This window comes from Manacus candei, unplaced genomic scaffold (genome assembly GCF_025592945.1).
Source record: "Manacus candei isolate 608988 ecotype Guabito, Panama unplaced genomic scaffold, ASM2559294v1 h1tg000033l, whole genome shotgun sequence".
NCBI lineage: Eukaryota > Metazoa > Chordata > Aves > Passeriformes > Pipridae > Manacus > Manacus candei.
The window spans coordinates 3,241,526-3,363,536 of record NW_026138081.1 but is presented as its reverse complement, the minus strand read 5'-3'; the positions used below and the strand labels follow the sequence as shown (position 1 = coordinate 3,363,536).

Genomic DNA, 122,011 nt, shown 5'->3' with positions numbered 1-122,011 from the left:
CTTCTGTGGCAGAGGTGGAAAAGTACCACAGCATGTATTTTTTTTGTCAATAAAAAGTTATTTAAATATATAATTAATATCCAGTGTCTCACAAGAACAAAAGTGAAGTACAAAGCAAAGCTGTGGGAATTTATGAAGAGAAAGCCTGGTGTACTTTGGTTTGTGCAAATAGATTTAAAGGCTAAATCTTACTACACAAGAATAAACCTGGAGAAAATAAAGTTAAAACTCATTATTCTGCCACTTAGAGGGGGAAAATAGAGCACATATTAAACAAAAGAAAAAATAGTTTAAAAAGGATGAAAAGAGTATGGGGACAATGTCAATTTACTATTCTGAGACATCCTCAAGAAATACTGTTAAAATTCAAACATCATGTAAAAATAATATAAAAAACCCCAAACCCAACAAGTAAACAACACAGTCCTTCAATACTAAATAATGCTATTTTGGTTGAATACTTGAGAGCAGTTTATTTTGCACAATGGGAAAACCTTCCACAGAAAAGCAGTCTTTTAGAAACTCTACAAGTATTCTACTGTAGAACAGATCTAATTGTTACTAAACTGCAATAATTTAATGAACACAGTTGTTCTGGTTTTAAAAATACACCTATAGGTAATGTTTTCCAGAGAAGTATGGCTATATTTCTGTAATGAGTTTTCTTCTGTTCTGCTCCCTGTTTCCTGGGATAATAATTACTGCATCAGTGGACTATAAGTTGAAGAACAAAGAGGAAAGTCAGGATGTTTCTCTAGATCAGTTGATGGGGACTTAGAAGCTGGTTCCAACTAAAAAGAATCTGTCCTATAAGTTGTTATGACAATAACTATGGACATGATTACATGCCGCACAGAACTCAAGTTGTTCCTCTTGTTCATGTCACACTGCTTGACTAAGGAGTATTATAGCTTCTTTGCCTCCATTTTCTGTAAAACTAAACCGTCTACTTTTTGCCTGGATCACATCCTAAGCTGCACAAGAAGGTCCTGAGACACTTGCAGGATCACATTGTTTGGTTTCCCTTGTGCCTGTCTGGTAGCAAACTCCCAGCACACTGCACGCTGTGGCATGAGAAATTTCAGCACAACACAATTCATCTTGAGCTCCTGCTTCCTATGCTCTCCTGTTGTCCTGTAGCAGGTGCGGCAACATGAAAGAGCTTTGTCAAGGCATGAACAAGTCAAAGAATGAAACCCTGGCTTTATTAAACAAAATGGAAGTTTTACCATTGACTCTGGACTTTGCATTTTAGTTTGGCCTGTCTTTGTCAGCTGACAGGTGACCACGCTGTATCACTATAGCTGATGGAGCACTCTGCAGAACTCTACTCCTCCTCACTGAGGGCTTCTAGAAAAGTTGGAATATGACCAAAATTTCTGGCTCTTTGCCCTTGACTTGGCACATGCCAGTCAAAAGATGTTAATACATAATATATTTGTCCTTTGAAGGAAAAGGGTCTATTTATTGCCCTAACATTTAGAGGAATTAATATAGTGAATATTAGTTGTGCTTGTCCTGAACTGAGTACTAGCACTGCTACAGCCTACCTTAAAAATATTACCTTTGGTAAATAAAAGGTATTTCAGGTGAGTACATGAAAGGATATTAAAAATAATCAAAGACAAATAACTCATGAGTCTTAAACAAAGTCTTGGTAATTTTTTCTCCAACATGTATGAGACAATGAAAGTGTCTTGGCTACCTTTTTGTGTAATAAAATGCTTTTGAGCAGAGGAGTATGAAGATACGCAGTAGCAATTGGGAACAAGTTCCCTATATTCCTCCTCTCATTTGTGCTTCTTTTTGATTGGATTAGGAAGAAAGCAATAAATTAATTCTGTTACTACAGTGACTGTGTTCTGAGTATCAAGACAGCTTGTCTAAATGTGACTTCATCATGTTGTAACCTGTCTTTTAGGATGAAAGGTAAATCTTGGAGTACTTTTCTTGCTGTGCCCTTCCTAGACGTAAGAGTTTTTTCCATTCTAAGCCTTTTTTATTTTTTTAATCATCATACTTCTGAGAAGTATCTACTTTAGCTTAGAATAAAACTGACCTGTTCCTGGAAAGGCAAAGAAAAAATCACACCTTTGGTTCTGCTCTTCTAGTTCAAGTTTCAATATAAGTACACCTGCCACCTATAACAATATTTGAGATTCTGTAATATTTAATGATGTTTACAAAGTTCAGTCCTCTTATTGGACAGGAAGAGTCTCATAGCCTGATCTAGAGGATTTGAGATGAACTCTGTGAATCTCTTCTTTTCCTCTCTGAGTCTACTAGGACATGTAACACTCATAGATCATAAGTTCAACTGCAGTTTGAGATATCCCTGCCAAACCATTATTACTCACTCTCAGGTGTGACAGCCTCATAGAAAACCTTCACTGATTCCATGTGACAAGCAGCAGTAAGGAGCCTATTCCTGCACCACTTTCAAAGGAGTTTTATGTCTGTTTTTTACCAGATTTGGAGCTGGATATTCTCCTTTCATGGAATTTCTGAAGTTTTAGGCAGTCTCTAATAGGGAAGCTGATAGCAAGTCAAACTCTGTCAGCTGTTAAGTATATACACTGTACTGTAGAAAGAAATAAATACTGGGGCAGTTATACCTAGCTGCTTACCTCATTATTCATAGCTTATTTAATTCCTAATACAGCAAATGCCAGATTTTAGTTTAGCCAGTTCTGAATGATATTGTCCATTTTACTGCTTTCTCATTGCCATTACTGGCCTTGAATACTTAAATACCTTAAATGCAGATGTAAATTTTAATTCTTCTATTTTTTGCTTCAAATCATCCTCTGCACCATCTGGAAAACACCACAGGTTCCTAACACCACTGTGGTATTGCATTAGCAATTGCAAGACTTAAGTTAGAATTTTAACATACCCGGGGCTTAGGAAGGAGGCTAAAACACAGAGAGTTCACTAGTGCATTTCTTGTGTTTGTCTTCAGTAAACTGTAGACCACATTGCATTGTTATGACACTAAATAGAAGGAACAAAGTGCTCTCTTATTGGCAAAACTGACAGTAAAATGCCATACTATAAGCATCAATGAAAACTCTATTACTTTGAATGAGATGCACTTAGTTTTTTTGAACTGTTTCCTGTAAATTTTTGCTGCCAATGAAAACCCGCTTTGATGTACCCAAGTATCAGAGTTAGTTGTAGGAGCCAGTTAATTTTGCAAGTTAATCAGAACACATGAATTAACCCTCTCATATTGTTTAAATGCAGAAAAGCTATGAAAAGGGATGGGATTAGGAAGGCAATTACACTCCTTTATTAATTAGATTCCTTACTAACAGTGAATATTCAAGTAAAAAATGGTGACCACAGTAATAATTTTAACGTTTATTTTAAAGTGATTCACCTATCCTTGTTGACAAACAAACCTGACGCAATTAATGCAGGAGCCTAGACAAACAAGACTAGCAAAAGAAGCAATAATAATTCACAGTAGAGAGACACTGTTTAGAAAGGTCAGTACAGTAACTTTTCTGTAGCTCCAACGGGCCCGGCACAGCCCTGCGGGGGGGACATGAGGAGGGGACGGGCGCCCTTCAAGCAGCACTTCTCTCTGTCTGGGCGGAGTGGGCAGAGCTCCAGCGCGGCTCCCTGCGGGCCAGCTGGGTCATGCCCGCATCCCTGGCCAGGAGGGCGAAGCAGCGGGAGCGGCCCGGCCGCCATCAACCAGGCAGGGCGGACGTGCCGCTATCGCGAGACCCCGCGGGGCCGGTCGTCATGGGAACGGCGGCGGCGGCTCCGCGCGTCCTGCCGCCCTCCCGCGGTGGGAACGGGGCTCTTCTGTCCCGCCCGCCTTCCCTCCCAAAAAATCCACGGGTGTGGTGGGCCATGCTGCTGGCAGAGGCCTCGTGTAGGCCAGAACTCCTCAGGGAATAGGGGGCCTCCCGGCTGGCCGCGGTGGGAAGCGGGAGTGCAGCTTCATCGGACGTGGAGGCACGTGGTGATTGGTGTAAAGAGGCCTCTGCGGGGGATGAGCCCGGGATGCACGAGGTGAAGTGAATGGACACAAACTACTCTTTTTCTTCTCTGCCCGCTTTTTATACTTTGTTATGTTACAGACTTGTGTACAGGACTCGGTTTGCTCCGTTTCTTGTGCTGAAATAAAGAACTATATTCACTTGGGCCTTCAGAGAGTTACCAGCGCATGTCGCATACTCAAGATGTTTAGTTCCTGGGAATTCACACAGTTTTTGCAGAGAAACATGCATTTCTGTGGTTTAAACTCAAAACAGCTGAGATGGGGAATGTGATCATTTGGACTTTGGAACTTCCAAAGTTTAACATAAATAGCTTTTGGCTGCTTTAGTTGTGTTCAAGATGTCTCTAAAATGCCCTAATTCTTTTGTTTGTGCTTAGCCAGTCCAGTAGTTTTTGAGAAAAGAAAAAAAAAGAACCATGATAATTTCTCCATTGTGAGATTACTTTTAAGATTTACACCATTTGAAGTTTCTTTGATAGTAAGCACATTTGAATACTTTGGTTGGCTTGATGATATAAATGTATATTTGCACCTATATTAAAAAATGTATAATTGAGTAGCAAGCTGATCTAAATAGGAAAGACCTCTCAATATGGAATTTCTAGAAAGGATTTGAAACTTGTTTGATCTACATCTGAAATAGTACGAGATTTGTATTGCTTTACTATGGAACTGATAGTTTGAAGGGTTGTTTTTGAATTTTTTCCCAATTTTAGGTAACAATGGACATTACAAGTGAGAGCGCAGATGACATTTCAAGGCCTGCATCTAGCTCAAAACCCGGTTGTGGATCTTTGAATACGTCTATAGAGTTACTAGCACCAGAGCCACATTTGCAAAAGGTAATTCTCTCCTTCAGCAGGTTAGAAACTCTATGCCTAGTTCTTCATAAGAATGCTAAAAGGTAATATTCTGCTTTTTTAGCTTCATATGCAGTTCTGGGCTCTGCAGGTGTGCTAAGGGCTTATGTGAACGTTCATGATGTGATCTGCTCCTTATGCAGCAATGGAGTAATTTTTAATTTCATTTTGGTGAATCTGTGTTACTTTTATATTTGCCACAAAAAGGGTAACCTGAAAAACTTGGTTGTCTTCCTTTTTATATTTAATCGTATTATTAAATAAATTGTGTTTTAAGATAAAAACATTTGAAATTCTGTCAGTAATACGTAAATGCACAGCTATAGGTTGTTAATGCATGAGCAGTCTGTGAATAACTTCACTTTCATCCCATTTGTGCTTTTAAATTTAAATTGGAAAGATTAAAAGAAATCATTTGAGCAATACTCACAAGTTGAATTTTTGACTACAGAGTTCTCTCTGGGTATTTTTGGGTTAAGTTTAAAAACCAATTCATACTATTCTAAGAAATAGCTCTAGGAATTTAGCAAAGTCTGTTGGAAGTAGGTGTTCATCCATCCTCTGAGAAAATTAGTATTGGGGATTAACTTAATTTTGGGGATGGGATATGAGATAAATTTGTTGGGATATAGGAACTAGGACTTGGGAATTGGAGATTTAGATTGATTTACTTAGCTTAGTCCAATTGTGTTGTACCTCCGCTCACTTGTCTGTAGAATGGGATCATAGTTAGATGCTTCACAGAAATATTAAAATATTTTTTTATAGATTCACAGTCGGGTATTGACGTTAACAGCAGATAACTTTGAATCCAAGTTCTGATCTAAACTTACCAGCTATCGGATGGAAATTGTAATCTCTTGAGAGTGATGAATTAAGCATGACCTTTTCAGCCTTTCTTTGTAGTATGAGCAAGAGATTGGGATGCTTCATGTTGCAGAGCACTCACAGTGTCTGGAAATGGATGAGATTGTTTTACACACAGACTCATGTGTGGTTGTCTGTGTAATAATTATTTGTAATTAATTGTAATAATTTCCTAGCGTAGCAGTCTGTGGAATGATGAGCTTGAGAATCAAAGTGATAACTGAGGAACTGAGCTCTGTGTCAGACTTGAAAAGGGTTCTTTTATTTAAGAAGTACACTTAAATATTGTGCAGAATTGTTGTTGGCCTTTGTGATAGCATGTGAGTATTGTGATTACCCAAAATCTTCTCCCAAAATATTTCTGTCTTTATGGTTGTAATAATTTCCATTTCATAGGTTGATTTACTTGTCAGTGTGACTGATGGTTATCAGAGAGGCAGCCTAGAAGATTGCTGTCCAGCAGAAAACAAAAGAGAGAAAGCTGATGTCCAGGCAGTAAGAACAGATCAGCAAACCGCAGTGGAGAGTACGACCTTCTCTCTTCAGAAATGTATACAGAACCCCAACGAATTGTCAGGTGCGGAAATGACTAACACTTTCTTGTGTTGGGACTAGACTAAATATGAGGTTTGTATAGTTTGGGTAAAATTCTATTGGTGGAAGGAAAAGAGCTTGCAAATAGGTATCATTCTAGAAAAGAAGGTGTCAAAATCTATACCTTCACTTCTCTTCACTATTTGGAATCCATCTTTGGAAGAAATGGGTTATTACTGCCAGTAAGGTACAGCATATCTTTTGTGGCCTCGTAAGCTGTGGTCTGCACCTTGGTGATGACCTAAAAGATTGGGAGAAAGCAGTGGGTTGACCCAGGCTGGATGCCAGGCACCCACCAAAGTGGCTCTCTCAATCCCCTCTGCAACTGGACAGAAGAGAGAAAATATAACAGAGGGTTCATGGATTGAGATAAGGTCCAAGAGAGAGATCACTCACCAGATACCATCATGGGCAAAACAGACTCGAAATGAGCATATTAACTGAATTTATTAGTAACAAAGTCAGAGCAAGATGAGAAGTAAAATAAATCTTAAAAGCACCTTCCTTCCACCCCTCCCTCCTTCCCACACTCTACCTTCTCCCCTCCACTGGCACAGGGAATGGGGGTTACAGTCAGTTTGTCACAGGTTGTGATGCTGCTGGTCAGGAATGAGTCTTTCTGTGCTCCACCGTGGGGTCCCTCCCATGGGAGACAGTCCTCCATGAACTTCTCTAACATGAGTCCAACCCATGGGCAACCATTCTCCATGAACTGCTGTAACTTTTGCATGGGTCACTTTTCCATGGGGTGCAGTCCTTCAGGCACAGGCTGTTCCAGCGTGGGTCCCCCACAGGGCCACGAGTCCTACCAGGACCCTGCTCCAGCATGGGCCTTCCATTGGTTCACAACCTCCTTTGGGCACCCACCAGCCCTGGTCTCCTCCATGGGCTGCAGGTGGATCTCTGCTCACCCATTGCCCCCATGGGCTGCAGGGGAACAGCTGCTCCACCGTGGTCTGCACAATGGGCTACAGGGGAACCTCAGCTCTGGCACCTGGAGCACCTTCTCCCCTCCTTCTCCATTGACCTTAGTGTCTGCAGAGCTGTTCCTCTCACAAGTTCTCACTCTGCTGTTCTCTGGCCGCAGGTACATCTGCGCTTTAACTTTTTTTCCTTCTTAAATATGTTATCCCAGAGGCATTACTGTCATTCTGATTGGCTCGACCTTGTCCGGCAGCGGGTGTGTCCTAGAGCCGGCTAACATTGGCTCTGCCAGACATGGTGGAAGCTTCTGGCAGCTTCTCACAGAAACCACCCCTGAAGCACCCCCCGCCCCCAAACTCTGGCCATGCAAACCAAACACAGTGTGTTCCATGGAACCATGCTAGAAAGTGTATTCATTAAGGTGTTTTTATCAAACGTCTCACAGAGATCATGATCATTTGTTAGAAACTGTGTATCCTAACCTGTCCAAACAATTGGGTTTATGGTTATAAGTTATAGTATTTAAAACTGAATATTGTTAATACTAATAAAATACTTTGAATATAAGTATGCAATGTGTAATTTTAGTTAAAGCACTTGCAGCAGTGCTTTGGATGGCATTCTTCTCATTCTGTAAATGGTAATGAATTAACTTTCTGGAGCTTCTGACTATTGAAAAATAGAGATGCAAAGGCCAGTATTTGAAGCAGAAGTTTGGATACCTTCTTCAAATTTAGTTAAGAATTGGGGCCAAAAGAAATCCCTTGATTCCTGCAACTGCATTTAACATGAGTCCTGGCGTACTAGTCCATACCATTTTTTAAACTAATCCCTGCAGAGGCTCTGTGGGGATCCTTAGCTCACAAAAATGGATCTGGGTTATTGTGAAAGGCTTTTGCCTGTGTTTTTCAGGATATAGCTCTAATTCAGATTGTGAAGACATTGAAACATGGACTTTGAAATTCTGTGAACCTTTCCAAGGAAAACCAAGTACTGCAAAATCAGGTATTGCTTTTCAGGTGTATAAACTGAACAGTTTAATAGAACTTTTTCATTTTCCTTTTCTTATTAATGCTCCTAGGAGAGTTTGGGACTCAAGTGTATTTGTGTGTCTATTATGTAGTTATAAAAAAATACTACAAATTGAAAACATATATACATTGTGATATTCAAGAGGTGTTGGATGAATTCTTTGTTTAAAGATTGTTTTATTAATGGATATGCACTTTCTTTAATGTTATGATATAATTTAGTTTTACCTGCATTTGGTCAGGCAGAATCCAGGGGTGATTCTTTCCAGTGCAACAGTGCATGATACTTTTTTCTTCAGAACAGAAATTGGATAGAATTTAACCTCAAAACTTAACCCAGTCATTTAAACCCATCTACTGGGTTTAGGCCAGTTGAAATAAGAGCTTTTTTTTTACCGTCTGTCCTTGGAGTTTCCCTGGAGCTCACTTAGATTTTTATAGCTTTTATAGCTTTCCCCTTGTTTTATCACTCATCTATTTTATGGCATAAAGTAGACCAATGCATTACAATAAATGCTTGGATCAATGACCTCTAAGATTAGAGAATGAAAGAGAGTATTGAAGGACTCCAAAATTTGGAAGTCTGTGGGATAGGGACGGTGCTACAAGTGTTCTACTTGTGATGTGGAAACTAAGTTTGGCCAGGAAAGAGGACATGGCATGAGGATGCTATAGGAAGGGGAGAAGCTGAAAGTGATCAGAAATTGTGGTCTGCATATTTAGGAAAGAAAAAGAGACAGTACAGAAATCTACTTTAATTAAATAATGGTAGTTTTCATAATGTTTCATAATTTCTATTTTTCATAGCAACATTATCAGAATCTGGTTTGTCTGAGATATAAGACTGAAACTTCTGTAACATTTAAAGGTAGAGATATTAGAAGGTCTCAACCCCAGAGTTATTAATTTCAGCATATGTTCTACTTGTCAGGTTGAAGACATTCTTTTTATTTTTAAGCTTACTTTGTGATTTTTGCTGATACTGTGGAGATGTTGTCAGTCTTCCAGTATAATTTTGAATCAAATCACTTGCCCAAAATGGGTGTGTCTTCCTCTCCCACACCTCCATATCCAACTGCTATAGCTCAGAGGTTGATTCAGCATTCTGTTGCAAAGACTTCTGTATTTTTCCCTGCTACAAACAGGTTTAGAAGTTAACATGGTATATGTGCTTGACAGTAGTTGTACTCTTGTCTATTGTTGTTAACAAATTACTTGTTGTGCTTTTTAGTGTTTGTTTGGTTTTTTTTTAAGTTGACATGCTTCAAGCTAACATTAGTTTTAAATATATTCTACAGCAAACTTGAAATGTTCTGAAGACACAGATATAGATCCTCAGATTCAAGCAGCTATAAAGAAAATGAATAAACTTGACACAATACTTGAAAAGCAACATCTTAAGGAGAAAGCAATTAAAAAACAAGGCAAAGAAATGAGGGCAGTGCTCTGGGAAGAACTTCAGGTTAGGAGTGTTCTGCTTATTTTGTGAATGCTGAATTTTAGACTTATAGAATTATATTTCACAGAAGCATTATTTTAATAATTAACTCACAGTTGGCTGATTAAAGTGAAGAAATGAATTTTAAAAAGCAACATTGGATAGGTTTTAATATATATTGGCTAGGCAGGCTTTGAAAAAAGACCATGGTCCTTAAAAATTGATAAGACTGATTGTCAAATATACAGCTGTGTAGGTGTGGTCTACTAGCATAGTATTATGCTTCAGTTCACCACTTGCAGGTATGATAAGCTGTGACAAGAGGTAGTGTCTGTGAACCCAGGATGTGAAGCGTTTATTCTGCTCTAGTATGACCATTCTTAAGCCCATCTATTTCAGTACTGTCTGTTGTTGAAGAAATAGAGATGCCCCCTGAAAAAGGCATAAGAATGTTACAGCACAAATTCCTTCACACTATTCCTACTCTCACCTCTAGCAATTAAATGCCACTTTAAGCCTTAAGTTAGTATTTCTTCTGAGGTTAAGTATTGTATATTTTGCATGAATACAAATGTGAGTTGCTAAAAAGACATGACTGGTTTGACTGCATCTCATAATTTCATTGGATTTGGATTTGGGGCCACATATATGTTACAGAACTTCTTTGACTTGTGAAATGTGTCTCCAAATAACAGAGGCTTTAAAGTTCCCCTGTACTTTTATCAGAAATTCAGATGTTCAGATAACCTCAAGAAGAAAATAAAGTAGTAAGTAAATGTTGCCACTGAACAAGGAATTTTTAATAGGGTCTGAAGTTCATTAGATTTGGTAAGCAGATGTGTTTCACTTTAAAGAATTTACTTTAAATATGTACATGTATCTATATATTTACACTTTATTCCTTTTGAATAGTCTATCAGAACCAGAGGAGGCCACGAGGAGATAGAAAACACAAACCTTTTTTTAACTTTGTTCTCACCGTGGCAGGATACAACTGGTAAGTAAAAGGAAATAAATACCCTTATATAATTATCCTATATTTTGATTACTGTTCATATTTTTGTTGGATATGAGAAAAGTAAATCTTTCAAACCTTTACAATAGAATAATATTTGCATGAAAAAAGTGTATAAATGGAATATTTGAAAAATCAGCTGACATAATTTTTGCATTAACACAAATGTAGAAATTGTACTTTACCATTAACTTTGCTTATAGAAACTACATTTTTTTAAAGAACTGGATATTCTAGAAGGGTGAAAGTCCAACAAAAGTAAAGACTGCATTTTTCAAGTTATTGGCAAACACATATGATATTTTGCAGGAGGAGGGAGAACAAAACCAGACCGAATTTGTTAAGAATATACCATGTCAATTCTTCACAAGAATGGTTTTTAAAAAATTGCTGTTTGAATAATCTGTGTGGGTGCTGGAGTTCTCAGAGACATGTCAATCATGTGCACATTTTGCGTCCCATCCTTCTTCTGTATACCTTTGGTGAAAGGGTTTCTTGGCTGAAAGGAAGCAGAATTTTGGTTTATCCTGTCTTTTTCCTTGTTGGGGAGAGAACAAAGATTTGAGCTCTGAATGGTTATAAATGAGCAGAAGTCTCAACTTGAATGTTGGATGTACATGCATAAAAATGGTAGCAATATGTAATTAAAACATTTCAGTAAAACTTACTATTGCAAGTAACCTGGTTTTATTTCTATGCTAATATTTGGGTTATTAAGGGAACTAAACAGAATTTGATACAGGTGATATTTAGAAAGTCTCCAGTAGATGTCAGGATATATTAAAAAACAGTAGACAAGAAAGACTGCTAACAAACCTCCTTTTTTTCAAAGGTTACTCCTGCATCATATGTTTTCTGGTGTACTTTACTGACAAAACTCTGCATAGTTTAGATTTATATTTTTCCTCTAGCTTGATCTTTATCTTAACTTTTTGTAATATGCTAGTGCCTTACTTTTAAGGTCTTATTTATTTATGTATGTATTTATTTATTTAAATGAGTGCCCTCATAGCTGCATTTGTTGATACTGCAATGGAACGCAGTTCATATATTTTGCTTTTCAGAACTTGAATTTGATGGAACTTTATTAAGTAAATTACATAGGGGAGCTATTTAATGATAGCTTTTAATGTGGCTGTGAAATCAAACACAAGTTCCAGGTATAAAACTGTTGATAACTTAAGTGTCCCAGCCTGTCAGGGACAACAAAACCCTCTGGCACACTCACAGCAGAAATGTAAATCAGAAGTTAATTAAATGGCCTTAAATTCATTACCCAGTGGTCTGTATATCAAAAGCGTACTTTTGAGTCCATTGCACTTCCTAATACTGGATATTGTTTGTTTTTTTCCTTGTGAAAAACACGTAATTCAAGTGGTTCTTTGCAATATGAGTTCTTTTCTGTAAGTGCCGGGTGTATAGACTACAAGTTACTGCTATATTTCTAGTTGATACATGTCAATACTATGATTTCTTTTCTTTGTGTGGCTGAAACAAGTAGGGTGCTGTTTTCTAGACTATACCCTTGACCTAAGCCACTTGGAAGTCTAATAATTCATGCATAGGCAGACACCAGCTGTGAAAACCTGGATACTTCATTTTCATTCAGATTTCTAGATGATTCGCCACATGGTGTCTGCAGAGGCATTTGAACTTCAGGGCCTTGGGCTATGGCTTTGAGAATGTGATTAATTGTCCTCTATGGGCAGTAGTTGTTAAAAACAAAAGTATGAAACAGCATACTTATTCATGAGTCACATCTTACACTTTCCCCCTTCTTTATTTCTTGAGAAGTAAGGTGTTTATGTAATTTATCCAAGTGAATTTCTTTAACTTTCATGTGTGAGATATTATAGCACGATACACATGAAGCTAGATCTTCTTTAGATGCACTTCAATTAAATTTTACTGAAAAAATTCCTTGCAGATCCCTCCCATACTAAAGAAAATGAAATATGTACTTCAGTAATTCACACACAAATGAATCCAGAAGCTTATGATTGTCATCAAGCCCAACGAAGCAAGGGTAAGCTTTATTAATTGTACAGTTTGTATTTTTGGATATGACAAAACAACATGCAGTGGGTGGGTAATGAAGACTCGGCCTTTGTGGATAGGCCAATGAAATGGTAAAAAGCAAGGTTGCTTACTGGAATGGCAGTAGTTCTGACTTTTTTTGCAAATGATAAAAGAGAATAGTTTTGTGACTTATCTAAAACATTTTACTCAACATGCTAAGAAAATTGTTACTTTTGGGTTTATAAAACCATTTGCCTTTCATTTCAAAATGAAAAGGTGTGCAACTGATATATGCTAAAATGTATCATTGGTTCTTCATGGAAATTCTTTAAAATATTCTCTTTACTGTTACTGTAGGGTATCATAACTTTAATTAGTAGATTTATATTCAAGAAACCATATAAAAATGATGAGTGGTGCTGTATATAGTTGCAACTATTCTGTTTTGGTTTTTTTTTCAGCAGAAATTGTATGGATTTGTGACAAATATAAATCTTCAGACAACTTATTTAATATTTTGTTATGCTGATTATTGTAAAGTCTGCATTGTTTTTATGGATTAAGTACTTTCTGGCAAAACTCAAACACCTGCTGATTCTTTTAGAGATCACTTGTTAACGTGCACTGTATAGACATTTAAAATGCTGGTAGTAGCGTAGTGTGTCCAACACTTTAAAATAAATGGAATTGCACCTTTATGCCTCTGTTGTTTCCCTATTTGAAATTCGAATTTGCATGGTTGAGTAACTTTTCACATGTGTTGTGACATATGAAAAATAGCTTTGACTGCCATTGCTATCACCTGCAATTGTTTATTTCTTTGTCATCTACCATTCTATGTAAACAGAAGGACTCTATCTTCCTGGTGACTGGCTAAGATGACAAGGACATAATAAACGTGCGTTCCTCAAGGCTGAACCATTGATGGCATCAAAATCTCTGCAGTTTGTAGAATGTGACTGCATGTTTTAGGTTTTGAACATGGACCTCATTTTATCACTTAGTCCACCAATATGCAGCCTTAACGTTGTGGGCTGGAGCAGTGCTTTGCTTTTCATTTCTCTCTATTCCTATCATGTGTCTTCATTCTTCCCTTAAAATGAAACTTGACCCTGAGCTTCCACCTTCAAGGTTTCTGAGTTGTGCTGGAGTGCCACTGAATAGCAACATAGGTTTCATTACCAATATTCAGGATAGCACTGACTTCTCAAGCTTCCAGTACACAGGGGTGGTTGGGAGTTGCGATCTCTTGCTCTATTTTGAGGTGTTCTACATGCTCCTGATTTGGGAACGTGTGAAGCAGAGATCGCTTACAGCTTGTGGGCAATACATTGCTTAAATGACTTTTGCTATTCCTTCTGGAGACTCATAATGTGGTATCTGAATAGCTAAGACTTACTGTTTTGGTTGCTTTTGGATTTCTGTGTCACAGCTGTCATAAAGGCAGACCCTAAGAGGAGCTTAACTTGGGAAGAAGAATGTATGCATTAGTTTGATATTATTGCTTCAGCAGTCTCATTGAGATTGGTACCAAATCTTTGAAATTTGAACCAAATCTACCAAAACTCATATGCAAAATTTGTTGAGCTGCAATCTCTCTTTTACTTACCCATGTCAATCTTCAGTGTTTTCTTTGTCTCAGTGATCCTGTCTGTCCATTCTTTACTTGAATGTTCTGAGATGTTCTGTATGTAGTTCCCTCTCAAAAATGCTATCTACAGTAAGAGAAAGATATAGTTTAAAAGTAATGAATATCTTGCTGTTATGTTGGTGTTTGGTGTGTTCTGCTTATTTCAGAATATGACATCTCTTGTTTATATTGATTGGTAAGTTCTTTTATGATCCAGTTTCTTAACAGATTCAAGGTGTTGCCTGGTAATGTTAAAGTTTGGGATGCTTTCAGTAAACAGTTGTGCATTTGAACTGTGACAGGTTTTCTTGGTCAGATCCAACACTTCAGTCCTTTAAGGTTTTTGTGTAAAAGGATGCATGGAATTTATTTCATATCTTTGAGAGTTTGCTTTCAATCTTTTCACTGTGAAAAAAATCTATTTCCGTGTAAACTTCCATAGCCTGTCTTCTATTATCTAACATGTCAAATTTGGTTTTTTGAAGGCAAAGAGCCGACCCATTTTTCAAATCTCTACTTTCCAGAAAAGCAAAAATGCCATGACTAATTTTGAAGTAGTTCTTGAGATTTAGAAGTTGGTTCTATTTGCTTAGGCTTGTTATTTAATGTGATAAATATTTGCTGTTCATAAAGGAATTGTTATTTTAAGCCTCGTAAAAGTCTCTGAAAAACAGAATACATGCCCACGTTTTTGTGATGGATAGAACCCATTGTTATTAGAATATCATGTGTCTGTTTAATAGATTTACAGCTCTATGATGAGTTTTATTTTTTAACAAAATTTGTTTTATAAGCTGTTATAATAATATCAACTATATCATCTGTTTTTCAGCTGTTTTATTTAGAAAAATGTACTTGATATGTCTCCAAATAGTTCTGTGGTTTTCAAAAAATTATTGTCTGTTTTTTTCCTGATGAGAAAACTGCAGTGATGATAGGGTTTGAAGGAATGCCGTGGCTTTTAAGGCTACCATGTTCAACATTTTTGAGGTCAGAAATCCAAAAGTATTTTAGCCTTTATAACATTGAATGATCTCATATCATAAAAAGTTAAAAATGAAAATAGATTTTGACAATAGCTATGTTTTAAATATAACCATATTGTTTATGTAAATAATGAAAACACCGTACAAAAAGTTTGTCTATAAACTTTATATGTTTGCTAAAGATTTAAATGGGATTGCTGTTATTACAACTCTTACTGAACCAGAATAGGAATGATTATAACTTAGAAACTTTTCTTCCTCAAACTTCAGATTATCCAAGTGAATTAGAAACAGAATTAGAAAAAACAGCAGAGAAAATACGTAGCAAAAATAAAAGCAACCAGGATTTCATTAAAAAGAACATTGAGGTAAGCATTAAAGTGTCAAATCATTTACATTTTGTTAAATGTTAGCTAAATATTGGTCTATAAGTTCTTCTGGAGACAGTGTTTTTAAATCAGGAACATTAAAAGCTAATTAGACATAAATTAAAAACCTTTCTCTTAGAACTGTTATTTATGGCAGAGTACTATATAAGGTAGATCTCATCTTGGATGATCATATTGGTGAGGATAATAATGCTTCCGTGTATTTGCTAAAGAGTACTGGAAACTGAATTGTTCTGTTTGTGCCTGTCCATAGCTTGTTTTAAGGACAAATATTTCCTAAGACTTATATTTACTGTTAAGTTAAAGGAAGATGTCCTTATTCATAGATAAGGAATAGATATACAGATTGTTCATGTGCTGGGTTAGGAACTGGTTGGAGGGCCAGACCCAGAGAGTGCTGGTGAACAGTGCTGCGTCCAGTCACCAGTGGTGTCCCCCAGGGATCAGTGTTGGGCCCAGTCCTGTTTAATATCTTTATCAATGATTTAGATGAGGGGATTGAGTCCACCATCACCAAATTTGCAGATGACACTAAGCTGGGGGGGAGTGTCGATCAGATGGAAGGCAGGAGGGCTCTGCAAAGGGACCTGGACAGACTGGAGAGTTGGGCTGATTTCAGCGGGATGAGGTTCAACAAGGCCAAGTGCCGGGTCCTGCACTTTGGCCACAACAACCCCCTGCAGTGCTACAGGCTGGGCACAGAGTGGCTGGAGAGCAACCAGGCAGAAAGGGACCTGGGAGTTTGGATTGACAGGAAGCTGAACATGAGCCAGCATGGATCCATCCAGGTGGCCAAGAAGGCCAGTGGCATCCTGGCCTGTATCAGGAACAGTGTGGCCAACAGGTCCAAGGAAGTGATTCTTCCCCTGTACTCAGCACTGGTGAGGCCACACCTGGAGTACTGTGTCCAGTTCTGGGCCCCTCAGTTCAGGAAGGACATTGAGGTGCTGGAGCAGGTCTAGAGGAGAGCAAGTAGACTGGTGAAGGGACTGGAGCACAAGTCCTATAAGGAGAGGCTGAGGGAGCTGGGGCTGTTCAGCCTGGAGAAGAGGAGGCTCAGGGGAGACCTCATCACTCTCTACAACTACCTGAAGGGAGGCTGTAGCCAGGTGGGGGTTGGTCTCCTCTCCCAGGCAACTATCAGCAAGACAAGAGGGCACCGTCTCAAGTTGTGCCAGGGAAGGTTTAGGTTAGATATTAGAAAGAAATTCTTTACAGAGAGGGTAATCAGGCATTGGAGTGGGCTGCCCAGGGAAGTAGTGGATTCTCCATCCCTGGAGGTTTTTAAGAAGAGACTGGATGTGGCACTTAGTGCCATGGTGTGTTGGATCAAGGGTTGGACTTGATGATCTCGGAGGTCCCTTCCAACCCAACTGATTCTATGATTCTGTGTATAGTGTGCATGGGACCTCTTTTTGTCAGAAAATACATCCCCCAATTTTTGTGCTTTTTTTCCTTTGAAGGCCTACTATGTATAATGATTCCTCATCCAGTGAAAAATATTTGCCTCTCTGCTATGTCACAGACTATTACAAGGTTATAAATTTATTATATGTAGGCTGCTATATTTTTCTGTCAGTGATACTTTGTATTATGGCAATAAGCAAGTTTTGGATGTTAATTTCACAGAGTTTAAAAACTTTGTTTTGATGGTGTTTGAGCTAATGGAGTTCTAAAGTGTGTTTATTTTTTTGTTTTTGTAAATATTATAGCTAGCAAAGGATTCAGAAAACCAGTTTGTTATGCTTGAGGGAGAAAGGAAAAGGCTAATTGAACTATTGAAAGATACAGAGGATGGAACTGAATTGCAAGGTCTTGAGGTATGAAAACTTTAATCTGTCCTGTTGTATTTAGCTTATTTTTACAGTAAATCTAAAACTGATCTTAGTCCTACCATGGAATACCCTACTGAGATAAGAGAGAAAAGCTGGACAAATCCTTTTGGATTTGTCTCCAGGAATGAATTTGCATTGGTTTCTTTGTTAATTCTACTAACTGCAGAACTTAAAAGAAAAGTTAGGCATAGGTAGAAGGAGCCTTAGAACTACACTTGGAGTAGATGACCTATTTATTCTGCATAAACTGTGAAGTTGCAGAGTATCAATCTGAATGGCTGGTGCTGTAGTCTCAGGCAGAAGGGCCAGCAGCTATTTTCAGAAAACTCCCAACGAGAGTTTTTTAAGGACATGACCTTAAAAATGCAGCAATTGAGGAAGTATGCATTGATGAAGCTTACATGTCCATTTAGAAAGATAACATGACATCTTTCTGTGGCTTCCAACTCTGTCTTAAAAGTATACAAAGTGGACAATATATCCAAGGTCCACTTTCTGTTTAATTTATACAGCTGAAAATGATCTGGAGTAAATTATTTTTCAGTAGGTTAAGTAACAACTTAGGTGTGAGAGAAACAAAAGCAAATGCAATAGTATTATTTTTTAATTGTTTCTTCCCATATTTTAGTTCTATTTATATTCTAATAAGGTTGTGAAGACATCCAATTCATTACTCTTTTTTAAAACATGTCTAAAATACATCTGTATAAATTACTATTTCAGGATATGGGGTAAGGAGATGAGCTTATTGTTTTTTCCATCTGAATCCAAACTGGTTATGGAAATAGAGGACTAGCCTACCCATGGTTTGTGACATTAAACAGATCTGTAATTTACCCAACTTCAGTGTGACTTCTAGGTTGACAGTCATTGGGTCTTTTTGCTCTGGGGAAACTAGTAAGTACACACTGTGTTTTGGCATTTTCAGAGCTTTGTGGGGCAAATATAAGTGAAGGAGTCCGTATCAGTCAGGAAAACCTGATGGACAAATGATTAAGATATAAATGTGCAGTATTTTAACAGTAATTGTTCTTTCACAGTAAGATAAAGTAGCAACACAGATAATGTATCCTTTGCTGATTGTTGATTGTTCATGTACAGAGGTTTAAAACTATCAGCCACACTCAGCGCTTGTGTTCATCAGACGAAAATCTTCAAGTTCTGTAAAATTGCAGCAGTCTTCCTGTTTACCCGACATTTGTTCCCTTGCTTTACATAAGATGCTAATATAATTTTTTTGAACATGAACACTGAGCTTGCAGATTGAATTTTTTATCTGTGTAAAATACTCATCAATTAATAATGTTGCACAGAGGTATTTGACTTAGCTGACATAGTTTAGCATTAAAAAAATGCAATGGAAGTTCTTTGGTCTAATGTTGATCTGTGGTTAGGAGAGTTGATTCTTATTTTACTTTTAATTTGTTGCATATTAGAAGAACAAAATTAAAGCTTACTGGATCATTATTTAATCTTTTATCTGCGCATTTATGAAAAGATTGAAGGTATTCTATTGGATCTGCTTGCAACAGGCCTGGCATTGCAAATCCATGTAAGGTGACAAAATGTTCAGCTGAAACTACTGCATCCTGACTTTGAATAGGAAGAAACTGGAGGGAGAGGATTGTGGGGGATTTGTTTTTGTTTTTCTCCTCTTGTTGGAAAGGTCAGTGTTTGATTAACGATGCTGTCTCTTCTGTTCTTTCCTGATCAAGGACATGTTTCAATTTGAGGAGATGGTTCTCCATTTGATAAATGTCAGCATTTAAAGATCCTAAGATGTTTTAAACAGCCTTATGTTAGTAAACATAGTTTTCTGACCTAGGGAATAGTGACCTTTTTAGTATAATTTATTTTACTAATTGCGAAAGTATTTTCTCAAAATGCGTAGTTGTTAGGTTTTCCTTTTCTTTAAGCTGATGTCCTTCACAAAATTCAGAGACATTTATGCAGAACAGCTAATGCAAATTCTGACTAATGTGTACCTTTTTTTGCACCAATTCTCAGAGCATCGAGGCATCAAGGCAAGGGAAAGTGTAACCTTTACCCACATTTTGTATTTGGCACATGTCACTATCATGTTGGCATGTATCTATAGATATTTTACTATTAATATCTGCTATGAAGTAGATTGCCTCACAGGACATGTGTGTTGTTACTCTATGTTCCTTATGCCATGGACAAGAATGGTAATTTGTGACTTACTCTAGTCTATACTAGATCATCTTTTCAAAGAAAAAAGCTCCTAATTCTACTATCAAAATGGAATAAAAGAAAGGATAATAGTTACTTAAACCTGTCTAGTCTGGTGATTCTTCCTCTCCCACATTTCAGTTTTATTATGGGTGAGGCATTTCCTATAGCTGCTTTGTAACAAAGATCATGAGGAAATTATCAGCTAGTGAGTAATCTAGACAGCTTCAAGCTGGCCCAGGTAATTGTCCAACTGATGGCCTTTTTCATCTTATTTTATTCTGACTTTAAAAAAGCTGGTGCAATCACACAGGCTAAAGTAATGTTTTGGAGGCTCTCAGTCAAGGCAGATCTGGCTATGCTGTATGAATTCTTCTGTATAGTGTAATGTGGATTAGATAACTTCACTGGACTCATATTACTAAATATGTCAGATATCCGAACAGCACTTCTCACTTTTTGAAAAGGTGTTTTATGAGTTTTTAAAATATTTTACAAGTACATATTCATGCTGATCTAATTGTCAAAGCTGAAGGTGCAGGGGTATAATTTGTTTCAGATGTTCCACAGTAAGCACTGACACTAACAGCACTGACTGTGCTGTTATAAAAATATTCTTCTGAGTTAACACACAGGAAACATTGACAAGACAGAAGCTTATTTTCCAAGCAAAACCATCTTAAAAATACAAAAGAGAATGTGTGAGTCCATTTCACCCTAAAGTAAAGTGACTACTGGTATAATTTGGATATTTGGAGCATGGGATATAGGCACTGAGCTGTAGCTAATGAGTCCAGTTGCATCTTAATCGACTCCTGTAGAGTAATTTCTGTGTATTTGCGCTGTGATCTTCATTCTCTGATTAGGGGGTGGTTAATGTGACACAAATGTAGAACCGTGGTGGATAGTTATGTTTTGATGACCACTGTCCCACCTGAACAGATGTTTCCAGAAAGCTGGGAAGCATCTAAGACATTTGTGAGTGGCTCTTTTAGAATCAGGTTGGGTCCGGTCAGGCTTACTGGTTGTGTCTCATCATACTTATATGAGAAAGCATTAGAACTGATTTTGTTTCACAAAAAGGATGACTCTCTCTTGACTATTTTTTTTATTTTTTTCTTTAATTTATTATGGAGGCAATTTATGACAAGTGTTTGGAGTATGCTTTTTTCTTTTTGAAACTAGTGTGCTTTAGGGTAATGGGAATGAACCACAAATGACCTCATAGCAATGGTATTGAAGTTGGAAGCTGATATTTCCTCCTCTTGTATGGATGCAACTGCTTGAATGGCCAAAGGACTAATCTGGAAGCTGTAACAGAATAGTGGACATGAATTCTTTGCAAAACAGATGTTAGAGTCTTAGGGCAAGGTGCTTGCCCTATTCTGGGTAGGAAAAAGAAAGGAAACCAGTAATACACTCATGTCCTTCCCCACATCCCTGCTCTTCTGCGGTCTTATCTGCTGTTTCATTGTGGTGAGGACAGAGATGTAATCTGCTACTGTCATGCCCATTGAATGGTGGTTGTGCATACTTCCTTCCCTGAGTGTTGAGGCAGGAGTGCCAAGTTGCTGTGGAGAACCTGCAACTATCTGTGAGTATGAGCTCATTTGCTTGGGTTAAGTGGGCCAAGCTCACTCACATTATGCAACTGTCTGTAGTAGGAGTATATATTCATATTTGTTATTCAGGTGTTACTGCTATCAAGAGGAAAAAGTCATGTAAATCACAATCAGGAAAAAGAACTCTCTGCTTTCTGCCTCTCCCAGTCTTTCTGGGCCTCTAGAAGGATGGCAGCTACTGACCTCAGAGCAGTTCCTTTGATTTCCTATGGATGCTGTGTCTCCTTTGGTGATGTGCTGCAAGTGTCATGTTACATCTCATACCCTCCCTCTGAAATTTGGCTCTGGGTAGTTTCTGCCATAGCATCAGTCTCTGCAGTTCCATTCCAAGCCTAGTTTTGGTCAGGCTTTCTCTCTTTTTGACTCCTTTATCAGATGGAAAGTAGTTGTCCTATTAGACATAGCTGCTGATTGTATTTCCTTCTTTGACTTGCACAGGGGTCTGTTGCTTCCACTTCCTTCAGAGGACAATAGAGAGTAGTAGTGTTTTATGTTCAAGTTTATTTGGATTTCTAAAGTGCTGCTGTGAAGGTGTGTTTGAATATGTAGCAGAATAGATGCTACATATTTGCCACCAGACTTTGAGATGCAAGTTTATTGGGGTTGTTCGAGAAGACGTGTTTGGTGTAGATAAGAACATCTCATTATGCCTGTGGACTTTCATTTGTCTTTTTTAAAACCAAAAAATACCTTGCTGTTTCAGTTATGTGGTCAGCTCTCTGTGCTGTTTCTTGTACTTTGTAAAATAATAAGCATGCAAGCAAGGAGTGCTGAGATGCTTGACATAACAGAAGTGATTTAGGGTGATGTTGAGGAAACTCCTAGTGCAGATTCTGAGGGCTGTGCTTTTCCACTTCAATATTAGCATTGAAAATGTGAGCTTATAACATGTTCTTTATGTTTGCTCTTTTAGGACTGGTGGGTCTTAAATCTGCCAGACACTTTCCTCTTCATCTCTATCCTCTGCAATATCTTGCAAACACTTCTAAATTGATTTTTACGTCAGTGGTATCAGAAAGTGATGCTTACTGTGCAGCACTGAACAGGAAGATGTTTGTGCAAGTTAGGAAATGTCAAGAAATTATTCCTTCAAAAGGGAGCTGAGTCTGCCATGTTGAACAAATATATAAACCACAACAGGGGAAGAGTTTGCATCTGTGGAAGGGAACTGTGGTTGGCATGGCATGGCATGAAACTGTTTTTAAGGTTTGACTAACTTGGCTAAGAGGCTATTAAGTAAGATGTATGGTTAAGATAAAGGGATTGGCTGTCCAAAGGGCTTCTTTTGGCTGTACAAGAACTTGGTCAAGGTAGTTGTATAACCTTGAGAAGAATGGAGGGGGAACCTGGGAGCTGTCTGATTGTTTTTTGGCCAGCTGGCATGAAGGCAAAGCATCTGGCTTTAAGCAATTTTATTTTAGGGCTTCTGAGCAGCTAGTCTGTTGAGGAAACAGGCTTTGGACTTTGATGGAAATAAGTATAATAGTAGCAAAAGTCTGTTTAGGTTAGCACAGCACATTTTTTGCTATTAGATTTTAACAACGCATGTAGATGTATGTACTTTCTAAAAATAAAATTATATATATATTAACTTGCTGCTTGGTTATATTTTAAAATGAAAAATGTATGCCTATACTTGTTCTGTCCATATCTGCTTTTGAGTGTGCTAGGTACATGAATATTTGGGAGATTTCAGCTATATAGTGAGATGGGTGAAAATGTACATTTTACTCTTAAGTATGCTCATTTGAAAAATAAATACACTTGATGTGTAACTACCTTTAAGGTCTTTTTCCTTTGGGAATGAGGTTTAAGTATTTTCTGTACTTTTCAATAGGAGAATGTATCTGTCTGGCTAGCACCAGGAGAAGGGTACACACCTGAACCCACGGAATTTCATCTCCTAAATGAAATAGATATTAAGCTTCAAGCACTACTATCTGATGGGGATTTTTCTGCAATTTCCAGCTCTTTCTCAAAACCTCCAAACCAGATTTATCAGGTAGGTTACAGAACAGAGCTTATGCTGCAGATTTTTTGTTTGAAGTGTGTGTTGAGATCAATACAGCATATGTCTGTCTGTATTTGTATCTTTTGCATTTTTCTTTAGTATCTTCTGTTTGTTCTCCCAGTATATGTGTTAAGGAATGAAGTGAAAAATTTTGGCTATGGAAAAATAATTTGTTGCTATTTTGAGTGGTATGTAATTCAAGGACTGTCTTGTTTTTAGCATTTTTGATTCCACACTTTTAAAAATTTTTATGTTCAGGAGTTGGTAACAGACATTTTTAGCTGCATGAGGGTCCCAGTGGTTTTTTTCAACATAGTTCATGATAGTTCATCTTTGGGAATAAGAATTAGGTTTCTTCTTATCTCAGGATTCCAAAACTGCTTCTTCACTTGTGATCAGAAAGATAAAGCAATGACTGTAGAAAAGAGATTGGAATCGTATGCCCCTTGTTTTTAGTGGCCTTCGTCTTTTTCCCTTGCCAACAATATTAAGAACCCATGAAGATTAAGAATCAAGGTCTCAGCCTTGGGAAGTGATTGTTTGAATTTTGTGCTTAGAAGGCTCCAGTTTATCCCATGCCCCAGTAGTATTGCCTCTACTATAATGGGGCATAAAATAAAAAAACATAATTCTTATTTTGCACAAAGCTTGTTTACTTCTGTAGTAATTCTATGGCCAGAACTGGTATATCAGAGATAGTTACCAGTGTATGAGAAACATTTATTTAAAAGGCTAAAATACCTGTGGGGTTTTTTTTCCCCCTCTTTTTCTAAGCTCACTTTAATGTAATTTTTGTATTGACTTATTTCTGAACATGAGGCTTTGTTTTACCTCTAGTGGTATCTTCTGTAGCTCAGTTCTAGAGGAGTAACATTTTGATGTTGATCATTTACCAACTGGGATTTAATATGTGAAAGAGCACCTCCCTCTAGTTGGTAGTGGCTTATGCAAATGCAGTTGTTACCCAGTAACTTCAGTTTCATGGACCTGAGCTTGCCAATGATTGCCTGATCTTGTGTTCAGTGTTACGAGACATCAGCTTGAAGTTAATGCAACTGCCTGTGATAATGAACTCTCTGTTTGGGAATGTTTGTTCAAGTGGTTGTTGTTGCTTTCTTTCAGGTAATAGCTCAGAAGTTTTTGAATAGAAAGTGGCATTTAGGTGTATGCTGATTGAACAGTAAAGTATTATCTTTTTTGAATAATATTAAACCTAAAAACCAAAAAGAGGTGGTTAATTCCTTACGATACCTTTCATTCGTGAAAAGCAGATGCCCTTCAACTTTGTTTTGTAGCATATAAGAGGGATTTTCATTTCGAATTTTAGAAGTAATTAAAACAGAATTAGCTTAGAGTTGCATATTATAAAGCTACATGTTCTTTTCTTCCAAGAATTGCACTAGATACAACTTTCAAAATGGAAACACTTAATCACCACTGCCTCAGTGAGAGATCTGCTTTCTGACACTGATGGATACTTTGACAGGATATAGGAACTGTGCTGTGACTCTGAAATCTTTAATAAATGGCATTAATTGTAAAGAAACATTAATTTCTGTTTGCTTGATTGTCTTAAAAGATAAGGTAATCAACATTGTATTGCCTTGAGGAGTTCTTTCATACATGTTTGGGATTTTTTATCCAAAAAGTATTCTCTTTTTCAGTTATGGAAGTAGACTATAGTTAACAGTTTAAAACTAAATAAGTACTCAAAATTATTAAAAACTTTAGAATATACACTAATTTTTCAATTAATGAACTCTGATAGCCTATGCTCTTTGCCTCCACCAAAGCAAATGAGTTTCATGGGTATATCTGTTTCAGGGCATGGTTAGAAGCAGGTTGATAAGCTGATCAGCCAGTTTTATGTCTCAGGAAGACTGTATGACACTAATATATTTCATTAAGAGGCATTTTGTTATTATTTATTTATAGAATTTTAGAGAAAAGGGAATGCAATGAATAATTTTAGACATTTCAAATACTCTTGCATTATGTTTGTTACAGCTTTGTCTGTTGCTAAGTACTTGTATTTTATCTTGTGTAAACATATTTAACACTTATTATCTACAGATCTAGAAATCATATGAGGTAATCTCAAATGGACTTTCACTATGTACATGTGCTATATAATTGAAACATAAAATAATGAAGTATTGAAAATTTTGAAGTATTTGAAACATAGACAATAAAATGTTTTCCTTGATATAATACTTTCTGCATTTATTCTATCTTGAGAAAAATACAAAAATATTACTAAGTGAGAAAAGCCTTAACTTTACTTATATTGTGTGAACTCTGATCAGTTACTATTCAGGGATGAGAGAAATGAAACTGTGACAACTATTTCTGTGAAAACAGCAGGTTAATGTTCCATAGTAGTCAAATATTCAAATAGATTATTAGGAATAATTATGAAAGCAATACAGAACGAAACAGAAAATGTGACTGTCTGTTATGGGAAAATTTACTGTCATTGGAGTACTGCCAACTATTGCTGATTGTAAGTAAGATTTGTACTGTGTTAAGTTTATTTTCAAGCAGCTAGTAGTTTGATTTAAATGTCAGAATTCATAGATTTGCTAGATGTTTAGAAGTTGTTTACAGATATAGTCTTTTGTATATTGTAGTTGAGAAATTTTTTGTTGAATGTTGAATTGCGAAGGTTGTTTTTCTTTCCAATTAGACATGCTACTTGGAATTATTTTCCTTGTGTGTGTCTATTAAGATTCCTTGAGCTGCTTCTGAAAATAAGAACAAATAGAGTATGTTTTTATTATATGGCTGCTGATTGTTCTTTGGTTTGAATTGACTATCAAGTTGGGTGGAGGGTATTTTGCTTGTTTTTTTCCCCTCTGCTGTTATTTGTATCCCTTGAATTCTTCTACAGAATCTTTGGTTTGCAAGAGAAAGCTCTGTTTTTTTCCAATCACAACGTAACTGCAGTTTTGCCAATACTTGTCGATCTTAATGAACTGAGTTACAAGTAATATCAAACCTTGAATGTATTTGGGACTTCAGGGTCCAATTCAAAACTACTGAAGGATGTGAGACTATGTAATCTGAATATTTAATAATGGTTGGGCAACTAACTACAACTTACAGAGAGAGGATTATTTCTCATTTACCATGATATCTAGTAAACAAAAGCTATCATCATTTCAGCTCAATTCTTCCTTTCCTTTCTGGCTTAATTCTGATCCCAGTATGGTTAATAAGATCAAGCTTTGAATCAGTCATTCTGTCCCCCCTAGTCTCAGTGCATTTTTATTGTTGTGGTAGAAATTAAGCATCAAAGTACTAGTGCTGGAGACTAAGAAATTCCTCTTAAAATGCAAAGGGGAAGAATTCTTTTACTGAAATATGTCCAGCCTGATATTTAGCTATTGTATTTGAAAACGTGCATAATGAAAATTATGCATATGCAGAATTTGACATTGACACATTTCTGTGTTTGGTAGTAGAAATCAAAAGAACACCCATCTGGCTATGAAGCAGTATAAAGTCATGTGTTTAACTTCTATCTGTTCTTTCTTTTGTCAGGAGTCTCTGGTTTATGCCAACAGAAGCCTAGAAGCAGTTCCAGGTGAAAAGGTTCTGCGAGACAATAAGGAAAAACGTGATCAACAGAATCGTCTGAAAGAAATAGATCATAAACTGGAATCTCTAGAGAGAAATCTTGTAAGTGTCCTATTTTTGTTGGATTTTTCTTCCCTCAGTCTGAAAACTTTGGAGTTTATCATTCCATCTGTCTTAAAATAAAGTCAAATTTTGCAACCTTATGTAAATTTCTGGAGGAATCCCCAAAGAAACATGCAAGCAAGTTTCAAATAATTTTTCTTAATCTGGGAAATACATTTTTTAGTTGTAATGCGTGCTTACCATTAACGTAGTGTCTTTCAAAGTGAAAGATACTATTCTCCTCTCTTCCTCCCCTGAGGTGGATAGCATAAACATCCTAGAAGGATTTTTTAATGTCTCATATACTTCGGTGTTCTTTAAAGGACCAAGTCTGATGGAAATGTTGTATACACTAAGTTATTGTGGTAATCTTTCTTTATTATCATTACATTGAAGTAAAAATAGTATTTTTTAATGGTTGTGCATTGTAGAAATTTGTTTCTTGTTTGTAGCTGATTTTAGTGTTTTTCATGTAGTCATAAAAACATAAATATATGAGTTTGTTGCGTCAGATCAAAAATCCATCTACCCTAACTTTGGCTTGTGGAGGTCTTTATTCAGCAGTAGGTTTACTCTCTGCAATAATCAGAGTTAGGACAAGTACTGTTCCAGTTATCTTTTATCACCCTCAGAAAGGGATCCCCAGTGCAGATCAAAAGCTTTGTGATTCAGGTAGCAGCATAACTGCAGTAGTATAATCTCAGTTACCGATAGCACTGTTGCTCTAGTTGCAAAAACTTCAGCCACTCTACATAAGCAAAGTTTATTCTGGCAGTGCTGGAGTATATATGGAGTATGGGAACAAAGACTTCAGAAAAGGAAACAGTGATTGTTTTAGAGGCTGTTCACTTGTCTGTGTATGACTACTGTAAGGCAGCATATTTAATTCTTATCTGTTCACAGACCAAAACAACAGGAGAACTTTGTTTTAATACACTGCTCTATTATATTAAACAGTTAAAAGACGGGAGACAAGTAAATAGAGGAATTCTGTGAACTTCAGTATATTGAATAGGTTAATGGGTAAACAGATAAAATAAGTCTGTGTATTGTCATATTTTCCTAGCCATTGACCTTTATATCACTTTTTGTCACTACTGACCTTGTTCATGAGGCAAGCACAATCCGAGGAAGTGCGTCTGGGAATTGTATGATAGTCTGCAGCAGGCCTGGGAAATGCAGTGGGCTGCTGACTCATTCAAATGTTTTGTATATAAATGGGTCAGTTCCAAGTCTTGGTTGGGTTATAGCAGTTTTGTTTGGTATCATATTACAGCAGACTCTTGCAACATACCACACATTTTTCCTTGACTAGATTGTGGGTATTTAAAGCTCTAAATTGATAGACTGTAATGCTGATTTACAATGTTTATAAATATAGAATGTTACCTGTACCGATGTGTAACTCATAGCCAGACTAGCCTTGCTGTGTGCTATGCAGCACCTGGTAAGGCTTCTTCAGGGGGGCACACTGTGTCTTCTTAGCAGTTGCTGCTCTGTAGTATTACTGAGAGCACGGTATATGGATATGAAATATTTGTTTTAGGTCATTTGCAAGGTGCTTTGGTAGTCAGCACAAATAAAGTGTTCAAGTCTGAAAGAAAGTAGTTTTTTCCTTCTAATATAGTACAGTAAAATATATTAAAAATGTACACTTTTTTGTGTGAACAAAGAACAGCCTTAGAAGAGACTGCTTTTCTTTTTTTATTAAATGCAGCACACATAATTGAATAATTTTTTTCTTAAATCAGATAACTTATGCAGTGTTGATGGGGCACCTTGTTTGTATACCAAAGTTATATTTTGGTAAAATTGCTCTCTGCCGGGAAATTGCATGATAAGAAGCTAAACTGAATGCTTAGCTTGATGAAGGGAGTACACAGATGGCATGTTTCCAGAATTATTTAATGATTTCTGGAAATACTGTTTTTTATTCAATAGGTGGCACTCTTCACTGTATGTCAGAGAAGGAATGCGTAGGCATGGTTCTAGGGGATATTTTGACTGGTAAAAAAAGTTGTCATTCCTGCGTTATAAAATACAGGTTGTGAGAGATTGACTCTTTTGGCAAGAGTCCAGGTGTGCAGCTTTTAACATTGTTATTCTTCTATCTTTCTTTAAAATTGTCTATTTAAAATCCATGTTTTTCAAATTCACATTGCATTTCAATTTCTCCTTTACTCTTTCCTCAACCACTATAATTTGCTGTGTAAAATTATAAATAAATTCTCTGCTCTGAGTAGAGAAGGTGGTTTGCCAGCAGTTTGGAATTCTGTTTCCGAATGCATGGTTATACTGGGCTTGATAGTTGTAAAACACAGTATTTTACAAATTTAATGTCTGAGAGAGAACTTACATTAAGTATGCTTTAAAAAATCCCTCAGACAAAATATTTGTTTTTGGTTTTGCTTCCTATGTGGAAATTGTGGAGAGTTTAACTAAGCAGAATTTAGCTCTGTGTTGGGGAATAACTTGCATTGTAGGTATAAAGGTAACTTTATTAGCATTTTTTTGTGTGTACAGTAGAATGCTATGTTTCTTCGCTACTGCAAAATGAATTATTCAAATTTATTCATGTAATAGTAGTTTTACTCTGATCTTCTCTTCAAGGGGGAGGAATACATTCATCATATTTCTGAAGGAGGCTATTTAGTAGGTGTGGGCTTCTGAAATTATAACATTTATGGATACTTTCACTACAGTTTACCTCATGTATGCTGTAAGACTAAGTCTGGGGGTGAACTCACAAAACAAAGCTGGAAGATAAAACCTTAACCTACTTTACATGTGATATAAACCCAGAAAGTCTGCTAAATATTCTGCTTGAATTAATGAAACTAAGGGCTTTGGAATCTGAGTTCCTCCTTTATTTTGAAAAAAAATTGTCCCCAGTGAATTAATATACCAAAGAATGTATTGTATGCATTGTTGAAATACATTATGAAATTTCAGTCTAACTGAAATGTATCTGGTTTCTTGCTGAATTTCTTTTAGGTTTTAGTTTGACCTTAGTTCACTTGTTCTTCATTTGAAATCGTCTGACTCTCTCTGCATTCTTTCATCTTTCAGTTTCCTGGAAACCATTGAGCTTATCTTTGTTTTGTGAATTGCATTGTTAACTGCTGCTTAAAAAAAAGTTCAGCTGCCAAATGCCTGTTGCTGAGCATTAATGAAAAGAATTTTATATAGAAAGAATAATAAAAGTAGTTATTTTTCAATTGTGGCTTCATCTAGTTGGCCATTTTTGATAATGCAGTGGCATGTTTGATGATGTATTGAGTTTCTTCATGGCAGACAGTAGGTTTAAATGCAACTCAAAGCAAGCTATTAAATAAGATAGCTTCACCTTTGCTAGCTATATGTGTGTTTATTTCTAATGTGTTACCCTGGAAGCTAATTATTTCCTGCCAAAAATCTGCCCACAGATGTCTGTTTTGGGGTTTTGGTTAAATATACAAATTAAATTTACATAAATAAAAATATTTCAAAGCATATTGAATATGCATATGATAGTGTGTATACATGCAGATATGTATAAATGATGCTACCTCTCAGCATGACCAAGATATTGATACCTACTTTAAAGAAAAATGTGTCCTCTTACCTGTAGTAAGTACTTTTAAAACAGGAGCTAAATCTAGTTTGCCTAGTCTTAAATTTATCATCGGATGTCGGTACATCTGTAGGAATTATTTTTTCAGGTTCATGCTGTCTAGTGGCCAAATGCATTATGTGATTGCTAATTACTAAGGGTTTTTTATATCAAATAGTATTAGTAAAATACACATTCTGTTATCTGTTATCTGTTATCTGTTATCTGAAATATGCAAGAAAGTGAGCAATTGATGTGATAATGGAGAACAAAAATAGTAAATGTAACATTGCTGTCGAGAGCTTTGATTACCTGCAGGATCTTACTCCAAAAGGCATGATTCTTATCTTCTTGATGCACAATATCTATGGGAAAACCTCAGGATAAAACTGATTATTGCTCAGTCCTGGAGAAAGTCCCATTAACCATTTTGCTTTTTACCCTGCATCAGGGTGATGAGGGGGTTTGTTGTTATACGTAATTTTATTCCAGTTTTTTCCCTGAAACTGATTGAATTCAGTGTACCTGATCCTGAGTCTGTATTAGGCAACTTCCAGAAAAGGGGAATAATTTGTTCCATAATTCCTTTTTTTCACCTTTAAAGGGAAGAAGAGGGCAAGATAAAGTCCTACTATATATTTGGAGAGCAATTTCTCAACTAGACAATACTGTAATGTGGTTTTGTATCACAGTGTCAGCAGAGATTAGTGGCTAATACTTCTGAACATGGGAACATAGCCATATTTTTTAACTACTCTGTGCATTGGTAGTCCTTCTCAGTTCTTCCAGTATGCTTTGCAGTAGCATATAAGTAGCAAACATCTTTATTTTAATCCACATAGTATCGTGTAGTGTCTGGTTTCTACATAAGCATGTGTTTATCCATAAAAGTAGGACTTGTTTAATAAAGCATTTTCATAACACATATTTCATTGCACCAAGTAAAGGGAAAAAGGACAACTTAACATAAATAAAGTTGAGATATGCCGGTTTCTATGTTATTCCTTTGAAAAGTATCTTCCAGGTGCTAAGGTTGCTTACCAATCTGTTGCCAAGCTTCAAACAGGTGTCTAGTTTATTCAGAGTTTTACAAGAATTCATTCTGATTATGTGATTGTACAGAGTTGTTTCAGAACGAAATGCGGTAGCATTTCCACCTGGGAGAAAATATCTATATGAAAATCTTATTTTCTTCATTTAACAGATACTACATACGTGAAGAGAGCAATAAAATTAACAGCAGATTGACAAAATGTTAATATTTCACCCATATGATTGAAATAAATTTCCTATGTACTGATTGTTTTTCACGGTACTGTGGATAAGAATGAAGCAGCCACTAAGAATATTTGTAATAAATTATTTGAAAACTTGCACTAAGACTTAATATAATTCAATAATTTTTGTATAAATGTTAAATTTTTAAAGCTAATTTATGCTACAATATTTATCAGTTAAATCTTAATGGTGCTTCTTGTTTATATGGAAAATTATGAAGATAATATTTACATAGATGAAGATAAATTTTACGTGGATGCTGGAACCTATTAAATGAACTGCATCCCTATGATGATGATAAGCAACATTGCCAGTTGCATCATAAGTATTAATTATGGGTTGATACTGTATATGAGAAATTATTGATGGAATTTGATATCTGCAGTGAGACCTGCTTTAAACATAACGGGTTTCTATGTAAGAATAGTTAAATTTTTCTTCATTTAATGTACTGATCCTCCTTCTCCCGAAATGTAATTTCCAGTTTAGGTGTCAAATCTGCTATATTATGGTGTTTGACATCTTAAAATAACAAACAAACCATATTTGGCTACCCACCCTAAATTTGTTTGATCATTGTTCGATCTCCTCCCATTTTGTGTCTCCAGCATTGACTATAAATTTGACTATAACTGCACTGCTTTCTTAATTTTCTTTATTTATAAATGGCATTCAATACCATCAAATAGATCATTATTGGAAATGTGCTTTTTCTTAGACAACGAAAGAGTTCACGAAAACCGATTTGTTTCTGTACTCTTGTGTTATTCGTTCAGTGTATCTTTGTCACACCCTCTGTCCTCCCTGACCTCAACAAATATAACAGTATTCTTGTATTTACCTATTACTTTTTGTATTACTTTTTGTTACTATATCATCTATTTATCTACCCCGACCTCTTTCATCATGTATAAACCGGGTTCCATGTATCCACTTGCAAATCTCTTTTCCATTCCTTCTTAACTCCCCTTTAAAAGGTCATCTTTAGTTCATGGTTGAGATAAATACATGGCTTCAAAGCAGGACAGCGTCTTTCATCCAGTGGCTCTATATTTAAATAATTTCATATTGCTCTGCTTCCCCCAGAAGGGAAGCCTTCTGGTTTAAGACATTCAAGCATGTTGATCACTGGAGTTTCAGTGTTTTCCAAGTACTTGACTATGTGTGTAATTGTAGCTTTTGTATGGATATACTTACAGGTTTGTTTGGAATTTTCATTATTCCTTTCTCTTCCAGTGTTTGTACAACATGTAGCATCACAGTTCAATGCAGTAACTGTAGTTTCTAGCTGCAGTGATATTAAAGTAATGCTTAACAATTTTTCTGATTAGTAAAGGTATTGACAGCATAAAATTTTCATCACTGAAGTGTTCATGTCCTTCTGAGGCAAGGAGAAGGTGTTTACTTGTTACATATCTCTACCGGCAAATGCAGGAGTTCCTCATTCCTTTCTGCCAGTTAGCACTATGCTTTAATCCCTGTAGGAAAGAAGCATTGTTTTTGTTGGTCTTCTTGCACCCTGTGCTCTAAGAGAAATAGTCAGGAAAAAGCCTCTGTTTCTCCCCAAATGTTGTTGGGGAAGGCTGTTTCTGCTTTGCCATAGGATGTCTCATGCAAAATGAGAAACGAAAAACAGCACTGGTCTGGAGGAAACCTTCTCCAGCATGTGCTTGGGTGTAATTTATCCTTTGCGGGTAATTAGCATCTTGATCTTTTGATAAGTTTCCTGAGGTGTCAACAGCAGTATTTCTAGCATGGTTGCAATAATTTTATTTTCAGAAATAGTGTAATCCTGTTTACAGAGTCAAACGGTTGGAGAAAAGCTTTGAAAGTTTTTCCTCATTGATCTGAATAGTCTCGTTATACAGCATATTTTCTAGTTATGCTGCACAGTGCAGATCAATATCAGAAATACTTAGGAGGCTGGGATGTCCCTTTTCCAGAAAATCTTCACTTAAAATATTCCCTCTCATTAGGAATCGGAAGAGCTAAGGGCATATAAAGTTCTGATGAAAAAAATACCTAGATACCTAACATTCTGCTATTTGTACTGGTTGCCAGTTTGGCAGAGTTGGGCACCTCGTGGGCTGTCTCATGCCTAAGTCTGTTTTTTGATTCCTGGACTGAGTATTCTTTTTTCTATGGCCTCATTTGCTACACATGCTCAGAGCATGACAATACACCCAAGCAGCCGTAGGTACAAAGCATATTACCATGCATTATCAAGATTATGTCTATTTTCTTTCAGAAACACAACCTGGGAAGTTAGCATCTTAGAGTAGTTCTCCACTTTCACCTGCAATAAATTCATTTCTGTGGCTTTATCTCCATTTTGCTTCAGAGTCACCTAGCCCCTACATAATTATTTTTCTAAGATTTAGAGGATGAAGGACATCATCTCTCCAATGATGAACTAAGATATTCATCCAGGAACAAAGTATTCAGAGCCAAACCAGTATAAATTAGAAGGACAATACTTCTGTAGCCTGGTGATGGGTGGAATGCTTCTCTGAAAGAAAAGCAGATAATAATCTGAGCACTGCTTGTACAGACTTGGATTCTCATGCAATATGTATAAACAGATTGTTGTGTGGGGCCTGGGACCTTCCTTTTTTGCAGATGACAGTCTCATCGTTGATCTAGATTAATGGTTTCTAACACAATGAATATGTCATTTTCCTAGTGCTTCATCTCAGGGCTTTGGTGAAAAGAGTTTTTATTCTGACTTGCCTGTGTCCTTGCCATCAAGATCTCCGCTCGTAAAAAGGGGAAGTAGGTTGAGACTTGGAAATCACTTCCTGAACTCGTACTTTTGTAACTATGCAGGGCAAATGTATGTAAGAGGCACAGCCACACACTTTGTGATAAATCCTCCAAATCTTAAAGAAGCATGGTTGTAGGATCTTCCCTTTGGCTCTTTTTTCTGTTGTCTGGTTTAGTTTTGGGTTTCATTTCTCTTTAAAGCCCAGTGCTAATAACACCAAGGTCATGGGTTTGATCCCCGGACGGGCAATTCACATAAGAGTTGGACTTAATGATCCTTGTGAGTCCCTTCCAATTCAGAATATTCTTTGTGATTCTGTGTGATTCCCCTCATTATTTCTTTGGCACTGTTCTGCTTACAAATATTGAGAAATATACATTGGTACATAATACTGCATGATAGTGACCATTCTATATATGTTCTAGACTACTTATTTATGGAGATATGCTTTCTAAATGGTGTGTTACCTTTAGTTTCAACTATTCAGGTAGTACCAAAAAAGGAAGCCTGTTATAATAAGTTGATGTTGGAAGACAGAAGATACTGACTGGACTTTGTAAGAAATGCTTTTCTCTGCTTCTTAACATGATCCATTTTTAGTTTTCTCTTCTGCCAATTACGCTTAGGAGTGAATAGGTTTATTTGAATTCCTTCCATAGAAGAAGTCCCACACTTCTAAATTATTCCGTTAGGAGTACTTCCACTATATCTTCACAAGCTTGTGTTTTTTTCCTCCTTTATAATATAGTGTAGTTAGTATAATATAATAGTGTAGTTAATTATCAAATGCAAAAGCTAGTCAAAATTAAAGACACCTCCATACTAATAATCTCCCTTTGTATGCTCTCTGTCACTTCCCTTTTTTTGGAATGCCTTGCTATTCCTTATGCGGTTGTTCTAATTTTCTGACATGCAGGAAACTCCCCATCCCCTTCTGGTGGGATCTAGTCTTTGTTTATATTGTATAGTCTTTGCTGCCTAGACTATTGATGATCTTTGTTTAAAGAATATATATTTTTCTTTTGATTGTATTTATCTTCTCTAGTGCCTTAATTGCAAAGTAGTGTAATTATACTGTGGGAGGTGTGGGGGGTGTGTGTGTGTGTGTGTGCATGTATACGTATTGAACACTAAACAATATTTATTGCTAAGAAGAGTATTTTACTCTAAATGTTTTGAATAGTTTCACTCTTTGGGATGTTAGCTGAAAAGAGATTAAAACTGGATAACTGCTTCTACAAACGTGAACATGTGGTTGTAGCAGACCTTTTTTCTTCCTAGCTGCTTTTCTTTCTGTAAATCAAAGCCTTCCTTCAAAGAAATATCAAGGAAGAGTGGTGTCTCTCAGCAGGGAGTCTTCATTCTGCAGGAAACAAACATTTTGTGCCTGTCCTCTGCTATTGGCTTAAGTGTAGTAGAAGCTTATTAAAAGTGTGCTGTAAACTCCTGGTTTGTGAAGAACAGCCTACAGGACTTGGCCTTTTTTGTTGAAGCCATGTGTATTACTTTCTCAGTTTGATTGCATATAAATATAATACACAATAGAAGTTTTTGAATTTATCGTATATTCAACAGGTATATCTGTGTAATTGGAAAAGTATTTAGGGTTGTTATGGTTAGAATTGTCACTTGTATGCAATATCTTGTACCTACTTTTCGAATAAGATAATTGATTGGAAAAATAAAATCCAGTGTAAATACCAACAGATGTTTTTATTACTAGTATTTTTAGTGGCAAAGCTAGAAAGCAGTTATGAGGTAAGTGACTTGAAAGTGATAGCTGTAACCAGCTAAGAATTTTTAATATAAAAAACCAGCAAAAGAACAGTGATCTTTTTTGTACTGTATGCAAAGGAAGGCATTGTGACCTGTGTTTGTAAGAGAAATTTCAAGTATGGTGTGGTGATGGTCCTTCTCAGAAAGGCATGTCTTTAACTTGAACTCTTATAACAATAATAATAAATTTATGTTTTAAAATTACGTTGAATTATGTGAATTCAAGAAATGACGAGAGTAAGTACTGTATAGAAGGTAGAGAGTATGGACTGATTTGTGAAGAAAGATTAGAAATAGTCATTATGCATACATTAATTAGACTCTTTATGAATTATACACTTAGGGTGTAACCTGTAAATAGAAGTATAGATATATAAATAAGGGATATATAATAAATTAATGTCAACAGTCATTATGCAAACACATGCCTTTCCAACTGGGAATAGTATGAATTACCAGTGTTTGAAATTATTCTATGAATAACTTTTATAGGTGTTTCAGTCTCTGTCTCATTACCAAGTGACTTTCAGTGACTGTCTAGTTTCTCAAGGGGAAACAGTGTTTCTCCCTTTTGAATGGATCCACCTATGAAATAATTTTTAATTGGAGGAAAATTTATGCCATGTGAACTAACCCTTTAGTATAAGTTCCAATATAGAATTGTTTTTTTAACTTTTCTTTGTATTCTTTATTTTTGAATTACCCACACTTCCTTATCTGACACTTTACTTTTTAAACCTTTGTAATGCAATGGTTTTAGTTCATTTATGAAGCTTTGGTACTGAAGCTAGGAGTTTCAGGTGCAATATATGATAGCTAAGAAAATAAAGCATTGTATTGGAAACTGAATTGATAATGTTAGCAGGAAAATCAGGTTCAAATTCAGATTTCTTACATTAATGACATGTTTTTAATTTCATAAAAATTAACAAAAGATAAATTAGTTTAAATTTGTTTTATTGTTTCATGCTATAGGAATTGTCTTTTTTATTTTTTAATGCTTAATAAGAGGATGGTCTTAGTAGGAAAAGTAATATCTGTATCTTGCTTGTTTTAATATCAGGGGTTCACAACAGCATTTAGCTCCAGGGAAAAGTGAGTGGACAAATCTTTTAATTAACCTCCATCATTACACATCATGCCCTCTCATTAAATAGATGTAACAGGGAGAAAAGCCAGTTGTTTCTATTAATTTTCTAGTGCTTTTGTGGTTTGTATACTTCAGTGTTCTGAAGGTCGGATAGAACTACCAGACCATAAAATCCAGCCAGCGAGAGATTTGGAGCTAAGAGAGCTCAAGGATTTATTAAGTGATGTGAAACTCTATTGTTTTGTGCATGTGTTACATAATTGCTGTCAGTGCAAGGCTGTTAAAATTCCCTGCTAGTAATAACACGAATACCATTTATAGCTTCGAGAGGAGATAAAAGAAGTTTCTTAGTCAGCACTTCAACAATATCACAGCACATGTCAGTTTTATTATTCCGGGGGCTTCAGTTTTGGCAGATGCTCTCCATTCTGGCTGTGGTGTGGTAATTACCATATAAATTAGGCAGTGAAATAAGCTGAGTGCAGCCTTATCCTGCTGCCTGTAACCAGGTTGCAAGTACCACTGTGTGAAACAGGCATAATTCAGGCTGATTATATTTAGAAGGCCACATTTTGAAATCCTGGGCCTTTATTTCTATTTGAGTCAATTTTAAATATAAATCAAAACCGTTTATTTGCTGTGCAAACAGGAGGATCATTCTTTCTCCACAAGGTACTCTCCATAATAGCATTCCAGGAATTAGTTTAATCCATCCAGGTTTGATTCATAGACACTAATTATATTTCAGCATACATTCTAATCCTTCAAATTATATGTGTCCTTACTTTAATGAGTTGTAACTAGTCCTTAAATGGGGAGCTTTGCATTTTCTTTTATATCTAACAGCCTTTACTTTGGTTTTTATGGGATTAAGCTACTATGGAAAGTCTAGGAAAGTGAGCTTAAATTAGTGGTTTTATTTTGTTTTATGTGGTTTTTTTTTCCTAATACAATTAATTCTGCTAATTTGGGAAGCCTTGGAAATTGTTAAATCAAGAGTCCAAATGCAAACATGTCATTAATGTAAGAAATCTGAATGATGATAGTGATAAACCAGATATTTTTCTCCATGTGCTAAGTAACTGCATGTGTCAACAGTGGGCAAAGAAAAAAGAAATGATGTGAGCGACTGATGCTTTTTAAAATCAGGAAAATTGTGTTGGAAAATAAAAACCTCAAAAAAATAGTGTATTACATAATTTTTTTTCTTTCTGGTGTTGCATTACAGAAGTCAAGGCATTTTAGAGAACTGGATGTGTTATGAATGGTGTAGTGGACACAAAAAACATGACCAGGGTTTTGGTGAACAAGTGACAATGCTGATGATGTAACTGCAATCTTTTGATTTAAATTCTTCTTTTAAATTCAGTGTCATGGAAAGGACAAGAGCAGAAACTTGTGCCATCAGTGTTAGGCTACAGTTAATTATCTCTTGCTTTACTAGACTATTTTCTCTATAGCTAAAATTTGAATCCACAAAACTGCTGCATAAGAGATAATTTCTCATCTTTTAATAAGATGGAAAGTAAATTTAGGGATTTGATTTTTGTACTTACATTTCAACTCTGAGGGATAATGTACAAGATATCTTAAGCTATCAAATCTATTAAAAAGTATTGTTATATTCAAAAGATAATAAAATTAGAGTTCCTATCTTCTCAGTTTTCGTGTACTTTTGGAGTAAAAACCGTTTTCCCTGTTTTAGTGATTTTCTTCAAGTACAGCAGCTGGATTTCTTTTAACATTCTTGACATGAAACTTGCAGTTTCAACAGTGAAACAGAACTGAAATAATAGGAATTTTATTCTTTAAATATCAGAATTGTATTTAAGTATTGTAGAAATAAACACCACTGTCAGAAGCAATTCCAGCTCAACTAATTTTATTATTCCTACTTAAACTCTGCTGTAAGGTATATCTTCTGCCCTGGTGTGTTGTTGGGTCGGAATCCTTTTCCCCTTTTCCCCATTTCTGTTGAGCATTACTCAAGAGTTGACTGACTTATTTTCTAACTGACAATTTAGGTAGTTTCATGCAGCACTTCAATGGCCTGTAGAAACAAACGTGCTACATAAAAATTTTGGATTACTAAATATTTGAATTGTTAATACTAGGGTAATCTTTCTATGAGCATATTGAATACATTTTGATATCGTTGAAGGAAGAGAAGAGGCTCTTCCAATCTATCAAATGGGTGATATGTGGCATTAAATGGCTTTTTCTGCTTTGGAAAATCCTATTTTTTTCTCATTTTTTTAAGCCCTTTCTGAAGACAATATTAGAGAAACCATTTAAATAATTACTTTCTGTAGGCGTATCTACTCTATGCATTGTTATTAATTCTTGCTGTATAATTACCTTCATTAGGGCTGTTTTGTTTGCATTTTCTTAGAAATGAAATCAATTAAGACATGCTGTAATCTCACAGAAACTTTACAGAATTCAGAGTAGTATGACTGGCCATGAGATCTGCTTGGGTAGAGTAATTTTAAAATTTAATGCTGAAGTCACTACTTGGTTTTGATACTCAGACCTTTCAGTAGATGAAAGTTTAGCAGCCATGCTTGGAATGTCTGGCTTGGTAAGACCCTCATGAGAGTATTTTCTGTGCTTGACAGAAATAATATGGGAACACAGGTAACAGTGGATAAAAATAATAATTGGTGCTGAGAATATGGGAAGTGAAGACCTTGGTTAATCAGTAAAGATATGTTACAGTTAAAGATTGACAAACTGTTGAGCTTGCTTCACAAGCAGATACATACAACAAAACAACTCCAAGCTACTAATTATATTATACTACTTGACTTACTATCTGGATTTTTGCCAGGTAGAAAATTATTAGGCCAAATCTTACTTGTACTTTCACAGTTGACCTCACTGTAATCCCATGGAGGAGAAAAAACCCAAAATAACAAAACCAAAACTCAACCAAAAACCTTGGTAAGTAATGCTTTGTGGGGAAAAAATGTGTTTAAGTATTGTCAAACTTAATATTGCTTCTGGAAAAATTGAATTCCACTTCCATCCTTCACTCTTAAGGTTATTAATTCACAACTTGTCATTCCATTACCAAAAATACTTTTAAATACAAGTAAAATACTTGTGGGTATCTAAAACATTGGTAGAACCTGTTACAGACTGGATTATGTATTTGGAAAGGGCTCTTGAGAGCTTTAGCTTTTACTTTTTCTTCTCTGCTGTCTTGCAGGCTTTCTGTTTATATTCTGTTTATTCTTATTTGTAGTGCTTTTCTTTGTGTTTCATAATGTGTGAGGGCATTGGTATATCTCAGCTGTTCCTCCTATGTTTACTCAGTTTTGAATGTGGAGTAATGTTGTTTGCTTTCATAGATTCCATTGAGCAGGCAAGTAACAGAAGGCAAAATTAACTGTGAGGACAAGAGATTTTAAGGTGCAATTTTAATCGTGATTTATAATTTTCCCTCATTTTGTTTCTAGAATACAACATACAGCACTTTCTAATTCAATTTGTTCTTAATCTTCTCAATTTAAAACCATTTCTGTGGTTTACCTAGTAATAACGTATTTGTAACTATAAACTGCTAGATGATGTGTAAATTCACTGACTATATAATCTTTAAGGTTAGGTTAAATTAAGTAGTGTTGATGTGCAGTTGCAGTACAGGATATCAGAATCTTGTGCAGAAATACAGTGTACTCGTGTTTTGATGAAAGTTAGAACAGTCAAATTGTGTTAATTCATCTCCATATATCATTAGACTTTACTAGGTCATTTTTTTTCCACTAAAAATGAAAATTTGTTGCCTTAAAAAAGCCTACACTCTTCTTCTAAATGTATCTAAATGTGATGTGGCAAAAGAAAACAAACTATACAAAGTAAAGATGGGAATGACTTTCAGCTCTTATTAATACAACAAAACTGCTAATGCCTTTAATGGAAGTTGTAAAAGCAAATCAAGCAATATAGAACAATATAATATGCAAGATTGAAAAATCACATTCTTGAGGGTTTTATGGTATAGCAAGCTAAATTTTGAATTTAGTGATTTTAACAATCTGTCTGACTTGAACTAGGTAAACATTCTCTATTAGGACAACATTTAAAGTGCAGTCTAATTAATCATTAACACAATTTTGTGCAGTTAATGCCCCCTGCAATGAGTTTGCTTCATCTATATAGCAGTCATAGCTGAAAATTGTAGTTTCTGCTCTGAAGCAAAGTGTTCAAGTTGTGGATATGTGTCACTGCAAGAAAAAATTAGGAAAAAAAAATCCTGAACTTACACTTGATTTGTACAAAAGTTGCAGGACTGTTCTTTGAATCATTGTTGCATAGCTGTCTAGTGTAAAATGCTTAAAGGTAGTTAACATGCATATTTCAACTTGATGGACTAATAAATATTACATTGGCACCAAAAACCGCAGTCTGCAAATAACTAAACAATAATTAAAAAAAGAATAAACTTGATTTCTCTTTAGTGCTGACATAATAATTTTAAAAGCTGATATTCTCTCAGACTTTTAAGTTTCTTTTTATTAAGAAAGGAGAACTCTGCCCCAAGTTCTGTGTACTGCCAGATCCTTCACAGAATGCCTATATACAGAAAGCAAAGTGGCTTATGCTATTGCTCTGCTCTGAATGTTTTAACCATAGATGCAGTTAGGCAGGTGTCAGGTAAGTTCAGAGAGGGAGATTACTTTTAAGCCCATGTATTAATTTTTCCCCTAGGTAATTAAGATTTTTTCCCCTTAATAATCTGCTAATTCATATGTTAAAACACTGCGTCTCAGAGAAGATACATGTAAGTGCTTAAATCATTACAAGACCAGTCACTACAGAAAATCTTGATACTATATAAACATGTGTACAATGCAAGAAAGTGGATTTCATTTAGTTGAATGTAGCCTTTGTCCTGCATGTGCATTCATATGCTGTCTGTGAAAGCTGTTTGTGCTTGGGCATCAGGTTGCATAAAATATATTAAAAAACCCCCTCGTAGTTTCCCAGTTAGTACTTGAAATGTTTTAAGGGGCCTGTTAAAGTCCAAGTCAGTTTAAGGTTCTAAGCTAAAACTAGTAATAATCTATGTTCATTGCTGCCTTTAATAACATTGAAAAGTTCTTTGATTTTTACCAATTTACCTTCTGAAGAACTAGAAAGTAGAGAGCTGCCCTTTCATTTTGAGCAGAATACTGTTATTCTGTATTTTGAGTACAGGGTGAGTATTATTGCTTGGATAAAATAACAACTCTCTTATTCTCAGGTCCATTCTAGTGTCAAGGAATGTGATTTATGTGGTAATTTCCTTCAGCATTTCTTTTCTGTCTAAAGCTTGAATGTTAAAAGCAGTAACTAGATATGGAATATCAAATGGAATATATTACATTTGGCATAGATTTTAAAACAGTACAATGTTTATTTACAGGTAAACTAGCCAGTTGTTTAATGAGCTGTAATATTTATGGGCTTTGGAACAGAGTTTATCATAAATGTTCAAGCTGGAGAATCAAGAACCTTATTCTTTGTTATGTCATTGTGATGTGACAGAGAAAAAGCAGAATACATATTTGAAAAAGAACATTCCAAACCACATTAATTTGCTTAAAAACATTTATCTTCTTCCTCTTTGTGGATGTTTTGTGTTTGAGCACAGTAGCCTTAACGATGAATTCTGGAATAGAAAACTAGCAATTATAGAAATAGCGGCCTTGTACCTTGGACTTCTGTAGTGAGCTGCTGGTAAACAAGTTGTTCAAAACATTTGTCTATAAACATCACAAATATTTTCATTCAACCTAGAAAGTATTGAATACATAGTTCTGAAATAAATGGAAATAAATAAAAAAAAATTGTTTTTTCTTTCACGTATAGTGTGGTTTTGACTAAGAAGGTTTGCATAGAATCATTTAGGTCAGACAGACCTTTGATGTCATCGAGTCCAACCACTAATCCAGCACTGCCAAGTCCACTATTAAACCATCTCTCTTGAGTGCTACATCTACACAACTTTTAAATACTTCCAGGTATGGTGACTCAACCACTTCCCTAGACAGCCTGTTCCAATGCCTGACCACGCTTTCAGTGCAGAAATATCCGATGTAATCCTCCCCTCGTGCGACCTTATGCCATTTCCTCCATCCTATTACTTTTTACTTGGGAGAAGAGAGCTGACCCCCACCTGCCTACAACCTCCTTTCAGGTAGTTGTAGAGAGCAATGAAGTCCCCCCTGAGCCTCCTTTTCTCCAGGCTAAACAACACCAGCTCCCTCAGCTACTCCTCATGGGATTTGTGCTCCAGACCCTTCATCAACTTTGTTGATCTTCTTTGATTCTGAATGACTTTTCTTAAATAGTAAAGTCATCAATGAAATGGAAATACTGTGGTAAGTCAAAAAGCATATTTAGTGTTTGAACATTAGTAATGCATCAGTTGTGCAAAGCAGAAAGAAAAAAGAGCTAGCTTTTCAAAATATAATACGCTGAAACAGCAGTACAATACAGAACACAATGTAGCTCAGTACAATACCTGTTTAGTATCTTTTCATTTTTTCAGAGTTAAAACTTAGGTTACTGGGTTTATTGGAGAAAGGGAATACTGGTCGCAGAACTGTTAAAGCTATGACTATACAGACAGTGTTAGAAATAGTCTTCCTCTTGGAGTTTTTCATTCTGACAGATTTATCAGGGCCATTCATATAAAAAATAAAGTAGGAGGAAATCTCCTATGCTTATTTTCAGTGAAAGAGGAACAATGTATACAGGAAACAAATGTATTACTCTTACATTGTTGTTTATAAAAGCAGGACGATAGTTTGGCTCAGGGTGTCTGAAATGTCTGTAGTTCATCTCTAACTTTTGGCATCCTTTAATTATGACTATGCTTTATTGACATATACCTGCACAACAGTCTTTAATAAGATGGGAAACCTTGATTAAGTGGTGTTTTGTTAGTGTGACAAGTAGACTAAAGAGTGAAGATGATTAAGTGTTAATAATTCATATTGGACTTCAAAGTATCTTACTTCAGAGAAGTGCTATGGTGTTATCCTTCATATTATATATGAAAGACATAATATTTCCAGACATAACTGTTTCCTCCCTTTTTCACTTGTTTTCCTTCTCCAGAATGAACATAATAGTTCTGTATTTGGTCAGTATTTGTGTATTTAGATGCTTCTGTTGTTCAGATTAAGTTTCATAGATATTTTGACTATATACTTAAATTTACTGTGAAGGGTTAAAATGAGTGGTTTTGTCATAATTAAGGCACACATGTTTAAGGTTGTTCAAGTGCTTATAGAGTTTGTCAATCTGTCTTCACTGCTTAAATTGATATTATATAGCCTGATCTTGCAGGTTCATGCTTGTAATATGAATTCAAAGAAATATTTATAATTTAATTTTGTCTTGTGTGTTTTTATGATGAGGTCTGTAATTTTTATTACTAGAAATCATCAAAGTGGCAGAAAAGTAACATAACTCATTATTGTGGTCTATGCCTAGGAGATGTTTTTAAAAAGTAATTCAACTGTTTAGATAATTTCAGAGATTTCTTAAATAGCAAAAATGCATGCTTCTAGGAGACAAATGCAATTTTCTGGTTGCATGTAATAAGTGGAACGCTCTTTTACATTTTCTTTATTACAATAACAATTATGAACTTGCTCCTGTTACACTAAAAGCTGGACAGAAATATTATGATGGTCCTCTCTGTGAAATTTGACCTTTGTGTGATTTTTAAATTACCATTAGATGAGCTTTGTAGATATACTCGTGTATTTAGATGTGTGTGCTTGCTTAGATGCTTGCTAAGTCAGGCAGTCTTGCTAAGTCTTGCCTGTCTTGTTAAGTCAGGCAGTAGAAACCAGGGCTAAATTTTCAAAACACTGTTGTATCACTAAACGATGCACAGCACACATATGCAAATTATCCTTTGCATATCTAGTTACTGCCTTTAACATAGTAACATGGAGATTTGCTTTCATGATAGGAAGATGCCCATGCATAAGTCAATCATGTGAAAAGAATTTTTGCATGACCAGATGAGACACTGCAAGATAGCTATAGTCCCTCCAGATGGCTGGCTGTAAAAAGAGACAGTGAAAACAGGATAGATATTCCTTTGTTTCTTCTTTGGTAGTCGTCTCTTATATTTAGTCATTTTGTAGAACTGATTTTAAAAAGTTTGTTTCATTTCTTTATTAGTCAAGAAATACCAGCCTTCTAATATGTAATTGCTTAAGCAGTGGTTTGTATGCATCAATTTTATGTAAAGGAATAAAACTTTTCTGCTGTGGCTGTGTTGTTTGGCTGGGTGCAGTTTCTACCTACACTGCTTAAATGTACTATTACTGATCTACTTTAGGACTAACTATTTTCTACTTTTATGGGAAACAGACAGAATGTCTGGAATTCCACTTACAAAAAGGAATCTGTATCCTGCTGAGTAATAGCAAGACGGTTGTCTTTTTTTCCTAACTGCAGATGTAAAATTCAATACCCAAAGGCATGCAAAGTATTGAAGGCGATTTACTGTTAAGATTTAATATTGTTTCTTAAATTACATAGCTATAAGGAGTATATCTGGCTGCAGGATTAATTTCAAGAGAGGTAGCTTAATCTTTTGTTGGAGAAATATATTTCTAAAAGGAAGAAATAAAAGTAATAGATTTAAATCTTTCAATTGCTCATATGATTTGTATTTTTTGATTTAATGCATTCACTCCTGTTTATAAGCTTTCACATACACATCCATGTGTACTTCCTATGATGACCAAGTTTAGATACACAGGGCAACTAAAATTGCAACACATTGCTGAATGTATTTTGCTTATGTTGATGACGGCAGAAACTAGAGAAGCTTAGAAACTTGTTGAAAGATGTAGCTTTATATATTCTTAAGAAATTTAAATGCATTATTCTTAAAACTTACATATCAGGCACTTATGAAAAGAGCAATAAACCAAAATGTTACTCCACTTGCATCAATAACTATAATACAGCCAAGCAGTGCATATATAACCTTCTCTTATGAGCTAGACGAGTCATTATTTTAAGGAGATGATTGTGTTTACACAACAAAATCCCTGACATCTCTTCCATTGATAGGATTTTGTTGGTATTTCCTAGTTTTCAACCTTCTTTCTGACAAAAAATATGGTAATAATATGAAGATTTTGGAAATAATGAATGTAAAGAACTTCAAACCATTATTCAATTTGCAGTAGATCTGCTGTGGTGAAAAAGCAATTACCCTGTTTCTTTACTCTTATTTTCAAAGTCATGTGGATTTTGAATAATATAATCTCTTTGATTTCATCCTTTGGATTTGAAGATTTTAGCAAATCTTTGTTATTTTTATAATTAATTTAGCACTTAATTTTCTTCTTTAATAAAACACTTGGGTTGGCAGGTGAAGTGATATTACCAGTTTTTGTGTTACTAACATTAAAAATATTTAATTTAACACTATTTTTATGTTAACAGATACCAAATTTTAAATTTGAAGTCCTACATAAAGACATTTGAGAACTTGTTTGGTTTTTGTTAAATATTGATGGCAAATAGAGGCAAAAAAAAGACTGACAAGTTGAGTTGTTGACTACTCTTCAGAAGTACACCATATAAATACACAGTTCATAAAGGTATTTTTTTAAATTTAGAAGAAAATCATCAGAAATAGCTTAGGTTTTGGATAGACGGAGGAATGTTCACTCATTTTTTCTACAACTCTCTGGGTGTAGAAATCACAGCGTTTGTGGGTTAAGGACATCTAGCACTTTGAAAAATATCAGGTCTCTAGGAAATAGAGTTAACAAACACATCTTTTTCAATTTGGAAGAACTTCCAAATTTACAGTATTACTTGTAAACTTGGGGTACAAAGTAGTAATACAGGATCATGATACACTGCAATGCATATTGCATCAAATTTCTAATACCATTTGAATGCATAAAACCTCTGTCTTCTACTGTTGTTTATATTTGTAGGAATCCTTTTCAGGTGTAATTTTTACAAACATTGGGAGTAGAAGTGTGGGAGAACAATACATAAGTTGTGCTCACTCTGTGTCTGAAGTCAAACACTTCATGCCTCTGAAGAAGTAACAATGAGATGTACGCACTGGTTTAAAGGGGGAAACGATTTCTGGAGCTGGAGATTTGTTTGGAGTAATTAAAGCACAGAGCTCATGCTGAAGTAATGGGAATTTAGTCACCTAATTAGTTTCTATAAATCTCATTGTGTAGGGTTGAAATGCTTGGTTTCTTGACCTGTTTCATTGTGTCATTGATAATGATGACTCTGTTGGGACTGACTGAGTCATTTAGAGCCCTGTACTCAGGTCAGAATGTGGGTACTTGCCTTCTTACCAGTTTGGATTTTGGATTTATCCTCTTTTGATTGCTTACATAAATTTTGGGGTTTGGCTATTTAGACTATTTCAAGGAAGTAAATTTATTTTGCTACTATATTTCTGCCATTTAAACCATGCGTATATTACCATGTAAATAATACTCAATAAATTATTGTGATTTAAGTGCAGAAGGACATACACTTTGTATTTTCCCTTAAATAAAGAACAAGACTTTCAGAGAGAATGCTGTCACACTGGAGAAAAAAAACCCAAACAACCCACCACATGTTTCCTTGAGTAATTCTCTGTGGCTGAGGACACACTCTTACTGAACATTTTAGAAGTCATTCTAGGTATGAAACATCTATGAGAATTTTGTGATTGGAAGTTATCCAAGAAACACTGTGCCGTAAAGAAAACCATAATACATACAGTTATACTACTGACTCTATTTATTAAATATAACTTTAATATATTAAAAGCCTTGTAATACTGGCGAGAGTGAAAGTGGATGCAAATACATCTCTATCCATTTGTTCTGTTATATTATTCTACATAGAGCACACCAATAACAAGAGGCTCAAAACATTCATTTGGAGTGATGATACTGTTAAAAGAATGGTCAGCATTCATAGTGTTTTCTGAAAGTTTGGGGTTTACTGGTTTTTTTTAGCATGAGCTGCCTTTTTTTTTTTGTGTAGTGCAGCGTGGCTTCTTGTGCGCTGTCTTTTTTTCTCTAGGTAATTTTAGGTGGTAATGTAGCAGGGCAGTTGATGAGGTGATCAGAGCTGTGGCTCATTCGTGCCTCTTGATAGAATTTTGAGGCAAATCAACTGTTTTGATGAAACAGAAAATAATTTTTCGGTCTTTTTCCTTCTGTTCTTGTTTCTCAAATTTATGTTGTGTTATATTTCTTAGTATTTCCCACATCAACTTCTGCTTGCTTCTTCTGGTATCATATTCTTTTCCTCTTCACATCTTTTCCTGTTTTCCCCACAACAGAGATGGTCTCTCTTGAGTTGTTATTGAACCATTACAATGGTTGCAACCCACTCCTCTCGTGATTTCTTACAAAATCTTTCCATCATTAGTGCTGTCTCATGCTTTGCGTTGTCTCCTTTAGTTTATGTAGCTTCCTCCCTTGATCTCTGCATGCTCCTTCTCTTTCATGTCTCCTGGAAGAAGTTTCTGATTTTTAGCCACAGTAGAAATTACTCTTTGTAGAGAAGGTAGAGAGGGGAGTGTAGGAATAGATGAGCAAAGTATAGAATCTCTTTTGAGCTCTTTTTCTCCCCATGTTGAAGAGAAAGAGGTCAAATGGGAAATTCTTTCCCTACTCTCAGTACCTTCTTAGAAGCACTTTTTCCACTGGTAGGGAAACAGTCTGTAAAGCTTTTAAGTTCAGGCTTTTAGTTGCCATCAGTAAGACTGGATTCAAAACCAGGTGGCAGAGATGAATAGACAATGTCTGTTAACAGTGCTTTGAATTCTACATCACAATACCTACCCTGATGAGTTCCTTTTATTCATGCTGAAATAAGAATTAAATAGTGCACAGTGAATCACTGAATAATGCTTTAAGAAATACTAAAAAAAAAAGTGAAGTAATTGTTTTTTTATGTTTGTCTGTTTCTTTGTTGTCTAAATTCAAACTGTTCTTAATCCTTCAACCCCTGTTGTTTCTTGCATTATTGCTCTCAATGCACCGCACATTGTTATTTCTGCCCAAGTTCCCTTCAATGAGAAAGGCTGGGTCCATTGTCACTTCTAACTTCATGTTGTGGGGAAGCGTTGAGAGTGTGAACTACAGAGATACATTTTTGTATTTGGAGTACCACTATGATTATTAATATAGCTGTATTTTTTCTTATTCTCTTCAGTCTTTGTTATGAACATGTAATTGGGTACTGAATTTGGTATTTGTCCTGAATGCTTGCCTCTCAAGAGTATGTGACTCCTAGGGAGTAAAATTCTTCTGCTGTGGCATCAATTAATGGTATTGTGTTGTATAGTAAGTATGAATGGCAGAAATCCAGACAGGCAGAGGAGGCATGTAACTTCAGGTTCTTTTGTTGTAATATTCAGAGTTGGTTTAAGCTGTATACAAAGCTTTGGTTAGTGCATAAAATCTAATCACTTTAGAAAATTAAACAAGTTTTAGCTACTAATTGAAGATGGGAGGGGATACGGACACTTTTCTTGAGAGTCTAGATTTTACTGAGTCATGGGATTTGTAGCTTGGATAATGTTCTCCATAGAATAGGATGAAAATGGGGAACATTATTTACATTAGTGATTATAAATCAGATTATAAAAAGCATTCTTGTCAAGTTGGAAGATACCAAACTGGGGGAGGGCAGAGAGGGTGGTGCAACACCAGTCAGTACACTTGAGAGCAGGGCTGCCATCCAGAGAAACTTCAGCAAGCTGGAGGAATGGGCCAACAGAAAGTTTATGAAATTCAGCAAGAGTAAAAGCGAAGTCCTTCACTTGGGAAAGAAGAACTGCCAACAACAGTTCTGTGTTTGGGGTTGGGGACCTACAGACTGGGAAGCAGCTCCACTGAAAAGTACCTGGGTTTCCTGATGGATGGGGTGGTTCAAGCTGCATGGGAGGCAGCAGTGTGCCTTGACAGCAAAGGACAGCAGCATCCTCAACAGTATTCACAGGAGCAGAGGCAGGAGAGTGAAGGAAGTGATTAGCATCTCAGCTCAGCACCTGCCTAGATTTTATAGGCAGCCCTGGAGGCTGCAGTTCAGGGGAGACTGCAACAGAGAAATGTGGGAGGTGGAGCACTTGCCCTGTGAGGAGCGGCTGAGGTAAATGGACTTGTTCAGCCTGGAGAAGAGGTGGCTACTGGTAGCAACCTCCCAAAACATGAGAATCCAGACTCTTCATGGTGGTGAGACAAGAGATCATGGGCATACTGTGAAACAAGAGATTCAGACTGGATGAAAGAAAGAACTCTTTCATGAGATCAGTCAGGTGATGAAAAAAGTTGCTCAGAGAGGTTGTTCCATCTCCATTGGAGATTTTCAAGACCTGACTGGATAATTATGACCTGAGTCATAATTTTCATTTCAGCAAGAGCAGAGAAGAAAGATCGTTCTAGATATCCTGAAGAGTAATTGAGGACTAACATAGACTGCCTTTGCTAGCAAGGTGAAGATCAAGTCAAATTGAGAGCTCTTCTAATATGACAAAGCTAAAATCAGAAGTAATAGGTTGGGATATATATTAAATGTATATTATATGTTAAATACCAACTGAGGCACTGAACAGCCTCTTCCAAATTGTGTTGGATTTGCCTTCTGGCAAATTTTTAATTTTTCTGCATATGATTATTTAATATTTTATTGTTTAAAACTATTTATCCTAATTTCCTGTCATGATTTTGTATTTGTAAACAGTGAGAGCATTGTCTGTCAACATTTATTTTACTGTCCATTTTAGAAATTTTTCTTCTCCAACTTTTGGTAAATTTCCTTCTTTTTTAAGGGCAGACTTGTATATGTGTGAAATGTGTTTCTCCTTCTCAGCATGTTCACTGGAAGTTGGGAATACTTCACATGAAATTATTGCCTGTCTTCCAGAAATGATTCCCATTATTCTAAATTTCTATGTCTTAAATGAATGGAAAAATATGTATTTACATGGTGCCAGTCCATTGTGGTGGATGTTTTGTGTTTTGCAAAGAAAAAGCTTCATGTTTGGATGCTTGCACATTTATTTCTTAATAAGTAGTTGCTGAGGAATGCTGCAAGGCTCTACAGGTGCTTTTTAAAAACATAAAAGATTGTACAGGTATTTAAAACCTGTATTGGGTATTCTCCAGTTATAATCAACTCTTACCTTATTTAAACTCAAATCAAACTTACTAGTTGCCGTGCTAGTGAATGTCAGACTGGGGCATTAGGAAGGTGAAAATATATCTAGCAAATGGGAACCAAGTTAGTTAGAAATGGCTTTCCTCACATTACTGCATTCATATGTTTATAAATGTGTTTAAATATAAAGATTTATCCCTCCCTCCAATTTTTAATACTTTTAAGCTCTGCTGACCTCTGTCTTGCTTAGGCTTAATGTCTGGCACTTTTAAATCACTTTTGCTGTCTCTTACCACATTTAGTGACAAAGCCAAACCAACCAGTAAATGTAACCCTTCACAGATGTTAGCAGGTTATAGCACAGCAACAACTTTGTTACAGGAAATGAGGGCAAATATCTCTTCTGGTGGAAACTATGGGAAGAATTTAAAGAGAAAGAATATTTGGGGGGTTTAGGTGTTAAACTTAAAACTTTTATGCTTAAAGTGCTGAGAGATCTCTCTAGCACAGTTATTAAAACCCCCAGTTTTAGATCTAATTCCAGATGAGGCTGGTTGTATTATAGAATCTCCATGTGTGTCTGGAGGACATTAGGGCTTTTTTATTCAAAAAGTCACCTGAGCTATGAACTAGGAGTTAATCAGATCTCTCTTGTACAAATTCTGAGTGGAATCTGATTCTGCTTTTATAGCAGACAAGATCAATGCCCGATAAGGTTATGGAGCAGATTATCTTGAGTATGATCACATGGCACATACAGGACAAACAAGGGATCAAACCCAGCCAGCATGGGTTTAGGGAAGACAGGTCCTCCCTGACCAACCTGATCTCCTTCTATGACCAGGTGACCTGCCTAGTGGATGAAGGAAAGGCTGTTGATGCAGTAGTCTATCTGGACTTAAGCAAAGCCTTTGACACTGTCTCCCATTGCATACTTCTGGAAAAGCTGGCAGCCTACAACTTGGAGAAGTTCCCTCTTCACTGGCTTAAGAACTGTCTGAATGGCTGGGCCCAGAGTGTGGTGGTGAACGGTGCTGCATCCAGTTGGCGTCTGATCACTAGTGGTGTCCACCAGGGATCAGTGTTAGGCTTAGTCCTGTTTAATTTCTTTATTGATGGTCTGGCTGAGGGGATTGAGTGTACCATTAGCAAATTTGCAGATGATACCAAGTTGGATCAAAATGTTGATCTGCTGGAGGGAAGAAAGGCTCTGCAGAGGGACCTGGGCAGGCTGGATCAGTGGGCTGAGACCAGCAGTATGAGGTTCAACAAGACCAGGTGCCAGGTCCTGCACTTTGGCCACAACAACCCCAGGCAATGCTGCAGGCTGGGGACAGAGTGGCTGGAAAGCTGTCCAGCGGAAAGTGACCTGGGGGTGCTGATCAACAGCTGGCTGAACATGAGCCAGCAGTGTGCCCAGGTGGCCAAGAAGACCAATGGCATCATGGCCTGCATCAGCAATAGTGTGGCCAGCAGGACCAGGGCAGTGATTGTCCCCCTTTACTCAGCACTCGTGAGGCCACATCTTGAGTACTGTGTCCAGTTCTGGGCCCCTTACTTCAGAAAGGACATTGAGGTGCTGGAGCATGTCCAGGGAAGGGCAGCAAGGCTGGTGAAGGGTCTGGAGCGCAAGTCCTGTGAGCAGCAACTGAGGGAGCTGAGGTTCTTTAGCCTGGAGAAGAGAAGGCTCAGAGAAGACCTAATCACTCTCTACAACTACCTGAAAGGAGGTTGTAGACAGGTACCTCTTCTCCCAGGCAACAAGTGATAGACAAGAGAACATAGTCTTAAACTGCACCAGGGAAGGTTTAGTTTGGACATTAGGAAGAGTTTTTCACAGAAAGGGTGATTAGATATTGGAATGGGCTGCCCAGGGAGGTGCTGGAGTCACTGTCCCTGGAGTTGTTTAAGGAAAAACTGTACGTGGCACTTAGTGCCATGGTCTACTTGATATGCTGGTGGGGTCGTAGATTGGACTTGATCTCAGAGGTCTTTTCCAACCTAGCTGGTTCTGTGATCACACATCGTAGGTTTCTTTTCTGATGTGTTTCTGACAAATGATATTAAATCATGCTAAATCTTGCTAAAATGAGCAAGATATGCTCAAAGAAAGCAACATTGTATGTTAGAAAATCCTTCTACTTAAAAGGAGCCATGCTAAGGATCAAAGTTCATAATACTTTGGGTTTTTTACATCACTTGGATTTAAAAAAATTGTATGCAAGTGCTAACCTTACCATTTCTAGTATCAGTCAGCTGGCAACCCTATCCATAGATTAAAAAACACCCCAAAACTAAGGTAGATTATGTACATAGACTGGGTGTTTTCAAATTATCTGTTTGATGGGGCTCGTCAGACTTAAATTACTGCAAGAAGATATCTCAGAAATATTAGTAGTCAGAATTAAAGATGGCCACAAGAGTGGTTAACTGAGAGACTGGGTATGGCAAAATAGTGCTTATTTTTTAAAAATAAGGAAAAAATAACAAGGATGCTACAACAAGGAGATTTGTCAAGAAAAATAGTATCAAAACAAAGAACTCCTTTGTATGACAATGTAGCAAGAGGGAATTTGGATAGAAGCGATACACTGAAGTTGAGTTCAAATCTATTTACACAAGCAGGCTAGAAATATTAATTGTTCTCAGTGGAAAAAGTCAGTGAAATGTGGCTTCGAAGGGATTTGTCCTTGGCTCAGTTTTATTTTGAATTTTCATTTATGACCTGAAAATTGAAATGAACAGTATGCTTATTAATATTTGGTAGCATGAAGTTGACAGATGTGTCAATATCTTTAAAAATGACTGTTACGTAGAAATGATCCAAAAATAGTTAACATGCGGTTCATCAGGGTACTGTGATTATCAACAACAGCACAAGTACAAAGGACATTAACTGTTCAGGTGAAAAGCTTCTCAGGTTTATAGCAGCTCATGAACTGCATGAGTCATGATGGAAAAAATGTGAAACATCATACTGTGATGTATAAAAAAGATATATTTCTGTTCCGTACAGGTTTGTTAGGTCTTGGTTAGGATCCCACATTCTGTTACACAAACTGTAGTAAAAGGGTGGTGGAGACTTTGGTGAGGGTGCAGAGGAGAGCATCAAACAATGTCTAGATGCCTGGATCACAGACCACAGATTTAGAAAATAACTACATCAATATGGAAAGACCTAGGGTGAGTAGGGATGAATGAGAGAACTCTTGAGGATGTGGTAACAGTCTTCAAGTATGCACTTCTGCAAAGCAGAATGAATAAAATTGTTTTCATAGTGAAAAGACAAAAGAGAAATTGTGCTTGATTTGATGAAGAAAAATATCCAGATTTGATCTTAAAAAAACCAATAAATAGCTAGGATTTTTAAGTAACCTCTGTGCACTGGAAGTGTGAAAAGAGATTAGACAAAAGTTATGTTGGAAATGGCATGAGGATAGTTAAATATTTCTAGAGGGCTTGGAATAGGAGATCTCTTGTAGTGTCTTCAGTGGATTTTTCATGTTTCTTTTCAAAATGTCTAATTTTCTGTAGAGGCAAGAAGAGATGTCTCAGAATTTCATACGAGTTAGAGCTAGATGCAGTCACAGACAGTAGCGGTAACTGCAGTCCTCCAAAGAATTAGTTATCGTAAGATCTGGAGTGGATATGCTGAATAAGACATTATGGAGAGTGTAGAATTTCTCTAGATAGTCAATACATCTGTACCTGTAAAATACTGAATACAAACTATGGTATATATGAAGGCAGTCCAGTAACAGTCATCTGGGAAGTGCGTGTAAAACATCCTCAGGTAGTAAAGAAGAGAAGATAAGCATTCATTCACTAAAATAAGGTAGATCAGCAGTTACTGTGTAGTGTAATTTATTTTTCATGATATATTAACAGTGTATGTAACATGGCAAAGTGAATTTTTTTATATCTTTTATATTTTATTGCATTTTTAATTCTACTGCATTTGAAAGCATTAAGTATGGATTTGATTCTTCGATTCTTCATGAAGCCTCAATAAAAGTTAAAATGCTTTGCATCTCAAATTCTGCAGTATTAACTTAACCTGACACCTGAAATAGTTTTCATAATGTGAATACCTTATTGTTATGGAGTTAATCATTTAGGAAAAAATGTAACTGATGCAGAACAGCATTTCCTGAGTCATTAAATCCAATTTTAAATCCAATTATTGGTCTACTAAGGCACATCTAGTAAATTTCTCATTGTCAAAGAAAACTCATGGAATGAGTAATCAGTGAGACAAACTTCTGATTTTTTTGCTAATATTTGAAAAAGGAGAAAGGCAGAAAAGCAATAGGGACAATGACTTTGAAGAAGTCAGTTGAGTATTAGTAATAATTTACAGTTTCATGAATAAAATAAGAGTTTTCAGCCTAAGAGGCTTAAAATAACCTTTGAACTCTTTGATTCACATGGATTTCAGGATGGGATATAGCAAGCATCAATTTAGTTTTATTGCACATATGTCATATGTCTAGACTCTCATACTAGAGAGCTCTGGCATTTTTCTTAACTTGCAACCTGGGGTTTGTTCTTTGTGGTTGAAGAAAGAAACACTGAACTGGAGGAGGTTGTGGCTCTTAAGTCACTTGTCTGTATGCTGTGGGAACAGACGTGATATTTGGCACAAGTCTGGTAAGTGCTTGGTAAATCAGCTGCCCTTAAAACCATCTGGAAGAAAAAGAAAAATACATTTGAGGGGAGTGATCAGCAAGACTAGCAGAGAGGACTCCTTGTCCCAGGAGGGTGGGGAGGTAAAGCAGAAGTATGCAGTTTCTGCACGGGTTAATACAGCTTTACAAGTATGAGTCTTGTGTCACTCTCTGCCATCACTCACTCTAGAGAGTCCAGCACATGACTATGGCAGTGATGCTAGTACTGATAATGAAGACATAATTAGAATGGATTCACTGTGGAGTGCAGATGCTGCCTGGAGATCATGAGTAGATTCCAAGATAGCTGGCCCAAACTGAGTTCTCTGTTGCTGTGGTTTTCCTTCTAAAAAGCTGTTTTCAAGATAGTTTGTACATGGTTTCACAAACAGCAGCTGTCCTGCTGGATGGTAGTCTGTACACAGCTTTAGATTCAGACATTAATTTTGTATATTTGACAAAGAGCAGTTTTGTACTAAAAAGTACCAAATGTTTGACTTGACAACAAATTCCAGTATAAAACTCAGATGAATTTCATCCATTCTTTTGTGTACTCAGAATTTAAGATGTTTGTCTGGTTTTTTTGAAACGTTGTTCTGCTAGCCATCTTATGAAATCCAACAATTGGCTGATGACTCAGGCTTTTCTAGAACAGTCAAGCAAATAGCGATTTTTAGCAAGCTCAGAAGAGGATGTAAATATTTGTGAACAATGTATTGTTAAACTGTTATGATGATTTACTGAAACTGTTGAAGGAAAATTAATTAACTTGCTGTTAGAAGATGAAATGTGAGCTAGAGAGTCTTCCTTGTGCTTATTGATGGTAGCACATATTGAGTTTTTTTTAAGAAAGAGCTTTAAAGTCTTGGTTAAGAGTATTAAATTCTTGACATTGTGTGAATGATTTTCAGACACTCCTTTGTAAGTATTTCAAGGTTATTGAAGTTTAACTAGAATCAGAATGTAGTTCGTGGAAACTAGCTCACAAATCATGCTTCATAAGCATTATTTTCATATCTTTTCCTGCAGAAAAAAGGAGATGAGTACAAACTGAAAAACAAGATGTTTGTTTTAAACCTAAGGGGGCAAAAACCTCAACCTTTAAGAGTGATTGAACACTGGATCAGGTGTCTAAGAGACTGTGAACTCTCCATCCTCAAAGACGGATGGAATCTGACTGGACACAGCCAAAACAACCTAATCTAGTTGACTCTGCTTTCAGCAGGGTGTTTGGGCTAGGCATCCCCAGGGTCACTTCAGACCTCAACTATGCTATGATGCTGTGATTCTATATTTGATAAAATGCATTTGTATCTTTGCAGAAATGTGACTAAATATTTGATACCTATTCACATCAGCTTCTTTGAACCAAAGGAATTTTGTATTTATTTTTTTCTTATTTCATTGGACATACTCTATTAATTGACTGTTCCATGCTGAATAAAACCAGACAAACCCAGTATTCTTAATGTTTGTGAAGAAAGGAGGAAATGCATTAAAAGCATAAATATGAGTTTTTTGTTTACCATGTGTATGAATACCATACTTCACATGTTGTAACTACAAATTACATCATGGTAGTGTCTAATGATAGTAACCCTTGATTTTTGGCAAGGTTTGGATAAGGTACATGTCTAAAATTTGAAGAGGGGAATGTTGCCTAGATACATTTATATTTTCCTTGGAAAATACCCTAGATAAAGGTGCTAGAGGATATATATGAACCCTAAAGGTGGTGTGATTTACAGGAAGAAAATCCTCTGAAGTAGGGAAATACAAGTAAGTATTTAATACTACTTTACAAGAATTTCCCTTATATGTAGATGCCAAGGGAGGTGATGAGCAGTAGAGATGAACTACAGTGGACCACCCTGTGATGGTTTTGAAGCACCTTGCCCATGAGCAAACCTTTGAGCAAGCCAAAATTATAAAGGAAAAGAAATTTTTTGAATCCTTTTGCCCTTTACCTTCAGTAGGCTGTGAGTTCCTTGATACTATTAAAAGATGCATCAGGTAATCTCACATCTGGATATTATCTGTGTCTCTACTCAAACTCCTTGGTCTCCTATATGAGAGGAACACTGAAATATGCAGATGCAAAAAGCATATCAGTATGCCTTGGCACCTTGTGATATTTTTTATCATCTGAAATGTTCATATATTTGAAATGCAATGTCCTCTTCAGGTAGCGCTGTAGAATGTCCAAGCTAATCCCCTTCAGAAAGCTACCTTTGGCACTCATCTCTAAGAATGATTTTAGTATGTATAGTAATGCTGTAATTTTAATTACAGTTCTCTACTTTTATGGTGCCAGACATATTGTGCAATAGGTGCTGTGTAGATAGTTGGCAATCGTAGGATATATAGCAGTCAGGATTAAACAGCAATAAAGGATTCACTGAACTGCACTAACAAATCAGATGTGATTACAGTCTGTGTCAATGCATATGCAGAGATTAGAAGATGTGTGCTGCTGAATAGACTGTAGTCTTTTTGCTTATGTTATTTTTCTTTGTGTGAGGCAAATGAAGAGAAAATGGTAGTATAAGTATGTGGTCCTAAATTACATGAAATATTACATGAAGGCAATAATAATTGAGGAGTTTGAATTAAACATTCCTTCAGTTTTGTGATGTGTGTCACCTCTTGTTTTTACCTCTGTTCATCAATATTTTTGTCTGTTATTTTTAGTAATACTGCTGTTACATGGTTCTCAATAAAATACTTTGCTTTAGTGTTCAAATAATGTAAAATTTAATCACTTGAGGAGACCTACTGTGTCTGATTTGTTTTCAAAGCAATATAGAATGCAGTTTTCACAGTTTCATTTTTTGGTGCTTACCTTTCTCAAATTCTAATTTTTTTTGCCGTAGTCTCAGTTTTGAGATCACTTGTATGAATAAAAACACAGCACTATATGAAATGATTTGTAGGTCTGAATTCTCATTCTTAACATATGCAGTATTGCACAACTTGCCCATATTTTTCTTGCATCATATTTTATTCAAGGAACTCAGAGTTCTCCAACCAAGCTTTTGAGTGAATCGTTTTGTCCCTTTAATAGCAATTTTTTTTCAGATAGATTAAATTGAGATAGAGTAAGTATCTGAATAGAAAAAAAAAACATATAGAAAAGCTAGGAGTAGAAATTGGATGGTAAGCATAATTTATTCTTTGATGAGTACAGGATCTTTGGTCTTTATTTCCTGCATGATAGAAACTGTATGTAGGACTTTTAGAAGCAATTGAAATTTAAATTGTAGCAGCTTCAGAATAGCCAGAGATGTTTTTTAAATTTAGGATTAGGTTCACTTTTGTATTAGGAGAAGAGTTTTTATAACCAGACTTAAGGACTCGGAACATGGCAGGGCTTTCCTTGCCCACTTTGTTACAGTGTTCCCGTTTTTGCACGGGCAGTGCCATACTTGACCCTCAGGGGTGCCCAAAAGCCAGAAGATTCCCTCCTTATAAAACTCTAAACCAAGTACTGCTCATCAGAATAAAGAGGCTTTGTTTGGAGAAGGGAAGCTGTCCTTTTAGTTCTTATTATATTTGTTGTATTAGCAAATATCCACCACTTATTTTTTTTTCCCCCCAGAGTAACCTTTTAAAGATTTCAGCATGAACTTTTTTCCTGTGTCATGAGAAAAATAAATCTTAAGTTTCTCATTACAGAGATGATTAGAATTCTTCAATGAGTCTTTTTATTATTCCTCAGTATTTTTAAAAGATTAATTTTTTTTTCCATATGGTTTGTTTCATTAACATATGGGTCCATTTTGTGGTTTGAGGAGATACAGTGATCCAGATTTTTTTGTATGTCCTAGAGTGAAATATTGGGATTTAAAAAAATTATACAATTGCGTACTGCACAATAGGAATTTGCATTCTACACATCGACTTCACATTTATTCTTAATACTTTATTATTTTGTTCTGGTTTCATTTGCAACCTTTTCCTGTGCCCATCCTGATATTTCTGGTTTTGTAAATAAGCCAGTAAATGATGAAATTAACTCATTAGGAGCATAGTGAGTGTATGCATACGTGCTTACACACTCTCATCCCACTCCACATAGAGATATAAGACAAGATAGAGAGAGACTTAAATCACTGATTCCTTTTTGTTAGTGAGCCTTTTTGTTGTTGTTGTTTTGCTTTGATGTTGTTGTTTTGTGGGATTTTTTTTGTTTTTAAATAAGAAGTGAATTTTAGGAACATTGTGAGAGACAGGTGGATAGAGTGGCTCAGCAAACTCTGCCCTCCCACTTTGGGCAAGTCAGTTAAAGCTGTATTGAGTGAATGTATGTTGATTCCTGGGCTTTCTCTGCAGTTCAGAATGAGGATTGTGTGGGTTTAGAATAATATTCAGAGCAGCCAGTTTACTGAGCTGGGAACAACCTAAGGCTGACATATAAGAGGGAAAAAAAACCCCAAACTCAAAACCCAAACGTCTGTAGACTTATGGACTCTCCCTCTCTGGAGCTTAGGGATTTTACTTATTGGAGGCTTCAGTCAGGTGTCTTTATCTTCTTAAGATCTAAAATCTAGAGGAACTTTGTAAAGCTAGGCACATTTAAAACATTTTTGTTTCAAAGAGGGAAGAGCTCTTCTAATTACTCAATTTATTTGATGGTTCAAACATTTGCTTACCAATGGTGGAACTAAATTTACTTCTTTGTAAGCCCACTGTTTCAAACTACATCTGTGTGATCTTCTAAGAGAAAATCATCCATCCTCGATAAGCTATAAAATAGATTCAGTGCAGCACTGCTCGTGGCTGTCGATGAAACTAGGCTCTGTCATGTGGAGAAAGCCAAGCCAAAGAGAGTATGCCTAATAAGGTGCAAGATGTTGTGACACAGTGCTTAGCACATCCAGCTCTGAGTAGGGAGACTAAACTGTCTTGATCCTCTTTCCCAAGAGTGACTTGGGGATAAAATATAAAAATAACTGTGTCATGTCCCTCGCCTTGTTATTCTCTCCATATTCCATTTGATGGCTTTTTAATATGGTGCCTGACAGCCTATAGCTCCCACTAGCCAGTATTACACTGGCCCACATAAAACTAAAAATTAGTCACCCTTATAATGAATATTCTTCCAATGATGCATAAAGTAAAACATAGGCTATGTCAAATGCATCAAGTGCATTAAAATAATTCCTGTATCAGGTGGTTCTTAGTAATGTAGGGGGATACATGCGTCAACAGATTCTGTAAGGCTAGAACAAGTTGATTGTGTCTCCTGCCAGGCAGGCCAGTGAGATCCACAACAATTCATTCTTAAAATTCCAGAAGAAATGGATTTCTGATGTCCCTGGAAAGGGTAGAAAATCATTGTGTGGCTCAGATCCATTATGTGTCTGTCTTAATTAAAACCCATTCATTTCAGGAATTAAATATAACTCTCAAATTGTGCCAGCCAGGCTGGTATACACACATGTAATCACATTGTAAAGCCTATACTCCTACACGGCATCATCCTTCCAGATTGTAGCTGTATCCAAACTTGGTACTTATATAGACTTCTGTTTCTGAAACAACAGGTTAGATGTTCATGTATGTTTTTATTATTGTCATTAACATAAAATAATCAGTTACGTGGAACTTCCATCTCTCCTAATATCCTTTTGTTGTATTTTATGCAGTGTAATAGTGGTGGAAACTGCTGCTATGCTATGTGTTTTCAGAGGTGTATATCTTTCTATGAGCGTATATCATACTTGTCTTAGTTTGATATATAAACTGTGTTTCAATCTGATCCTTGTTACATTTAATTTGAATAATTTGCCAGTCTATCCTGAAAGTCCTTTAAAAGTTTGAAATATTAATAAGCTTAATGGAAAAGCATGTTAACCTAAGAAGTAGGTGTCCTTGGTGAAAGAAGTTATGATTTTTAAATATTTATCATCCATCCTAAGCTTCTACTTTTGTTTCAAAAAATATGATCTGTTCTTTTTTCAGTGTATTTAAACAGGAACTCTCTATCCGAGTTAGCCTAATGAATAAGTAGCTTTCTCCTAACTGCCTGGAAGAAGCACGTGAAACACTTAACTCTGTCATTGCCTACTGATTCAGTAGCTGTGATTCCACATAACTGAGAGTAGTGTAGTGTCCTCTAAAACCAACAATGTCATCATTAATTCATCAGAAACACAGCTGTGAACTTTGATTGTTCTTTTTTACCAAAGCAACTGGGGAAAAACATTCCAGTGTGCAGTAAAGAAAGTTCCAAGCAACTGGGGTGCACAGTGCTTTGTGTTTAAGCCACTGACCTTGTAATGTGATCACACAGAGTTTTTGTAAATTAATCTTTCAGATCTTATGAGTGACATGTGAACTTTGACTTCATGGGCAAAAGACTCCGGCTTCAGCAGAGTCACCTGTATCCCAAATGCATGATGAATTTCCATAACTTTCTTTTGAAAAACATGAACCTTTTGGTGCATTCATATCTTTTACTAAGAGAAATAGCAGACCTTTTTTTCCTTCTTGTGCAGTGGCATACATCATTGAGTACAAATGGGATTGTCCCAAGCATTTAAAAATATTTTTTAGCTATTCCTATTGCAAGTATACATTTCAAACTGCGAAATACTAACTTTTCTGTGAGCTACATGCAGCTGTATCATTTTACATTTTGGTAATTTGTTTGTAGTTTCTAGAATTGTTTTAATTTCTTTAAAAACAACATTTCTTAGAATCAGTGTTTACTCAGCTGTTTTGAATTGCATTTTACATATGAGCACATTCTGCAGAAAATGGGTGAAAAATTCAAACCTAAAATATTCTTATATCATCGAGACATTATTTTTTTTAAACCATGAGTCTTTTTACTATAAAACCTTTAGATTTCTACGTGGACGTAATTATTTTTTATCCCTGGTGCAGGAAAGCTGGTATGCTTATGCTTAGTATATGCTGTTTGAGCTATCTGATTTCCTGTACATCAAGAAATCCGAGTCACTTGGCTTGTGGCATGCTCTTCGGTGGTGATGAAGAAGTACAGGAACCTGCCTCGTGAAATTGTGTGACCCGATGAATGCCGTTGTTGCTTCTAGTTACAAACCTGTAGCCATCTCTTATTTACCAGGCACAGATTTACCAGGATAATGAGTAAGTGGAGGGAAGGAAAAGCATACTACAGTGTTACATTATGTACCTTTTGTTCTATGGCTTCCATAGTCAAATCAACTTACTCTCTCTCTAAAGCGAACAAAGGCTTTCTTGCTTTTATCTGTATGCAGATACCTGCTTCTGCTTATTAGAATCAGGATAATAGCAATAAGGAACTGCAGCACTTCGGATGCATGTACTTTTCTAGATGTCTTTGCTCTGGGACATGAGAAGAAGAAGAACTGAAGATGCTGAAAGTGGTTTTTATTTCTAAGGCCTAGTGAATTAAAATCTATTATAAACTTAGTGGCATAAAGTAACTGTGAGGTTTTCCCTCTTTGCCTCAGAAGAAAAATAGGGAGGTTTGCTCTCCTACCTGTTCTTGTAGTATTTATACTGTTTCTAGTTTGGCAAAGACATAAAATACCTGGGTTTTGGCTATAATAATATGCCAGCAGAAATGTAGTCATTGGTACTGTTGCATATTTACTATTTGTAAGAAAAACCTCAGGAAAAACTGTAAGGGTTTTAATCAAAACTGAAGTTTACTTTAACAACTAGACTTTCTGAGCAGTGCCCTTTGTAGTTAGGAAAAAAAAGGATAATATTATAATTCTGCTTTTTTGTATGTCTTTTTTTTTTTCAAAAACAACTGCTAAACATCAAGTAATAACAATAGATTATCACTTGTATTATCTTAGTCATACCTTTTTTATTGTTACATGGTAAATATGAATTTTCTGGTAATATGTTATTTGAATGTTTCAAGCTCTTAACTGCTGTTCTTGTACTTACTGAAAGGTTCTGTGCCCTGTCCCCTATCCAAAATCAAGAACGGGTGCAGGCAGGCTTGAAACTCCAAACAAAATGTTTGGGGCAATATTGTTCATCACATTCTTCCTAAAGGCTTTGGGTTTTCATTTTTAGTGGAAATACAAGAGCCAGATGCAGTTACCTCATTTCAAAATACTCTTCCATTCTTAATTAAGATTCTTATTATTTTCTTTCTTTTTAAAAAATGTTTTTGCAGCACTCTGTAAGATATATACCCACATTGACAAACACAGCTACAACCTGATGTAAAAACTTTGCATTTGCCTTGTGGCAGTAGGCCCCACCAAACAGAACTTGATTTTCTTTTTTTTTCTCTGGCCTCTCCTAAGCAGAGGCACGATTATCTGTACCCTTACTCATTTATCTGTACTTATGTACAGGGATTTTTCCCTTGAAGACAATGACAGTTTTATACATTCTAGATGGGGTGTTCCCATGAGTGTAATTTTCTATGCCATGGATGGAAACATTGAAACATTTAATGCCCCAGTAAATGGGACCTTGATTCTTTTTTTTTTTTTTAAGAGACTTAATAGTCCTGAGACTGTTGAAATCCTGAGGTAGGATTCCATACTTGAAATTCACGCAACTACAGATATTGAAAACTTCTCTTTCTCATTCCCACAACTTGTGTAATTTTTGGTACTGTTAAGGCACTAGATTTTAGCAGTGCCACAATGGCACTAGAATCTTTACTCCTATTAAAAAAGAGACAAACCCAAGCCTTTCTTTAAAATCGTAACAACTGAAAGATCAAAACAAGAAAAAATTACAGTTTCAGATATACTAGACCTGGTACCAGGAATAGTTTGGCTGGCAGGACCAGGGAAGTGATTCTGCCCCTGTACTTGGCACTGGTTAGACTGCACCTCGAGTACTGTGTCCAGTTCTGGACCCCTCAATTCAGGATGGATATTGAGGTGCTGGGAGTGTGTCCGAAGAAGGGCAAGAAGACTGGTGAAGGATCTGGAGCACAAGTCCTATGAAGAGCTGCTGAGGAAGCTGGAGTTCTCTAGCCTGGAGAAGACGAGGCTTGAGGGAGACCTCATCACTCTCTACCACTACCTGAAAGGAGGCTGTAGTGAGGTGGAGATCGGTCTCTTCTCCCAGGCAACCAGCAGTAGGACAAGAAGGCACAGTCTTAAGCTGTGCCAGGGGAGGTTTAGGTTAGACATTAGGAAGAAATTCTTTACAGAGAGAGTGATTGGATGTTGGAATGGGCTGCCCAGGGAGGTAGTAGTCACCATTCCTGGAGGTGTTTTAAGAAGAGACTGGATGTGGCATTTTTTGCCATGGTCTAGTAGATGAGTGTTGGGTCAAAGGTTGGACTCGATGATCTCAGAGGTCTTTTCCAACCTAGTTGATTCTGTGATTCTTTGTATTTTTGGAGGTGTGCTGGCTCCCAGTGTTTAAGTGCTTGCATTTGCCAATAAATGGCAATACTGTAGATACTCTTCTGTTGAGCTGTGGGATGGACTACAATAGCAAGACAATGAAAGCAAAGCTAGTGTGATACATTATGGGTCTTGTTATTTAAAGCTAGATGTATTTGCAGTTCTATACTTCAACATATTTATTTGCAACAAGTTTCTGAAAAGTAGTGTATTTTATAGCTTTTCTAATACTCTGTGATTTGCCAAATTTCTTTTGTAATATTGATCTCTACTTCTTCCCATTTATTCTCTTTTGGCTGAATATCCTTTTAATTGTGTTGTCGGAAAGGCTTCTGGTTTAAAACAGTAATTTATAAGAAAAATTGTTAGTGCTCTGTCTTTAGATTTTAGCTGGGTTGAATTACGATCTGAGGTGCTGGTATCTCTCTGCTGCTTGTGAGGACCTTGGAGAATTATGTTTGACATTAGCACTTGGCTGAGGCTCTTGATTTAGGTAGTGTGATTGTGAAACAAAGAAAGGATGTCAGAAACTCTGTAAGAAAACAACATTTATAAAAGAAAGTGTGCTTTAGCTTAAATTGGATAATTGAGATTGTACACAACCTGTATTACTTCACTAGAGAACCCTGTGGGTTTCTATATCTTCTTATTCTGCATATAGCAGAACTTCCTTCATATCATACTTCTGCTATCAGAAAAGAATATTTGTCTTCAAAAATATATATTGCAGGTCAGGTTTACCATATACATAAATATGTTATATAGAAAAAGTCAGTATTCAGAGGTGCCTGTTGCTGTTGGTACACAAGGCCAATTAAGAGTCACTTTAAAAGGTACCTCTAAAGAGTATCGGAAAATATAGTCTGAACCCCTAGAATGCATAAACTATTTTTTTTCTTTTCTAAGCTTCTATCCAAAGTTGCTTTAGATGAGTCTTTATGGCCTACTGTTCCTTGGGCAGGTCCTTTCCATATTTAGTAAGACTAAAGTGCACTTAACTATGTAGGTAATCTAGATCAATTGTTTGTGGCTTCTCTGTTTTCATAGAATAATAGGATAGAATGGTTTGGGTTGGAAGGGTCTTGGAAGGTCATCTAGTTCCAACCCTCCCGCCATGGCTAGGGACACCTTCCACTAGACCAGGTTGCTTAGAGCCCCATCTAACCTGGTTTTGAACACTTCCAGGGATGGGGCATCCACAGCTTGTCTGGTCAACCTGTTCCAGTGCCTCACCACCCTCACACATTAGGTATTTCTTCCTAATATCCAATCTAAACCTGCCATCTTTCATTTTGAAGCAGTTGTCCCCTGGTCCAACTCGTTTACAAGAGTTACATACCCTTGTCAACAGTCTCTCTCCAGGTCTCTTGTAACCCTCTTGAGGTACTCGAAGGTGCTATAAGGTCTCCCTGAGAGCCTTCTCTTCTTGAGCCTGAGCAATCCCAACTCTCTCAGCCTTTCCTCACAGGAGAGATGCTCCATCCCTTTAATCATCCTTGTGGCCCTCCTCTGGACTCACTCCAATAGATCTGTATAAGTTTTCCTTCTTATTTTGTACTCTTTTCAAGGTCTAAGAGAAGATTTCCTTCTTCTTAGATGAATTGTTAGTTTTATAGGTGTTTTTAGACTTACAGTGAAGTTTCATACATTAAGAAGTGGTCTTTAGTTTTATTGCTGTTTGTTTTCTGTTCCCCAAGTAGATTATAGATAGACCTGTAAGCATTCTTAAAATCTCAAGATACTTTCTTGCAGAGTTTTAAATTTGCTTTGTGATACTGTGATCCAATATGCTACACTGTATCTATTTCTTGGAGGAGGAAGGAAGGAAAGCCAGCAAGCCAACGTGACCAAAAAAAAAAAAAGAAATGGGGTTTTGTAACAGAAAACAGCTGCAACCACATCAAGGCATTTTTGTCTACTCTAGTGGCTTTGCTGAAAATTAAAGCCACAACTTAATATTCAAGGAAGATATTTCTATGGAATGAAATCTGCTAAATGCTTAATAACAAACAGTTAAAAACACAAAATGGGATGTTTAGGAAACTGGGTTTGAATGCTAAATAGCTTAGATTGCAGAAGTTCTGTTTCTTCAGTAGAGGCTAGAAAATGAGAGTCTTATTCTGAATGATGGATTGTAAATACCAATTCATGAATTTGTCTTACATTTTTGCATGCTGTCAGTGTGTTCAGTTAAAACCAGCTTGCTTTCTAACCTACAAAGACTTGAAACTGTATGAAATTAAGTGCTCTAAAAACAGGGAGCTATCTGTTGAGAAAGATTTTATAAATGAGAGAAAATTTACAGTGACTCATATATAGTAAAATGCTAAGTTTTTTTCTATCTACAAATGCAGTAGATTAGATTAATTAGATTAATTTTGAACTAGTCTGAAGTTAGAAGAGCTGAATTCTTTCAAAACAACTGTTGACAACTTTGGAGTAGAGGGATATTTAAATTCAAAGTTTTCAATTACTTGAAAAATATTATTTTTTTATTAATAAATACATGCCTGATAGGAATGTTAAAAACTTTAAACCTGTATGACATTTTTGAATTCTGTTTCCTAAAATTACCTTCTTGGAATTTTGGTGAGAATATACAAATTTAGATTTTAGTGTCCATAGCGAAAACTTCGCTCCTAATATGTGGGCACCTAGAAAACATTACAGAACTTGTAGATCAAAAGCTACCATGAAATGAAGTTAAAATTGAAAGTAAGCTTCAGAAAATGAAGGGTGATAAGTACAACTTGTAGCAATTCAGAAATAAAGCTCTTTGAATCTTTAAAAATTATAGAATTATTTCCATAGGCTTCCAAGAATAAATTCACACAGCCACCAAAACCTCTTAATTATATCCTAGTAGAGTACCATGTAAACTTTGCAGATGCAAGCAATGTTGCTTAGTGTCTATAGTGTCAAATGAAAAGGATTGTGAAAAATCTTTTAGTTTCCTTATTTTTTTTTTTTTTACTACTTCTGTTACCTCTGGCAACCGATTCCTTTCTCTTTCTAAAGTTTACAGTGTGGCATAGCTGATGAAACAGTTTCCCTTTATTTGCACGTTCAAACCAGAAACAATTGCCTTGATATTTTTGAGAAAGCTAAAATTAAAGCAAGTATTATGCCTCTTTGTAATGAGTAAAATATGCATGATTATGACAAGTCCTTACAGACAAAAATAATTTAATTATTTTTACCTGCATAATCTGTAGGCTATCTTTAAAAAAATTAACTGCTGCAATTATCATGTCTCTTTTTCACAATTTTCATCTACTTCGCTACTCTAAATAAGAGTAAAATTGTATAAACTCATGTCTCCTTTTGATTTCTGTTAAGATTTCTCTTTGTCAGAGGAAGGGTTTTTTATTTTTCATTTATTAATGAAGTTCATTTTCTCTTCTGAAATTTTATACTCTTCTAAAATTAGTTTTTTCATGGAGATTTTATATTATTCCATGAGGCTGATAATGACTTTGATGTTGTGGTTCTGATGGCTCATAATGTTAGAAGTCAAATTTTCTTTTCAGACAGTGATGTTACCAGATGCTCACTAATCTCATCCTCTTTTTGTTTTGTGCTTCTGTTTTCTTGCCAAGATTCTTCTACCCTTTCTGCTTTCTGACTCTTAGCAGCAGCAGCTCCAGAAAATTGACTACTAGACCTTTTCATTCTGTCCTTACACAAGCAGAAACAGTGGATAAAAATAAGAGAAGGGAAAATTTCACTAACAGAAGGAAAGACAGCAGTAAAAGGAAAAAAGCAAAACCAGGAGGTTTTCTTCTGCGGCTCAGGAATCCTGTTCATTCTTGAAGATTTTTGTCTTTCCTGAAACAGTACAAAAGTCCCCAAACCCATTAAATCTAGATAAGCACAGAACCACCAGATACTAAATCCTGATTTTAGCATGAGGAGCTCTTAATTTCTGAATCCATTATTCAGCTTCCAGTCTTAATTTTTAACACCATCAAATCAATACACATTACTGTCCTCTCCAGAAACTCATTGAGTTGTGACCATGTTTTTGATCTACTCTATTTAACATTTTCTCTCATTACATTCTGAACTAACCCTTCTGAAATAGTCTTGCAGAGGAAAGATTAACTTTCTTTTACATTCATTAAGGTTTTTCTCATAATGTAGTAAGACAAACAAGCAAGCACCGAAAGCAGTAAAGTGACTTGCTGGACACTTAATTTCTGTGTGAAAGTGGATGTGTGGGTCTCTGTTCTGGGTTTACCTGGGATGTTAATGTTTTTCATAGCAACTGACAGGGTGCTGTGTTTTGGATTTGTGACTCAAACAGTGCTGATAACATACCTGTGGTTTAGCTGTTGCCAAACAATGTTTGCACAGCACCAGTGAAGAGATTGGGAATGTGCAATAGGCTGGGCTATGAGGCAGATGACCTAAACTAACCAAAGAAGTATTCCATGCCCTATAGCATCATGCACAGCAATAAAAAGGGAAAAGAAAGGGTTCTACAAAGTTAGCCGTCTTTTGCTCAGGAACTGGCTGGGCATTGGTCTACCTGTGGGAGATGGTGAGTTATTTCCTTTGCAAGCTTGTTTAGTTTTCTTTCTCTCTTTCTATTTTCCTTCGCTTATTAAACAATTTTTACCGCGATCCACAAGTTCTATTAGTTTTATCATTCCTTTCTTCTTCCCCTGTCCCACTGGGGTGAGGGGGTGGGTAGTAAGCAAGCAGCTGTGTGGTGCTTAGCTGCCTAATGGGATTAATCCACAATGGTCTGATATTCCATTAATTTAAATTAGTTTACAAGTTATGGACACCAAACTGACTTCTGTGATGCGAAAGAACTTTGGGCTTTTAACATTTCTGGAAATTGTAAGGAGCCCTGTCACAATGACATGATGTGTCTAGTTTGTATGTAATATATTAATAATATTCCACAGTTGCACTGACCAGTGTGGTTCATAGACAAGTGCATGATGCTTTCTTGAGATGCAGAAAGGGGAGATCTTGGAGTTGATGGTGCACGTTGAGTCGAGTATCATGGAGATAGAAGGCAAGAACTGCCTTTTCAAAGCAGAATAGAGCTGACTGAGAAACTGTTAATAAGTTATTAAGTAACTGAAACTTTCAAAACTCTCATGTGCTGATCTGTCAAAAATCTGAACTTTGTCTCAATAGGTCAGTATACTCTTAAAATGGAGTAGTTTTATCAGGAACAAAGCAGTTACTTTAGAATTGACTGTTGCAGTCCCACACATCAGTAAATATCTAAGCAAAATAAAGCATCAAAGTAAATTATTTCAAGCAAATAAAGTATCATGAGAACTATTATTGTAATACTTTCAGACTAAGCAACAAAACTTGCATGTTTATAAACATGCCAGCTACTTGAGTCCTTAAATAGTCCTGACTTACTCATTTACAGTGTGTCGTTTTATGATTATTTACTGTAATTAGAAAGAATCCTGACATACTAGCTTTCTCCACATGGTAAAATCTGATAAGGGCTTTCAGTGTTAGTCTGTTTTTGTTACTGTGTACATGTAGGAAAAAAACCTAAAGATTTGAACTTGAAAACTTGTTGTCACAGCAGGGCTGTCCACAGTGAACTACAAGTTTGCATTCCTACCACATGCAGTAAGGTTTTCTCTATAGACTCCTGTCACTGAGGAATTTAGCAAGGAACAAGAAATCTTCAGTCAGAGAAGGGCCACAAGTGTGTGAAAAGCTAGCCACACATAAACACTAAAGGTCATTAGCAGGCTCCTAGACTCCTATCTAGGAATTAGTTTTTTAGATCATTAACGGTAAAAAAGCCTAGGAAATGAATAGGACTCTGTCCTATTAAAAATTAACCAGAACAATTAAAAGGTTTTCCAGTTTTTAATGGGAACCAGACCTGATGGCTCATTTTCCTTGTCTGGTGGGATGTTTCTGCATTTTGAATGACATTAATTTTATGTCCTTGTATTTGTAAAGAAATATCTTGAACTACTTTTTTTGTATAGGAGTTGTAAACTATTTACAATGAGGGCAGTGAAATCTTGGGAGATGTAGAATCTAGTGTCTCCCTAAGATTGTGTTACTGAATCCAAGTCTTGTGACTCTGAACTATTACAGTTAATTGTGATAGGATTGCTTCTGGTGTATGCAAATGTATATTTTGCAAACTTCTAATACAATTGCTGTATTGTGCAACTCCCTAAGTTAAAATGCTCATTTGGCTGCAAATGCACAGCCTTTTTTGCTGTGAGGTGTCTCTCCTTATGGTGTTACGTGTTTCCTTAAACTCAGTTTTCAAATTTCAACAGCAGCCTTTCTGCTTTCATTTCAATGTAAATTCCTTGCTGCTGAGTGGATGACTGATAGTTATTTAAGAGCTGTCTTCTCCTCCACTGTATATTTTTCCTTAAGCTTGTAGTCATCTCTTCACTTTGGCGCAAGAAAATAATGAACAGTGCACCTTTAGTATTTTAAAATGTAATTTTTGGAGAGGTTTATTAAATACTTTCTTTCCTTATCTTTACATCTTAGCACGCATGCCTTACAAAAAAATCCAGAGAGAGGAAGAGAGAGAAAGAAGAGAGAGAGAGAGAGAGAGAGAGAAAGAGAGAAAGAAAGAAAGAAAGAGAGAAAGAAAGAGAAAAAAACCCCTGTAATGTGTGATTTGCCCACAGGCCTACCACTCTGGAGGAAAACAAGCCCACAAGTTCCCAAACTTTTTTACTTTATAGCTGTTATACTCATTTCCGTCCCCATATGCCTTGGGCTCCAAATCTTCCCACTTAACCCTCTGGTAATAATCAAGGTAATCTATGAATACAAGCCATATGATTTTCCTCAAAGGATAAAAAAGAAAAAATAAATTTGGATGAGGAAAAGTGAACTGCAGATAAATGGGGTGGGGATGGGGAGAATAAAAGGACAGGAGAAAGGCAGGACAAAATGATCTTCCTCACAATCTTAATTTTGTACTTGGTCATTCATTTACTCTAGATGCAGAATTCCTTTCTGCAGTGAGTGAATTGCCCTGTCATTAACATAAAATTAGCTCCAAATGGTCTTGGCCAAGAGCTTTGAAATATGTTAGTATAGAACCACACACTCAAAAACATGTGGGAATCCATGTGGGCTTCCAGATGTGAGAATCTTCTGTGTTACAAATGTAGTTATGTTTATGTAGCCTAATAATCTGCTCAGTGGATATACTGTAGATGCAGCTGTGCTTCAGTTGTGGTCTGTTATGTGGCGCTCTGCCTTAGTGAATGCATCTTGTTTCTTATAGCGAGTCCATTCGGATAATGGCTACTTGTAAACAAACACTGGCATGCAAGTTAAAATACTCTGTCATGAAATGTGAGGAATTCAGCATGAGCTAGTAGATTGAACTGAGAGTGGAAATTTGAAAAATTTCATGTTTCATTTTTGATTCCTCATAGTATTTTGCTGCTAATTGTTTTTCCCTGTCTGATTTATGTTATATCAGTGAATACTTTCTGCACTAGGATTAAAATTTGAAAGCCTGAGAAAAGTTTGAAGAAGTCATAATGTTTTCTGTGTTACCTAAATAAGCATTTAAGGTAGTGATTTGATTTCAGTTATATTATCAAAAATACAAGACTATCTGAATCCCAATATAATTACCTGATTTTGTGTTCATCTAACTAATGATCTCTACCCACAGAGATAGTCTGTTGATGCTCTTTTTTCTTTTTTTTTTTTATGTTTAAGAGCCCGTATTATCTTGATTTCTTTAATGCAGTTGTCTTCTGTTGTATGTAGTGTAAGAAGGGAACTGGGAGTATCTTTGGGAAGAAAATTGATCTGTACAGGAAGACTAGTGGGTTGAATAGATCTATAAAGCTGAGCTTAAGCACATCAATTAGTGCCTGAACTCTACAGTATTCAATCTGTAGCAGTGACTATTAGCTATTCTTCATCTTTGAATGTGTAAGTACAGAATGGTGACTGATGGTAACCTGAAATGTCATTCTTGTTCATTTTGTAGTGCCACTGAGTAATATTTAATAGGCACAAGTTTTTCAAAGAAATTCTATTCCTTTGCTGACTGAAAACTGTTTTTATTCATGAACATGAATATTCAGTTTCAGGTACAATCCATACACCTTGTGCTACTTTGGCTGTGATCTCCTTATGTCATATACATCCAACAGGATCATATCACTCCTGTAGTTGGATCAGAGACCTTCAGGGGGAAAAAAAAATCAACTATACATCTGATATTGATCTCTCCTCTGAAATGACAGTAGCTCCATCCTCTAGCATGGAGGAAAGTAAATTCTCTGTAATAGTCATTATACAATGAATAAAATTGTTGTTTGACATAAATCACAGTAGCCTAAGAGTTCATTAGACTGTCAGCTGATCCTTTGTCTCTTGGGGGTTGGGTAGAACTGAGGCTTTTATTGTAGAAAGCATCTTTTTCCATTAAATTTTGCATATTGTTTCTAACATTTTAATATATATTATTATATCTCCTATATATCCTATTTCATGGGCAAGTGTATTATGCATATCTAAAATAGGTCTTGTACTTACCATTATAATATTTAAAGTGTCAGGGAGTATTGTGCTTCTCTATGTTCAGGAGCATTAAGGATTGTAAAAGCTGGAAGTAAATTCCCATTGCAAACCTCTCTGAGTAAAATATCCTTTGCTATTCATCACCATAACCAGCTAATATCAGTTGTTATCTTTAGTAGCAAATTTTAAGAAATGTCCAGGAAAGGAGACCTGTATGATACAAAATGATAGGAGTGTGACACTCTCTGAATAAGAAAATGACTGAAAAGATACATCTGTGAGCTGTGCAAGCAGTAACAGCTTGAAGGAAGCACTAAAACTGTCCTACAGAAGACAGAAGAAGAATTTCTTCTGTCTCATGCCATGGGTCATGCTTGACATGGTTGAGAGAGGCTGTGTGACATTTCCCCGGTGAGCAGCTGTGAATACTTCAGTCAGTATGTGACATTGTGGGCTGGTGCTGTCCAAAACTGTTTCTGACCCCAGTTGCATTGTCCCAACAACCTTTTGGCAATGCGCTATTTTTCTTTCAGTAACTAAAATCCTAAAGTGTGTGTGTTTATGATACATAACAAACCAAGATATATGAAAAAGTACATGCTCTGTTAATTAAAAAGTGGTCAGATCTAGCGCAAGACTATGCAAAGTCAAAGGCCTCAGTGCCTTGCAGACATCAGACTTCTGTCCTAACTTTCAGCACAGAATCTATCTAGAACCTAGTGAGGATATTACATAAATGATGTGATTATGTAAATGTATATTTAAATTAAGTTTGAATTGAAAAACATTTATATCGACATAAGGGTTCTGCCAGTGCTTTTGTATCTCTCGAACTGTTTTATGGTGCTGCTTTTAATTAATTATATTTTGACAGAAGAAATTCTCTCTTTTTTTTTTTCAGACTGAAGAACAAATGAGCCTCTCTGAAGAGCAGCTTAAGACCTTTCTGGAAGAATGTATGCAGCCTGAGAGAACAATAAGTAACGTTACCATGCCAAAGTCTCAGGAATCTCTTTCTTTTGGATTAAGTCCCCCTTCTTACACAAGTCAAGACTCCACTCTTCACTCCACATCTACTCTTTCCAAAATGTTAGTTGAAGACCATATTGTAGGGATGTTAATGGCTCAGGAAAAGGCTGGACTCGAAGACAAAAGCTTATGTGCAGAGAGCGAAATCCCTGGCTACTATATCAGCAAAGCATTGGCTGTTAGTCACTTATCAAAGGATTCACTGGCCCAAACAGAGGAACCTGATGACCTAGAAGGTTTACAGAAGATGGGAGATGAGAGTATTACTGAAGGTTACTTTATGTCAAGAGCACTCAACAGAAAAAGATTGAAGAAACCTTCTTTCTTGGGTGAACCATTATATTGCATCAGCATGAACAATGAGCCATGCACAGAGGCTGACATTCTCAGCATACCACTGCAAACCAAAGGAGGTGAGACTCTTAACAACCCTTTAGAATAGGCTTTTGATTATAAAGAAAAAAACCTAAGCAGGTTCTCACCAAAGATATGCACCAATACACACTGATTATTGTGGTGCGCCAAGGATGTTCTTTTATAAAACTGTGCCAAAAATAATACACACAAAGTTACAGAATGTTTATTAAAATTCTTGCTCTGACATAATTGACTAGGAGTTTTATGAAATACATCACTGATGTTGATTAATTCTGTCAACTGGAAAACAGTGTTGACAACGCATATGGATTGCCTTTTTGGTAGTAGAAAGTCATGTTCCCTGTTCTGTGGAGAGTAAATATTCTCCCAGTAGTTGGTACAATAATTCACTGAAAAATGCAAGTGTTTTGTGCGAGTTTTTAATAAGGTAAACTCAGTAGTATAGAAACAAATATGACCTAGCTTTATTAAAAATACTAAACTGCTTTCAGGGAGTTCAAATTTACACACAGAAGATGTCAAAATTCATAAATACTGCACAGTTTCTATAAATTACTTTTAGTTTGGTAAAAGAAAGAAAGAAAGAAAGAATAGACTTGAACCAGCAAAAAATGAAAACCTCTACTTGGTGTTACAAAAGGATTGTGGAAATGTCTGTGGTTTTTATGTCCTTTACTTATATGCAATTATATAGAGGTATTGTAACTTAAATCTACATTTAGATTTTTAGCCTAAGACTATTTCTCTTCCTGGAAAGCCAACTGTTCAAATAAGCCAGATTTTGGGCAGGTAAATCTTTCACTTCTTTCATAAAAGTTGTGACAGTATGAAGTTTGTGATTAGAGTGCTACAGTTTAATTTTATTAGCAATCAATACATTTTGCTTTGTTTGTCAAGATTGATCTTTGTTATACTAGTAATCTATTCTGAATTTAGAGAAACTTTTTTTCACATACCTTGATAATTTAGAATAATGTCCTAATATCGCTTTGCTATTTTATAATTTCTTAATTATGATCACATCTGTTTCCTTGGTTGTCTGTACTTAACCTTTCTACAGTGAAGAGAATGTTAATATTTTTCAAAGGGATTCCACTTGTCAGAAAGCAGGAAGGCTTGTGATTTCTGCTTTTACACAGCCAAACAACTTGATATCCAAACTCACCTGCCATATTCGCCCCTTATGAGATTTAGGTCATAGCTGCTGCAACACGAAGAAAATAGTACCTATAGAAAAGGTTGGGTGATTTTGGTTTTTTTTTGGTTGGTTAGTTTTCAGCTACCTTCACATGCCAGCTGTGCTCTTCATGTAGATGCAAGCATCAGAAGAACAGAGCAAGGGAGGAAGGAAGCAGTCTGCCTCAGAGGAGAGCGGGTTGGCTGTGGTGGTCATAGGGAACACCACAGAGGACCACCTCTGCCAGCAGCAATTGGTCTCACGCAGGAGTAACATGATTACATTCTACACCACCAGTCTTCCTTGGCAGCCAACAGTGAGAAAAACTCAGTACCTTGCTGCCTTCACAGCTTTAGATCTTTAGTTAGAACTTTAGTTAGATCTTTAGTTCTCCTTTAGTCCGAGCTGATGTAGTACAGTTAGAACCAAGTGTAACACAGACACAGTTACCACCTCTCATGAGTGTGTTTTAAGATGGGATGTGGTAAATCAAGCAAAACACCATGCACTGTGACCACTACATTGTGAAGTGAGCAGGTAACAGTATACATAGTCCATATGAGGTGGTTATATTGCACAAGAGAGGAAAATTTTCACTATTAAGTAAATTTTCATATAGGACATCTCATAGTAAAAGTCTATAAGGTGAATTTATTAACATTTACCACGTAATAATTTAATTATATTTGAGTCAAAATCATGTGTACCAGAGTAATGCAAGGGATATTTTGATTGTCTGTTTTCAGTAGTGACTGAGTAATGTTCGACTGTGTAGAACTCAGTTCTGTATGGTTAATAAACATCTTGGGTTTATGATTGTTTTGCTTACCAATTTTTTTTTTGAGGGGGGGAGTATTCTGAATTTTTGGTCTGTGATTTATTTTAATTTTTTTGATAAAAAAGTAAAAACAAAACCAAGGAGATAATTACAGATATTGTAATTTCATCAGGCTTTGAATTTTTGTATTAGTGTCTAATTTTTTAAAGTGGTGTGAACAGGTAACTTTTAGGCACAATAAAAGTAAGTGCAAAAATAAAACCCCCTTCAGAGGTTTGTAACTGCTAAATATTTTACAGATATCCATGTTTAAGTTTAAATTAATTATATTCAGATGTATTGTATTCTGTTAGTATTAATGTTATGATTAAACAAACATCCAAAATTAGCATTTAAATAGGCAGCAGTCCATTCTTATTATTTTTGTTAATGTACTGTTTACAAGTAAATGTATAGCATAAAACAGAAAACCCTGATACCTTTCCATGGAATTAATTTGTTTCCCACAAAGGTGATTCAGTTCTGTCTGAAGTAATTATTCCTGGCCGTAAGCAAAAGGGTGTGATGTTTACCAAATCTGTAAAGTTGCTTAATGTATTCTATAGATAATCTAGTTGTTAGTTCAGACATGATTAGATATGCTAATTGTATTGAGGAATGGAGATCCCAATGGAATCAAGTTTAAGGCAAATACATCTGCAGATGAAGGCGTGAGAAGTGTCAGGTGTTATTTTTATTTTTATTTTTATTTTTATTTTTATTTTTATTTTTATTTTTATTTTTATTTTTATTTTTATTTTTATTTTTATTTTTATTTTTATTTTTATTTTTGAGAGATATTTACATAGTTGAGCTTTGTTATGGTCAATTCTAAAGGACATTTAAATGCGTATGCATAATCTTTTGTAAGTAGTTTGATTTTCTTGCCAACTTACACATGGTTTAAATTCTCTTTAGTGCTGGGTAAGCAAAAAAACCTGTGTTTGTGTGAAGCTGGTTTAGCACAATTTTGGTTTTGCAGTCCTTATGGTACTGTAGTCTGTGATATTGATTTACTGTAATACATTAAATGATATTTTAAGAAAACATAATTATGAACATAATGCATATGTATATACTTGTGTATATATATATCTGAAGGAAACTCTCATGTGCCTTCAGAGATAAGTAATTCCTGTTTCTTGAAAGAAGCAGTAATCTACATCTGGCTCATATGCATGTAAACATAGATGATGCTTAATGAGGGAAACAGAATCCAGACTTACCCATATACAGATATAAAAAGGCTGGTATTTCTCAGTTGTATGAGCCAATTAGTAATTATTTCCAGCTCTGTTTTGGGGGGGCTATATTAAGTTTTAAGTAGAAGTTGTATCACAAACTGTTTTTACTTTTTCATATTGCAAATAATGTTGTGCTTACAGTGGTTCAGCTTTTTTTTTTTCTTTATTTTTTCAGATGGTATGAACATTGAAATTTGAGGGGAGAGTGTATGCTTCTTTGCACAACTGTTTTTCTGAAAGTGTGGTTAAACCTCCCTCAGTGATATTATTCTGATTCAGTATGATTTCGAGCAACCTGAAGGGAATGAATTATCATCATTGAAAATGTTCCATGAGTTGACTTATTCTTAAGAGATAATTATTATTGTCATTATCATATATTGTTGCAGTTTGATTTCAAAATAAACTCTTGTATTTCATTAAATTAAATACCTAAGAAATAAATGTACGCACACATTTGTGTACCTGTGTGTCTGATAGATATGCATGTCTTTGTGAAAAATGTAAAATAAAACTTGGAAAGTTCAGTATCTACTGATGGGGCTTTATTAGAGCAGATGTGAAATGTATATAATAATTTCATTTTTCTTCACACACACAGTCTACACTTTTCATAAATTTAGCTAAAACCTGGCCTCTGGTTACCCCACTGCAGTTTCCTGGAGCTTGCAGCCTGTCTGATTAAGAGCCCTGACTCAGGGAAGGACCCAGCTGTGTGCTAAGTTTTTTGCCTTGGGGCTGTCTGTTGGCTGGACAGCTGGTTTGGTTGAAGGTTTGACTTGCACAAGTCCTCTGCTGGATTAGAACATCAGCACTTGTCTGCTCAGGTCTGCCTGAATCTTGCCTGCAAAGAGTGTAACCACAGAGCCAACAGTGGTATCCTCTAGTTAAGAAATGTAACTAAAAGAGGGGAAATTGCAGTCCCTGGTGAAGGCTTGGCGTGAGAGAAAGTGAAGGAGTTCAGAAGTTTGCCCTAGCAGTTACTGGATTGTGAAACATTATAGTAATGACTACCTGAGGAGAGGGTAATGCAGCTGGCTTGTGTTTGAGATAATAGTAACAATTCATTACAGGTTTTTGATTGAGTAGTCTTTACTGTTTTTCCTGATTTTCTCTTTATTTACTCAACTGATGGTCAGTTTTTCATTTCATGCACTGCAGTGTCAGAATAAGAGGACATTATTAAAAAAACATGGTACTTTTTAAAAAGTTCTTTTGTTAAGGTGGAGAGATATTCTAGCAAAGAAGATTCAATAGATTTTTCCCATTGACAAACTCTCATGTGATTTGACCTAAACGGACAAATTATTTCTCAGATCCTATAGTAGCCATTTAACATTCACCCAGAAAAGATGTACAGATAGAATGTTAAATCTACAATGGCTGTTACCACATAGGGCTTACTTGATCTAATCTGAATGTTTAAATTAATGCACATATCAACCCAGATTTTAGTCTAATTTACAGAGTTGCCATTAGGAGTGGATGCACTCCTGAGGAAGTGGTAATCATGTGGATATAGCAGAGATCAGAATCTAACCTACTTGCTTTTCATTAAAATCAGAATGGGACATTATATTTGTAACAAGCAAGTGCTATTTCTTCTTTTATTTTCTGATATTTTTACTTACTCCGCAACAGCAATAACAAACCTGTTGATACTGGATGTTCTGCATAGGATTGCTGTAAGCACATTTCATGGAGCTTTGTAAATCTCACTTAGATGTATTTCTCATCTTCCTTAAAGATGTTAAGCCTGTGTCATAATTTCGATAGCATAAATATGATCAAAGCAATACTAACAAGATTTTTCAAGACTATTTTCTGTGACCATATGATATTCATGCATTACTGTTCACTGGCTGTAATCTTTCCACAATCCAGTTATTTTCACATTGAACTTGTGTTTTATAGAGACCTTCTCAAAAACGAGTGTTCCAAGTGCTTGGGTAGTTTTTTTCAAAAAATCAAGTTCTGCTTAGAGATTATATATAGTAAATAATTTTTCATTTTCTTGGTTTATTATGTTATCTTAACTCTCTTGTTGTTGAAAAAGCTTTTCCTCAAGGAAGGGTCGCCGTTGCTGATTAAGCTTTGCAACATCCCTGAGGCCATGAATGCACTTTTTATTCACGTCTGGCATTTCAGGGATAGGGAGGTAAGTTTGAATGACTGTTGACTTGAAGTGTATATTCCAACAGGAGCTCTGTGACTTAACTTTTAGTCTTGGGAAATGCTGAGCACCCTGCACCAGTTGTAGTCACTGCAAACCACAGGGATGTAGCACTTGTGGCCTGGTATTCCAAAGGTGCGTTTGGTCAGTACCCAAACTCAGAGACTGTCAAAAACTAGTGACCTGCTATTTATCTGTGCTTTCTTTCTACTGCATTATATTAAATAACAGGTTCTTTGGGAATAGTTTCTTTCTTGATATTACAAGTGAAATATCAATTCCAACCCTCCCTTTTTTTTTTTTTAAACTTCCAGTTGTAAGTAAAACTGTAGGAAATAAAATTATTTGGTAAAATATGGTAAAATATGTAAGATGTACACAATAACAGAGATATTATAGAAAATATGTGACAAGGTCATTTGCTGAAAAATCACCAATACTAGGGTAAAAGGAAAGTTGAGCCCAGGAGGATTCATGGGTTTTTCTTTGTTTTTCCAGTTACTCTGTGTTGTGACCTGCAATAACCCCTCTGTCGGGGCTCACCACTTGAATTCCAGCTGCACTGGAATGTGGCAGCTTCTCCTCAGGGAGTGATGCTGCAGTGATGATTAGGATATTTAAATGAATTTTCTTTTGCAGCCTAACTCAGGATTTGGAAACAGGTTTTCTGAAATACATACCTTCATCTAGCATAAGTTGTATTTGGCAAAAGATTCTATTTACTAGCTTCTTAACCATCTTTCCTAGCTCCTTCCATCCCAAAACACAGCAGAGCATAGGAGACTGATTTTTAAAGTTAACCTTCTGACATTTGGGCTTTGAGATGTTTGAGGAATAAGAAATTTTGTGTGTGCATGTAGGTTTATGCTGTTTGTTCTCCTTATTTCATACTATGATTTTACAGGACAAGATAGATGCTTTTGTTCCAAAAATTTAATATTGGTGAAATCAACATACCCGTGAAAAGAAGATTTTGGTGTGCTTGTATCTAATTCTGAGCAATATATGACCAAACCTTTCTGTCTTTGTCACTGAGACCCTTCAGTAATATACATGCAGTGCTGCCATCTGTAGTGACCAGTGCTCAGCTGTTGATACTGATTTCCTCAAGTGGTTATGTTTCAATGCTGCACTGTTTGCCCTTTTAAATTACAAACCCCACATTGTTTTCCTCTGAAAGTGGAAAATAAGGATGATTCAATCATTTTCGTGAACCATATGTGTGTATATATATTAAATATAAATAATGTGTATTAATTGAAGATATAATTTACAAAATATACTATAAATTTGAGTAGGATATTTTAAAGAACTACAGCATTGATTTCAGTATACTGTAGTGGTATGAGAAGTTCAGTCCAGCCTGACAGTTATTAAGATTTAGAGTGATTTGAGGGATTTTTATTTCAAAGAGCACTGAACAAACTAAATATCCTGATTAAAAAAAAGTAAAATTTTTTTGCATCTAGGCAACAATAAAATGAATGAAGTTATTCTTACATGCCCAGAATTCAAGTTTAAATTAAAGTAGTTCTACCAAGGGGTAAAAAACCTTTCAGTTTCATCTTAAAAAAAAAAAAAAAAAACAAGAAAAAAAAAGAAGAAAACGCCCCACAAAAATTCTCAGCCTTATGCCTTTTTCCAAGCCAGACATTTGCTGGTATCTACTTTGTGGATCTGTAGTGCATGCTTTCCCTCTCACTTCCCGAGCAGAACTCCTGCAGAGTCAGTGGGCATGCTGAGTGCAGAGTGAAAACAGGCTGTGCAAAAATTATCTGCTGCATAGATCAGAGGAAAGGGCTGCTTAAACATGTCATCGGAGTAGCAAGGACTAGTCTAGAAATGCAAAAAAATATGCCAGTAAATTCATGTGCTGGAAAGGGTGCATTTTTACCTCCAGATCAGGGAGTGATAGGTGAGAGGCAGTTGTTTGTGTCTCAGTTTCTGTAATTTCAATAATTATAAGAACTTTTATATTTTATTAAAACCCCTTATTTGCTAGATAAAATTTCAGCAAATGAAATGAGAATGCACCTTTTTGTTATGCTTCTGAAAAAAGGCTTTCTAAGCACAGCTTTGAATAATACCTCTCTCTCTTGCTTTTTATATGCAAAATCTGCCACAGTTGACACCTCCAAGAGCTGACATTTCCTCCCCCACTTATGAATAGAGAGCCTCACCTCTGGTAATCTCATGCAGTTTGAAGGGTAGACGCAGAAGACAAGGTGGTTTGGCAGATCCCGAGGAAGCTGATAAATTAGGAGGGTTTATGAAATCTGGGGAAAAATAACTGATCTTTTTCTTTATTTTTCAACACATGCATTTATTGAGAAATAATTGTTCCTTTATTTGTAGGGACATTTAAAGGTCAGAAAAATAGTTTCCTTTTTAGATAGAATAGAGGCACTTGAATACTACTAATGCCATAACCTACATTTATCCAATTATACGTTTCGTTGAAGGATTGGCTGGAATCCAGATGCAGTAGTTAGAATAAAAGGCTCCCTGTCATTTAAGTCTATGTGAAATAGTTCGCTGCTTGCAATTGAATCTGCAGAACCTTATCTGTTAAGCTTAAAAAGCCCCCAGTAAACTGGAACACTCTCGAGTGTTTAGTAACTTCCAGAGTGCTAAAGTGCATGAATAATTTTGCTTTGTAGGCAAGTATTCTGCATTTAGAACTTTTGAAAATACTGATCTGTGCCATTGTTTTCTTATTGTTTGCTTTGTGTATTTGGTGTGCATAGTTTTGGTGGGAAGAGTATTGCCAGAGGCCTTTCACCCTAATTTTCCAATAACACTGAAATGGCCTCTCCATATGCATTTTGTGAGCAGAGTCATCAAGGGAGACTGACACAGTATTTAAGCAGCACTCGATTTAGCCCTTGTACATGTTGCCTAGGGTAGCAGTTCTTGATTTTGAAAGCAGTTGAAAAATTAAAGACAAATGATGTCTGGGCTTCCTGGGATTTGCTTAAATTTGAAAATCTAAGTTTCTCTATGATACTTGTCTAATTTTATGGATTTCTTGTGGAAGATTTTATCTTCAAGACTTCTACTTGCCAAACACTTTTCTCTAATGAGTTCTCTTCCTCTTTTTATAACTCTGCTTAAATATTTATACAACTCTGTGCATTTGTTTTTTCTGTCTTGGAAAAGATGAGAAATAAGAACTAGAACTCACTTTGTGGATACTTTAGGATGCTCACTTCGGTAATCTCAGCAATCCTTTCCAAAATGAATTTATGTTGAAAATCTGCCAATTACCATACTATGGATTTCACTGCAAAAACCATGCCAATATCAGTGAAAATTGCAGTACTGTCATAAGATGCAGATTTGCTATGGTTATTTCCATCTTTAAAGCTTATAAATATCTACAGGTTAAACTGATACACCTGTTGAATATAGTTTTGATGCAGATAACTGCCTTAAAATGTAAGGTACTGCATTTGCTTGGGCTCTGAGAAGAGCGTGCTGTGGTAAGAAAACACTGCGCTCTCTTCAGTAGCCTGAAATTCAAAGATTGCTCATGCATAAAAAGTTGGCCAAATACCAAATAATGCTAGAAGTGGCATGCATCAGTTGGTACGCTTACTTGTCCCACTGATGAGTCTCTAAGGTTTTGGGAGCAGCAAATTTCTGACAGGCTTCACCTGCAGAGTTTCTGCCCTGTGAAGTGTGACCATTATTCATGTTTTTCTTTAGTAGTTGTTTCTTTGGGCAAGTCAAGGCTGAACATACCTCAACTATGACTCCTGCTTGTGTCCTACTGTATTCACACTCACCAAGCAAAAAGTGGGTGGACTTAAGCTATGGGTTAACACAAAGCACGTGGCTTGCCTTTTTTATTCCAGCGACAGTAAAAGCTACATAAATGCATGTAATAAATTAGATGAAAGTTAGGTATGGGCTCAGACAAGGTCATTGGAATAGGTTGCCAAGGCTATCTTCCCCACATCAGCAGCAGTTCTCTGTTTCAAACTTCTCATTAAATCTACATATATCCATATGGAGACATATCTATTCAGACAACTGGTTGGTTTTAGGGTATCTCGTTCTTCCTGCAAGTACAGTAAAGAGATCTTTCCAGGTGGGAAATGTCTTTGGTTTTTCTAGTTCTCAGTCTTCTTGGTGTCCTTGGGAGGCAAGAAGAGAGTTAGAGGTCAGAACTGCAGGAGATTTGGTACAGCAGCCCCAGATAAAATCAGATGGGTTACACTGACAGTACACTCCTAGGACCCCGTCAAGCAGACAATCCTGTAACTGGTGAGGGCAGAAATTCAGCAGTCCCTCATATTGTGGAAGCAACACAGGAGTTCTTTGTTCTTGTTCTCAGTGGGAAAAAATCAAATATACATGACTGCCCTCAAAAGTTTAGTGACACAGAACAGGACTCTTTCTCCTCAGGAAAAGGAGACTTAAAGATTAACTTCTGTATCTGCAGGACCCCCTCAATACACTTCTATTGTGGGTATCTAGCACCCCAATAGCACCTGGCTTTGCTGAGCAGCATGAGATGAACTGCTGCAAGTAAAGACTGAGCAACCAGTCTTAACTGCTCTTATTTTTAGCAGCATGTTCTGGGAGTTGATATAGTGCCATGTCATCAGCTTTTTGATCACACTAGCAGTTTCAATCTTGAAGAATCTAGATTCCTCTGCCCCTGCAAATAGCCAATATGCTGCCTCTTTCCATGTGAAAGGAGGTATGATTGAAATCCCTCAGTGTTTTGCTTCGTGGCTGCATCAAGAGCAGCATGACTGTGTCTACACTTACAGAAATCTTTAAGTGCAGCCTTCAGAATCAGATGTGCCAGCTGCCCGTGCTATATAACTGCGAAAGTGCCTTGAAATGGAGCAGCTGTTATACCCAGGGAACAGCTCAGGTGCAGCCCCTCAGCATAGTTTTAATGTAAAGAGTATAGAGATATCTTGCATTGAAGCCAAATTTGACAAAAATAACACATCAGTGATCCAGAGATTTATTACAAAACACAAATAAAACCAGAGCACAAAAGTATAAATATAAATGTCCTTGGTGATTTATTGTTCTTTGTATGTAAGAAGCTTTATTGTACATCTTACACACCTTTAAAATGGAAAATGGTTAAAAATGTTTACAAAAAAAGCACTTTCTTAGAAAATTATGCTAGCAAAAACATCGGGAGGAGGGAAGCAAAAAAATCTTCAGTGTGCAAACTTTTTATAAAAATAGAAATACTAACTCTACAGGTAGCATTTCATGATAAATTATTTAAATAGCCTATCTACAAAATTATGTGATTAACTATTACAATGGCAATGAGAAAAATAATTTATAAAAATACAAGCAATGGTATACGAGATGACAGGAAAAAATATAATACAACATTAGAAATTGTATTTGACTTTTTTTTTTCCAATGCCATTTCCTTACTGGGAATACATTTTCTGCAAAGAAATTTTGACTATGTACATCATTAACTTTTTAGTACTACAGTAGCTTTAAAGTTTGTTAGACATTTGAACTCTTCTTAATCCAAACGTTTTTCTCAGTCACACAACAATGAGGTAATATTTGTACGTAAAACTTTCACCATGTTCTTTTCTTTCCTTTTTTTTTGAAAAGACAAGGAAGTATTGTAGATATAAGGATGATGCCCCTTCTGTTGGGGAAAACAGTCTTTTAATGTACATCAAGCCCTCTCCCTCTTTTGCAAGGAGCTCCTGAAATTCTGTCTAGTCCGTGAAGAATTCCTTCTTTTGTAGCTGCACATCACTAGTTACAATACTTAGCGTGCAGTGGCGCAAACAGCGGGTTTGAATGGTTACTGATGGCAGTCATTGTGTCTCTCGCTGCAATCTCCTCAGGGCAGGTATCCTGGCTTTGTGTTAGGCCCACTGACCCGTGGTAAAGCACCACAGACATTTCCCAGCACTGAATAACACTAAGATGGTAAATGGCATTCCCTCATCTCTAGTACTAGGGATGGGACAGAAACTGCTACCATCTAAAGGGACTTGAATTTTAGCACTGGAGAACAATTGCCTGCCAGGCTACTAACTGCCTTGCACAAAGAAAGGAAAAGCCAACATTGAGCTCAGACTGAGAAAAACAAACATCTCGTTTCCCACCCCATCACTTTTCCCTGCACCTCAAAGCCTTTATGGGAAAAATCGCTCTTTGTAACAAGTAGATTACCACTATCTGCTCCAGAAAAGATTCTTTTTCCTCAACTAAACCCCCTCTAGTTTCAGTATAGAACAGAGATAATAAATAATCTGTATTTACAATCTTACAGTCATGAAGACTTGTAAAAATGATTAGGTGGATAGTCTTGACGCATTTCTTGTTGTTTTAATCAATAATCCCTCAGTCATTATAAATCAAGAATAGGCAAAAATAAATATTTTACAATTTTATCTACAGGCCCCTTTTCCTCCCCTCCAAAGAAGTGAGGGGTTTAAGGCATCTATGGCATGTAGAAAAGGAATGTTTTCATTATTATTATTTTTGTGCCTCTTTAACCATAAAAAGTGAAGCACATGCTAGTCTCCTGAAGGACAGCATGGTGCTAGCTGAGATGGTGGTGCTTTCTGGCACCATATCTGAAACACATTTAAACATAAGCAAGATCTGCATCTAATCAGGAAAAAACAGAATCTAATTGTAAATCCCAGTTCTCCCAAAGCTGGTGTGATCCAGTGTACCAGTTTTTGTCCTCTTTCCCTCATCCCATGACAGAAGTCAGTTTTAGGATATCTGTTTTGTCCTGTGTAGTTACAGAAGCTGATCTGGCTTACCACAAATAGAGTAAGGCTGTGTTTTCATCTGTTAGATATGACATAAAAACCAATATTTTCTCCAAGTTCAATGGATGTAAACCAAGGTAGGGCAGCCCTCCTTAAAAAATTCCTCTCCTCCATAAAGAATAAAGATGTAGAGTTCCCCCTCCCACTCAAAACCCCTTTTCTCCACACAATGAAAGGTCTTCAGTTTAAGTAGTCCACAGCACATCCAAAGATGTTCTTTTTACAAAATGCTACTCCATGGGACCTCCAGTTAGAGGCAGTGACACTGCACTGTGATAAACAGCAAACAAATATCTTTCCTACTGAAAGAAGTGTGCTTGTTCAGTGAAGACAATTCTCATTTGCAAGACATTTGTTTCCTTCCATTTCAGCAGAGGTCAGATACCAAGTATGTTCTCACTTTCATTCTCTCAAAAGCATTCTCTTGAGGCAGGTCATGTGTTTCGAGTCCACATTTACGAAGAAAGAAGAAAGGAAGGAATAATATAATGGTCCCAGGATTTGTAAGGCTAAATGTTTCAAAAGGTGCAATTACCAGCATTTTTAAATAGTCTCTGAATCCAACAACCTTGTGATTATGGATCTGTGAAAAAGAAAAAATTGAGATATTTAAGTATTTCTGTGCATTATGCATGACTATGTCCAAGTCATTAATGCCTAGAGACATTTGTAAAGAAAATTCAAAGTGCTTAGGTACTTTCTTGATTTAGACTTCAGAATCCAGTCTATGTAGTCATTACATAATGAAGTCACAATTTAAGAAGACTAGAGCATCTGGAACTAATTGTATGCACTTATCACCATTAAACTGCAAGACATGGACAATCTTATATTTTGCTTGCTTTTAAAAAAAAAAAAAGCAGTTTTTTGCTTGCTAAAGCAAATATTTTGCATTTCCACCTGTTTCACTGTTGTTTCATTCTAGTCAGCGTTTTAAAGGAGACTCAAGATATATTTCATTTCTGGAACTCAACATGGATTTCTGATACTTTGAAATAACACAGTAGAAATATACTTAGATTTTACACATTTAAAGTTTTAACTGTGAAAAGTTTATCAAGAAGGTGTTCTGCATCTTCCTGCAGACCTTGCTTGAGATTGAGCCATGAAAGATCAGGGGCAAACTTCCCCTCTTATGTCTTGTCTTGATCCATTCTACTTTTCTTGACAGTGGCTTTCTTGAATTTATACGGGATCTCTTAAACTCAATGTCATGCTTACCTCTGCATTCATATTTAAGATCTGAGAAGAATACCATTTCTTGAGAGAAGACAAATAATCCTAGCCGACCACCAGCGTAGGTTTTATCATAGATTGGTCCTGAGTCTGCCATGATCTTCTTCCCTTCATACATTACAACTCTACAAAGAGACAATAGCTCAGCCATCTTTGACAAGCTTTTGTTAGGTACATCTTTACAGACATCCACTTCCCTTGTGGATAATTATTTCAGATAAAAGGATGATGCTCACCTGATGTAGCCAGTCTTTGGTCTATGGCTGAGACGCCATCTGTATGCAGTGAAGTCTTTCCAGCCTATGTGACGAGGGTCATGCCACAAAGTTCTCACCTATGAAAGAATATTTTTTTATTAACCAGAAGCCTGAGATAATATAGCCATTATTTTGACATAAAGATGCCTTGTCAATCATCATTATTACTATTAAAGGCTTCAAGTAAGTCATTAGGGGAAAATGACAAAGTTACTGGTCTTTGTCAAAAAGATTATGCCACTCTGATCAGCATGTGCAGACCCCCTGTAAGCATTTAACTTGTTGGAAGAACAGCCTGTCTTATAGTGCAGAAGAGTAGGTTATTGCATTGGAGTAATCATGTTATCACATTAAGAATACTTTAGCACGTAGTAAGTGCCACTCTTACCTGGCCAGGAGTGTTTCCTGTGTGCCACAGAGCATTACGAAGGTGTTCTCCTGGACCAGTGGTGGAATTCACAACTTTGATGGAGAGACCTGAATAGCCTTGAGCTTTGGTTGGCGTGGAGTCCCAGTAAGACTGAGTGATCTGCTTCCACATGACCACATAGAAACGACTGCTAGACTGGTAGCCAAATACAAAGCCAGCATAATCATCATCCCTTTCTGTATTGATGAAGAAGGTACCACTGAAGTCCACAGCATTGAATTCATCAAAACCTATGGAGACATTAAAGGATAAAACTTTAGGTGCTGCTCTTTTGCAATTCTTAAACAACAACTCCTTAGTAGTTTCTTAGGTTCTCCTGCCTCAACAATAACAAAACCAACCAACCAACCCGTCCCCCCCCCCAAAAAAAAAACAAACAACCCACAACCCAAACAAACAAAGCCACCCAAAACCAAACCAAAAACCCCAAAACCCCAAACACCAGTGTAATGCCCGTTAGAGTTACATTTTTTTCCCTTACCAACTGCAAGGCCAGGGTCACAGTTCACCGTCTGAACCAGTTCTTTACCCTGGTGACGAACAACCCAGTTTGGATCATTTTGGGATGTTCCCTTGGGATCCAGGGGAATCATCTGAAATCTTCGGAAATCGGTCTCACTAATTTCCACATTTTCAGGGCAGATATCATCAATGTCTGGCACACTGTCTTGGTCAAAGTCATCTTTGCAAGCATCTCCACGTCCATCACCTGCAGGATAAAAGTAATTTTACCATTATATCACCACCTTTGTTTGCTTCTGAGTCTTAAAACTTAGAAATTTAATTGCAGAACTCTGACTGCCCAGGTACTCCTGGCAGACACACGACAGAAGCTGCAACAGCTACTGTACAAATGCCCTTTCACTCCAGCCTGATAGTGACTTAGGAATAAATTGGGTATGTGGTCATTTTTACATTGCTCTTTACTCCCAAGAAGCACTACAACAACAGTACAGACATCCTAGATTTTTGTTACTTGGAAGCTTTATTCAATACTGAAAATCATGAAAAAATAGCATCAAACTATTGGAAGATACTCTTAAAGTGTTATTATGATACTGGCCATCTTACCATCAGAATCAGCTTGATCTGGGTTGGCAACCAATCTGCAGTTATCTTTGTCATCAGGGATACCATCATTGTCATCATCATGGTCACAGGCATCACCTTTTCCATCCTTATCATGGTCAGCTTGATTGGCATTGGGCACATAGGGGCAGTTATCAAGATTATTTTGATGGCCATCTTCATCTATGTCCTGGTTGTTGTCACACTGATCACCTATGCGGTCAGAATCGGTGTCTTCCTATGAGAGGAGAAAGAAACATTTTAAAAAGCCACTTAAAGAAGGCTGAGATAGGAGTCTCTGAAATAGAAGTTTTAATATCTAGAGTTAATTGGGATTTCTGCTTGCTTTATCAAGAGCTAAGATGGATGTAGTGAGTGGATTAATACACACTTAAAACTGCCTGTGCTACCTGGTTTTATCTTACTTTAGTCCTGTCCTGATTTTAATTTGAATCCACAGCATCAGAAAGCAGTGTGGGCATCAGCTTATCTTCTCCCTTCTGCCACATGACTCTTCTGTCACTAGTCTACTATATTGGATGCAGGGTACTTTACCTCTCACCTTGCTTGGCAGCAGTGTGGTTTCAAGGGCCAGACAAGGGCAGGACTACTCTGTACCTAGTCAGTAGACACTGTAACATTAAAACAGACTCTATAAAGTCTTAGTTTTACAGCTTCTACACCATATAATAATTTGCTTTATCATAAAAGCTTATAATGCTCTTCATGTCCCCTGATTCATCAGCCAAGACAATTGTTCCCATAGTGGTCATGGACTGCATTAACTGCTGTGCTTGCTGATTGCATATTTTAGCCATGGACTGCATTAACTGCTGTGCTTGCTGATTGCATATTTTAGCCATGGACTGCATTAACTGCTGTGCTTGCTGATTGCATATTTTAGCCATGGACTGCATTAACTGCTGTGCTTGCTGATTGCATATTTTAGCCATGGACTGCATTAACTGCTGTGCTTGCTGATTGCATATTTTAGCCATGGACTGCATTAACTGCTGTGCTTGCTGATTGCATATTTTAGCCATGGACTGCATTAACTGCTGTGCTTGCTGATTGCATATTTTAGCCAGTCATTTGCTTAACCAGCTTCTGAAATAAAAACAATCCCATCATCCCTGAGGTTGCTTCAAGGTTTAGTCTAGTTGTCTTGTTAACACTGGTGGATGACCCTGGTGTTGGTGTAGGCAGGAGGCATACCACACATTTTGAATAGTACTAATTCTGCCATTTGAAATCTAATATCTCCACTTCTAGATCTTGATTAGGAAAGTGTTTGGAAAGCCATTAGAGTCTTACATTAAGATTTCAAAGTCATAAGAGAAATGTTGCCTGAAAGGATCTTCAGACAATTCCCTCCCTCAGGTGGAGAAGTAGTAAAACAAGTGACAGTGACTAAGAAATTTTATATTATCTGTTTAAAACCTTTGAGTAACACTGCTTTTAGGCTATGTGACCACACTACATTACATTCCACTATTTAGCTTTTCTAACCCTTCAAACATGTCCCTGAAGATCTTAAACTTAGTCTTTTAACTGACAGGATAGCACAGGCTTTATCCACTTCTGCCTTCAAATGTTTTTGAACTAGTAAGTTGTCTGAGAGTCTGGATCCCCCTGTATCTTATGAAGGGAATTTTAAAACTGTCTGAATATGCCTTTTCCTTAGAGAAAATCAACTTGTGCTGCCTTCGATTTGCTGGTATAAAAATTATCTTCTTAAATGCAGTTGCCTCAAGCTAAGACACAAAGATTGAAGTGCAACTTTGTGTCTAAGTAAACAGAGCGCTACAGGCTATGAAGAAGGTAGTTCCTACTACCTAGATTTCATACAATACTCCTGAAGTATTTCATATTCTCACTGTGAGGATCACCACAACTAAAAAACCTAAGAAATGTTTAGGAGACAAGTACAAGCAGTAGTCTCACAGATCTTCACTAGAGTTACTTTTCAGAAAATACCTAACAGCTGTTCAAACTGTGAGGGCATGTTATTTGATAAACGCACTATTTGGGAAATTACTAAGAATGATTTATGACAAGTCAAATTTAAGGTGTAACTTGTTCAAATATTTTCTACAACACACAACATATATATTTTTTATCACACCAGTCCTCTACTTACACAATGCAAATCCCCTACCTGGTCAGGATTGTGTTCCAGTGGACAGTTATCACACTGATCTCCAACACCATCCAAGTCTGTATCCCTCTGGTCTACATTGTAGACATACTGGCAGTTGTCCATTTCATTAAGCACCCCTGCAAAATTAAGAAAAGTTCATGAATGAAAGTCAGACATCTAAATGCTGCAGAAGACTGTGTAAAGCCTCACACACTTCTTGATACATTTTTGAAAGCATTTTGAACAGCATCTGAAAGTTTTGAAAACTTGACTCATCACTAGCTCTGCCTGTTCCTACTGCCTGTGAGACTGGAGCTAGAATTGAACTGTGCCAAAATGTATACATTCCAAAGTGAATTTCCATTAGCCCTAACTGTTCCTTCAGTAGCCTTCATGTCCTGAAACTGCCATGGGAGAACTTGTGTTCAGGGATGAAACTTTTGTAGGAAATCAGTGGTACGGTGGTACATTTGATTCTTCGGTGATTAGAAAACCATCTAAGGGAGTGATTAGAGGCCACCTACCATCTCCATCAATATCTACTGCACATGCATCTCCTTCTCCGTTGTTGTCAGTGTCAGTTTGATCAGGGTTGTGATTGTAGGGACAGTTATCGCAGCGGTCACCAACATCATCCCTGTCGTAGTCATACTGCTGGGGGTTGTAGATGAATGGACAGTTGTCCTGAAAAAGCAAGACAGAAGTCAAGCTTTAAAAACAGTCAAATTAAAGCTTTAACCAGAAGAAATAAAGGCAGGGAAACATTCAAGACTGGAATGCTACTATCTCAAAACACCCCATTGCTTACATGAGTGTAAGAATGGCTGAATAAAAATGAAAATTCACTTCCAAAGCTCAAACAGCTGCAGAAAGTTAGATATGCATAACTCTGCAGGACAAAGGTTTCTAGGATAGCTGTCAGTGCCAGCAATTTCCTATGGTCCTCTCTTAAGATTAGGGTCAGAAGCTAGACCCCACCTTTAGGAGGAGGAATGGGAGAGCCACATTCTCAAAGGCTATCTTTTCCGTTGTCTTACCCGGTCATCAGGAATGCCATCATCATCATCATCATTGTCACAGGCATCACCAATCCCATCCTTATCATAGTCTTCCTGCCCAGAGTTAGGCAGATTAGGGCAGTTATCCTAGAAAGGATAAAGTAACAGATGCATTCACTCCTGGTGTGAATACAACAGGGATTTGAGCAGGTAACATGTAATACCTCAACAAGGTAGGTATTATCTTACTGTAATTCTCTCAATTTAAGCTAGTCATTAGTGTGATAAGTCTTAGAAAGCCACAGTGCAAATAGTTCTTAAAATAAAGATTGAGTTGCTTTTAAGAATCTTACCCTTTTGTTCTTCCTCTAGAGATAACTATATGTAAGAGCAAAGCTGATATAGGTATAGCCTAAACTAGAATTTTCCTAGAACATTTACAACAAGTGTTTATAATTGTGTCAGGCTTCACCTTTTCCCATATTGCAAGAATATATAAAGCAATACAGCAACAGCAAGAGCCTCCTAGCAATGCCTTGACAATGGTATCTCTACACCTCCTCTATCTCTAGAGGGTTATTTGCAGACAAGATAGTTTAATATCCCCAACTAGACAGAGACTGGCTTTATACCCCAAACCTAACAAGTTATGTACACTTCTTAGATAGTCAGGCTGTTATAATGGTAGATGGGAAAAGAGGATAAACTCACTTTTTTACAGTGGTAAGTGGCATTGGCAACACAAACAAGATTCTCATTTGGCCATCCATCCAAGTCAGTATCTTCTCCACATATTATGCCATTACCAGCATAGCCTGGTTTACATTCACAGCGATACATGGGATCACTGAAGTGGCCAAGGTAATTGCATTTGGCATTCTTGTTGCAGTCATGTGTTCCATCTGTGCATGGATTACGTGGCTTGCAGACCTAGAAGACCATACAGAAATTAAACTCACTAAAAACATCATTTTATCCCTCATTTTTTCCCCCCAGAAATTCAAATAAATCCTTATCCTTCAATCAGGAAAAAAGCCTCATGCATGACATTCTTCCAGTCCCCAACTCCAGTACCATTCTTGGCACTAATTATTTCTCTTGTTCAAACCTTATGTATTTTCAAATGGAACCAAGCACTAAGATACCTTTGAGGCACATACTGTTGTATCATTAGGGAATACTGATTTACTCCTAAATTACAACTAAAATTGTGTATAACATTTGAACCCTCCATGGCTGGGGAAAGCATTTATATTTAAAACTCATTTTGAACTCCAATAGAAACTGCTTAATGCTCCTTCTGTTCTGAATCACAGAAGATGGTATTTTATTAGACATATCAAGTCTTTCTTGCCTAAAAAGCATAGTTATTTTCTGTTGTGGTGTTTTGTTTTTTTTTTTTTTCTTAGAAACTTTGTGAGATTTCATAACCCAGAACAGTGCTCAAGTTGACAATACCTGTTTATTAGTCATGGCATCCTCAACACTGCGACCAAATGGCTGTGTTCCAGTGAAACGTGGTGGACAAGGCAGACAGTTGTACCCAGGTTCAGTATTCTCACACCTGTGCGCTCCGTTGAAGACAAAGCAGGCATCGGGAACTTCTTTGCACTGAAATAGGAGTTTGAGATAGAGGAGAACAACAGTTAGCATTAGAAAACACTGATTCTATTCTCCCTTTCCATCTTCCTTCCTTCCCTTTCAAGGAGCAAGCTATATTCTTCTTACCTCATCAATATCTTGGCAGTGAACACCATCACCATGGTAGCCAGCAGGACAGGCACCACACTTCCAGGAACCATCAGGAGAGCTGGTACATGTAGCCCCTGCAAAGCAGGGATTAGACAGACACCCATCTGTGAAACAAATGAGAAAATGTTACAGTGAGGGATTCTTACCATGCTGCTACGGTACTCTATTTGACTTATATCCTGGTTTAAAATTCTAGCACTTATGTTTTACAGACTTACATAAAATTTTTAAATCAATATTTTCAAGATTGTCAATGATCTTCAGATGTTTATGGGAAAACAGATACTCACCAATTGGACAGTCTTGTTTGTTGCAGACCTGAGTCCCTCTAGCTTCACCTACACAAGTCTTCCCACCATACTGAGGCTCAGGATTATTGCAGAGACGGCTACGTTTTTGAAGTCCTCCTCCACATGTCACTGTGCAAGCATCCCATGGAGACCATGGTCCCCAGTTGCCATTAACTAAAGGAAGATAGAAGTTAGAAGACATGTATGGTTTTAAATTCAGTGCTACAACTAGTTTCTACCTGCTTAGGACTATTATTTTTGTAGTGAGAGTACTTCAGACATTGTTCCAACATAAGTGACAGAATTAATGGGCTCCATGGAGGAGGCATAGAAAATAGTTTAGTTTCATCTGAAACTAACCTGTGAGGTTTTACATAGCCCACCTCTAAGTTTAAAGAGAGAAGAGTACTAGAACTAGGTTATATAGCAACTACTCCGGAAGTTCACCATTTAACCTACCAAATAGTAGTTATCACCATGACATACTTACTTGGGCAAGGATCTTTCTGGCAAGCTTTGTTTTCTCTTGCCTCACCCTCACAAGGTTTGCCATTCAGCTGTGGTACTGGAGAGTTGCAGAGACGAATTCTAGTGATGATGCCCGTGCCACAAGTGACAGAACATGATGACCATGGTGACCAGTGACTCCAGCCACCGTCCTGTTTAACTACAGGAGAGAGATGTCTGTTATTAATAGTTTCTGAAGACTTCAGCTGCAGAGCACCTAGAACGTAGCCAGTACCAGAACTGCACCAAAGACTTCATATATAACGGATAGTCTCCGCACAATCACAGATCAAGTTCTGTTGCTAAAGAAATTTCATACCTAAACTGGTGTCAAATTTTGTCCTGGGAACAGTGCCCAAACACGCCTGTTTACTGCACAAACTATGCGCTCCCCTTGACCTGATTAATAAAAGTCCTTAAAGCTAGAAGCCAACGATCCACATCAGCAACAGAACTACATGGTAATCTTTGCTGTTAACATCAAGCCAGTAAAAGCAGCCTACGTTTTACTACCAGCATGAGTAGATTAAGTACTTACATCTCTTATCACACTCCTGAAGGTGGCAAGTCCGAGTCTGCACAGAAGACCCTTCACAGCGGTTATTGAGACTGTCACAGGAACGTCCTCTCTGCTGAATTCCGTTGCCACATGTGACAGAACATGAGGTCCATTCAGACCAAGGAGACCATCCATCATCGGCATAGTCGCTAGCTGCAGAGGGATATAGCTCTGAATAAGACTCCATGTACATGTTTTGTCATAGTCTTTTCTCCCACACCTCTCTCCATTAAAAAGGTCACAGCTGCCCTCAAAAGCCACATGCACCTTCCTTTCTTGGACAAGATAAAACCCATGAACTCAAATATTTCAGTATGTTGCGCATTGTAGAAAATATTGAACGTGCACCACCTAAGTGATTAACTTCAAAGAGGTATCAGACTAACTGTACTTCAGCAGTGCAAAGTTATCCTTGTATATCCGGTTGTGGGATACTTTAGAGCAGCATGTGTCTAGTTAGATGAGGCCAACTGCTACAGAAGCATGAATGAACTAAGTACTTACGCCAGCACCGGGGACAGCACTCCCCATCAGGCACAGTGGCATTGGAACAAGGCATGAGAGGACAGGACACTTTCCGGCATATAGTAGCAGAGTTCTATAAAGAATTGTGAGAATTGCAATAAGCAAGTGGAATATAAACAATGTCTAGAGTCTGGTTAAATAACAGAGATCTTTTCTGCAGCACTTAAAACTCAAGAGCGTATCTAAAACAGAGATCCTTGTAGTTAGAGCTAATATAAGCCAAGGGTAGTCCCAGGCATTTTCATCAAACTTCATCTCATTTCCATTCTCACACATTATTTTTTGGTTTTGTTTTGCAGAAGTTTATCAGGAGTAGCTAGCAGATCCTGTAAAGGATTATTATGTGATTCCCAAAGTATAAGGTCAGACTTCAAGGAAACAAAACAAGAATGAGAAGCCAACTTTCTTTTCAGTTAATATGGATTTAAGCTAATTATATGGTAGAGATAAAATGAGTTCAGTGGACTCTGCTCAAGAGCTATGAAATCTATAACTTATACTTAGAGGTTTTGATCTGTAAGCCAAACAGGCAGGGTAAGAACACCCACCTCCAATCTCAATGAGAACTAAAGGGCAGTCTGTAGTTTTGTTTCTTGAAGGTAGCAGCTTGGTCAGAAGAATGCTCTCATGATTACTATTTTAGTCTCCCCAAGCAAATGACTAGATTAAGGCAATTAAGGCTAACACTGAGTAAGAAGGTTGGTAGGAAAGAGGCAGATGCAGAAGTCAGTATTATTTGCTGACTAGAAGACAAAAGATGTTAAGAGCTAAAGTAGATGCAGAATTTGAGATGCCTTGGATTGCACGCATACAAATAGCTTTTAATTTGTAAGGATTGGCAGGTTAGTTTACCCATTCTTTGGTAGACTGGTACTCCAAGAAGCTTTTGCTAGGGTATACTTAAATGGAACAAGCAAATAGTTTAAAGAAACCCTGAAACTGTATGTTTTGTGTATGTTTACAACATTCCGCAGAAGTGAAACAAAGCATAGATATCTTCCCAGGTGATCCTGGGATTTAAACAGTAAACCTGAAATCTGAAAGGGATTGCTGTTCCATATAATCTATAACAGTTAATAGGAAACAGCTAGAAACATTTGCTAGATAAACACCCCAAGTTTAAGTGCCTTTACTGAGTACTAGAACATCTTATTCTACTAAGCCAGCAGAAGGTTCAGTGAGGGCAGAAGATAGATCTAAAGTATTCCAGGAAGCAAAGCCAATAGTACTATACATTTGTTGTATTGATGCTGACTTTTAGTTTAATTATGAACTTTTGTAAACAATTCAGGCATTCCCCAAATTAAGTAACTAAAAGGGTGTTAATAACCATATCAGAGCAATGTTTTGTACGGTTTTCTAAAATACTGCTGTTGTAACACTGCTGGTATAAAGTTGCCTTTATACCAGAGATCTAGTAGAATGAAACAAACTGAATACTTCTATGGGTGCTCTAGTATGCCCAGTTCTGTGTATGATTCACTCTTTCTAACAAAGAATATAATTTAGAAATATCTGTTAATTCCTCCTCCTGAGTTTTTATTCAGAGGATTTATGGATGTGAGGAACCTTACCTGGCAAGTACATTCAGTGCAGCTGTCAATAGTCCACTCATCTTTATTTTTGTGCAAGATTCCATTATGAATGCATGCTCCAGGAGTGATCTGGACCACTTTAGCAATGATTTCATTTTCCTCAGTCTTGAGGGGGGGAGTGTAAGAAACAAAGAGAAGATATTTAAAGTTAATACAGAAAACATTGTTTTTCACAAATTTATTACTGTTTATACAGCCTCTCAAAAGGCAGGTTATAATTAATGCACTAAGTGCCAGTTAATAAAAGGTACCATGAATTTAGCCAACACTCACCACTTTGCGAACTCTGTCTTGAAGTGTTGTAACCATGGACCGAAGCCCTTGCAGTTCCACAAACATATTTGTTAGTTCATCACAGGAAAATCCACAGACTGCTTGGATGTCCTTTGTTTTATGGCCAATGTAATTAGTGCGGATAGCTGGGCTGGAACCATTGATGGGATTGTCCAAAGTAATGATTGCACTAGTGGCTAAGAGAAAAACCAGACAGTAAATGCATTTTTTACCATGTGCATTTATCATTCCAGGCTAACACCTGCTAAACAGCTGCCACCAGATTCACGAGGGTGCCTGCAGAAATATAATCTTATATCTTATGCAATGTGGATTTGCATGTCAGCATACTTCTGAGTTCTGTTTCAACTTGTCTTTCTAATGTAATGAGAAATCTTATTTTTAATAGGTCATTGAATTCAGAAGATTGTAAACTTACAGCTGGAGCAGCCTTTGTTCCTCAGGATAGTTTCCAGAGTTGTTCCAAACACAAACCGCACATTCTGCAGCAGTCCCTGTGGATGGAGGAAGAATTACAGCTACTTGCGGCAACTTCAAGGGAAAGAAGTACCACTTGCATGGACAGACTGAAGGTCACGTAAGATCTTTAAGAGTAATTTTGTGACAGATATATGGAAAAGTGAAACACGTTTTTCTAGTCTCTTTAATGAAAAGAAGTCCTGCTTCCTAACAATCTCATCCTTGATCACAAGAACCTGGCGACTCTCCAGGCAGGAAGAAAAAACCCCCACAAATTTCTGAACCTCACATAAGAAGCTGAGCAATGAAGCTACAACTACCTGTGTTGAAGCTTTAGTGCCTTCTTATTGCTGCAGAAAGTTCCATCCCTACAAATCTAATACTTCATCCTTCAAATGCCATTATTAAAGTTTACTAGATTTAGAGGTCTTTGTAGCTTTTTAGGCTGTTTGAGTAGCTAATGCACCTTCAAAGCAGATGACTGAAAATACGAGGCAAAAACCTTGGTGAAAGTCTTACCTGGAAGTTGTCATTGACTCCCCCTTTGGCAATACGGAGCCTGGCACTGCTGGCCAGGTCCCTAGTGAAGATGTTCTGGATGGGGATGTCCAGTTCAGCATTCTCCATTTTTTCACACCCCACATAGAGCTGAGCTCGGTCCTCCTGCACAAATAGGGTGATATTCTTCCAATGTCCTGTAGCTAGCAAGACATCCTCTACTGACACTAATTGCTGCTTGCCATCACCAGAAAGGCTCAGGTCCAGGGAGCCTGCCTTGCCATTTGATACTAGACTGAAGACATGACCAGAGCCATCCTTCTGTTCCACAGATAGGAGAGTGCCTCTGCTTTTCTTGGCTTGCCGGAGAGTGGCCAGGAGGATGAAGCCCTTCTCAGCATGAATGGCATCTAATAAGTCTTGGAACTTTGAATCAGGGACAGCAGGGATGCGACTGGCATCCTCAATGCGGTAAGCAGGGCTGGAGGATTCCGGTCCCTTCACCAGGTACACCCCGGGTGCCCGGCGCCCACCTCCCTTCCGCATGAAGCCAATGAGTTCAAAGAGATCGAAGACACTGTTATCATCATTCCTGGACTCTGCAGAGAGAGATCAGGAGAAGCATCATGAGAAAAGGACAAGAAAAGGGTGAGTAGGTGCATATTTTCCACAATTACTTAACATTTTGGCTCCTAGTACATGTCGTGCATGGCAGAGCACCTCACATCAGACCACAGACAGTAGCTCTGATGGTGCAGCAGTCCCACCAGGAGCTGCAGCATGGCAGAACATGTGCATTCTTGTACAGGAGCCAGTCAGCACAGGAGTGCCAGGTACCTGCTGACTGACACACAAAGGTAGCAGCCATTCTGGCACCTCGTTATACTGTAGCAGAGGAGAAGTAGACAGCAAAGTCCTGACTGCAATATTCCTATGCTAGGACACAGGAAAGTGAGCTTGCTTAATCCAGCTGAATGACAGCAAGCACAGTAGCAGCTTCTTTATGGCACCATGATGGTACCCTACTGCCCCACTCCTTCTTCAGACATTATATTCCCCCTTTCCTGTGGATATGCTACACACTCAAGTCCTGAAGACTCTGCATTCCTATTTCTGAAGGTTACACAAATTCCACACCAGAGAAACTTTTCTATTCCCAACTACCTGATGTTCAGGTTGAAACGGTTTTGTTCATTGAAAGCTTTGGAGCTCTTCACCACCGAGCACAACTCCATCTGCTTGAACAGCCACCAAAGAAGTGTTTTATTTTTTGTTCCCCCTTCTCTGCCTGCTCCGGGACCAGCACAGAGCTGGCCTTACCTGCGGTGCGCTTGGTCTCTGAGCCGCCGAGCACGAGGAGCAGGAGGCAGAGCGCAGTCGCTGGCCCCATGGCAAAGGTCTGTCTCCGAACCAGCCTGGGGACACACACAGGTAAGAAGGTCACCGCGCTGCCGTCGCACCCAGGACCCCCCGCCGGGCGTCCCGGCGCCAGCGCGGCTCCCGCAGGCAGGGACGGAGGGAGGGAGGGAGGAAGCGCGGCGGGGACGGGGCAGGTGCCCCCAGCCGCCCTCGGACGGGACAGCGAGCGCGGCGGGAGCCGCCTCAGCACTCACCTGCGGGCAGAGCGATCCGGGCGGTCAGCGCCGGCCTCCGGGTAGCGGCGACCAATTCCCGCGGGAGCCCCGACGCGGGAGGGCGAGAGGCAGCGGAGGCTGTGGCAGCGCTACCGGGACACTGCGGGCGCCGCCGCCGCGCGCGCCTTTAAAGGGATGGCTCGCATTCCTGGGCGCGCGGCGGGCCAATCGGCGGCGGCGGGGCAGGAAGCGGGAGGCGGGAGGCGGGTGGCTCCGGGGCCAGGGACAACTTTCCGCAGGGGCCGGGGGGCGGGGGCGGGCGCGCCCCGCGGGCCGGGGCAGCGGCGGCCGCTCTGCCGCGAGGGGGCGCTGCTCCCTCGGGGCCGCCCGCCCGCGCCGCGGCCCCGCGCGACGGCGCGGCCCCGGCACCTTCCCCGCCCGCGGCGGCGGCGGCAGCGGCAGCGGGGCCTCCTCCCCCGGCCGGCCTTGAACTCCGCCGGACATCTGCTCTCGCCTGCCCCGCCGCCCCGCCGGCGTCCCAGCCCTGCCCTGCGGCCCCTTGGCTCCCCGCCGCTCACACCGGGGCGGGAAGAGCACTGGGGGCGCCTCCCACCGCCGGCACCTGGCTGGGCCGTGCAGGAGGGTTGCGCCCGGGCGCCACCGCCCCCGGCTGTCCTGAGGCGCTGATGAAGCATCCTTAACTTAATTAACCCAATTCACTTAATGAGAGCTTCTCTTCCTGCCCACTGGTCACAATATACAGCACATGGGACACTGGGTCCACAAAAGGGGGAATATCGTGAATTCTCGTTAGCTCTTCCTGACCACCCTTGGAAGCGACGGGCTGTGTGGGGGAAGAGAGGGGAACATGGCTGGGCGGACGTCAGGCTGGACGAGTGGGAGCTTGGCGTCTGCTACTTCTGACTTCAACCCTTCTTGTCGCTGGAGAAAGGTGTGGGGATGACCCTCAGCTAACAATTTGGCCTTGGGAGTGAAATGACCACTGCTGTACTGCAGTTGAGACTCTCCCATAGCAGCTTTGTTTGATGAACAAAATGACTAACACTACTTCAGCTAAGAATTTTCCACGTAATCCGAATTTCAGGTAACAGGAAATCTTTAAAAGGTTAAAAGGCCCTACATCGTATCGTACTCTGGATGACTAGAAGTAACTTGAACGTATGAAACGGCTTTGAAGTAATCGAATTCCAAAAATGGTTAATTCCTCTGCATTCCCTGGCCTTTGTATGCTTGGCATGTGCTCCTGTGGAAAGCTGAGTGTCAGTGAGCGAGAAGGATCTCGTCACACAATTGTGTGTGTGGTGAGGGAAAATTGGAGTGAGCAGTGACTGAGTTGGACTCTAAACAGAACTGTGTAAAATGCATCAGACAATCAGACTAGCTAATGTATGAGGAGGCATTACTGCTCTACAGATTATTCCAGGAAATGCTCTGGGAAATTCTTGACCCAGAGAATGAGATAGCTGCAGTGCTGTGTATATTAGGGCAAAGCCAAAACAGTTGTCTGCCCTTTTAACTTAGGAGATAGAGTATACCGTCTGAAGTAGGCCTCTTTACTGCACAATGATTCATAGAAGAAAAACCTCAAGCATCTCAAGATAAAAAACATGTCACTAAAAAAACCCCAAAAGATCAGCAAGAGAGTGAACAAGCAACATATACTGATTGCTCTTACATGGACAGGTTTAGCTGACAGGTAGTTGTAATTCTTAGTGGTCAGCTCACTAAGCTGTTTATATACCAGGGAGTATCTTTGATGGATATGCTCATGGAAGCCAAAGGAGCTGCTGCTCATGTGAGCTTGTGTCTTGGAGCCTGGGGAGTTATGACCGTTTCTTTATGTGGCACTAAGTCAAGACGAGGTTAGACTTGAAAGGCTGTGAGAGAACCTCGAAAGTGTTCTTTACATCAATGAGGAGTTTGGGCTGGCAACCAGTAACAGTCCATTTCAAAATGAAAAATAATATCCAAAATTTGTCTCTTATTTCATCCAAATGTGTGTGGATGAATCTGTAATCCTTTGCCAGAATACTCCTGCTTGATGGGTATTGTGAGTGTTTGTAAATTGTATTGTGAGAATTTGTAAGTTGGACCCATCTTTAAATTTTAAAGAATGCGTTTAGAACATGAATTCAACTTCGAGCTGTCTAATTGCACCAGAAATACACTACAATGTTTGAGGTCAAAATCTGACCCATCATTTCAGCATGTCCCACACTTCCAGGTTCAAATTCTTACTATTGTATGTAGACCTAGCTTTGTTGACTTCCGTGGAGCTAATACCAATTTACACACTTATTGCTGATGCCAGAATTTGCCTCTTAGCTCTCCTCTAGTAGGCAAGAGATGATCAACTTGTTGAAACACTTCTAGTGGAATTTACCTGTTGTGTACTGGATGTGTTCAAGAACGTGAGCTCTGTTAAAACTGGTAGCCAGGTCTTGGGAGTGCATGCATGTTTTATGTGGTTAGTCTGTTTTTCACTCTCTTGTCATGAATCCTGGAGTCACTTTTTTTACCTTACTTTCTCTTGAGTTCAAGGTCCTTTTACATTTTCATTGAATGGTCATTGCAGAATATAGTTACAAATCCAAAACTTATTATTGCTTCATTGAGACTGTAAAAAAAATAGTTGTAAAAAATGTATCTTCCAGTATGTGGAAGAACACTGATAATATTTTCATTTCTGTGAGTGTAAATATGGTCCCACGCCATTGTAGTTACTGACTCAGACTTAATTCATATGTTAATGATATCCTCAGGACTTGAATAATTAATTTCTATTGCAGTTCCATTCCTTTAATTGGTGATATATGCAGAATTAATTTCGACTTTTACACAGAATAATTTTATTTACTACATAAAGCCTTGAGTAAGAAATGTAAGAGCTTTTTATAAACGTCTATGGACTTGAACAAACAGATTAATTTTCAGTGGGAAGGGTGTGACAAAGTATCAATAAAAGTATGGCTTCCAAATTGCCTATATTGGAAACAAAAACTGAGGAAGTGTACAGTTGGATCTTCAACTTGTCTGAGCTCTTTAATAGCTCACATTTCATGCTAGAGATTATTTTTCTCTCTTCTTGCAGTCGGTATCCTCCTCAGCAGAAAGCTGAAGAGCACAGCGAATGGGATATGATATCATATCACAGAGTATTTCACATCCATAAGTATAATGGTAAAGTACAAGAAAGAAGAGCTTATCTGTTTTCTGTTTGCTGGATAAGGATTTGGTTGGACGGTCACATCCAGTGGTAAGCGGCTCGATGTCCTGATGGACGTTGGTGACAAGGGATGTCGTTCAGGAGTCTGTATTGGGGCCAGTATTTTTTAATGTGTTTATCAATGACATAGATGGAAGAATCAAGTGCAGTCGCAGCAAGTTTGCAGATGACACCAAGCTGAGTGGTGGAATTGACACACCTGAAGGCTGGGATGCCATCCAGAGGGACCTGGACAAGCTTGAAAAGCAAGTCCATGGGAATCTCATGAGGTTTAATGAGACTAAGTGCAAGGTGCTGCACCTGGGTTGGGGCAGCCCCCAGTATCAATACAGGCTGGAGGATGAACAGATGGAGAGCAGCCCTGCTGAGAAGGACTTGGGAGTGCTGACTGATGAGAGTCTGTGCTTCTACTCTGCTCTGGTGAGATCCCACCTGGAGTTCTGCATCCAGATCTGTGGTCCTCAGCACTGGAAGAACATTGACCTGTTGGAGGGAGTCCACAGGAGGGCCACCAATTTGCTTAGAGGGATGGAGCACCTCTCCTATGAGGAAAGACTGAGAGAATTGGGATTGTTCAACCTGTAGAAGGCTCTGGGGTGACTTTATAGAGGCCTTCCAGTACCTGAAGGGAGCCTACAAGAGAACTGGAGAGAGACTATTTACAAGGGCATGCAGGGATAGGAAAAGGGGTAATGGCTTCAAACTGAAAGAGGGTAGATTGAGATTGGATACTAGGATGAAATTCTTTACTCCATCCCTGGAAGGCCGTGTTGGATAGGGCTTTGAGCAACTTGATCTAGTGGAAGGTGTACCTGCCCATGGCATAGGGGTTGGAACCAGATGATCTTTAAGGTCCCCTCCAACCTAAACAATATACAATTCCATGGTACCTGCCATGATAACAATATGCAAATTAGATAAAGAATCAATCAGTGTGGTTTCAAGTGTGGTTTGATTCTAGGGCAAACAACAAAGAAATGCAAAATTGGTGTGATAGAAGAATTGAAGTTTTCTCTAGATAAGACCTTCTGTCTAGAATCTTTTGATAATGTTATTCCTTGGAATGCAGAAAGAATTTGGGTTTTTTAAAGTTACATAAATGCAATAAGGAATCTTAATAACCTATGCTGAAATTGTAATTTAGGGTTAATGGGACAGGCAATGTGCATTGAAATGATGCTACTGAAATGAAGGTTAAAACAATTCACACTGTTTTATCTGGTAAGTTTTAGTCACATAAAAGGTGAGCTTTAAAAGTACATAATATACCTTTTTATAAAGGTATAAAATATATGAATGTACATGTATAAATATGTAAAATATCAACTTCTTGGCACAGCATTGAAATAGAGAGTCAAGTTGTTTATTATTGTTATCATTTTACAATTTAGCAAAGATCTAATAAGATTTTATGATGCAGAAAATATTTTTGACTTGTTTTTGATGGAATTCATTTTGCCTATGATCTGAAAGATAGACTTTTAGTCCCAGTTTGCTGCTTAATTCTTTCCTTTGTTAAACACCATCTTCAGAAGATCTCATTTATTTTAGGATGAAATGAATCCCTTCTAGAGGTGCTTTTTTGTTTCCTAAAGAAACAACTGATGAGTTTAGTTTTAGTGGTTGAAGTCAGATGAGAAGGATCTCACCATTTATGACTTTCTGGAGCATATCTTCTGTTGGTGTTTATTATCCTAACAGTAAGGAAGCTAATGGTTGGCTCCCAGAGGAGGTAGATACCTGTTGGAGGAATGGAGATTTCAATTCAGGACATAACCCTTCCCCTCTGGAGTGGATTCCAGGACACTGTTCTTTGACAAAGCTATGTCTTGTCTGTGAAAGAGTCACTCTACATAATTTGCAGTAAAAAATATGTTGGTGCATATATGCTTGACAAGAATACCTTGCTTATCAGTGCTCTTTCTTTGCAGGCATGTTCCATGTGCAAATGACAGCCGTAATCTGTCTTCATACACCAGTCAGACTGGATATTTTTTGTCTACAAAGTTCTTGCGTCAAATATAGACCTTCTCTCATATGAAAAAAAGTGTGAGAAATTGCAATGTCTAATTATCCATAATCTAATATTAATGGATAGCTAACTCACTGAGCTGAGCCTTTATACCTTAATAAGAAGAGATGGATGTGCAGCGTATTTGTTTACTATTAGTAAGAATTTGAAGTTGGCAAAAGGTACTCCAGTTTGATGAGAAGAATATGCTTTAAAGGGATTCATTGTACTGAAAGAATTTCTTACAGGGTTGCATATGGTTTTGTACCACTATAATATCAGTAGCATTTTTTCACCAGAAAAGGTGAAGACATTAAATAATTTTTAAACCTTTTTTTTTTCCCCTGGAAGGAAAAAGCATTTATTTTTAAGAAATATTTAGAACTTGCAGCATGAAGCAAAAAATACTCCCCCTCTCTATTCCTGATATTAAAAACTGTACTTCAAAGTTCAAGTGGGTTTCCTTTGTCTATGAAGGAATAAAGAGGAATAAGCCTAGTATTCTCTGTCAAAAGGCTTTTTCATGTACTTCTTTTGTCAGCAGCAGATCAAAGGTAACCTTAGATATGGACACCTAGTCTCTGCCTCAGTGGATTTCTAGTCATTGTATCAATAGAGCATGTATTCAAATTCAAGCACATGGTAGAGTTTCCTTGGTTTTCATTAGAATTCAGGACATACTTGTGGACATGTGTTTTCAGATGTTTTACTCAGCAGAGGTGACCATAAGTACATATGTTTGTACATTTATATACTGGGACCTTTGATCCCATGAAGTGAATGAAAGCTGCTCATTTGCGTCCGTTAGCAGTCTGTGTCCTTGTGTTTTTGTGTGCTGTTAACAAGCAGCTGCAGAGCTTATAATTCTTACAAGATAATCACAGATGGAGTGAAAAAGAGCTTTATGTTTACCTATCAAACAGAGTATCTTTCATCTCCATTATTAACTTCATATTACAGAGTCAGGCAAGACTCAGACAGAACATACACATTTTATCACAACATGAAACCACATTTGAACAAAATACCATATCATATACAAAACTTCACCCTGTTATTTTCTTCTTTTAATTAAGCAGAAGCAATCAATTATTCATAGACCCAATAGGACACTCCTAATAATGCCATTAATTACTTAATATTGCATAATTTCTTCTAAACATAAGGGAAAAAGACATTGAAAGATCTGTGCAATACATAGCTGGGTGTTGCTGGCAGTCATGTGGTAGAGAAAGTGAATAACTTGTATATTAAAACAGAACTGTGCTGTCATTACACAACTTGAAAGATATGCATTTAAAATAACTAAGAGAATTGATGAATAAACAGTAATGTGTTCATGAGAGGGAAGATTACTTTTGTGCTAGGAAGTGATGTGCCTAGAGTTTCTTAAAGGCCAATTGGTTAAAACAGAGTGTCTGGGAAGGACTGAAATATAACATAAAAAGCCTGTCTTGTAATTTCCAAGGTCCTCTCTGTGTTATCACAACATATGCAGCTATCTGCTTTTTTCTACTTGTACAAAAACTGTTAGAGCATCCTATATTACAGTTTATCTCTCTTATGAACTTGATCTAGATTAACAAGATAAGACAAATTCTGAACTTCACTGTTGGGCTGTAAAATAAAGAATACTGGCATTTAGTCATTCCCTTATTCTGCACAAGTTTCTGCAGCAGTTTGATGCAGTAGCAGTTGCACAACGTGCACGTACAGAGTAACAGTAGACACTTTGGGAAGAACACAGGCTGGAAGAGATTCCATTTCGTGTTGAGAAAGGAGACTGAATAACAAAATTACCCGGTATAGTTATTTGCAGGCTTTTATTATAAACAATGCCTTGGGGGCAGGGAAGTAAGATGTCTTACCAAGAGATTATTTTGATCAAATAAAATGATCTGTGAAATTTATAACTAAGAATCCTTGACACGCCCCAGTTGAAACTCCCAGTCTGCTTCTTAATGGAACTGCGAGCCACATAATGTATATACATGAGATGAAAAGTGTATAGAAAGTATGGGTACATTTCTTACAGTTTCAGATTATGTCTAGCCTTTTCTTTATCCCAGAGGTCATAATAGCAGTGTTGAATCCTGCAAAGCCTTTCTCATTCCTGAAGTTTTTAGATACATCATTAGCCCGCTTGACTTTCTTACACAAATAAGGACTACTGGCATGAAAAAAATTCTTCAGGATCAGGTTCTTACAGTGCTTCATTAGAAGGTGTCCTGATTTTGTCTGAGATAGAGTTAATTTTCTTCCTATTAGCTGGTACAGTGCTGTGTTTTGGAATTAGGATGAGAATAATGTTGATAATACACTGCTGTTTTAATTGTTGCTAAGGTAGTGTTTATACTGAGCCAAGGACTTTTCAGCTTCTCACCCCACCCCACCAGTGAGTAGTCGGGGGGGGTGACAAGAAGCTGGGAGGGGACACAGCCAGGACAGCTGACCCGAACTGGCCAAAGGTGTATTCCATACTATCCGGCATCATACTGAACTATAAAATGGGGGAGTTGGCCAAGGGGTGGTGGCCCACTGCTCGAGAACTGGCTGGGCATTCACTGGTGAGTTTTTATTTGAAAGCACTCTTAACCAGCCCCCATGCTTGCTTCTTTTTTCCCAGACAACATGCAGATGAAGTAAGCAGGGAACGGAGGACACAGATAGATTAGATTGTCTGTATGAGAAGGAAGTAGGGCTGTCAAATGGTATCTCAGAGCACAGAGAGCTAGGTGAGATGAAAAGATATGCAACATGGCATACAAATTAAAAGAAACCCAAATTACTACTTGTTTTGTAAAAATTCTGTGTTGTAGGCAGTATTCTAGAATGATACCAGCAGCGTGAGGGAAAAAAGTAGAAAAATGGGATTGAGATCTCAGATGATTGTCTAATTCAGTCTTCTACAGTAAACCAGGATCAAGGACTGCAGACCGTCCCAATCGCCCAACTTGTTTTTGTTCAATTAAGTTCCACAGCTTCCCCATGCAGCTTGCTTACACTTGTAGACATGCTTTCATATTACAGTTTTCTTTATTGCAAATCACTGATTTCTTCTTGACCTTCCTCCAATAGACATAGAGATTGGTTACTGCCCCCTAATAAGCAATCTTTCATGCTATCGTGTCTTCCCTCAGTCTTCTAGACTAAACAAACCTGATCTCTTCAGTCTCTCTTCATAGTTCATATTTTCTGAACCTCTTCTTCTCCACTTTGGACTTTTTCCAGGTTTTCTTTAGCTTTCCGAAAAGCATGGGAACAAAACCTCTTATGCAATGCAATATTCCAACTGAAACCTTAGTAAGACTTAGTGAAGAAAAATATTTATGGCCTTGTATATAGAATATTTCTGGTGGTATATGCTGGCATGACAGTGGCCTCCTTTTTCTTTAGTTTTGGTTTTGCAACAGTGTCATATCATTAATCTTTATGCTGTCTGTTTAATACAGGACTCAAGTCCTGTCAATGTTTTTTGTTTTCTTGCCAGTTATTTTTGCATTGTGTTTGATTTCTTGTTCATAGGTACAGGACTTGTTCTTCACTGTCATGAATTTCCACTTAGCTATTTTGTATACAAGACTATTTATAGGATAGAGCTATTTGTATCTGAACATGATTTTAGCCAACCATGCTAAGGTAAGTGAAGACCAAGGATCTGATATAGCTGCATAGAGCAGGCCAGGAAGGCTTATCTTCTGTTTGCAAGTCATTATCTGTATTACAGCATTTATTACAGAAGTATTCAAGAATATTCTTTAAATATTTGTAAATATAAAATATATGCAAATATAAAAACTGTATTATTCGGTTGCAGGGGTGGATATTAGAGGCATGAAGGAAGGTTTTGACAGTAACATTTTCAAAAACAGCCAGTGCAAAATTTGTGTTCTTGCAGAACAGCCTTAGATGTATTGACCAAATGTAAACAATTTGCTTCCTAAGAATAAACCCGATTTCCTGCAATGGTGAAGGCATCCAAACTTGAAGGCTGTTTGGAAAATTTTGACTGAAGGAACCTATCTGAAAACATCATGCCAAGGCAAAACCTGGAAGGTAATTTGAGTGTCTGTGTCTAGGAGTACGTACTGGCAACAGGTCTGATGTAAAATATATATACAGCCTTTCACCCACGCCTGGTAACTCCGGCACAGCACCAACCGGCAGCGTCTCTGTACCACGGGTGGTGCATGTCAGGCTGGCTCAGTCTATCAGTGAGCTTAATGCAAGACTATCTGCACTGTTCATTTAGACAAACATGGAATCTTTGTTTTCAGTCTTTTCCTCAGTGGGTAGATGAAGCACTGTACTGTCTTACACTGACAGCCTAACATTTCTCACAAGTGATAAGAGAGTTGAGATTTGAGGATACCAACTGCAATTTTCTCTCAGAAGCTATTAGTTTCCCAGTGCAGAATGGTGCTAAATGTACTTATTAAAAGCATGATTCATCAATGCAGAGATACTCCTTTAAATTGCTAACTGTTGCATTCACTTGTGCACATCCAGTATCCTTGCACACATTCTCAGGCATATACAGATTTAAATGATATCATTCTTAATCCGAAGTGCCTAACCTATCTGGTCATTGTAAATTCTTTCTCTCTCATCACTGAATTTCCACTTGAGAAAGAACTCTCAAACTTTACGAAGTTTCTCTCTGAGAAACTGTGATTTTTAGTTGTAGTGGGTTTCTGTGGCTGGATTTTGGTAGCGGCAGGGGGGGCTGCAGGGATGGCTTCTGTTAGAGGCTGCTAGAAGCTTCCCCTGTTCCTTGGAGCCAATGCCAGCCAGCTCCAGTACAGACTTCCTGCTACTGGCCAAGACCGAGCCAAACAGGAGTAATAATAACACCTCTGTGATAACATATTTAAGAACAGAAGGTTGTGGTGCAGAAAGAATTCCAGCCAGGGAAGAGCAGAGTGAGAACATGGGAACAAGAAGATAGGCACCAAAGTCAGTGCAGAAGGAAGGGCAGGAGGTGCTCCAGGCACTGGAGCTGAGGTTCCCCTGCAGCCCGTGGTGCAGCCCATGGTGGAGCAGCTGTGCCCCTGCAGCCCATGGAGGACCGTCGGGGTGCACAAACCCACCTGAAGCCCATAGAGGAGCCTATGCTGGAGCAGGTGGATGCATGAAGGAGGCTGTGACCCCTTGGGAGACCCAGGATGGAGCAGGGTCCTGCCAGAGACCTGCAGCCCGTGGAGAGGGAAGCCCACACTGGAGCAGGTTTTTCCCAGGTAGGACTTGTGGCCCCTGTGGGGGACCCACGTTGGTACAGCTCATTCACAAAGGACTGCACCCCATGGAGGAGTGATCCACGGGACAGCAGTTTGGGAAGAACTGCTGCTGAGAGATGGACTTACACCGGAGAGGTCCATCAAGGACTGTCTCCCGTGGGAGGGACCCCATGGAAGCAGGGGAAGGACTCCTCTCCCTGAGCAGCGGCAGAAACAACAACTGACTGCAACCCCCATTCCCATAACATGGAAGGAAGGAGGGGTGGGGAGAAGGTGTTTTTAAGACTGTTTTATTTCTCACTCTTTGGCTCTTACCCTGTTAGTAATAAATATAAGTACCATCCCCACTTTGAGTCTGTTTTGCCCGTGACGGTAATCAGTCACTGACCTCTCCTAGCTCTTATGGATCCTTAGCTGTTTTTTTCTCTCGCCTCTGTCCAGTTGCAGAGGGAGAGTGAGAGAGAGGCTTTAGTGGGTACCTGGTATCTATACATTAGTGTACATATTTTCCTCTTAGGGCCCTTCCTACAAACATACTCCCTTTGCTAAGAGGCCTAACAAAACCAGTTGTTGGCCTTGTGGCAGTGAACAATTTTTTTGCCATGCTGGAGAGAGAATACTATTCAACATACATGTGCAAGAAAATGAATTGCTAGAGCGTGTTTCAGAACATGACCCATTGTCACAAGTCAGGGAAAAGGTACAGCCTCCAATTCACTTGCAGAAACATAAGTGGATAAAGTATGTGTTTATTGCATTTAATATTGTATATATCCTCAGGGAGAGATAAACAGAGTATTTCTGCTTTTAGATAAAAATAGACAAAAAAGGATTAAAATTAGGAAGACATTTAGTTTCTGGGGTTAATAAATCTGCTTGTAGCTTTTCAGTTCATCATAAGCTAGAAACTGCCCTTGTGTTGCTGAATAAATCACTCTGTGTTGCTTTGTGTCCAAGCTTTATTTCTGAGCCAGTGAAACTTCATACAAAATAAACACTTTGCGAACAAGTGGGAAGACACGTTTAATCAGAGCTTTCAGGAGTTAGAAACTAAAAATGCAATGGAATGTGGCACGTGGATTGGCATGAAAAAGTAGGCATTTTCCTTCGTGCCTTCCTTTTTTCTTTGTTGGAAGATGTTATTTGAGGTCAGGTAGCCCATGTAGGCTGAAGGGAAAAAAAAGAAAAAAAGCATAAATCCAAACCCCATTGCCTATAATACGTTAAGGAACGGCATGTTTGTGGAGAAATTCTCTGAGCAGCTCAGGTCTCTGGATTTTGGAAGTAAGCACCTAAATATATGCACTTATACTGGAAACAGGGCATTTTGCACTTCTTTTTGCACACCAACATGCGTGACCATAACGCTGTGAGAGACAGTTGGCTTTAACAGATTGGAATGTGATAGTAATCAGTTGTTGCCGTCCCAGTTATGACCCTGATTTTGAGACCTAACCCTGAATGAGCTAGTTGCTGTTGACCGCATTGCAATCCACATGTTTTTCATACATAGTGGTTTGTTAGTCAAAACACTGTTTTTCTTCTTCAATGACATCCTCAATAAGGGGAATACACTGGTAGCCACGTCTTGTTCTGATGGAAACATGGGAAGTTTTCTTCATTCAAAAATGACATTCTGTGTCTTGAATTTCTTCATATATAAACAAGATACTGAGTATATGAATAGGTTAAAGGGGACTGTATAACTGAATACATAAAACCAAAATGCAGAAAGTATGTATATCAAGGTTATGGGGTTTTTAATTGGCATACCACTTCTAACCACAAAAGGGAAATTCTGACAGGGTTTATAATGCATGCATTGATGCATTTATGGAGGGAATGCTAGGTCGTGTATGGTAATCCAACTGCTTTTAGAGCATGCTGGCTGATTTCTTTCTCCCTGTAAATGATGCTTTAAGGACACTAGCTTGTAGTTGTTTCATCATGCAAGGGTGGTAGCGACACCAAGAGTATTTTCATTTATATCCTTTTTATAGTTAAAGCATGTTTATAATTGCAAAACTCCTCTTTAATTACCATTGTTATTTCTACAGTGGGAAGCTCACCCTGTTTTGGAATGTTGGTTTTGTTCTTGATTCTTTGCCTTCCCAGATTGTATAATTCTGCTTAAGCAATTATTAAGATGTAAACTTGTCTAGCAGCAAAACAGCCTCAGAGGTTTCCACATACTGTACAGGCAATTAGGAAGTGAAAAATTTGAACTTGGGATGGAAAAAGGAAAAGAAGAGAACATTTATAAGTACACTTGGTGGGAGTACAAAGGATGAACAGCCTACACGTCTGGGCCTTGCCATTCACTTGCTTTGCCTCCCATGTGGCAAGCCAAATCAATTTTTCATACCTCAGATCACCCACGTCTTCAATGAGGACCACAGCACAAATGGTAGGATAGTAATGAAATACATACAGCATATGAAAGAGATGATACTGTTATGAATTCAAAGTGTTTGAAAAAATTTTATCTTGTCAAATAGTGCATTGCTTTGATAGATAGATTCCACCAGACTTCTCTTTATCCATTTCAGTCAAAAGTCAGCAGGAAATAGAGGGTAATGAGTTGTATTAGTTCATTATAAAACTGCTTTAAAAATAATTTAAAAAACAATTCTATTGGTATGGGAGGTGTGAGGATATTTCAACAGAGCTGCATTAGCAAAGTTTAAATCTTATGCAGGTGTCTGCAATGATGTAACAAGACATGGCCAAGATCTGAAGGTTCAGGGAGGTTTCAGGAGAGTGGGACAGTCAAAGATGATGCTCAGAGAGCAAGACTGATAGAAGAGGGCTGCACCTTTTTTATACTTTGTTTTGTTTTAAATTTATAAGTCAACTAATTTGTTCTTTGAAATGCTTTTTATCTCTTGCACAAAAACCTTGCAATGGGAAATACTTTTGATTAAGGATTTGATAATATTGATGGGCCTGCTGCTTTTTGCACACTTTGTGTTTTTAAGGCAGAAATTAGTTGCTATCGTCCTGTCCAGAATTTAGCTGGGGATTTTGCAGACTTCTGATTCTGCATTCTTTGCTTAGCCCTGATCCTTTTAAACAGTATAACCTAGCTCTAACTTCCAGGCAACTAACTATGTGCCCCACATGGGCCATATCTTTAGGGGTATAGAACAAGCTGTTACCAACCCCCTGGACTCCCATCCTGAATAACAATCTGAATCATGCTTACAGGGGCTCCTTCTTATTTTCTTCTCCTTTCTGAGTACACATATGGGAAATGATGCTAAGAAAATCACAGGAAGTTATACTGGAGTGTTAATCTAGTAAGACCAGAAAGCTGATGTGTGTGGCCTGATGATCAAGTGGCAGAATCCACTTTTTTACTGTCATTTTGTATTTTGCTTTGGGTTATGTTCTCTTTCCAAGTTTTCAGTGAGAAAAGCATTTGTTTCTCAGATTTTAGTTTTTGGCTGGAGATGGAACTCATTATTCAAATTCTAGCAAAGAGTATAGCTAGATGTATGATGCAAAGCTGTAGTCATCGGTGCAACCAGTGTATCTGAATCCTACCACAGAACAGTGAGTAAGTAATGTGTGGTGGTGTCTGGAGTGAGAGACTGTACATCTTAAGCTCATAAATCGCTGTAATATTCTCATGAACATATTGACCATTAGGTAAACTAGAATATCTGCTGCCATATAGTATGGGATTATATAAGTTTATTATATAAAAAAGCACAAGGAAAATGTGGTAATTTTTTTCTGAAGGATAAGTTTTGCAGCTACTGTTAGAACTATATTGTTGCTCTTTTCTGGTCTGTTCATACCTACAGTCGTACGCTCTATGAATTTATTGAAACTATGAACAAATACATGTGTTTTCTCAGGATTTGCAACCAAACTGAATACATTCCCCAGAGGTACCAAGAGGTTTCACATCTAAAATGCTCAAATAAATATCCAGTCATAAACCAAAATACTGTAAAGGCCATTTTACTAAGGGAATAAAACAAAAGTAAACTTTTGTGAAGTGAAGATTCCTTGCAGTGGTGAGAGTTGGCATGCACAATATAAAGTGTTTAGAATGACTAGGCTTTTCATTTTGTTTATATTTTTAAACATTACCTCATTTCCATACACAGAGAAAAAAAGAAAAGAAAAGCCATAATTTTGTTGTTGAATTATTTTTGGAAAAACAACTACTTCAAAGTTTCTTCCTTTCTGTGCATGAGTACAAACAAATGCCTGGCTATATAGGTAGTCTAGGAATGGTACAAGTACAGCATATCCTTATAGGGTGTGCATGGTAAAAATGCACTTTATGAACTGCCTATGGGCACAGTATTAATTTAATGAGTACTGTCAGCTACAGTGTTAAATGCAGTCTGCTTACTGAAACATTTGGAATCTGCGCTGCTGAGAATGTGACCTAAAAATATTGCCTTTAAACTTTTATATAACCTCATCTTGACCTGGCTGCATTTCAGCTGAAGTTTTCAACAGTCAGTAACTTACACTGTTTCATGCAAGCAGCAGAGAAGACTTTAGACTGGGGGACAGCAACTAGAGAAATTAATTGTCTAAAAAACAGAGGAGGAAAAGGAAGGAATGAGGAAAACATGAGAACAGAATTGCTGTGAAACTTGGTGATGATGACAGTAAGATTATTCTTATTGTTTGGTTTTACCCTGTGCCCCATAAAACTTTAATCCAGTCATGTGGGGAAAGGAAAGTAGATTAGTGTACAAATTATTCATACAAAAGAACATACACTAGAGCACACTTTTCTAGCAAAAGAGTTTGGGATCAGCACTTGGGATGTGCAGAATGGGAACAAATATTTGTTTTTTAGAAGACCTCAGAAAGAAATACTAAATAATCCTCTTGAGATGGGAGGAGAATCACTGTCAGTATGAGTGTGTCATATCATATGAAGAATAGAGTGGTTACTTGTGTGTTGCAATGGCCAGAAAAAAGAACAGTTGCTGGAGAACAATATTTGTTATTTTTCCTCTGGTGGTGGTCTTTTCTTCCCCCCCCTTTTGTTTTTTTTAATCCTATCAGGTTTAGAATATGATACTGTCTTTGATAATTTGTTTGAGGGGTAAATCTATCTGCAAATATCAAGACTCTTTGCAGTCGTATGAAATCATTAACAGGTTTTTCTACAAAAACCCTCAACCAACCCAGATTTTCATTTTGGCACATATTCAATCATTAATTGGGTTTTGTTGCCGTTAGTAAATTGAGCAAGATAGTATTATGCTTTTTGAGGCAGGGTTATTGTTCCAACTAAAAGTCTGTTTTGAAGTTTCATTTGGGTCAGAAGTTGGTCTCCATTCAAAGGAGATGGCTTCACATAAAATGAAGGAAGTTTGTAAAATTCTTTAAAATGCTTGAAGCATCTTAGGTTGACAAGGGGTTTGTCCAAGTGAAACCTTCTCTAATTTTTTCATCTGTACCTCTTGGTAAAAGAACACTTCCAACATTGGTTGACCTTGTTTTTTTGGTGGCATTTTGCTATAGCATTGATGGTCTAATGTAATTTACAGCTTTAATGTAATGACTTGTAAAAGTGTAGAGAAACTGAAGGTGAACGTATTTTTTGGAGATGAAAATTTTTGCTCTGAAGTCCTTCTAGATAGTTTTGGCAAGTGTTCTCTGTGATCTAAAGTGCCACACTTATCTATGTGTGATTTGTATATCCTTGATATAAAGGGAGGCCATTGGTATGGCTTTTGCAATGTCTTTGATCTTGTTTAGCTGAAAATAAACTGAAAAATACACACTGACACTCATAATTATTTCAAGTAATGACATCACTCAATATGGCAAGCGAAATGGTCTTTTATTTTTTTCTCCAATGTATACTTTTTGATAACCTTGTGATGGGATAGTCAATGATTAAAATGGCATCCTTCAATTCAATTATCATATTGCTGGAAAATCTGCTTGCAGTAAAAGACTCTTCCTAAGTGCTGTTCACGTAGAAATTTCCTAATGTGTTAATGCCACCAAATGCTTCTTGTAAGTATCTTCTGCATGTGAATTAAGACAAGATTTCTTAATCTCTTTTCTAGACTGGATTTTAGAGGAGAGGCCTCTGAGACATTCTGAACCAGCTGAGCATTTATGCCCTAAGTGTGTAATATTATGTGTGGCTTTTGACACTGGACAGGGGAGAAACTTGGCTTTTATCCTTGTTAAAGGAAGTGATATACTCTGATGATAGACTCAGGAGAAAAATTACCTCAGCTATGTATTTAGATAAGCAGGGAAGACTGATGCAGGATCTTACACTGGTCAAAATTAAGTTTAAATAATTAGAATCCCAAAATTCCATGTAAACTAAAGGTTTTCTTGGTGAGGCGCCAAAGATGTCATGGCTGAGATTTCCAGAAAAAGCTGAAATTCAGTTCTGTGACATTTTTTTTTCTATTTTCAGTGTATACAGATTTTACAGTGAAATTTCTGGAACCATAGAATTTCTGTATTCCAGAATTCTTCAGGATGTGTGAGTTCTCACACACACACATGTGCACACATGCCTACCCACCCTCTAGAATCAACACAGCATGTCACATCAGTCTGGCAGGATTATGTTCATTAGATGTTCATTTTTGCTCCTGACCTCTACTCCCTTCCCCGCCCCCTTTAATTTTCATTGTGAAGAAACAGCTCTAATAGCAGGATTATTTCTGGATTAGTTGAGCTCTTTAGCATATTGTCTATGGCCTTGTTTACCTTGCAAGAATCACTGAGACTAAGCTGTGTCCCATAGCAATGTCACAGAGCACAATGGCCTGGAATGAGCAATAGGCACAAAAACTCAGGACTATTAGCCTGGCATAGGGAATGCTAATGGTGAAAGGCTTCTGGCAGGTTATTTGAGCTGGCAGGAGATTGAGAGCTGCTGCCAAAAACCCCACAGAGACCAATTTCTGCAAAAGATGAGAGTGACCTGCCTGAGGAAACTACTGTGTCCATCTATCCTGTGCTAGATACTGGGAGTAATCTGAAAGTCTAGTCCAAATGGTTTTGAAGAGCAGAAGAAAATGACTCCTCAAGATTTGCTGTCCAATTGTGGACCTAGACAATGGGAGATATGATCATCAGCACAACTGAGATCAGTGAAAAGCTTTAGGCAAATCCTCTCTTGATCTGCCAGTTCCCAGCTTCTGGGCCTGGAGGACCTCACTGAAAATTGATATCATGGGTAGTTTTCACTGTGGAGACCTCAATATGGAGTGAGGTTTATTTTTTAAGTTCTGATAACAACTGCAGGAATATGGATGTTTATTTGGCACATGTATCCTATTTCTCTTCTGGGCTGCTCTGTAAATTTTTAGGCTGAATCATTGCATGTGCTCATAGTGTGGCTCTCCATCCTTTTTTCTTTATTTTTTCCTTCACCGGGAACTGTACAAAAGGCCTGCTGCTCAGTCAGGATCTTGCACCTTCCCTTCCTACTGTCTTTGAATGTTTACTCTGAGTGTTGTGTTTTGTCATCTAATTTTTAGTTAGACTTTAATGTTTAAATTCACAACCAAATTCCCCCTCAAAATAGCCACTTGCAGAGTAAGAAACTCATATCAACCTATTGTTTTTTATCTTGGGAAGTGAAAATACCAGTTTCTAGCATGGCAGATGGCAATTGTTAGTTATGCACTGCATTTTCTTCTGCTCTTTTCCCTCCAAATGTCAAAGAAACCAAACTTATTTCATTTTGTCCCAGTGTGGATTTTTTCAGAGAGACTATTGGGATTTGACTGTGACCACAGTACTCTTGGCAGGCTTATAATAGACCTATAAAGTTCCCAGTTGTAGAGGCTGTTGGATGAAAGCATTAGTTTAAAGAATAGTTTCAGGGTATTCATAGGAAATTCTAAAAGTCATCTTACCCAGCAGATTTTCACACAGTGGGTTTTGCATCACTGTCACATTTTCCCCCATGATTTCCCCATTTAGTCCATTTGGGTATGACTCTTATTAACATATCTTTGTTTAGAATTGTCTTCAAGGCAAAAATGTAAAAGGATTGCAATTCCAGAATGTTTTAAATCAAAATTACATTAGCAAAGAAAAGTCTGGAAAACAGGGGGGAAAATCAACACTGAGGAAGAAAGGAAGACTGCTAGAAAGATGAGGAAGAGGACTGGATTCTCTCAGAGCTTTTGCTGAGCCCTTTGAGGCCCAGCCTGCTCTTCTGGTCTTCAACATGACTCTTTGCTGCTATGCTAGTGTGGAGGGAGGATGAAGAGTATTTAAAGAATGGAGAGGAATCAATCTGCATTCAAAGCTATTCCCAGCCACTTGAAATGTCCCACTCGCTTATACGACCTTTTAATCAGCACTACAGCAGGCTCACAAGTGAACCTCCACTTCCAAACACAATAGGTGGCTTTGTTATAGTCCGGCACACTGTAGTGCATCACTCATCCATTTGTTGCATCCATTTGTTGCAGAGCTGTTTGTTCCAGAAATGAGCCTAAACACTAAATGCCAGATCCAGATTCAGCCTTTCCTAAAGTTCAGGTGTGTTCCTTTCTGATGGCTGCACCAAATCCCTTCCTTTTTGCTGTAACCAGTATCTATCCATCTCTGTCTCAGGAAAATCAATGCTATTGACTAGCACCACTGCTGTGCATATCATAAAGCAAACAAATTTAGAATTCAAATTTTAAAAGGTCATAGTTTTTTTCTCAAGAAAATGAAACTGAAAACTACACTTTACCCTTTCCTTCACTGTCCAAAAAATCTAATTATGAACTGCTTTCTCAAATTGATTTCATCCTATGTGAGTGACTTTATCAAGCAGGACTTTGGGGCGTTTTCAGTTTGCAGGCTAGTTGTTTACTAAATCTTACAATGTTTGCCTTTTTTTGAGAACAAGCTGAAGCTGGGAATGCGAGTGTGCTGGGAGATTTATTGCATCTGGCAGCTGCAAAACAATGATTCTCAGCCAATGTGTTTATGAAAGAACAAGGAGAAGAAAAAGTTGCACAGTATATGGTAATAAATAGCATGGTTCCTCTGTTGTCCTTTGCCAAATAGCTACTACATTTTATAACATCTGTGAACAAACCATAGATTCGTATTAAACTTTTGCAAAAGGTTTGACAGACCTGTCTCTTCTTGCACTCTTCTGACCTTACTTGTAGCTGGCTTGATTCATGTCTTGTTCATTTGCCATTTTACTCCATGAGATCAACACTTCTGAACATCAGCAGCTAGCTCATATGTTTTATTTCAGTGGATCTGCTAATTTTTCTTCTTGGCAAAGTAACAGAAAATTTGCCTCAGAATTTGTGAAGAGTTGGAAGAGATAAAATCTTTGTGTGACAGGATTAGGGCACATTGTCTCTTTGAGCCAGATCATTCAGTGGCAGCAATATAGCCTGACCCATCTGCACCAACATGTCTCCTGTGCCAATTTTGC

General features: G+C 37.4%; 2 protein-coding genes across 9 annotated transcripts; one reads left to right on the top strand and one right to left on the bottom strand.

Annotated features, from left to right (window-relative positions):
* The first annotated feature begins 3,399 nt into the window (after positions 1-3,399).
* On the top strand, positions 3,400-100,538 carry FSIP1 (fibrous sheath interacting protein 1). 8 transcript variants are annotated; one of them, XR_007905200.1, is made up of 14 exons: positions 3,409-4,026; positions 4,732-4,857; positions 6,139-6,319; positions 8,173-8,265; positions 9,590-9,753; positions 10,642-10,726; positions 12,672-12,770; positions 15,650-15,747; positions 17,481-17,588; positions 23,256-23,420; positions 26,973-27,110; positions 75,209-75,749; positions 81,009-81,110; positions 99,959-100,538. XR_007905200.1 is itself a non-coding variant. In XM_051791788.1 (13 exons), exons 1-13 carry the CDS (start codon positions 4,018-4,020, stop codon positions 95,466-95,468), a joined length of 1,818 nt encoding a protein of 605 aa, XP_051647748.1. In that variant the 5' UTR covers positions 3,410-4,017; the 3' UTR covers positions 95,469-95,551. The 8 variants fall into 8 exon arrangements, 4 of the variants coding, with proteins under 4 accessions (XP_051647749.1, XP_051647748.1, XP_051647746.1 ...); XR_007905201.1 differs by lacking the exon at positions 99,959-100,538 and adding an exon at positions 95,458-95,494; XR_007905202.1 differs by lacking the exons at positions 81,009-81,110; positions 99,959-100,538 and adding exons at positions 76,437-76,503; positions 79,128-80,581 and having other exon boundaries at positions 3,410-4,026.
* On the bottom strand, positions 86,094-102,268 carry THBS1 (thrombospondin 1). Its single transcript, XM_051791776.1, has 22 exons — positions 102,141-102,268; positions 101,848-101,942; positions 100,549-101,126; positions 99,989-100,064; positions 99,550-99,746; positions 99,256-99,381; positions 97,661-97,754; positions 97,136-97,309; positions 96,581-96,757; positions 96,091-96,264; positions 95,777-95,904; positions 95,507-95,659; positions 94,760-94,978; positions 94,088-94,195; positions 93,575-93,734; positions 93,069-93,187; positions 90,914-91,148; positions 90,324-90,551; positions 89,801-90,072; positions 89,392-89,489; positions 89,141-89,280; positions 86,094-88,502 (listed from the first exon to the last, which is right to left on the bottom strand). The coding sequence occupies exons 2-22, from the start codon at positions 101,915-101,917 to the stop codon at positions 88,495-88,497; spliced, it is 3,534 nt and encodes a 1,177-aa protein (XP_051647736.1). The 5' UTR covers positions 101,918-101,942; positions 102,141-102,268; the 3' UTR covers positions 86,094-88,494.
* Between the last annotated feature and the right edge of the window lie 19,743 nt (positions 102,269-122,011).

What these genes read in the sequence shown, in the direction of transcription:
- THBS1 (XM_051791776.1), bottom strand. Translation starts at nt 101,917, where the DNA reads ATGGGGCCAGCGACTGCGCTCTGCCTCCTGCTCCTCGTGCTCGGCGGC. An exon ending in AGAGACCAAGCGCACCGCAG is followed by an intron (nt 101,127 to 101,847) that starts GTAAGGCCAGCT and finishes CTCTCTCTGCAG; the next exon opens with AGTCCAGGAATGATGATAAC. An exon ending in GAGTCAATGACAACTTCCAG is followed by an intron (nt 100,065 to 100,548) that starts GTAAGACTTTCA and finishes CTCCATCCACAG; the next exon opens with GGACTGCTGCAGAATGTGCG.
- FSIP1 (XM_051791786.1), top strand. An exon ending in TCATTAAAAAGAACATTGAG is followed by an intron (nt 15,748 to 17,480) that starts GTAAGCATTAAA and finishes TAAATATTATAG; the next exon opens with CTAGCAAAGGATTCAGAAAA. An exon ending in CTCCAAACCAGATTTATCAG is followed by an intron (nt 23,421 to 26,972) that starts GTAGGTTACAGA and finishes TTCTTTTGTCAG; the next exon opens with GAGTCTCTGGTTTATGCCAA.